Below are 136,020 nucleotides of genomic sequence, written 5' to 3'. Positions count from 1 at the left end.
AAATACTATGATGCCATTAGAGGTGATCTGACAACCCAGACAGCTACTAAGTAACTGTTGGGCGGATGGCGTATACTGGGTGGATATTCTGGACAAAGAGATAATTTGGGTCTTGGGTGGGAGGGAGTTGGACAGTGCACAATTTCAAGTTACTAAAAATGCTTAGCAATGCTTTTAAAAAAAAATCTATGGACTGTTTATTTCTGAAATTTCCACTGAATGTTTTTGGACAGTGGTAGGTGGAGATAACTAAAACCTCAGAAAACAGAACCTCCGATAAGAGGGTACCACTGTGATTGTCTAACTTGAGATAAGCAGCTGGCAGAGAGTGCTGCGCCAGGGGAATGTTTGTAGCTGAAGCAGAGTCTTCGTGGTCAGACTGCATACATTGATAACTTACTCCAGCTTAGAGCCTTCTCCACAGCATCTCTACAGAACAGAAGTGGCGAAACAGAGGCTTAAAAATGTCAAAGCAGTCGGAAGTCTGCTCCCAGGAAAACCTTGTAAAAGCCCTACAACGGAGAAGCCAGCAAAAGGCAGGTGTGGTGGCCCGCGCTGTGATCACAGCCCTGGAGAGGCAGGAAGAAGAGAATTGGAAGTCCAAAGCCTGTCCCGGCAGCATAGGGAAACTTAGTCTCAAAACAGAACAAAAAAGAAAGAAAGAAAAGAGAAAGGCAGGATACAGAGTTTCACTTTTGAGCTCTACCACTTCAACAGGAATCAGGGAGGAAAGCTAACTTTTTCAATTAGGAAAAAGAAAAAAAAAAAGTCTAGAGAAAATCTGCGAAAATAACAATGGTAGCTTGGAGTTTGAGAATATTGTGGGTAGGGTGGGTTTTTGTTGTTGTTTTTCTCCGTAATACCTTTCAGCGTTGTTTTCTTTGTTCTTTTCTTCTTTGCACAGGTACAAGAGTCATCTGTGTGATCTTTTCCCTTTGGAGGGAACAAGGTTGGGCCTTGTGTGTGCTAGGCATGACGAGTTCAGGGACTGGGCAACAACCCCAGGGATTAACTCTTGCTTGCGGATGCTGGCGTTGGTGCGGAGGCTCTCCCTCCCCTATGCTACTCAGTGACCTAGCACTGAGCTGTCCCAGCCTTTTCTACTTTGAGACAGGGTCTTGCTGAGTTATCCAAACTGATCCTGAACTCGCTTTGTAGCCCAAGCAGGCCTTGAATGTCTGGGCTATGTATGTCTGAATTTTTGTCAGATCTCCTGGAACAGGAGTTATGAACTACCATGTGGGTGTTGGGAATCGAACCAGGGTCCACTGGAAGAGCAGAGAGATCTCTCTTAACCGCTGAGCCATCTCTCCAGCCTTCTCTCCTGTTATTTCAGCTTGCTTTAATAATGTCAGGCCAAGAAAAAAGATAATAACCATTATGGGAATATGCATTTAATTCAAGTCTCTCCGGCTATTCTTCAATCTGATTCATGTATTTGTGGGCTGGGCAGAAATAATTGAAAGTGCCTAGTGATGCTCAGGTACATAAAGCCCTCACTATATAGTGCATGGTAGATTCTGAGTCCAAAAACACCTTGAGGCTCTACCTATGTTTTCCTGGGTCAATTCTTAGATAAACAAATGTTTTGGGGCCTTGAATTCTTAATTGCCCTGCCTCAGGTGTCCAGGTAGCTGGAATTACAGGTTTACACTATCAAGTTAGGCAATTTTTTTTCTTTCTTTCTATTTATTTATTTATGTTGGGTTTTGTTTGCTTGGGTTTGGGTACTGATTTCATTTGATTTTTGTTTTGTGTTTTTATGTGCTTTGGTGCTAGAGACTGACTCTGAGTCTTTCTATATGCTAGAGACTGCCACTGAGCTAAACCCACAGCCTTTCCAGCCTCTAAGGGTTGTTTGTTGTGTTTGTTTCAGTTTTTGTTTGTTTGGGGGTTGGTGTTTTGTTTGTTTGTTTGTTTGGAGGGGCTGTTCGGTTTGGTTTGGGTTGGGTTTGGGTTTGGATTTTGGTTTTTCAAGGCAGGGTTTTTCTGTATAGCTCTAGCTGTCCTGGAACTTACTCTGGAGAACTCAGAGCTCCAGCTGCCTCTGTCTCCTAAGTACTGAGGTTAAAGGCATGCACCACCACAGCCTGGCCTTAGTTTTTCGTGGGTTTTTTTTGGGGGGGGGGTGTTTTGTTTTGTTTTGAGACAGGGCCTTCCTATGTAGCTCAGGTTGATCTTAACTCCCTATGCCTCAAAACTTTTGATCATTTCACCTCTGTTACCTGTAACCATCTCACAGCCCAGATTGGGCAATTAATGAGTCATCTCAAAATGTCCATAGTTATTCTCCTTTGTTTATGGTCTTATTTTGATGGGGAGTAAGTTCCTTATAACCCGAGTCCTTAATATTGCATCTTTAAATCACTCACTCAACTTAGCACAGTGCCTGGCACATCAGAGAAGCCCCAACAATATTTGTGGGATGGATAAATCAATAACTATTTCTAACTGCTCTCTCAACCCTGCCTCATTTCACCTGATCAATATCAGTGGAAATGCTACTGAGACCAAAGTCTCATGGGATCTTCTAAATCACAGGTTCAGGGGACAGTGTTAGCTGGCACTTGGTAGAATTTACACTAAATGTTTTACTTTAAAAGATACCGCTAACCCTCCTGTGTAAAATTCCATTTATAGTCTTTCCGATAGCAGTCCCAATTAAAGTTTCTAATGAAAAAATTCCACCCACTGCTTTGTTTTTTGTTTGTTTGTTTTGGCAGCCTAGCTGGTCCTGCATATCAAATTGTACAGAAAAAAAAAAGAGATTAAGGGTAACTGGAGTGTCTGCATTGAAACCAAAACTACAATTAAAAATATTAAAATAAGAGGCTGGGAGGTGGCTCAGCAGATATAGATGACCTGAATTCCATGCCCCAAACCCACATAGTAGACAGAGTCAACTTCTTCAAGTTGCCCTTTTACCTCCACATGCATGCTGTAAGAAGGCACATACATCCACACAAAAAAGCTAAATAAAAATGCAATTTAAAAAATTATAAATATCCTGAGTGTGTGCTATAGTGCATAGTTTTAAATATTAAAACTCGGGGAGCCCAAGGTAGGTAGAACTCTATGTTTTTGAGGCAGTCTGGTCTACATAGTGAGTTTCAGATCTCAAAATAAATAAACAAAATAAAAACAACATCAACAACCAAAAAAACCACACACAATTAAAAGAGTATTTGTGCTCCATAGTCATAACTGCTTTTCTAAGGAGTTCAGTCTCTAGAAAAGAAAACAACCATGCTGAAAGGCAAAGCCTTGATTCTTCAGGAGAAAAAGCCACAGCTAAAGATGGTTGAGTCCATAAACTTAGGAGGTACAGAACCTTTTAAATGTCTTTACTGCTTCAACCGGAAGTGACCAAAGTCCTGACAGGCAGGCCTCATCTTTCCTTTAGTTCCTTTTTGTTAGTTCCTTAGTGACTTGAAGACCTTATGTACAGCCTGACAATAAATCAAACACAGCAGAGAGGAGCATGGAAGCACGGGAGGTGTGAAGAAAGACAGGACTTCTGACGTTCCTGCCCTTTCAGCTACCTGAACCGGAAATCACCTGAGGTGCTCTGCCTGGTCCCTAGCTTATTGGCAACCGAGTGTAGTTAAGCCATGCTGTGTAGTCAACTAGCTTGAAACAGGACTGAAGTGTGTGCTCTAAAGAAAAGCACACAAGCTGAAAAATATGACTCTTCTCAAAGTACATGACTAAGTTCTTGAAACATGGCTTCAATGGCCATTAAGTTCTGTGATTAATATAGTCATAACTGAATGTGTGCACTGCAACTGTGCTGCGCACTGATTACAGGGAGGCCAGGATGGCCCAGTAATGAGGAAAGAATGCAGTTCTAAAGTTTATCGGTTTCTCCAACTGCCATATCTGTGCTTGAAATGTTTGTAGCAGAACGTGTTAACCCTATAAAAAGACCATCAAGGCTGGTGGATCTGTGCCCAGAGGGGCCTGCACAAACTGCTCTACCAAACAAGGACAGTGCATGCAGTAAACCTAGACCCCCTATTCAGATCTAGCCAATGGACAGCTCATTCTCCACAGTTGTGTGGGGACTGACTGTGACATGAACTGTGGTGCCCCCTATTTGACCACTTCCCCTTGGTGGGGAGGCTTGGTGGCACTCAGAGGAAGGGGAAGCAGGCTATCAGGATGAGACCTGATAGGCCATGATCATATGGTGGGACAGGAGGTCCCCTTCTGTCACAGGCCTAGGGGAGGGGAATAGGGTGAAAGAGGGAGGGAGGGAGGGAGGGAGGAACGGGAAGATACAAGTGAGGGGATAATAAGCAGGATGTAACCTGAATAAATTATTTAAATTTTTCTAATTGAAAGGAAAAAAAAAAAAGACTATTGCAATAACAAAGCTTACTGGCGTAACTTCCTCCTGACCGGTAGAGGCTCGGATGACATCCTCAGACTTCGATTATAAAAATGAAGGTGATGACTGGAGATGTGGCTCAGTTGGTAGAGTGCTTGCCTCCTATACCCAGAGCCCCGAGTTCAATCCTCAGCACCTCATAAACTGGGCATGATGGGGCACACCTGTAATGCCAACACTCCTGAGCAGGGCTTCAGGTTTATCCTTATTAATAGAAAGCTCAAGGCTAGCATAAATATGTGAGACCCTATGCAAAAAGAAAAGGAAGGAAGAAAGAAATGGAAGAGGATACGGGAAAGAGGGAGGGAGGGGACTACAATTGGGATGGAAAGTGAATTAATTAATTCATTGATTGATTAATTAAAAGGGAGGAAGGAAAGAAGGACGGGCATTTGAGAAATACTTCCTGATGGCTATAACTATGTGCTAGCTAGTTTTATGTCAACTTAATACAAACTATGGATCTGAAAGGCGGAAGCCTCAATTAAGAAAATGCCTCCATAAGATCCAGCTGTAGGCAAGCCTGTGGAGCATTTTTTTTTAATTAGTGATCAATGGGGGAGAAACTAGCCCATTGTGGGTGATGCCAGGCCTGGAGTGGTGCTCCTGGGTTCTATAAGAGAACAGGCTGAGCAAACCATGGGGAGCAGCCCAGTAAGCACCACCCCTCCATGGCCTCTGCATCAGCTGCTGCCTCCAGGTTCCGCGCCACTTAAGTTCCTACCCCAGCTTCCTTCAGTGATGGACTATGATGTGGAAGTGTAAGCCAAATAAGCCCTTTCCCCCTCACTTGCTTCTGGCATGGCGTTTCATCACAGGACAGTAACCCTGACTGGGACAGACTAGAGACAAGGGACATCCCAAGATAGTTTCTAGAAAGCAAAGCTGGAGGCAAACAGCACAATTGGGTTAACACAGCATGAGGGGCGTGGCTGAGCATATAAGTCTCTGTCACAGCCAATAGTAAGATGGCGATACTGTCCTGGGGCAGATAGACAGGTGTCCATGGGGCACACATATGCACACCGAACCATACACTTTGCAATGTTAGTCCAGTTAATAAGGGTCATCAGCACCCACTTCTCGTCACTGCTTCATTGTAGGCACTTAGGACAAATGCTGCCCGTTAATGACTAGGTCACCAAGTGCAGTTTGTAAAACGTTATGAATTGGATTAAAGTCCTGACTCGTTACAGAGCTTTGGGGGCAGGGCTCTTTGTCAGCCACAAAGTCCTCCACACCCCAAGGTACAGAGATAGGAACTCAGATGAGAATTTGACTAGAAACCATTAGAATATTCCGGTTCTGCCTGCTTCTCTCATTAAAAGCACAAGAATAAAAACCATGAGATGCTATCACTGAGAAAACATGGGCCTGAGAGTGCACAGGGCCTTGAGTTCAGCATCCTCTAATTGCCCTGGAGGGAGAGTCAGCCAGAATCCATGTAAGGATTTCGTGCAAAGCGTTTATCACTTACCAATGTTGCAAGTGTGAGCCACCCACCCGCTGGAGTGAAATCCCCAAGTCTGTGTTGTTTTGGGATCATACACCCCCCCCAAAAAAACCTGGGAATCTAGTCCGTCCCCCCACCCCACCCCCACCCCGTTGCTGCCAGTAGCAATTCTGAAGTCACTAACCAGTTCCACAGGATCTGCGCACAAACTTCAGGAGCCTTCGAGAAACTGGAAATAAAAGAAACTCGAGATCAAAGGGTTGTTTATGGTTGGTGACTAACTTCCAATGAATTTTACACTGGAGATGTTATGGTTGGAATGTGATGTGTCTCTTGAGGTTAAAGCCTTGGTCTCCACTGGTAGCTAGGGCGGGGCATGGTTGTGTTTTCCTGTAAGCTTGAGGAGGTAGGGCTAGGCTGGCTCCTTTTGTCCTCATCCTCTTCCTTTCTGCTTCTGCCCACAAGGAGGTAAAGAAGCTTCTATATTTTCTCACTTTCATACAATGTTCTGCCCAAGCTCATAGCGCCGAATAGCTGTGGACTGAGCTCTCTGAAACTGTGAGTCAACATAAATGTTCCTTCACTCAAGCTCTTTCTGTCAATGTATTTGACCAAAACAAGAAAGGTGACACATACAGAAAGTTGTTCAGAAATCACCAGTTGCGTTTTCAATGATTGACATGTTTATGTATAAGCTAATAGTACAAATAGTTTGCTCTATTATCCTTTTTTTTTTTTCAGGTGAGTATATTTACTTCTCCTTCGTGAACATCCTAGGAAAACAGTTCTCACAAAGAACAGGGCAACTCTCCACTTTACTCACTGAAAGCTAAGGAGACACCAAGAACCTCAGTTGCTTAGCAACCACTTCCTAATAACCACTGTATTCAAATAACCCTCAGGGAGAAGAGACACAGCTTAGAGGCATGAGCTAGGGCCTGGATTCAGACCCCAGCACTAAAAAGAGCAAAGAAAGCTTAAATGAAAGTAAAAATAAATAGCAAGGAGCTTTTACACAGCCTCTCTCTGACAGGGCAGCCTGGTAGTGGCGTCCACAGCCCCGCTCTGCAGCCCATGTGTGCATTCCCTCTCTACCTACCATTTTTGATCCTGATACAAATGTGGAACCAAGCAAGATGTGCAGCACGCAAACAAGCCTTTGGGGTAAAGAGCTAGGAAAAACAAAATAAAGGACATACTTTATCGTAAAATGGCACATGACCCTTTAGGCACTCCGGAATTAAAATGACTGATTTGTGTACGCACAACGGTATTCACACAGTATTAGGCATTTGAAGACAATGCCAAGTTAGAACATTTTAAATGATATAAAAACTTCATTGTTCTGAGCGTTAAGATGCTGCAAAGCAGAGGTGATAAGCACGGAAGACAACTCATAATGTGTGGTAAAGAGTATGACATTTGCCTTCGGTTGGCCACCTTACGTGCCCAGCAGACCTTGGAGTGATTCTGCAGTCGCTGCACAGTGGGAGCCTCCAGGCCTCTTAGCCAACTAATTCGTGGGCTCTGCACTAGATCTCACTGCTGCACTGAGCAGAACTCAGGGTGACTCCTAGGTCACAGTGGTTAAAGATAGTTGCCAATTCACTGTTGGGCTGGGTTTCACGTCTCCTTTCTCTGTGTTAGATTGAGGGTTTCTAGCGATAATTCAGGAAACTAACCCTGCCATTCATATGCATCTTTAGTGGAGTGTCTTGCAGTACAGAAGCATCTATGGGAAAAGCTCCGTGTGCTATAGTGGAAAATCCATTGTCCCTTAAGAGCTAAGAACTGGAACATATACTGTTTTATCTGAATAAATATGTATGGTTCTGTGCTGCTTTGCAAGTTTTAAAAGCAGGGAGATTTTTTTTTAAAGCAGGCTGAAACTAGATCCTCTTTTTTGTGCAATGATAATTATTATTTAGTCAAAAATATGTGCTGAAAAGGAGTAATTAGAGAAGAAGACATTATTAGAATCCCAAGAATGGCCACCTGGTGCTTTTATTTCAGCAAGTGCCCTTTTGGGTCCCCACACTTGCCCAACTCTGTGTTTGTCACACTTCTCTGTAGCTGAGAGAAGGTCAAGACTTAACTGTGAATGTGTGTGGCATTGCCAATGTGATGGCTTGAGGGCATTTAGCAGGACCATCAGTCACTCCATCTAAGTACTCAGACTGGACATGGACCTATCACAGATGAAACTGACGGCGTGAGTTGGAAGTACCATCGTCTTCTTCCTGGCTAAGACCCAGGTCCTTTCCGTGTTCTCCCACTCTATCCCCCCTTAATAAGGAGGCAGGGTCTCCCTATGTGGCCCTGGCTGTTCTGAAACTCAGAGATCCACTTACCTCTGTAAAGGTGTGTGCCACCACCCCTGGCATCTTTCGTATTATCTATGGCTATGTGCATTAGATGGTGAAAAATAATAGTAATAAAATAGATTCCTCAAATCACTACCTCCCAAGTTGAGTTAGGCTCACGATGTGCAAATAACATGTGAACTTTGCTTGCTTTCCTTCATTAAGAACCATGGCACGCAAAGAAAACAGCGGACAGATGAGGAAGCGGGTGAGCATCCTGTTTCACTCTCAAAGAGAATTTTAAAGGCTTCATTATACTTTCCCTGAAAGTAGTGAGGAAAGATTATAGGCTGAAAGCTGGCCAGTAGGTTCAAGGTGTGATCGGATGGCCAGGAGATACAACAGGGCTGTGGTAGTAGCTGGTTATTGCTGAAAATTTAGAACTGGCAGCAAGAGGAAGTCCGTGGCCTGGAACCTGCGGGATGGACACATTCTGCTTGAGGGAAGGGGAATCCTCTGGGTGTTTTATGTTGCTGCATTAAACTGTCTACTACTGAGTCCATGTTCCCACTCTGTTTATGACTCACTAATAAATAAGCAAGCAGCTGGTGTCTTAAAGCATAGCCCCAAATCCTCACTCCTCTGCACATGGAAAAACATTTCTCAAAACAGTTTCAAATAGATGGTGGATCAGAGCATCCTCATTCCTCGGTGTTGCAAACTTGAAGACACGGTCATATGTGTTTAGACGATTGATCGAGTAGAAATCTACATTTTCAACAGTCTTCCAGGGCCAGGCATGACGGTGTACACCTCTAACCCCAGCGCTTGCGCATGGCGGTCTACACCTCTAATCCCAGCGCTTGCGCATGGCGGTCTACACCTCCCAGAGCTTGCAAGGCTGAAGCAAGAAGATCTGAAACTCAAGGCCAGCCCAGGCACACTGTGAGACCCTATCTCAGAATAAGTAAAGGGTGGGCCCAGGAGGCTGAGCACGGATGATCACACTGCTCAAAACCAGCCTGGGAAACTCACTGAACGTCTATCCAAACTTTTTTTTTAAGGTTAGAAGGGGCTTGACGTTATAGCCCGGGGATATTATACCTGCCTATCCTGTGTGAGGTTCAATCTTCTGTGAGGAGGCAAAAGGAGCCACCGCACCCGGTGTTTCTGGTCCAAGTTTCTTCCGTCTTTCAACTAAGGAACGGTTGCATGTGGTATCAATAAGGTAAGGTAGCACAAGAATTCAATCGATACACTATAAATTCATGGAAAGGAAAACATCAGGCCAATGTCCTGACACGATAGATTTATTATTAAAGTAGGTACCACCATGGCAATTCAGTACATTAGGTTTTATAAAGTAAAAGTCATGAGAGATCAATGATAATGCTGCCTTGCTGTTGCTCTTAATGGTTCATTTATAATAGCTACTTATCTCCTGTTATTTCAGCTTGCTTTAATAATGTCAGGCCAAGAAAAAAGATAATAACCATTATGGGAATATGCATTTAATTCAAGTCTCTCTGGCTATTCTTTAATCTGATTCATGTATTTGTGGGGTGGGCAGAAATAATTGAAAATGCCTAGTGATGCTCAGGTACATAAAGCCCTCACTATATAGTGCATGGTAGAGTCTGAGTCCAAAAATACCTTGAGGCTCTACCTATGCTTTCCTGGGTCAGTTCGTAGATAAACAAATGTTTTGGGGTCTGACCTGCCCACTAGTTCAGACTGACTTGCCTCTGTCAACATCAAGGATAACAGCTGAATCCAGAATGGACCCATCACTGTGTTTCCAAGGAACCACCATCTTTGCAAAGAAATGGCCTATTTTCCATCCATAGATGGAGCTTCACCCACCCTTATTCAAGAATTATGATGTCATCTTGCCACTTTTGAGTGGCTGTTCCCTTGACCTCAGTGGAAATTGAGTGCAGACTGTAGCACCCATCTTAAATAATGGTCCATGAACTCTGTTTCTCAACAGGACTCCCAGATACGGTCTTCTAGGGAACCGAGGTAAAATAAATACTAAAATGAAGAAGAGACTCTCAAGATAGAGAGGGAAACCTCTATGCCACCATCACTGTGGCAAAATAGTAACTAAAAGGAATACAGGCCTTTTTGGCAACATAAGGCAGTTCCATTTGCTCCTGTTGGTACCTTTGTAAAGCCTCTGCCAGAACCATAAAGAGTATGAGTAATTCTCCACACTTGTGGGTGGCACTGTTCATCTTGTACATATGATTTCAGTCTAAGGGAAGCAGCCACAACATGCACACCAAAAAAAACAAAAAAACAAAAAAAACCAAAATAACAAAACAAAACCACCTAAATTTAAGGCTGGTTCTATTGGAGTTGGAGAAATGGCTTCATGGTTAAAAGCACTGGTTGTACTTCCAGAGGACCCAGGTTCAATTCCTCCCAGCACCCACATTGCAACTCACACCTGTCTGTGCTCCAGTTCCAGAGGATCCAACACTCTCACACAGACATACATGGAGACAAAACACCAATGAACAAACAAATTTTAAACTAAATTATATGTATTTAGAGAAAGTGGAGGAGGAGGGGGAGGGGGAAGAGGAGAGGAAGGAAAAAGGAGGAGGAGAAAAAGAAGACCATGATCTCTGGTTCTAACCAGCACCCAGCTTCTCCCACACTAAATCAAGTGATGTGAAACGTCCAAACACCCTAAAAACATATTAAAGCCCACTCTCTGTTTTTATTTAAAAAACAAAAACAAGCACTGGCTGCGTTAAGCATTGGCAAGGAGGAGGAGTAATTGCAACACTCCAACACTGGTGATGAGGGTAAAGTCAGTATAATCACCTTGAAGACTGTTCAGCAACATCTATGAAAGTGTCCTATGCTTCCCCTATGCCACACCAGGGTTACACTTAGATTCAGGGACAAGAGCATAGAGCCTGACAGAAAGGCAATGACAAGAATGCGCACAAAATATTTACTTAAGTAGGTAAAGGATGGCTTAGTGCTGACGAGTGCACACTGCAAAGGCCCCAAGTTCAGTTCCTAGCACCTATGTCAGGCAACAGACAACTGCATGTAACTCTAACGCCAGGGGGAATCTAATGCCTCTGGACTCTGTGGACACCAACACTCGCATGCATATAACACACACACACACACACACACACACACACACACACACACACACACACACAATCTCTTTTAAAACTGAGTAATGTAAAAGCTGAAAGTGTAGCTCAGCAGCAAGTACTTGCTTGACATGGGAAAAGCCCTAAGTTTCTTCTCCATAACCACAGAACGAGGAAGAGGAGGAGGAGGAGGAAGACAGGGAGGAAGGTGTGGGGGGAGGAAATTATAACAACTTAAATACCATCACAATAAATAGATGACTTATATTTATTTCTACACTGAGCTACTACACAATGGCCTTTTTAACAGAATGGTTATTGCTAGCTCTAAATATCAATGAATCCTAGGGACAATAAGAGATATATAGTACTGAGCTTGGGGCGTAGCCCAGTTGGTAGCGTGCTTGCTTAGCATACATGAAGCACTGGGTGTGCTACCCAGCACCGTAGGCATCAGGTCTGATGGTACAAATGCCTGTAACACCTTCGCTCAGGTGATAGAGGGAGCATCAGGAATTAAGGACATCCTTGGCTACATAGCAATTTTGAAGCCAGCCTAGGATCCATGAGACTGTCTTCAAAGAAAGATAGAAAAGAAGGAAGGAAGAAAACATATGACACCTACTACACAATTTGATTTGTATGGAATTAAAAAAAAAAAAAAGAACAAGAATATCAATGGGGGGGGGGGGAACAAGGGGCAGTATTAAATGGGCAAGGACATAACTGAACGGGGGTCCTTGGGGGGGCTCTGTAAAAGTTCTGCTTTATAAGGGCATTCTAGGCAGGAATAGTGGTACACACCTTTAATTAGCACCCAGAAGGCAGAGGCAGGTGCATCTCTCTGAGTCTGAGGCCAACCTGGGTGACATAGAGAGTTCCAGGACATCCATCCAGACATTTGTAGAATATCCTGTCCCCAAAGAAGGAAGAGGAAGAGGAGAAGGAAAAGGAAGAGGACGAGGAAGAGGAGGGGCACTCTAATTCAATCTCCGCTACTGGTCTGCTATGTGAACTACTTTAGTTATTGCTATTGAATAAAAACACAGAAAATTGTTTGACTTGGAACAGGCTCCAAGCCAAGTCAAGTTTCTCCAAAATCAGGAGAGAAAATGTTGCACTGTTGGTCAGAAATAAAAACCTAGGACATTTGCCTCCTGAGCTCTGCCTCTAGTTCAAGGAAGATATAGATAGATAGATAGATAGATAGATAGATAGATAGATAGATAGATAGTTGATTGTTTTGCACAATGTAAACAACATGCTTTCAGTCCGTTGACTTTCCCAGGACCTCAGTACCTAATAGCTTTCTACTTTCAAAAGTGTTAAGGAAACAAACCAGAAGTTTGCAAAGTGCCCTGAGCTACTTAAATAGCCCTATGGTAATAATCTGATAAGTTGAAGGTTCCTTGGTATTAGTCATTTATCATAATATGTATCACCCCCCCACATTTAGGGAGCTCAACTCAAAATCAAGTTATGCTGTATCTTCAAACCTTCCTAGTCTAGGGTATATCCAGCATCATTTAGCTAATCATTTAAGTGTTCTGTTGAGATGTTTTAGGATCCAATTTAGATTACAAAAGCCTTTATTTAGTTCCTCTGGAAATGTAACCTCTCTGTAAAGAAGCCACTTGTTAAAAGTGTAAATACAACACACACACACACACACACTTCAGATCTTAAATTTTCTGGAAGGATGAAAATCTCCTGCTCTCACAGGCTGCAAGCATAAGCATCTGTGTCATATCCCACATCTCTACATATGAGACATTAAGGAAATACAAAGCCCAGGTCCCCAAGTCTCCTTTTCTATGTTTTGTGGCTTCCCAGATGACCTTTTGAACTCCTGTCCCTGGGAAGGCCCAAACACCGACTTCTCTCTGACCTCTACCCCCTGTCAAAACAGAAAAGACCCTAGTATCAGTTATTTACACTTTTTGATTGACTGATGGGTTACACTTTAGTTTCAGTAAGCTTTAGTCTCTATGTTAATTCAAGTGACATTCACATTTTAAGCCCTTTAACCCCTCATTACATAATAAAAATAAAACAGCTGATTGATTCTACTTAGAGAATTTTAAATTAATTTACCTAATTTTGAACTTCAAAATCAGTAAACAGTGAGAAAATACTCCAAAAACAAGGAGAAAAGTCACAGCCTTGTGAGAAAAGGGTGTCATAAACCACACTGCAGTGCTACAAAAAGCACCCAAAGGACCATTTGTTCTTTCATTCACTTATTCACAAAATCTGCATATACTGCCAAGTACTCACCATGTGCCGGGTATGGTGGCAGAGAGGAGCCAGGGCTAACATGATCTTATCTCTATGCTAGATGGTTTATAAAGAACAGTCATCCAGAGCTACATAGTGTCTCATCGTCATCATCGTCAACATCATCATCACCACCACCACCATAATAATAATAATAATAATAATAATAATAATAATAATAATAATAATAAACAACCAGGCTGGAGAGATGGCTACGAGAACTTAATGTTCTTGCAAAGGACCCAAGTTTGGTTTCCAGCACCCACCAGTTCACACCTGCCTACAATCCCATCCATGGGATCTAACTTCCTAGGGCTCCTACACATAAGCACCTGGTCCATATAAACTCAAAGAAAAAAAAAACCCACATAATATAAATAATAAATAAATCTTTAAAAAAAAAATAAGAATAGTCACCAACAGGTCAGAAGAATGTAACATCCATCAGTGAGAAGAGGAAAATGCTTTAGCAGAACACACCAGGACTCATTTATTCCCCCCTGAGAGAGCCAGAGGTCTCACAGAGACCCTGTGAGCTTAGCCTGGAGGGTCTGAGAGCTAAAAACCCAAAAATGGAACAAAATGGATTTCCCAACTTTTGGACACAGACGGGAAGCCACCAGAGAGGAATGACAGTCTTTTATGTGCTTACAGCATTTAGCACATGATAAGCTCTTTACACATCCAATATCTCCCATAGCCACAAACAAAAAAAAGGCGGTGTTGGCAGCTGGGGCCCTTTCCTTTCTCTTCAGTCTCACAGAGAGGCCAGTTGGTGACAAGCCTTGCCAAGATGCCCTTGACGGCCAACAGGGGAGGACAGGTGCGGCATTTTCATAAATCTCCAAAGCCAGGCAACGCTTGTGAGAAAGTTACTTTTGTAACAGGCTACACCAAGGGAACATACGTTTTTACCCAGATCTTTAAAAAAAAATTGATACTTTGGTTTTGCTTTCTCTTTAGCCTTTAGAATCCTTTGACAGCCTTTGCTGTCAAATTTAGGATGACAAAAGGTTTAGAACCAAATAACATTCTTGCTTCAAAATAGTCCTGCAAATGGTGAGATTAGTGGGAGGCCTTCCTTGCTTTTGCTGTGAAGCAGAGATGGGAATACCAGGGTCCCCAGAGCCAAAAGCATGCACTGCAGGTTCAGTGAGAGACCATACCTCAAAAGATCGGGTGGAGGCCAATATCGCAAGAAGGCTCAAGTCCACCACTGGCCTCCACACAACCATGCACAGGGGAATGCACCCGAACACACATGTGTGCATACACCATGCACCGCACATACACGTGCACACAAGTAAAATTTAAAATTCCAGAATGGAAAAAACAAAGTAAATTGGCCAGTTTCTTATAAGATATGAGAAAATGTCTGACCTAAATCTGGTTATTTATATGTTTATTTTTAATAACGTTTAGACCTTTAATATTTAGTTACTATTGCAATTACTATGCTTATTATAGTAATTATTAATGTTACCACACTCAGCATGTAATTAATTTTTAAACAAAAGATTTATTTGTTTGTGTGTGTGATGTTCGTGTGTAAGGGTGCAGTTGGGCCGTGGTTGTCAGAGGACAACTCTAGTGTGCTGCTCAGCATCTTAATTTTGAAGCGGGCCCTCTTCTGTCATTTGTCACTGTTTTGTGTACTCCAAGCCAGCCTGCCCAAAGCTTCTAGCATATTCTCTTGTCTCCACCTCCCATCTCACCCTAGGAGTGCTGGGATTACAAGCCTGTACCACCAAGTCTGGCTTTTACACAGGTCCCAGGTATAAGGCCATCAGGCTTAGACAGCAGTCACTTTTACAGGGAAGCCATACGTCCTCGGCTTTAGTTTTACTAAAGGCTTAACGGTATATTTGAGATATGAGTAAATATGTTTTATTACTGTTCTAGCTGCTAACATGTTCTGGGTCTTGATTTCTTCAGCTTTTAAAGATAGCTTAAGAAACCAGGCATAGAGACACTCATCTTTAATTCCAGCACTGGGAGGCAGAGGCAGGAAGATCTCTGTGAGTTTGAGGCCAGCCTGGTTTACACAGCAAGTTCCAGGACAGCCAGGGCTACATAGAGAGAGCCTGTCTGAGAAAAACAACAAACAACAACAACTAAAGATAGCATAGGAAAACATGGTTTTGAAAAATAATAACCTAGCTGGGTGTGGTGGCACAACCCTATAATCCTAGCACTTGGGAGGCAGAGGCCAGCCTGGTCTGCAAAGTGAGTACAGGATGGAGAAGCCCTGCCTTGAGCAAAAAAAGTGAAATAAAATAAATAAATAAGAAGAAAGAGGAGGAGGAGGAGAAGAAGAGGCAACACTCAGGGAGGCAGAGGCAGGTGGACAGCCAAGGTTACACAGAGAAACCCTGTCTTGGAAAAAAAAACAGATAAATAAATAAATACTATAACAAGTTTTTCATAAAATATTTATACCAATTAATTCCTTTCCTTTGGTTAATCCTGTAAAGAAGCATACAGCAAAGTTAGCAGTTTGCATTCTGGAGTCAGTGGGTGAGTTATTCAACGTCCTGGACCACTCCTTTTTCTTATCTGTAAAATCAAAACAACAAAAATACCCTCTTCTTGGGGCCGAGTAAAGATTATCTAAGTTTGTACTTGTAAAGTGTTTGGCATGGGGCTTGGCTCAGAACAGTTCTAACTCAGATTTCAGGAACTTGGGGAAAAAAATGCATAAATTGGATCGGACAACTTTAACCATTAGCAAAACATAGTCACTTTATGATTTAAGACTCTGAGAGCCAGAGATACAATTTGGTGACAGGGCACACGTGGGAGACCTTGGGTACAATTCCCACCCCTTCTCTCTCTAAGTTTATACGGTAAGTGAGGAAAAGAAAAACCTAGGTTTGGGTTCATAATCACACTCGCAGAAGCTGAATGTGGAGTTACCGGAGGCTGTGCAGATTATAGGGGAGCAAAGTTGGGGAGGTCTATAAAAAAGTGCCATGTTGTTCTTTGATAGAGGAATAAACTCGGGGGTTCCACTGTACAACAGCATATGGAATGCACAATAATGCCTTATAGAGCTCATATGAGGAATTTGAAAGCACAACAGAGAAATGGTGAAAGTTGAAGTTGTTGACTTTGCTCTTTACCCTAAGCTGATGTATACTTCCATCAAAAATATCACATTGTACCTGAGACTTTTTTTGTCTTGTTTTTACTTTTGTGACAGGGTTTTTTGTTGTTGTTGTTGTTGTTTGTTTGTTTTCTGTGTAACAGGGCCCTGGCAGTCCTGGGTTCACTTTGTAGATCAGGTTGGCCTCGAACTCGGTAAATGTATGTGCCACCTCGCCTGACTTGGTGTTTTTGGTTTTTTGAGACAAAGGTTTCTCTGTGTGGGCCCTGGCTGTCTTGGAACTCATTTTGTAGACCAGGCTGGCTTCAAACTCACAGAAATCCACCTGCCTGAAAAGTAAAGGGTGCCGGGAGTAAAGGCTGCCTAGAAGTTTATTTATATGTATTTTACGTGCGTTGGTATTTTGCCTGCTTGTATATCTGGGTGAGGGTGTGGGAGCTCCTGGAGTGACTGGAGTTATGGGCAGACCATGTGGGTTCTGGGAATTGAACCAGCGTTCTCTGGAAGAGCAGCCAGTGCTCCTAACCACTGAGCCATCTCTCTCCAGCCCCATAACCCAGAATCCTTTTGATGACAAAGAACTGACGATGTTACCAGAAGTCAAGAGCTGTGCCCCTCAAGAGGCTTAAGATCCATGTGGAGAAGTCAAGACTAACATTATGTATAGCCTAGTTAGGTGTTATACAGAAACAAAACAAAACAACAGCGAACCAAAGCCAACAGCAACAAAGTGTATCTATGAGGGGTTTAGCAAAAAGAAAGGAAAGTAGACCAAAAAACATTTTAGAAAATAAATAAGTAGATAGATAGATAGATAGATAGATAGATAGATAGATAGATAGATAGATAAAGACTTGAGGGTCGGGCATGGTGGCACCTGCCTTTCATCCCAGCACTTGGGAGGCAGAGGCAGGCAGATCTCTGGTCTCGAGCGAGCGAGTCCAGGACAGGACAGGACAGGCAAGGCTACACAGAGAAACCCTGTCTCGAAACACAAAAACAAACAAACAAAAGACTTGAGGAAAAGTTCTATGATGGAGTTAGATTCGGACAGGGATGTTTCCCAGAATCTCTTAAACTTAGGAGCACTCTCAAAGCCCTTGGAGATGAGCTGTGGCCGTGCACACTTGCAATCCCAGCACCGGAAGGACAATCAGAAATTCAAGGTCCTTAGCTGAGTTCCAGGCCAGCCTGACATCCTGGAGACTATCGCAAGGGAGCAAAGGGAGCAAAGGCAGAGGCTGTAACCAGCAGCAATGCTTACCCGCCTCTTAAAGAGGGAGGCGGAGGCTGCTGAGGAAGTGAGCTCTCCGCTGCATCCTGCATCCTGCTGGCCTGGGTGCTGGTACCCTCCCACCAGCCAACCCTGAGTCGTAGACCCTGCAGCTGGGAATCCGGAGCCAGAGCCCAGCACGCGCACACGCTGACATCACTGTCCCCTCCCCCATCTGCACCCTGAAGAAGGGACCCCATTTGCTCTTCGGAATGGAAAGTTCCCTCCAAACCTTATCATCACAGTTACTCTGTGAGACTGCGTGAGGGGGCGGAGGAGTGGAGTCTCCCTCACTTTAAACCCCTTCTCCTTGTGCTGCTGCGATGATTCTTCCTTTACCACAAAGCAGGCCATAGTTTTTAAAATGTCCACCGCAGCTAAAAATATCCCAGTTTGAAAAAAAAAAGTTCATTTCTTTTCATTTTGTGTTGCAAGCAGTTGCATAATTTTTTTCCCCTAAACCATTAACCCCACACGCCTAAAGTGAAAACCCAAGAGAGGCTGATTCCTATAGATTAGCTTTGTGGCTGAACCTTTGTGCAGCATGTTTTTTAATCAGAATAAATTAAAATTTTGAAAAATGGAGACAAGCGTTTTAGTTGTGTCTGGAAACGCTGAAAAAGAAACATGGGTCTTTTCATGTATTTCCAATAAACTCTAAGCACAGAGTCAAAAGGGAATTAGAGCTTTGGATTGTCCTGTACATTCACTCCCCAGGCCCCGCCCCCAAAAGCAAAAGCAGTTAAGGATTAACCCCCCCAAAAACGGGGTTGCCCGATTGATACTCGGTTTGCAGTCTTGCGATCCAAAGCCAGCTGTATGTACTTCATGGCGTCATTAAGAACGGCGCTAACTCTCCAAGGACTCTCCAATCCAGCCCTTCAAACACTGACAGCCCCTGCCTGATGTCCAACAGGTTCTGCAGAGTTAAGCAGGGCCCCCAGGAGGGTAAGATGAAGAAGAAGGTGAAAAGCGTTCTCACAGGGAATCTATATGCTAATGCTTCAGGTTTGGAGTTTGTCTTGCGAACGTGAGTGAGTCATGGATAAATTATGAAATATGGGTCAGAACAAGTCAGGAGGCAAAACCAACAAGAAAAAGAAGGAAAGAAAGAAAACAACGGAAGATTCAGGGCTGGGTCCCCTCCTGGAATGTTACTTGTATTTTGAAGCTCCTTATATTTTGAAGGCCTTGTCAGTTCAATGGAGACCACATTTAGGTGGGGAAAAAACCTACTATTTCAATTCTTTTCAAGTCTAGGTTTCTAAAATAAATTATGCATGTGTAGTATGTGGTGTGTGTGTGTGTGTGTGTGTGTGTGTGTGTGTGTGTGTGTGTGTGTGTGTGTGCATTTTCTGGGCATTTTAAGACTGTATGTCTTTAAGAATAAGAGGCCAAAATTGTACTATTTAAACAAGATGATAGAAAACATTTAATTTAAATCTTATCCCAGTGTAAACACTATGTAGAATAAAAGAAGCCACATAAGATAAATAATGGATAAAAGCATCAAAAATAGAATTCTCAACCTTTAAAGTGAGCTGAACTTGGGTTCCAAGTTCCCATGGTTTTTATTTGGGGACTGGGTACCGATCACCGGCTTCTTCTTCTATCCAATTATCACTAGGGTCTCCTTCTGATCCTTAGAATGAGTGGTTAGGAAGGCCGGGCCTCACTCAGTTCTGATCATCCAGGCACAAGGAATTACAAAGCAGAGCTTCTGCGAGTTACAGAGCAGGGGCACAATGCATGGGGAGTCACTGGGTTAACCATCCGACGAGTGGCTTGTCTGGCGTGGCTAAGTCCTGTTCTTGTGTGCACTGAAAGAGCCTGGGCTTTTCTAGGAATGAGAGACATTTTACAGTGCCATCCAACGTGGAGAACGATACTGCCCGCTCGCTGACTTCTTCTTCTTCTTCTTCTTCTTCTTCTTCTTCTTCTTCTTCTTCTTCTTCTTCTTCTTCTTTTTTAAACAACAGAAAGGTCGCCTGTCTCTCAAAATGGTAAATTTAGACAACACCCAGAGTTTCTACTTCAAGAATGATTATTCTTAAGGAAGAAACACAAAGAGCAGTGACCATTTTTCACAGGCATGCTTGGCCATCAGGAAAGTTTAATAAACCCCTACTTGGTATGCATTTATGCAGTGATTACATGAACTCTGACCTCCGAAGAGCTGTAGCAATTAGGTTCAGTGTCCAGCATCTTCCACACACCAGTCCCCACAGGCTTCCTTTCTTCTCTCTGCAGTTTATGCTCTAGGAGGGTGCAAATTATTAAAGCTTGGTTTCTAGCGCAAGGTTTCCTTCCACATGAGTCAGCTTTGCCCTCCTCTCCTGTCTGAATAGCCATCTTAGATATTAGGGCATCTATATTCCTCAAAAGCAACGCATTTATGCCAACCCAGTCTTCCCCCCACTTCCGCAAAGAGGAGCCCTAATGACCAAACGAGTTTCATCTCTGAGCTCAAGGAATCTGAAAGAAATCAGGACTCTTCTTTCAGACTAATTTCACATTTTAAAAAGAATTTGGTGCCATTTATTTTAACTGAAACCTGAGTGGATCAGTAGGGAAAAAAAAAAAAGCTAGAGAAGACGCAGTGGGAGGGCAGCTAGAAGCGCCTCTTTTCCCCTTAAAAAAAAAAAAAAAAAGAACTAAGAGGGAAGAGGAAAGTGTTTTAAGTTTCTAGTAAACACTGTTTAGCAAAAGGATAATAGGAAAGTTGCCCCTTTCCCAAAGAGGAAGAGAACTGTAATTGTTGCCTTTAGCTGAGCGCTCAGATAAAGTGCAGGGGGGACTCATTCTAAAGTGACCCATCACTGCATTCATCTCTTCTTGAACTTTCGGTGAACCTGAGATTAAACAGGGGTGAGCAGCTAAGCAGTTTGTTGTTAGCAGCCTTTTCAACAACCCTTTCAGACTGAGTAAATATTGATCGGTTTGAATCTGATTGCCCCAGAGGAAAACACCGCTGCATCTGAATGGCCTCCAAAAGTAAACTCTCAAAGGTGAATCCGAAGCCCGACTTCTCAGCCACAGTGAGACCCTAACTTAGGCTAGTTTGAGGACACCTTTCGATTTAACCAGTACTTCAGATGAAAGTAGAGACAGAGAGAGAGAGAGAGAGAGAGAGAGAGAGAGAGAGAGAGAGAGAGAGAGAGAGAGAGAAAAGCATTTGAAAACACATTTTGTAGTGCAATTGGGAGGGATCCTTAATTAAGACCTTGGTTTCATTTTTAACCTTATCAACAAAATGTTACTTTCTGTTTTCCCTCCTCAGGTTGTTTCAATTGCAATTGCTGTCATTTTTCAAGGCGTTAACTGTGCCCCTCAGAGACCAGAACAGAAGAGACCTTGAAATAGGATGTGTTAAGCGCCTTTGATTTAATCGATTGGGACAGCTAAAAAGATACAAATGTTTTTCTTTGTTGAAAGGTGTATTAATGTCTCCTAAATGCATTACTTGTTAGCTGATTTATTCTATGGCCCAGGAAAGGCTAGGGATATTTAGGCATAATTTATTGTTCTCTTCCCTCTCAGCTACATTAAAACCAGCACCTTAAAGATTGGAAGCTCCAGGATTCCAGCAGGTCGGACCCTGCTTTCAGATATTGAAATCAAGGCAGCGGTATGCAAATGACACTTTAACACATTAAAGTATTTGAAAACCAGCCATCTGTTTTGCTTTGTGGCCTTACACTAATAAACAAAAGATACAGTATAGCCAGGCGGGGGGAATGAAAGAAAGGGGTGGTGTCTTTGAAGTTCTCTCCTTCCACTTGAATCTTTTCAGGCAACCTAAGAACCCAGCAGCTGAGGGGAGGGTGCCTGGTGCCCTTGATATGCACGCAGCAACTGCTCCCACAAAGTCCAGGCTTCCCCCATTTAACAGGGATGTGCAGGAAATCTCACAAGTCTTCTAGAAGGCCTGCAAATTCCTATGCTTGGTAGGTTTTCCTCCACAGCCCATCTTTTTAAAAACACCCTCTGAAAAAGAAGGAGGGGTCATATATCTGTGTTGGTGATGCTATAGGTTTTCTACCCTGCTTTTAGGGCTCAAAGCCTCCAAGTATGTGTGAAAAATAAGAATGATGATCCAGCTTGTTGGTCCCATTCTTACCTAGAATGTACAAGGCCCTGAATTCCATCCCCAACACCAACCAGGGAAAAAAAGTTAGAAAATGTTGCTTAAACCCTGAAATATGTTTAAACTAAAAGGGACTTGGCAAGAGGCATGTTGAACTCCCTGTTGACTTCCTCTGATCTGACATGTGCCTGGATCAGAAACAACTTGGATATACAAAGTCTTGCTTTGATTTCCACAAGCTCACCTGGAAGAGTCTGAGTCTAGAGTAGAGATTTTTACATTTCTTTCCAGGTTATGTGGCATAGAGTTAGAAATGTAGCCCCTTTACAGGCATGGTGGCAAAGAGATGACAGTTGAATCTGAAGGGGATAAGATGTGAGGAACTAACTGCTGGGAGGGAGGGATGACGGTGGAAAGACTAGGGAAAGAAAGCTTTATTGACAACAGATCATCAATTTAAAGGGCAGAAGATATTGAGACACTGCCTGACATCCAAAAAGAGGAAGCAGGCGGGGGAAGGGGACATCCTGACCACAGTTTTATACTGAAACTGATTACATGTGAATCTCTTTGCTCTTGGGTCACTAATGTGAGGAAAGACTAACTGAAGACAGTTTTCAGCTTTTGAAGGGGGCTCTGTTTATATGTATGTCAACATTCAGCTAGAGGTGAAAAGGTTAGCACTTGACCCAGGAAGTATCCATGTTTGTTTCAAAAATAGAGCTCCTTCATAAATTTCTTCACTATTTTTTTTCCATTTTGAGCTGTTGTTGTTGTTTAAAAAAAAAAAGATCAGTGCATTAAATAGACATTGGTTGGATAAAAATATAGTTATAGGGAAAGCTGAAAATTACATGACAGTGAAAGGCACCACCTTTCTGTCCTTCCCCACCTGAAATAAGCCAACTTTGTAATAAGCAAACAACTGTAGCCCAGCCAAATAGACAAAGCTGCTTAAGCATACCTGAAACTTGAATACTTTTATTACAGACATCTTAAGACCCGTAAACTCTGCTCTGGACCACACCAACTCGGGCTCTCAGAGCTGTTCATGATTGTACAGGAAATGGGACTCATCACAGGCTCACAAAGGATAACTGATAGAACTCAGTGTGAGACTTCAGGGACATCAAGACATTGTGCGACATGCAGAAGACTGTTCACGAATCACACAAAATATACATTCATTGTGCCACCCATCACATTAACAGTTAGCTGGGAATACATTGTGTCCAGCCAAGATAACGGTGGGAAGGAAGGGCTATTGAAAGAATATCTTTAGGCTACACAGAATCCAGCATAAGTTTTAAATGAGGGTGGCCGGAGAAGCAAGAAGAAATAGGTAGCATTTGGGAAGGCTTGGAGCAGGAAAGGATCTGAACTTGGTGCTTTGCAGGCCTTCTCAACTCTGAAAGAACAAATTGAGGCTGCCTTCTGAGGCATCTGACTCTGTTGTTTGAACGAGAGAGGTGGTGGTTTTTTCCCCCTTCTTTCACCCATAATCATACATAAACTAACTGTACCAGTTTTGAAATTTTGCCCACCCTGTTTGATTGTTACCTACATGTTCCTAGAAAAGTTGTATAAAGATAAATCTCTCAAGAGAAAGTGTTTACAACCAGCAAACTCACACACATGAAATCAACTAAGTTAAGGAGTAAATTAATTGCGTAAACACGTTCAGTGCATCTTTTCTTCATGAGCCTTTGGACACTCTTTTCTCTATGTCCTCCTTAAGGGCCAGGTAGAAAAGAACAATACATAGATAAAAGGTGAGATGTCTCCCTCTTGCAGATGTCTGCTGGCAAAGGGAACTGTTGTTCTCCAACAGACATCTGAAAGGAACCACAGGTCGTGTGGAAAATCTCACAGCAGAAATTAATGTGGGTACCCAGTGTGGATTAAGGAGTTAACTTCTAATCAAGTCTCCAGAATTCTCTGGAAATACATTATCTTGGCCAGGAGCTCCCCAGATAGGACCAGAAAGGAAGAGAGACACTGTAAAGAAAGGAAGATAAGCTAAGAATGTGCTTTGGGTAAGAAATTCCAGCCCAGGGAGAAGAAGCCTGGGCTGCAGAGTTGGGCTGGGGCAGCCTCAGTGGGAGGTAGTCAGAGTGTCTGAGGTAGACGATGCCGGGGAAGGGGCGCAGGGTGAGGAGCTGGATTTCTCAGAAGATTCTTCAGCTTTCTCGTCGCTTCCAGGAGGAGTGGCAGGAGAGATGGGCAGGAGCCCCTCCTTCTCGCGTTTCTTCTGCTTCATGCGGCGATTCTGGAACCAGATTTTCACCTGGGTCTCGTTGAGCTGCAAGGACGCGGCTATCTCTACCCTGCGAGCTCGCGTCAGGTACTTGTTGAAGTGGAACTCCTTTTCCAGCTCCGTGAGCTGCTTGGTGGTGAAGTTGGTGCGCACTGCGTTGGCTTGACCCACGTAGCCGTACTCTCCAACTTTCCCTAGTGTAGGAGAGAAAGAGAGGAAAGGTAAAAATTCGTAAACCCTTATCCAATTGCCCCGTGCTTGAGGCAATATTTGGTTAACTGATCAGCACTACACCCCTCCCCCGCCGGGAAGCCCCAGTGACCAACGTGTAAAGTGTTAACCTGAAGTCAACCATTAGCGATCAAGCTCGTGATTAATGGAGCCTGCAGATATTAACAGAACACCACTACCATCACCGACGCCTCCCACCCCAACACACACACACACACACACACTTTCTACCTTCAGACAACTTAAACCCCAGCCCTTTTGAAAAATCCAGGCCCAGAAAGTCCTTTGCCCCAACACACCTGGACACCCTAATACCACACACTGCAACTCTACATGACATTAGACTTAAGCAGGAACCCGTCTCTTTAAAAATCATTCATTTTCCTAGAAAACTAGGTGCACTAGCCCCTTTTAAAAGCATTTGTTTGCTACCTAGCCGGCAGGACTCACCTGTTTTGGGAGGGTTTCTTTTAACTTTCATCCAGTCAAAAGTCTGAGCTGGAGAAGACGTCTCTGAAACAGGGGAGCGACAGGCTTCTTGGTGGCTGGCGTGGAGAGGGGATAAGGAGTTATTATACGTGGCCAGGGCCAGGCTCTGGTGCTCTTGTCCGTATGAGTGGTGAATGTACTGGGGCGATCCCACCGTGCCCCCAGCATAACCCTGGTGGTGGTGGTGGTGGTGGTGGTGATGCTGGTGATGCTGGACCATGGGAGATGAGAGGTTTCCAGAGTAAACAGCGGGAGCGCACGGGGGGTACCCACCACTTACGTCTGCTTCCTGATTTAATCCATAGGAGCTATAAGGCGCACTGAAGTTCTGCGCGCCATAGCTTGGACCACAACTCGAGTGGGAATAGGAAACCCCAAGGTTCCCAGAAGTCTGGTAAGTAGCCGGCTGAGGGTGGTGATGGTGGTGATGGTGGTGGTGGTGGTGGGGCGAGCTGATTTGCACCCCCCTGCCCACTAGGAAGCGGTCGTCGCCGCTGCAGCTGTTGGCACTGACCGCGCAGGATTGGAAAGTTGTAATCCCATGGTCAGAGGGGTAGGCTCGCGCTGAACAGGTCCCGGAGTCGCCACTGCCAAGGATGGGGTATTCCAGAAAGGAGCTCATTCTTGCATTGTCCATCTGTCACTGAGTGACTGGGTCCTGCGAAGCCCTGGGTGACCGTGTGCCAACTTTCTCACTTCCTCCATAGGACCAGAGAAGGAAAAATGATATGAATGTACAGTGCGCAAGAGGCGGGGCGGGAAGGCTAAGGGCTCCAGGGGAAGGACACGTGACTTTGTCAGCCAATGGCTGAGCCGCCTGCGAAAGTTTACGGGCTGCAGCTATGATGGATCACCGTTTCAGTGGCATTTAAATCCCTGGCGCTCCCTCAGTCTAGGTGACGCGCGCTCGCCCCCCCAGGCAGCCCGGGCCGCGGCGGTAGATGCGGCCGCTGCCAGAGCGGACTTAGAGCACTGGGACCACAGGGAGTCAAGACTGCCTTCTGCGCGCTCCCGACTCCGCCTCCAGGATATGGGGGCGGGGGGGGGGAGATGGGAGGCGACCCTCCGCCACCCCTTCCCCACCCAGCCCAGAAAGCTGAACTGGCAAGAGGTGAGAGGGGATGGGGCCTCCCGGCTCTCTTGAGGCGGGCATCCGTGGGCCAAAAAATCTCTGCCTTAGCCCCAAGGACCTTGGCGGAGCCGGGAGCAATGCGGGTGGGAAGGGTGGGAACCCAGCAGATACCACGCCCTCCGCTCGGTGACCGCGACCAGTACCCAGGCCGGGCGGAGAACTGAGCCTGGAACCGCGGCGCCTAGGGCGAGGCTGCGTCACTGGCTCGCCAGCCTCGGAATGTAGAGGGGCGTGTGCAGAGGACTGACCGGGAGGAACAAGGGTGGGTGTGCAGGAGACAAGAGCAAGAAAAGAAACTTCTGCCTCTATCCAGAGGGTCTCTGAGCCCTCTTCCCAGACTCCTACCGGCCAATAGCGTGGCAGTGGGAGCTTCTGTAATTCGACCCCAGGGGCGGGGGTGGGGGTGGGACCCTAGAAACTTAGCTCTCTGGGAAAGGCCCAGTGTCCGCTCCCTTCCCTACCCTCCCTCTTCCTTCGTTCTCTTCCCCTTTCTCCTCCTCAGTCAGCTTTGCTCTTGGTAGCCCGGCAAAATCCGGAGCAACTGTGCTTCTGGAATTTGAGAGATAGAAGGCAGAGGAGAGAGATGGCGCTAGCAGATGTGGCCGGCGTGAGAGCCGAGCCTGAGCTCCAGGCCATCTGCCGACTCTGAAGAGTCTCAGGAGCTTGCGCCCTCCTGGGTAGGCCTCAGAGGGCCCCGGATCACACACAGCTCCTAGAAAGTATGTTGACCTCCCCCGTCACGTTTTTCTCTTCCAGGAGGGGCATGTTAGCAGTGGGAGAGCCTCCTCTTCCACCACCCCCTATTGCATGTGTGAAGGGGGTTGGGGGGGGGGGCTGAGGACTGGCAGGTGGGAGGGGCAGTGGACAGATGGCTGAGTGGGTGGAACACTTTCAACCGACTGTGTAGTTGCTTGTGTGAACCTTCAGGTCAATCCCCAGGGGGACACGTGCAAATGTGAGCATCATCCCAGGACAGGGGGTCCTGTTTTCCATCAATCTCGTCCTACAAGGATGCTGATGGTGTTGGTAATTGCTGTTTACTATTAGATTTCATGCCAACTCTGGGCTTGGAGAAAGAAAAGGCTAAATAGATGAAAATGGACACATTCTTAAGTAGGGGAAATTCAGAGGTCACCTAAGAAGCCTGGCAGACAATTTTGCACGAATTTTACTCTAGCCTTGGATCAGACATGAAATGAACAGTGTAATTTATGTGAACGTTTTGGGGGGGTACCCCTCTCTATAGAAAAAGGAATTTCATACTCTGGGCAGACACTTTTCAAATGTGAAGTCAATCTTCAGACTTCTGTGTTGTCCCCTCCCCCACCTCTCAACCCCTCCCCCCCATCCCCCACCCCCGCCGTCGCCAGACCTTTGTCCCTGGTCTCCCTTGGTGGCAACAGAACTCCCCCCCCCCCCAACCACTTCTTTGGGAAATGGCCTTTCTCTGTGAAGGTTGACTCACCCCAAATCATGGTTAAGAGGGAGCAAGGGCTGAGAATTTTCCCCTGCCTTAGCTTCAGCTCCTGAGGAATCATCCAGGAAGAGAAAAAGTAAGACAGACCTCCCGGAGGAGGTTCTCTTGGGAGGGCAGTCCTCCAGCTACAAGGAAAGAGGGAGTCCTGTACGTCAGGAACAGGAAGTGAGAGAGGCTTGAAGCCCGTGAGGCTGAGTTGCTCTCTTAGCAGAAGGCAGCTCCAGGCCCCCTGTGTGTTTCCTCGGTCCAGGTTTGTGTTAACCTCCTGGCTCCAGGACGCCTTGCCTCAAAGCTGTTCCGGGCCTGCTCTATCCTAGGCCTCCTCTTCCACCTTTCGGCTACTTCTCGCTCCCTGAAGCACCCCCCTACCCCCCACCCCCCACCCGCCACCTCTGTTTTTTCTGGGCAGCCTAGGTAGGGTGTTGTCCTCGGAATCACAAACACACACTCGAACCAGGCCCATAGATACCGTGCCCTGCCCGCTCGGGCTTCCGGAGACCTTGTCCTATTAACTACGGAGCTCCGCCTCTGCCGGCTTGTGGGTCCCTGTTTTCCCGAGGAGGCTGTCCAAGATATCGCCGCCCCCCCCACCCACCCCCCGCAACCCCCAGCCTGGAGCGGGTAGGCTTATGCAGGCTAGGATTCTTTCCCAGCCCCCAACCCTGGAGAAATTGGAAAGGCCACGGTGCAGGTTAAGAGACCTTTGGTCTTTTGAGCAGCGAGGAAGCCAGCGACCCACGCAGGAATCGAGCTAAAGTCTCTTTAAATAGCCCCAAGAGAGTGGGTGAAAGGTGAGCTTAGGCCATGAGTGAAGTAATCCTCAGCAAGCGGCATGCTTGGCTCCAAGTGCCTTTTTTCAGGCCTCTTCTACTGGAAAGGGAATGAGGGAGGAGGAGACAAACCGAGGCCCAGAGCTGTTCTTGGCATCCGCGGCTCAGCCAAGCTGTTGTTTTAAAAGAGCAATAAAAATGAATTATGACTAAACGCCTTCTAACTTAATGCTTTCGGACGGGGATCCCCGGCAAATACGTAAGAGGATTTTTATTTGTGCATGTGTTCCTGCAATTGATCTCTTTGATGACATTCTCATTCATAGAAAGCGTTTGATTTATGAGCTTAGGACGAATCGTATCCAGGAGCTGAGCAGCCCTGGCCACAGCCGGGACACTCTGCTCGGCTTTCAGAGCCTGGGGCCTGAAAACCGCCACTGTCCCCACACACCCAGGTTGCTGAGGAATTTGGGGAGTGAAGGGTGGAGGTAACGTTGGGAGCAAACCCCTGAAGAAAGATTGAGGTTTCCTTGTAACTCCCAAGCTTTTGCTGCTAAGAGCTGGGTTCTTACATCAATCAGCCCGCCCAACGCACGCACGTGTTGCTGCAGTTTCTCACGGTAAGTAAGTCATCAAAATAGAACCCAGAAAGGAAATAAATGAATAAATGTGGGGGGAGGAGAAACAAAGTAAGGGGCGAAAACAGAACAGCCCAATAGCACACCCTAGATCACATTTTATTGATAATATTTCATTTAAAGTGCTCCTTTCTCTAAGAAACTGGGTTAATTAATAATCTAGGGTGCAGAAACACTCTGTTTTAAAAATCTCAATTTGCTAACCTGACTTCAAACCTTTAATAATTTATTATTAGCAATGTAAACAGATTTAAGAATTAAATATCAGCGTGTGTGTGTGTGTGTGTGTGTGTGTGTGTGTGTGTGTTTATGGTGAAGGCAAGAATCTTGGGATGACTGGGAAGAACCCTTCTTAGCATGCGTTCTTTTTTCCCAACTAGTAACCATTGCTTTGCTTTATTTTTGTTTTCTTCTATCTTTTAGGTCTGTTTTGCTTGAGCCCATCAACAGCTGGCAGATTAATCAACCACACTGAAAACAGGAGGCAGAGAAAGGAGGAGTTGGAATGTAGCTGTTTGAAACAAATGTGTGTAAATAAATGAATTGTTGAGAACTTGGTTATTGACCTAGAGATTGGTAGCTTGTTAAGGGAGCTCCACTTTACTAGGCCCAGAGCTGGGAGGGTGTTTCTGTAGGCACTTTATTTCTCCACTTGGGCTGGGGCCAACTCAGGCTGGCCAATCCTGTTTCTATTACTGATTTAATTCTGTGGCTTGAGTCTCAACATTGAAAACCAAATCCATTCCCTTGGGTGATGGTGGTGTTGGGGGGGGGGGGGGCAAACACTTGCCAAAAGCTCTAGCCACTTTCTGGCTTTCTTCTTTGTTGCTGTCTATTGCAGACTTTGAACATGCCACCGTAATAAAAATATATTAAAATTGAAAAAGGTAAATTGTGACCAGACTTTTTATTTACCATATTAGACTAAAAGGAGTATGAGAAATCAGCCTGAGCCTTGAGAAAGAGGGGAAGAAAAAAAATAAGAAAGCTACTTATAGCAAAGGAGAATTTATTCTACCAAAAATACGCATGACAATGCATCCTAATGTGATACAAAAATAAAAAGAAAGTGACAGGACAATTTATGGTCACTTTCTTGCAGGCCTCGTTTTGTTTCCAGGAAAATCACATAGAAGCTTGTTGGGGTTCTGTGTAAAACGACTAAAACGCCAACATAATTTGTAAGAGATGGCTTTAAAACTGGGTCAGGGAAGAACAGTAAACAGAAAATCCTGAACATTAAAGAGAGTCAGGGTAGATCAGGAAGAAAATAAAACAAAAATCAACTCCCGGGAATAAAAGAAGGCGAAACCACCTGGTCAGAGGCGGTTTTTTGTTGTTGTTGTTGTTGTTTTTGTTTTGTGAAGCTTTGCTTTGCTTTAATGTTCTTAGTAATTCAGATGCTGTAGGTCGATTGTGGTGAGTGTGTCTGTAAAAAAGTCAAAGCTGTCAGCTGAAATATCTACAGGACTGTCCAGGGAGCCTGGCAGGCTGGGCGACAGTGCATCTGAAAGCTGCAGGCAGGAATCTGTGGAGAAAACATTGAAATCCTGCAAAGAGGGGACCTCGAGGGCCTCGGGACTGTCATTGTTTAGGCCAGCTCCACAGTTCTGGCCCATTGTTGACAAGCAGTTAGGAACAGTGGGTGACTGATGCTGAAAATGTTTCAAATTTTTCTCATTGCTGGTTAAAGGCGAAACTGGGAAAGTTTGGGAGTCGCCATTGTGTCCGTTGGGAGCCTGCTGTTGAGAGAGCGCGTTTTGCTGAAAAGTGTAACCCTCCCTCTCCAGAAGAGCCCCAGAGACACTAAGGGCTTGCTCAAAGAGTGACTTCTCTTCCTCATCTTCCTCCACTTTCTCCGAGTCCTCCAAGTTTTTAAATTTTCCCTCGCTGTTTTGGTTCTCTTTGCATTGGGTTTGCCTCTTATGCTTCATCCTCCTGTTCTGAAACCACACTTTCACTTGTCTCTCAGTCAAATCCAGCAGCGCGGCGATTTCCACCCTCCGGGGTCTGCAAAGGTACTTGTTGAAATGAAATTCCTTTTCCAGCTCCAAAAGCTGAGTGTTGGTGTAAGCAGTTCTCAGGCGCCTGGAGCCCCCGCCGCTGCCATCAGCTATTTCCAGGGAGTCTGCGGAAAGGGAAACCAACAAGAGACACACGTACAGTTGAAGGTGGAGGGGGTCCCGGCAGGGTTATTCCGCTGGAGAATAAATACAGCAGAAAAGATATACAGCAACAAAATGGCCGCCCCTGGATGCTGCGCTGCTATTGTGCTGCCTTTACTGGGAGCCCAGCCGGGAGAAGCCCAATCTCTTCCACCTCCATCAAATTCCTGCCTGTGGCTCCCCCCAACCTCTTCATCCGGGAGCAAACTTTATATTAGCTACAACACAATTTATAATTAATGCATCAGCTGCTTAGCTGAGCAAGAGCGGTCTATCACTCTTCATTACTGTCAAAAAGCCAAACTCTAGGACAAGTAGACAAGAGGGGGTCAGTTCCAACTCAAATAAATCATCCTACATTACACAAGTTAGGGAAAGTCCCCCCCCCTCCTCAAAATATATATGTCTCATTGTGGAACTCAGGATCTATTTTCCCTTCCATCAAACCTATTCCTGAGCCCAGAGGGGCATGAGACCGACAACCGGGCATCTCTCTCTCTCTCTCTCTCTCACTCTCCCCTTCCCTCGAAGCCCATGGTCCCCTCCCCCATAACCGCTCTTAAGAAGCCCGAAGAGGGACGGGGGTCTTGGGGACCTGGGGCCAAGTCTCCGGACTGACCTTTATGGCCGAGGCAGGCTGGGCCCGTGGAGGCGGTGGCGGGCGGCAGTGAGGTTTTCTTGGCTGCCTTCTTCTCCTTCATCCAGGGATACTCAGGCGGCTGCAGGGCGCCGGCGGGCACCGGGCTGCCGCGACTGCCCGCGGGGCTCGACTTGGGGCGGCCGCCAGCGCCGTGGCGAGGGTGACTGCCCGGGTTCAGGGTGGGAATGGTCTGCTCAAAAGGAGGAGGAATCAGTGTCGAGTGTGAAAGCGTCGAGGTCTTGATTGATGAACTTTGAAATGTATCAGCGACAGGGGGAAAAGATGTCAGGCACTCAGCGAGCGACGGCTGGCTATTGATAAAACCAATCTCTCGCTCAAATTCGTAATTCATGGCCTTCTCCTTGGAGCCCCCTCAGAGAAAAAGTTCCCTCTTTTGGAGGGGCTTTGGGGGGGCAAGGCCCAGGAAAAAGGCGAGCGCGGAGGTAAAAAAAAATCTATCATAGAAGATCGCTGCTGGGGTGTTTTTTTTCTAATTCACTGATTACAGCCGTATGGGGACCGCGCTACTATTAAACTATTGAATTCATGGAGACAAGGTTGAAATTGGACCGAATTGGCTGTCACATGATTGCTTCTGCCCAATGACAATTTGGGCTTTAATCAAAAGAAGCCACTGTCTGTTTGATTGATCCAAAAAAGTCAGAAAGGAACGCCTCATTGGGGGCCATCGAGGCTTTATTTACACTTTTTTCAGGGCAAAAATACATATATGTGGGTGTGGATGGGAATGCCCTGGAGTGCGTGGGGGTGAGAGTGCCTGTTTGCCTCCTGATCTGCAAGGATCTAGTGTGCTCCCTGGAGTGTGTGTGAGTGTGTGCGTGTGAGCCCTGCTGCCGGTCCCGCCAGCGGCTGCCCTCTGCCTCCCCCGCACACTCCGCGCATTGTTTGGGACTGTCGGGAAGACGCCTCGCACCTCACAAATCATTTAAGCACCTCAGCCTGACGCCTGTAGTCATTAACAAAGTAATCCATTAATCTTCAAAGTTTTGACACCCGAGGGCCCTGCATCCCAGCCACATAAGTTCTGCTAAGGCAAGAGAAAGGAGCAGAGGAGAGAGAGAGAGAGAGAGAGAGAGAGAGAGAGAGAGAGAGAGAGAGAGAGAGAGAGAGGATATTAGGGGTCCCCCTTCCTTTTCCTCCTGTACTTTTCCTAAAATCAGTTCCTGGATCTCAGAACCATTCATATTCATATTCTCTCTCTCTCTCTCTCTCTCTCTCTCTCTCTCTCTCTCTCTCTCTCTCTCTCTCCCCCTCCCTCCCTCCCTCCCTCTCCACTCTCCCTCCTTCACTCCATTCTCCTTTATTCTTTTTCTTCTCTCCTTCCTCCACCCCACTCTATCCTGTCTCCCTCTCCTCCCTCTCAGCCTCTCGCCTCTTCTCAATGTCCAGCCTGGGATCTGCATCCCGGCCCATTGTTAGCCAGCTTTTCCACGGGCAGCTTTGCATCTGGCTCCTGCGGGCAGCGGAAAACGAGAGGCGGCTCTCGAAGCTTGCCGACCTTCCAACGCCATCAACTTCTCAGGAGTGGCTGGAGATTATAGATGCTTGTGCCAAGAGAGACAGCAGCCCCAGGTCCTTATGTCCAAATCCCTGTAGCCTGGGCGGCGGCCAGCCAAAGCAATGCCGCCCCGAGCAGGCTGGTGCGGCTGCTGGCACTCTGGGTTTCATACCCGTAGGGCTCGGGTGCGGTGAGTATTTCCGATTTCCAGGAAGACGCTGGAACTTATCAGCAGGAAGGGAAAGGACTCTTGTTCCTCGCTCCCTTATCCCTCCTACTCTTCTTGGGCTCCTTGTCGCTCTGGTTGGGGACTGGTTGGTTCAGATGCAGCGAGTGTTTCTTGGCAGCCTGAATTGCCTCCCACACCTTCCTGCTTTTGGGTACCAGGGAGATTTGCACCCTGGTTCTGTTGTGGGAACCAGCACTGCGTGGGAGAGGGTGACTCAAGGAGGAGTTGCATCGCTTCAACTTCTCCTCCTTTCTCTTTCTTCCAGTTCTGAGACAAGACTTCAGATTGAGTGCTGAAGAATTCAAAAGATAACACCTTTAGATATCAAAGAAGCACTTAAAAGAAAAACCACCAAACCAGAAAGGAGAGAGGGAGAGAGGGAGGGAGGGAGGGAGGGAGAGAGAGAGAGAGAGAGAGAGAGAGAGAGAGAGAGAGAGAGAGAGAGAGAGAGAGATCTAATGAAGGTACCTTCTCTCCCTCAAGCCCTAAGGATGGAGATTCGCTTTTGCTTCCTTTGAAATGGACCAAGTGATCAGAGTGCCCCAGGCCGGCAGGCATCAGTGGCAGGAAAATAAATCATTCTGATGGCCAAGGAGAGAGAGGTTGGTGGGGGAGAAAATTTCTATGCAGAAAACAAGAAAGGCCGACCAAGGAGCAAGGGCAGAGCTGCATCTCTGAGGCCATCATTTAAAGGCTTTTGGGTTGGAAATGACTGTAAAATGGTCCCAACCTTGACCAGCTCAGAGCATTGCCTTGCAGATAGAGACGCTATTTTGGAAAATGTAAGATTTTCCAGTTTTCTTGCTTTTATTCCAAACAAAGCTCTGAAGGAAGTCTGGGTGTGATCAATCTTGCTCACCAAAAGCCTTGACAGCTTCTGGCCCTTAAGAACACATTTCAGCTTCAAGCTTTTTCCAAGCTCAAATGTGGCTGAGCAAAGGGGAGAGCAGGAAACGCAAGTAAACAAGGAAAATTTGCCCTTTTAAAGATTCGGGATTTTGGCAGTAGAGCAGGTTCTAAGGTTGCTTTTAGGAAAGGTGCTTTGCAGATTCAAAGGTAGTGGTTTTGGGCATTTGCTTTTACCAGAAAGAATTGGGGGACAGGAAAGTTAGAAAGCAGGGTTGCTCACTTCATTGGGTTTTGTCAGTCTGCGTGGGTGAAAGCTTTTTTTTTTTCTTCTCTCTCTCTCTCTCTCTCAACTGCCTTAATTCAAAAGCCATCTGGAAGAAAACCCTTTTCTGAGACTGCCTAACATTCAGCTCTTCTCCCAATCTATTACTTTAACTCTGGAGATATTTTAATAAAGCTTATTTTTTTTTTAATGTCCAGGAAGCTGGAAGTGAGTTGGATTTTTTTTTTCTTGAAAGCCAAAATGAACGCCTTGACTGGCAAGATATAGGAAATGGTATTAGGATCCCATTGTACACTCTCTGCCCTAAGGGAAGGAGGAAGCTAAAGGGAAGATTTTTAGGCTCGGTTTCTAATGCTGGTATCTCTCATGGGTTTTCAGGCGAGGAGACCCAACACACACCTCTTCCCCTTGATGCTGCCCTTTACTTTCCCAGGGAATTTTGTCCATGATTTTTAAAAATGCTTACATAAAAAGACTACTGTATATGCACAGGTTGATTTCAACAACCAAAAGGCTCCCGTCCTCACAAAGACTGACTTTCCAGCCTCTGCATTTCTGATGTGTGCACCATATTTCTGGAAGGGAGGTTGAGGTGAGGGGAGCAAATCCACTTCCCCACAGGCCAAAAATCTTTTAAAAGAAAAAAACCACGAATCAAGTACAGGAGTACAGACTTGGAGAAAGCTCCTTCGGTGTGAGACTCCCAGCTTTCTCTGCAGCGGCCTAATTTTGGATCCTCCGAGGTTTTTCTTTTTCCTAAAAGATGAAAAATCGGTCCCTAAAAGCTGCTCTCTGCACCTCAGTAGGTACCCCAAAATGACTCCATGGCTTGCTGTTAAGGATTTCCTTAGGGCGCTGGGGTGTGGGTGGGTAAAGGCCATGATGATAGATATTTGAGACTGCAAACAAAATGGCGACATTCTCCACTTCTGCCTCTGAAAGATACAGTCCAGGGAGAATGGGGACTCAAATGCCCCCCAATCTGTGTAGATGCAGACCAGCCGGTCACTTCCAGCTCTGAGGGATTGGTGACGGGATACAGCTGGGAAGCTTGCTTTTTCTGAATTTGCCTTCTTGAATCTGTAATGCTTTACCTTGAAGATGGATTTTTTTTTTTTTTTTTTTTGGATCTGCCTTTGACTCTGCCAGCCTGGGCATCCTATCTTAAATCCAAACGTGGAAATGTAATATTAAGCTTGTGTAGCAGCAAATGAAAGAAGTGCGTGTACAATTGCATTTTTATTAGAATGATACCAGTCTCCTTTCTCTCTCCTTCTCCCCCTGGGGCCATAAAGAGAGAGGAAATAAATCCACAGAACGGCAAATGCTGAATTCCGGGAGGAATCTGATGCTGAGATTCATGAAAGAGATTCCTTCCAGCGCAAGGAAGGCCTAGAGGACTCTCTGGAGCTCAGTCCTTTTGCGGGCGACCTGAGGGAGCATCGGTCCCTTTGGAGCTGGATTTGGAAGAGCCCTCCTCCTTTCTGCGGGAGTGGTAACGAACCACAAAGCATCCACAATGGAGACCCGGAATGCGGTAGCTTGTTGAAAGAACTCAAGCCCTTGCGCGGTTCCCAAGGTTCAAACGCTGGCCGTTTGGGCTTTCAGTGCGGGGTGGAAAATGAAGAAGAGCTCCGGGTTCTTGGTACGCGTCGCCCCGCACCTGTGCGCCCCCCGCTGAGCCTCGAGCCCGCCGCCTTTGTTTCCACCACGCAGCCACGCACTTCGCAGCCTGCTTGGGCGGCAGCTGGAAACCAGGCAGCCCAGCAGGCCCAGAGCAAGGGCATTTCCCTGAGCTGCGGCGGCTGCCTGAAACCTCGGCCTCTATCCCCAGAACTCCCTGAGCTTCCAGGCCAGACGCTCCGGCTAGGCCTCACAGTGCTGCGGCAGCCGCTGCCGGCTCGCTTCTGCCAGAACTCCACGCAGAGACCAGTCTTCAGCCCAAAGAACCCCTTTTGACACGGATCTTAATCAGAATAAAAACTTTATTTCTTTTTGTCTTGTTTTGTTTCTCAGAATGTGAGCAGCAAGGAATGTAAAACTCTCAAAACAAATCTAGCATTTTTTTAGCGTTCAGTTTTGCCGGATGTTACAAACCTAAACCACTGTTTTCAAACTCTGGGTCCTCTCTGTACTTATTGCATCGCTACGGTTTTTATAAAAGAATTTTATTTCGCTTTGAAATAAATGTTATATGTATGCCAATACGCCATTGAACAAAAGGCTCAAGAAACCTTCTGAACAATCAGGGTACAGAATTTCTTTAATATAAATACGAACGGATGGGGATAAATAATATTTAAAACTTAGACTATTCAATGCTTGCAAAAAATATAAATAAATCTGACTGTTCACCAGCATACACACACGGAAAGACGTACACTTAGTCATCTTAGCACAGGGAGTCCCTGTTTCAAAGCGCCTTTGATTTCTTTTTCTCGCTCATTACAAGAAGTGCAATTTTAAAAACTAAAACTTAAAAACAAAAACGTAGTTGCTTCCTTTCGGGAGCAAAACGTATGAACAAATTCACATTGAAAACTCGACTAAAAAGTTTGTTCGTATACCCTGTTTCTTATCAAAGTGTAGAGAAGGGAAAAGGTGCAGGGCCAGAGGCTGGGGCACACGGGGGGGGGGGGTGGAGTGTGGGTGGTGGCAATTGTCGCTACTGATACTGACAGCCTTTACAGCAACCAAGATTGCTACGTCACATAAACTATAAAAACGCATTACCAAAGAAAACAAAATGTGGGAGGGGGTGCAGAGGAGAAAAGGGGGGGGGGAGGCAGGAGGAACATAAAACAAAATAAAGAGAAGCGAAACCAAAGAAGGTGAGGAGGGCAACTCTCTTGGCACGCAGCCCGAGCCCATCATCACAGGTGGGTGAGCTTGGGCGCTTCCTGAATTCTTCCCTGAGAAGGATGGTGGGCAGTAAGGTCCGTGTAGGTGGGGTGTGGCTCCCCAGGCCCCGGCCCATGGTGGTGACCGCTGCCCAGCGGCCCAGTGCCCCCGTAGTCCATGGCAGCCGAGGTGGTGTGGGGGAGGTGAGTCAGGCCAAAGAGTGTTGGCCCAGAGTTGCTCATGGGCTCCACATAGCTGCCCCCTACGAAGACGGGGCTTCCCTGTAAGTGTGGGGTCCCATAGCTGCCATTGCCCTGCAGGCTGTGAGCATGCGGGTCGTAGTCAGGGGTGCCCCCTGCGCCTGACCCCGCCGCTGTGTAGCGCTTCTGTGGGGGAGGCGGTGGGGGAGCACAGCTGGGCAGAGGCGCAGGATAGGAGGCCGGAGGCAACCCGTAGGCGCCTTGAGGGGGCTTGGAGAAAGGTGGGGGTGACTGGGGCTCATATGGGACACTGTTGACCAGCGAATGCATAGAGTTCAGATAGCCTCCCGCATTGGGAGGCACAGGGCTGCGACTTGGGGACTGGCCCCCAGACGAGGTCATCATGCCCTTGCCTTTCTGGTCCTTCTTGTACTTCATGCGGCGGTTCTGAAACCAGATCTTGATCTGGCGCTCGGTGAGGTTCAGCAGGTTGGCCATCTCCACTCGGCGCGGCCGGCAGAGATAGCGGTTGAAGTGGAACTCTTTCTCCAGCTCCACCAGCTGCGCGCTCGTGTACGCCGTGCGCGCGCGCTTGGACGAAGCCTGCCCAGGCGGGCTCTTGTCACCAGCGCAGCTCTCCCCTGCCGGGACAGAGAGGAAGAGCGGTGTCAGGGGCTACTGGCAACCCCGCCCAGCTCCCCAGCCCTAGTCCGGCCCCTATGCTGTCCAAGACCTGAACAGAGCAGGGACTTCAGCGCTGCCTTCCTCTCTTGGTGTGCGGAAACAGTCTAGTTAGCCTGCCCTTCCTTCCTCTAAGGAGCGAATCACGGAGTTCAGAAGAGCAGCCGAGCCTCCAGCTTGCTGGCCTGCACTTCCTCTCTGTTCCTCTAGCTTATGTACTGGCCCATCATCCGACTAGAAGCTTCCTGTGAGCAGGTGTCACCATCTTCGTTCCTTCAGTCGCTGAAAGTGGGAGACCTAGTATATACATTTCATCCTCCCTGTTGGGCTGAGTGATGAGCCATTAGCTTCAACTAATCAGTTTTAAAATCTGCCGGGAGGAGATGGACAGATTGGCGGAGTCAAACCGGAAGACCTTCTCTGAGCAAAGGAGACCAGAGCTCTCGCACAAGCTGTCTAGCTCTGATAGGGAAGGCCAGGCTCTTAGGAAGTGGTCATGAGGTTCTCAGTGTCATCAAGCAGGCTGCCTAATGTGTGCCTCCTGTCCCCAAATACCTGTTCTAGAGGTTCCAGACACTCACACTCAGAGGGAAACCGTGGCAACTAGAGGGAGAAGGGGCCAAGGTAACCAAGGGGCTTAGAAGCCCAAGGCCCTGAGGCTGAGGCTCCCCCCCTCCCGCCCCCACCACCACTGGAGTCCAGTTCCCAAAGCCCCATGTGGTTCCCATTAGGATGACAAGCTGACTCCCCTCCCCCAGGAGATGCCTGGCTGCCTCCTGCATTGTACTGAGACTGAGCAAGGCCTTCCCAGAGGTAAGGCAGCCAGCCCATCTGCTGCAGCCAGCATTGGCCCTGATTATAGACAAAGCATTGATTCTGACTTGGGTGATGATTAGGCCTGCTTTTATTCTGCCATGCCTAGAAAAGAACGGCTGTGTTCTTAGAGAGACAGTGGCCCTCAGGATGGTTCTCTCTAGAGGTCAGAGCTCCCAACACTGGAACAGGGAGGGATTCCAACTTCACCAGCCTTTGAGAGGCCCAGGGGGATTTTGGTCAGATTTATGTCTAGGGAATCCTTAACACAGAAACCTTTTCACCTCCCTAAGTAGCATAGATTCTGAAACATGTTTCCCCTCGTGTGTGGGGGGTGGGGTGGGGAGGAGTGGGGGAGATAAATTTCTAGAGATGTTCCACAGCTGGAAGTGGCTTGGTGTGTGGAGCACGGCCAGAGGTCCCACCTCCAGAAGGCACCCATTTACCTGAGCTGGAGCCGCTGGTTTTCTGTTTAGTGTTCTGTCTCGACTCTTTCATCCAGGGAAAGATTTGTTTGCCCACGGTGGGAGAGTTGAGCAGGGGGCTCTTGGCTGTGCTGGCAGGGGTAGGGTTGTTGTTGGCACTTTGAGGGGGAGAGACAGAAGAGGGAGGCGGGGGAGCTGCCGGAGTGGGTGCAGAGGGCTGTGGTGGGGGCTGTGGAGGCTGGGGGGCTGGGGGGGCTGCCTGGGGAGGAGGGGGAGGCAGAGGAGGATCACCCAGGCCTGGGGGTTGGCTAGGAGGGCCGCTCAGGGTGCGTAGACAAGCTTCGCTCAGCTCATGAGGTTTGGGGTGTCCCCCAGCGTTGGCGGGGGACTGGAGGGAGCAGGCGGGTCGATGGTACTCAACGCCATCGGTGCCCAGAGCGGCAGACGGCGCGTACGGCTGCTGACTGGCATTGTAAGCGAACCCATTGGCTGCTTGGTAGGGGTAGCCACCGTAGATCGCCGAGCTGTCGTAGTAGGTCGCTTTTTGCATCGCGATGTTTCACGATCGTGATCGCACACTCTGACAAGGGCTTGACACCCGTAAGGGAGCACATTGGCACGCCCCCGCGGTCACGTGACACTCCGCCGCCAATGGCCGCCGCGCGCAGACCTGGGGGGGGGGGGGAGAAGTGCAGCGCCGTGAGGGCTCCGCGCAAATCCATCTTACTCTCAATAGCTAAGTGACATGAAAGCCATAAAAGAAAAAGTGGTCAGCAATATTTAGCAGCACGACGTGGCCCCGGGCGCAGGGAGCCGCGCTATAAAAAGCTGCTGGAATTTACTGGCAGCTACAAATATTTGCTTAACTTGCGTCTGGAGTTGGGGGATTTTCCGCGGAGAAGCAGAACCTGTAAGGGCTGGAAGCTGGGTCTCTGGAGCCGAGGTCCAAAGTGAGACAGGCTCTAGAGGCTAGGTTGCGGGGGGGGGGGGTCTTTCTTTTCCAGAAGAAACCGTGGTGTCCCTTTATATAGTCTGAGGCTTTCTAAAGAACTTGGGGGGAACTCTCAAAAGGGCAAAGGGTCTCTACTTTTTTTCTCCAACTCCCACCTTAGAATTTGGTTTGTTTGTTTGTTTGTTTTCAAAAGACCTAAGATGGTCGGATTTTCTGTCCTATCCTGGTGCTCTCAAAGGTCTGAACACACAAAAACCCACACAAACTCAGTGAGCTTTGGAAGCTGAGTTTGTTGGGCAGCTAACCTTCTTTATTTCAGGGAAGAGGACCAACCTCCGCCAAATAAACTCTAAGAGGTCAAGAAGTGATGGGTGGGAGAGAAAACTTTGGGTGGGAACCCCCTCTCTGTGTCGTGTGTGTGTGTGTGTGTGTGTGTGTGTGTGTGGTGTTGTTGTTAGGAAAAGAGCAACACCAGCACTCTACCACAAGTCACAACTCAAATCCTGTAACTTTCTATATACCCTTTCTCCCACCATGTTTTCCAGCGGATTTGAAACAAAAACACCTCAACCTCTTTTTCAAAGTTACAGGCTATTCCAGACTCTCCTGCCTTGGATTTTCTGAGGTGTTGTTCTTCTAGGCAACTATCAAATTCTACCTGTTAAAACATGATGGATTAGAGGAAAAAAAAAAACCAACCCACCAGGAACCTGAAAAACCAGCGTTCATCTCCATGACCACGGCTTGAACTCTCCTTCCAACTTAACGATAATAGGTTCTGTCTTAGAAACTGCTATGTAATTTGATGTATGGGGGTCATTTGGCTCCAGAGGAGGCATGGAAGCACAAACCAAAAACTCCTGCCACACTTCCCTGATCTGTGTATGCTGTTGTTGATCATATTTGTTATTTGGTCCATTTTCCTGCTTCAGAAATACTATGTAAAGAAAAGACCTAAAAAAAACAACCAAGAATCTATTTAGAGAGCAGTTTGTAGACGTGAACTCCGCGGTCTCTTGGTTTTCAACTTTTGCATAGTAGTAAACTTCTCATCCCAACAAGAAAAGTTCCTTGGAAGTCTTATCTGTTCACACAGAGACATACACATTCAAAATGCTAGTCCCTCTGACCACCAAGAAAATTACAATGACAAATCCATATAGATTATGTTTTACATGTCAAGACCTAACTATGGCTGTCCAATAGCAGGATTATTCTGGTTTCCCAGAAGTAGCAGGTATCAACCAGGAAAAAAAAAAACATAACGAGCACCCACCAATGAGTGATTACAATTTTGTTTTAAATAATGAACCCCCTTAGATCTCATCATTAAACCAACAATCTGATCAACATCTGGAAAACAGGCACAATTAACTTTCCAGAACCTCAATTAAAAAATTAAACCAGCACTTATCCAGAATTATTGTGCGTGGTCATGAACCCTGGGGTATTGTTTCCCTTTTGGAAATATCTAGGAAGTTACAGATAGCACTATAGAAAGTAAATAAAGGGTAAAATAAAATTTAAGAGTGAATTACAATTTAATATCTACTTTTCTCCTTCTTAAACTGACAACAGTTCCTATTACATTTGGCAGCATTAATGCCTGTCATTATAAATTTTTTGAGATACCAAGCTTGATTAAGGCAAAACAGCAGGTTAAGAAAATTACTCTAGACATTTGAACAGCAAAATATTAGATAAAACAAAATTAAGTTGATTTTGAACGTGCAATATTTCTAGTGACTTTCTAAGCCATTAGCACAGGCTATACCAGCTTGCAACTTGCTTAAGCCTTTTTCATCATACTGTACATTGTCTTGTAAAATAACAACAACAACAAAAAACCCCTTTAAAGTCAAAGAGCATAAGGCAGCGTCCACAAACTTAAAATATGAATTCAACCCAGAGATCCCATTGTTTGAGGTTTGCAATCACCTAGGAGCCCACATAATCTGCCCCTCCAGCCCCCAAAGTTTTCAACCTAGTAAAGAAGTTGGAGATTTGCCAGCCAGGAAACTTTGCTTTGTCGTCCCCCCTCACCCACCCACCAAGCACGGGCTAGGGGTGGAGGGCGATTCCCACGCAAAGATCTGTTCCTCAACAATAACCTCCAGGTACAAGAGCTGAGGCCAGCTGAGGAGGCTGAACTGAGTCCAGGAAGCAAGCCCTGTTGTCTCTACACAAGGTATGCCCAAATTCGACCTCTATTCCAGACTCCGCTCCTCTCCTTTCCTTAGCTGCTCTCACCCAAGTTTGAAAGGGGACGTGGAGGTAAAAGCCCCCGTTCCCAACCCACTCCCCTCTCACCAACCCAGAAAAGTTGAGGCTGGGCTAAGGAAGAGGGGAGAGTGGGGGCGGGGATGGGAGCGCGGCCTGAACTGAAGTGTGAGGGTATCAGTCACTGCCGGCGAGGAAGCTCCGGCTTGTGAACTCTTCTTGAACCGAGATTTAAGTCTGCAGCCATAAATCACCAAGACGTACACTCCACCATTCAGCGCTGAGAGCGGCCGGCGGTGGCCCCGCTTACCTTAACTTCTGACGGCCGCCGCGGGCTCGGGTTTGGGCTGCGGCCCCGTGTCCCCTCGGCGCGGGATGGCCACAGACCCTCAGCATCCGCCAAGCCGGCGGGCGGGCGTGCGGGCTGGAGACCCCAAGGCCGGGACTCGGCGGAGAGCCGGACGGCTAAGCTACACTGGCGGCTGGCCCCCGGCGGACTGGGGCGGCTGGACCCCCTCCCCTCCCCTCCCCCACACCCGCCCCCGCCCTACCCGCGGCCGCGGCCCCAGATAAGCGCTGGCGCGGCCGGGCTCCACGGGGCTAGTGGCACCGACTTGGGTATGTTTCTTATGAATACTGCGCCGAGCAGGGGTCGGTCGGGGGGTGCGGTAAGGGGTGCCGGGGCGGGCGGGAGGGGAGATCCAAGCGGCTAGGGAAGCGCCGGCGTGGGGGGATGGGGCTGAGGCGAGGGGAGGAACAGGAGCAGAGCAAGCTCGGCGGCAGCGGGAGGAGGGCGGCCTCCCCCACCCCACGCCCTCCCTCTCCTTCCTAGGCGTCACTAAAGTCCAGGAAAATTATGCTAATGAGGACAAACGGCTCTCACAAAGGGGCTATCTTGCGGGGGTTCTATTTTTTAAGAATCTGTCTGAGAAACCACGCAATTCCCTGCCACGGACATTTTCACGGGGTGGGGTGGGGTGGGGTGGGGGGGGTAGGGAGGGAAGAGAAGGATAAATGAGTTGCCCTGACTTTGGACAGTTTACTTCACCTGCCGCTCCCATTACAGACACCCTCAAAGCCAGTTCTTGTGGTGTAGGAGATAGGGCCTATTTCCAGACACCTCCCAAATGCAACTCAACTGTCTTTGGTTATGATTCTAGCCCTATAGGAGGGAAGTGTCCTAGGGTGGTGGACAAGAGGGATCTGAACCTCTCTGGGCTCAGGCACACACAAAGATACCCAGACACTTGAGTCCCCGTTTCTTGTGTGCCCATTGCACAGTACTGGCACGGAAGGAGGTCTCCCACAAGGAAAATAGGCTCTGACACCAACACAAATAGACATTCATGATATTTCACCTCCTAATTAGTTCAGTGGCCTTCCTTTTGCTGGGTTAAGCAAAGGCCTAAATTTCCTTGGTAATATGTTACAACTTTCAAGAGGATGGGATGCCCACCTCGGCTTCCCAGCAACTCCTCTAGGGTAGGTGTGTGAGGATGGGGGGGGGGGCGGGAGCGGGAAGGAGAGAAATGGAGCTTTTGTGCAATCTCCAGGCGTCAACGAGGGTCCTTCTCAAAGGAAGGTGTTAAAATTATAAGTAGTATGTTTAAATTGTCAGGGAGCCAAAGTGTCACCTTAGAGCAAAAACAAAGCCAGGGGGAAAGGGAGAGAAGTCAAAAAGCACTCGGACAGGGTGGCCTCATGCATACCAATGGTTTTTGTCATTTATGGCTGGGCAAGATTTATGACTCGGCTCCCCAAAGCTGTAAACAGAGCACAAAACAGCAAACACTTGCTCCTTATGGCATATCGCAGCGGCGCAACTTGAAAGGGAAGAACCGGGGACGTGTAGGAGGTGAGAGCCGGCCGCAAAAGAAAAAAAAAAGAAAAAAAGAAAAAGAAAAAGGAAAAAAATTCCCTTCGGCGGGCGTTTTCTCTTCTAACCCTCAGGGTCGGATGTGGCATTTGAAGAAAGAGGGCGTGGGTCAATAATCAACCCGCACTTTCTCCTCCAAACTGCTGACGCGACTCTCACCGCCTTCTCAGCTAAACCAGCTGCAGGGAAGCCGTGAGAACCAGACCTAGGAGTGGACTGTCTGGTCTAAAGGGGCTGAGAGCGTTGGAGCAAAGGGCTGGGGAGTCGGCGCTGCATACCTTTCTGGCTCGACTAAACCAAGGCCAGAAAAGCAAGCGCGGGGACCAGGCCTGACCTGAGGAGTCGAGGAAAGCTGCGGGAGAACTTGGGTGAGAGCTCAACTCAGACCAGGCCCTTCCACCCGCCTCTCCGACTAGGTGGCTTCTGGGCGGTGGGCCCCAACCCGGCAAAATAGATCCCTGATTTCAAGGCGCGTCCTGGAACCTAGATTGTGGGTATCCCGGCCTTATGCCTCTCATCTGAAATCCAAAAGGCTGGCTTCGGAGCAAGTATAGGCGACATGATTAAAATTAATGATATATAATAGCATGTTTTTTTTGTTGGTTTGTTACAGTATTGTGATTGAAAACAAACTATTTGGTTCCCGCCTCTAGAAACTGCTCACGCAGCGGTGAGCAATTCTAGGCAAATCCCCACCGTCCATCGGCTTCTCCAAACCCGCCAAGTTTTTCTTTGCTCAGCACCCTTGAGCCTCTTTCTCCTAAGTCCCACGATTTCCAGAGGGACTAAAAGAAAGCATTCTCGCAGGCACAGAAGAGTACCCGGAGCAGCGGAGGTGCCTGGTGGAACCTTTCTACCATTCAAAGGGGCGTCCTACCCACCTCTGAGAGGTCTCACCTCAAGGCTATCTGTGCAAGCCAGGGAGGAAGGTGAGGAGTAACTTTTGGCAAGAAGGGGCATTAAAATCCAAGAGTGGGGAGAGAGGGTACTGAGGAAATACACTGGCCTGTGAGGTTGAGTCTTTTTAATAGCTAATCGGTTGGCCATAACCGATGGCTTTAGCTCTTTCCTGGGAGGAAAAAAACACAACTGTGCTCTACGAAAGCAGTTATTGGCTTCTCACTTTGCATGCTTTTTCTACAGAACCAGTTTGGAGAGTCTGTCATTAGATATTTATTCTGCTTGCCGGCACTGATGGCACAATAAAAAAAAGATGCCTCCAACAAACCTTCACTCTATTTCTCCTTCTTTCTATTGAAACTATATTATTTATGAGTCTTTAACTGGGTCAAAAACGCACCAGAACTGGGTCATAAATCATATGAAATGCTGACAAGTAATTGAACAGCAATTAAAGCTTACATTTTATTTTCAAGGGGTGTTTTAGAGCACTTGAACCGGCCTCAGTTAAGCGTGGTTGCCACCGAGGTCGGTATGGGGAAGGGCAGGATAGGCCATTCCTGGGAAAGTAAATCTCACTCAAGTAGAGGAAGCCTAATTTGATTTTTTTAAAACAAAGAAATATGGTTTTTTTTTATTAAAGAGGTCAAATTTAATTCCTAACTCCTCACGAGGCATCCCTTTCTTTGCTCCAAGGAGCAAAGTAAAGCCCAATTTCTTCCACCTTTCCAAAGACTTCCACTTTTTCCAGGAGCAGAAGGTCCCCAAAGCCCAATTAGCCCCAGCCTGGCCAGCACTTTGGAAGCAAGCGGTTTGACTCATCTGCCTCCATGCTAGCAACAGCTCCCTTTGAGGGAACACGGCTGTCTCTGCTTGCTGAGGACTACACCGACTGAATTCCCTCAAATCTTGGGCACACAGGCCAGTTCTTTAACTCCCAAGCAGGCTTAGGTGTGCACAGAAATCACCCAAACCAAAAAACACTGATGGAAGCCCAAACTGAGCCCTGGGTCCCATTCTGAAAATCACACTGACCCAACCTCCAGGCAACTGGCAAGCTCACCGGCACCCCAAGCTTCTCCTAGGTCTGAGCTGCCGTTCTCCATCCCTCCCAGGCAGACACTGCTCTGGAAACAATGGCACACCCTCCAGGTTGGACTCCCTGGGTCCGGCATGGGAATTCTGTCCCTGCAACCCAACACTGAACAAAGTGGCCGGAAGCATCATCAATAAAATGGCAGCGCATCTGCACATTTTCTTCATTGATTTTCCTCTTCCATTTGCTTAGGCTGCCCACCCAGGTCAGCCCTTAGCTCTTCATCCTGCTCAGCAAACACTGGCCAAATGGAGAGAGACTCTCCTTCTCAGCTACTGGCCCCCACCCTTTTCATGAAGTCTGGCCCTTCTAGTTTCTTTTGCCGGCCACCTCTGCCTGACCACAGCGTCCAGCTACCTCTGCTTGTCTGAGCGTCGGAGCCCTCCCTCTATCTGGGGCTTAGCTCCTGGGACTTCAGCCCAGCCGGCTGCAGTGGGACAAAGCAACCGTAATACTAGAGACTGCTGGGTCCATCTTGTAGCCCCCAAGTGCCCTCTCTTTTACACCCCGATAATACTAGACAGGGAATTAAACTCAGAGTCTGAGGAGCAGCTGGGAAACCTTCAAATGCTTTCAGTCCTAAAACAGAAACAAAGGAAGACAGAGGCTGGAGGGTTCTGTCCATGATCCAGGGTCTCCTCGCCTGACCTTTGTCTCTCATAGCCATAACTCACCCTAGATATGAACAATCAGAGGAAATACCTTAAAATAAATTCCATCCTCCTGGTGTGGCCTGGAGTCCCATCGGCTAGCTTGCCCAGAACTGCTCCATAAGAACTGAAAACTGCAACCCGCTGGAAGAGTGCTTGCTTGCTCCGGAGAAAGAGGAGAAGGAGGAGGTGGGTGCGTGGAGGGGGGGAAGCTCTCGCTCTAAAGAGAATCTAGAAAACGTAATCAGAGACGAAGCCTGCCCGGGTCTCCGCTCCAAATACCACAATAATGTGCGTTATTATGTGCTCACGTGGTCATACGTCAACTTAAATCCTTTTATTTGAAATAGGGAGTCACTGAAGGAACCAGGTTTCCAAGCAGAACATTTAGGAAAAGTAGGGGGCCTTGACCAGCTGAAGTCAGAGTTCTGTCTTAGCAGTAGGACCACGAGGGGGGTGCCCACACACACACACACACACACACACACACACACACACACACACACACCACAAAGTTGCGTATCTCCACTTACATTTCTTTATACATGCTCCAAACACTAGGGAACAGCAATGCTGTCTGTCTTCTTAGTGTCTACTTAACTTTCCCTATGGCCTCCCTTTTACAGACAAATTGAATGCAGCATGCCCAATCAACACCCTCTCCAGGCTCCTCTGACCCACAGACTAGCATATGAAAAGACAAGAGCCAAGCCCAGAAATGACTGGCCAGGCAGTGATCAGTCAGCAGATTTCTTTATGGCCTGCAATTGTATGGAGTTTGCTAACACCCACGCCATACACCACAGCCACTGGAGAAACCCAAAAGGCCCACAATTACCTGACAAAATGTTAATGTCTCTCCTCCAAGTCCAGTTGGTTTTGTTCAGTGACAGCCTAGTAGGAAAGCTGGGCTTCGCTATAAAGTTGTGGGTCAGGATTTCGGTATATCCAGAGAGACCTAATGCCCTAGCCAAACCCATACTTATGCATTTCCTCAGTGCATAGCCAAGTGATACATGAAATTACATGCCTCTAAAAATGAAAAATGTAAGAGGAAATGATCTAATTGCCTCTGAAATAGGAGGGAGCACTGAACTCCACTGGATTCGCATGTGTTAACCTACAAGTCAGCCCAAGACCTGCAGACTCTTCTGAACAATCACCCCTAAGACAGGGCCACAGCTACTAGCTGAAACTGACCTGAACTGGTTCTGCTTGGTAGAACCTGGCTAAAACAAATAAACTGTTCTGCCAGTCTCCACCCATACTCTTGCCTTCTGTTTGGCAACCTTTTCACAGGCTGTCTAAAAGTTCCCCATCTTGATTGCTGAACACTGAGTGTTCTGAGCACGCCTCAGTCTTATTCCTAGAGAGTCGGTCTTCAGCTGGCTCTAAGTAAAGGGGCTTACTTGTTTAGCACCTGCAGGAGACTGGGTATGAGCCTCCCCATCTTTTCTCTCCAGAGGGGACCCAAAAAGGGTCTGTTGAGAATGCAAGGCCCTAAGTAAAGAGACTTTCTCATGATCAATGGCGGGGGGTGGGGGGGGGGTCCGAATCATCACATCAGTAAAAAGGGAGACCCAAGCCCTTGGAAGTGAGCACTAGCCTAAGCTGGAGGCAGCAGCATCCTTTCAAGGTGCTGGCTGTGGGACAGTTGGGAGAAGACTTCTATATAAACTCCCCAGCCATGACCTAAGTCAGATGCTGGAAAGTAAGAATCCAAACCTGCCTGGTCCAGGTGTGAGAGATAAGGAACAGACCAAATTTTGGCTTCCAAAAATACATTCTTCTGTCCTCCGAGGATCCAATCCACTCATCTTTGTGTCTTCTGCCCCATGTGATACCTATTCCCCAGTGACAATCACTCACAATGAGCTTTCCAGATACCATGAGAAGGGACCTAGAAATAGGCTCATTCACTGGCAACACCCTCCCTCCCCCAAGGTTGCGCAGAGGCGTCAATTCAAAGATGAGAAGGGCCAGTTTCAGAACTCTCTCAACTCTCTCTTTCAAGAAAACCGAAACTCTCTCGATGTCCTTAGGCCATAGCAGCAGTGTCTAGTGCTGCTTCAGAGACGCCCCGCTGACTTCATCGACCCCATTGGCATCTCAGTCTCCTGCTGAAGCCTCCATGGCACCAACATCCCCATCAGTGCTCCAATTTCTGCTTAACACTTCACATTAAGGGGTTGATGTGGGTGGCTTGGTGGGATGAGAGGAGGGAAAGAAGCCTGAGGAAGTCCAAAGAAACTTAACTTGTAAGTTAAAAAATAAAAGGAGGAGGAGGAGGAAGGGGAGGAGGAGGAGGAGGAGGAAGAAGAAGAAGGAGGAGAAGAAGAAGAAGGAGAAGAAGAAGAAGGAGGAGGAGAAGGAGGAGGAGGAGGAGGAAGAAGAAGAAGGAGAAGAAGAAGAAGAAGGAGAAGAAGGAGGAGGAGAAGGAGGAGGAGGAGGAAGAGGAGGAAGAAGAAGGAGGAGGAGGAGGAGGAGAAGGAGGAGGAGGAGAAGGAGGAGGAGGAGGAGGAGGAGGAGGAGGAGGAGGAAGAGGAGGAAGAAGAAGGAGGAGGAGGAGGAGGAGAAGGAGGAGGAGGAGAAGGAGGAGGAGGAGGAGGAGGAGGAGGAGGAGGAGGAGGAAGAGGAGGAAGAAGAAGGAGGAGGAGGAGGAGGAGAAGGAGGAGGAGGAGGAAGAGGAGGAAGAAGAAGGAGGAGGAGGAGGAGGAGAAGGAGGAGGAGGAGAAGGAGGAGGAGGAGGAGGAGGAGGAGGAGGAGGAGGAGGAAGAGGAGGAAGAAGAAGGAGGAGGAGGAGGAGGAGAAGGAGGAGGAGGAGAAGGAGGAGGAGGAGGAGCAACTCCTGTAAGAGTGAACCTAGGCTGGCCAACCTACACAGGGATCCAGCAGCTGAGAATCTTCCTTCATCACTCTGAATCCACTTTTCTGAAGCAAAACTATGCAGGGGGGAGTAGGAAAGTCACTAGCCCCTTTCCTGTCCCCTCCACTGGGGGGGGGGGCAGGGCTGAGAGCCCATGCTGTGAGCCAGGCCACCAGAGCCAAACTGGGGGAAAGTTGGCTTGGAAGGAGCAGGTGACCAAGCATGCAGACCATTAGTCAATATTTGCCAGGCTGTTAACAGATTAAATATATCTGTACTCAAACACTGTGATCTGATTTCTCTATCAAAACTATACTCAAGTGATAAATCTTTATTTAACATGAGATACTTCCTGTGGGTACAACTGCAGTACAAATGGGCTCCAAGCTCTCCAGACACAAGTGGGTGTGTGTATATCATGTCATGTTCCTGCAGCTTTTAATATCGGCAATTGTTCTGTTATTTGTAGATACGCAAATCATGTATACACACTGAGTTGTAAGTACCTAAAATGTTCCATCCCTACTTGATATAAACAGGCACCCGTAGCTGAGAAAGTATCTCCATTACAAGGATTTCCCGTCAGATAATAATTGCATCCCAAAGCACATGCCAGCCTTAGAGCACCACTGAGTAGCATGTGGAAATTAATTAACAATCTGATATCTTTCTGGGGAGCAAATTTTAGAAAAGATTTGGACCTAGGGAACAGAAAACAAAATCTGAAAAGTTTGTGTGGTTTTTTTTTTTTAAGATGTAATCCTTGGGTTGGAAGTGCCTCATAACTCAATGGGAGATTGCTTGCCCCTCATGTGCAGAGGACCTGGGTTCCATTCCCAGCACCAGAAGAAAAAAAAAATTAACCCCTGAAAGAACAAAGCAAACTCATTCACTCATATGGAGCTTCTGAAAGCTGTTCCAGCAGCCCCGCCCCCAAACAGGCTTGTAATTTATGGCTCTTTTACAAGGTAATAAACCACAGTGATTACCTCCCTGCATATCAAACTAAGAGAACAAATTAAGCCAGAACTTGAAAAGAATTTTTAAAGAGTTCCCCCCCACCCCTTGTTCCAAATAGAAAAATGAAAAACATTCAGACATAGAAGAGCTGAGCTTCTCCCTGTGGGAAGCACTGCGTTTCTTCTCTGATGGAAGACTGGGCGCAGACTGCAGGGCCTACCCACCGCAGGAACTGCAGCCTCTCTGGACTGGACTGCCTGCCAAGAAGAGGCAGAAGGACCAGCAGAAAGGCAAGTGATGGAGACAAGTTTTCTCATCCCAGAGCTGGGACTGGTTGACAGCTTCGGAACTCACAGCATTCAGCCTCCACAGCTACGACCCACACTGCAGCCGCCTTGCCGCCCTGGCTCCTGCTTGCTTCTGTTTTACAGTTGGGTATCGTGGCCTGTTTTGGGGGGGGGGACTTGTAGGAAGACAGGAACACACCCCTCTGGCTCTCCCTGTCTCATCTTTTGCTTCTGCAACCCCTGCTGTGGCCTACTGCAGGCTTTGGAGCCTGCTCTTTGTCTGCCTCATGCCCACATGGTCCTCCGGGAGCCCAGCTCTAAACTCTCCCAAAGTTAAATATTGACCAAAACCTCTTTCAGCCAGCTCTAGTTGCCAGGATGGGGGAAGTACACTTCTCCCAGCCTCCTGGTGCAGAGTCCCAAGGCTGAGGGAGAGTTTGGTGAAGCACTTACCTCCAAAGATGTTTAAATCTAAACCAGGAGTGGTCTCCAAATCCAGGTGTTCAGGGAAGCGTTTTTTCCAGTGTCCAGGCACTCTGCAGACAAATAAACACCAGAGGGTGAATGGTGCCTCTGAAGGAAGGGAATTGAAGACTGGAGCTAGAAATGTGTCCTGTGTGGGCGCCAGGGTGCCCCAGGGTGACGCGGACATGGAGTTGTCGCCAGGGCACTGGTCCATGAGACGCACTCATAGCTCGAAATATTCCAGTCTACAAATGGCCCAAAGATGGTGATTTATTTTTGTAAAACAAATACATACTCCATCTCTGCACTCGCAATCTCCTTTTCCTTTTGTATAGCTTGGGGTTGGGGGGCATGGAGAGTGAATTAGAGGGAAAGCAAAATAAGATGGCTTTGCTGGTGATGCAGGATCCACTGGCAGAGCTCTGCGTGTACCCCAACTTGGGGAATCTGAGGGCAAGCTTTATTTTCTTTTGCGAACAATGGGAAGCCTTGTCTGGAAGCATTCAATCAGACTCTGCTGAAACCTCACTAATAGCGTTCATTTCTGTTGGCGGGAAATCAGACCCCTGCTCCGTCCACAGATCGCAGGCAATATTGGGGGCTTTTGTCCTCTGGTTTATTCAAATGCCGGGCAAGCTAATTCTTGGTCCTGGGGGGCTGGCAGGACCAAAGCAGTGCCTGATCCCTAGGAACAGACCAATTATTGCTGCTAGAAACCTGGCAAGACCAAAGCGTTGGGCAATAGATACCAGCCATGCCTGTGCAAGCCCCCACCCCTACCTCCTGCATACTACCTTGCGTGCTAACCAGGAAATGGTCAAGGTGCCTCCAAATAGTTTTTCTGGGGTTAGGAAATGGCAGAGGATGGTCCCAGCTTGACTGTCCTCTGTTGAGACTGTGCGGGACTTCTGCTTCTTCAGTTCTGATCTTAACCCACTCACACATGCCAGCCTGCTCCAAACCAGCCCCGTTAGATTTACCCCACACCTATGTAATCCGGCTGTCAGCCAGGAAAAAAAAAACTACCAAGTAGCTAAGGAATCGCCTGCCTCTTGGCTGCAGAACCTCCTAGAATGCTGAGGGGTGGCAGCAAACTGGCAGCTGCCTTCTGCTGCAACTCCACCTGCAGCTTTTTACCCTGCATAAAGGCACTTAGGACCAGAATCTACTCTGGATCCCATTCCCTTGTTCAAACTCCCAACCCTGTGTCTTCTTCAGGAGGAGAGTTCCCCTGGCCTTGGGATTCCTGGTGTGATCCTGAGGAGGGTGGGGCCTAGTTGTTATGCACTTGGATAATTTAACTCCATCCCAGAAAGATGTGCTGTGCCCTAACCCTCCTCTTCCTCCTCCTCCTCCTCCACCACCACCATCACAACCACCACCAAGCACAAGGCTTAGGAGTACTGTAATTATTATGGTTATTACTGCTATTGCTATCTCTTTATTCTCAAGTCTAATATTCATGGTTCCTGTTCCCCATAAATCCTTCAGACTAATGAGTCACGGAGAGATGCTGCTGTTCACTGCCTGGGTCTCTCTCTCTGCAATGGCTGCAGCCCCGTTGTGGTCTCTCTCCTCGGTTTTTTTTTTTTTTTTTTTTTTTTTTTTGGCGTCTACTTGCTCCCTCTCTCGCCTAGCACTGGTGATTTATGAATGCCGGGAAAAACTGAACAAAGCCGCGTGCTCCCCTTTGGTATCTCCGCAGCCTTCCCCCAGCGTGATTCAGAACATTACCAACTGTCTGCGCTTCTGTCCCACTTCATCACCAAAAACAGGATAAGATGGGGTGGGGGTGTGGGGAGGAGGAGGAAGCCTGAGCCCCAAACTCACATTTCCCTGGACACAGTGTCTCCCGGCACTCCCAGCAATCTTGCGAGAAAGCCTTGGACCTGGTGAGCACGGGACTGCTCGGTTCTCCACGTTGAAGGGCTCTTGTCTGCCTTCCTGAAGGAGTTAAACGCCTTTGGAGATAAATCTGAAGGTGTGTGTGTATTTAAAAAATCAAACAGAAGTTGGAGTCTCACTACTGAGAGATTCATTCTTAGTGAGGCCCTGACGGCTCAGATCCATTCTTGATGGCCTGGATTAATTATTTAACGAGTCACGTGATCACAAAAGATCACAATTCCAATATCTCCCTCTACTCCAACAAGCGCTACACCTTTACAGTTGCAACCAAGGTCCATACTTGGCCTGTTTTGTTCTCCAGGCCTCCAGAACACAGCAACCCTTGCCCTGAGAGGGAAAGGCACGGAAGTGCTAGGTTGAGCCCAGCAGAATTAGTAAGATCGGGGCAATCCTTGCCTGAATTCAGTGGTCAGCCCACCTGTTTGAGTGCCAAGAGCAGGGCCGTCAGTTACCTAATCTCCGAGGGCAGCTTTAATGAGACATCCATTCTTCTTCCGGGCTATACACTGTGGCTGTGTATACCTGCCTATATACTCGTGGCTATATATACCTGGGACCCTACAGATCAGCATATGTCTAGGCTTCTAGTCTTGTTCATTGCAATTGAAAACAGAATAGCTCCTGCAGGAGAAAGACGCCTATGCACTTATGCCTATCCAGAGTGGTGAGAGGCTTTACGACCTATGTGCTCATTATCATAAGGAACTTGATGAGAGTCATTCAGTTGCCTCAGTTGCCTCTCCTTGTAAACTGAGGCAATTGAACCAAAATGGCCTCCAGTTCTCTTTCATCTTGAACACTTTGACATTCCCTTCAGAGTGGAAGTTCCAAGGCAGAGGTTACAGATTAGAAGGGTTAATGGCACCTCCCTGGTGCTATCCAATTTCCTCCTGCTCCTGTTCCTCCTCCTCCTCCTCCTCCTCCTCCTCCTCCTCCTCTTCCTCTTCCTCCTCTGATTTTTATACCATCCTCTTTTGTTGTTATTATTGTTTTTCAAAACAGGGTTTCTCTGTGTAGCCTTGGCTATCTTGGAACTCACTGTGTAGACCAGGCTGGCCTCAAATTCAGAGATCTGCCTGCCTCTGCCTCCACACTGCTGGGATTAAAGGCCATACCATCCTCTTTGAGGTACAAAACAGTTTTGTTTTCTTTTGTTTTTTGTTTTCTTGACCGGTGTGTAATATAGGAAAGAGATGCCAGCAGCAGCAGTTGGGAAAGGCTAAGCCTGAGTTTCTCCTTGCAGGGCCACACCTACTGATGCCAGACATCAATGGGATGATGGAGAAGGCCTTTGCCTATACATTCCACTCTAAAGGGTTGAGGATCTGTTTCCATGTTGGAACTGCTAGAGGAAAAAGCAGTGGGGGCCTAGTGTACAGTTTGAGGGCTTAGGGGGACAGAGGTGCCCAAGAGACATGGGGAGAAGGAGAAGAAGTAGAGGAGCTAGGACACCCCAGGATTGCTGATACAAAGACAGAGACAGCGTGAGTGGGCCCACCCCATATATCTGGGTAATCTTCCCCTGAGCTCCATCCTGGGTATTAAGTACTCCACTATGCCTGTCACAGATGAATTCCCGCTGTAATAAAACACTGGGTATATCGTAGATTTCAGCAAAACTAGCAAAGAACGCCTGCAAATTGCCATTTATCTTCAAGGGGGAGATTGTTAAGTACTTAATTCAAACTGTGACCATTAAAGTGTCTCCTATCCGATTTAGGTTGATTTCAGATGTTGACAAAACTTTTCTCTCCAGAGTCATGCACAGCTTGGCTCTGCAACTAAAACGGATGAACTTGTACTGAAGAGAGAGAGGAAAAAGGGGGAGGAAATAGGAGACCATGTCAAGGATCGTTTTTTGGTGAGAGAACTACAGAGCTTACACAAAATACTGTCTTTAGAGGTCAAGGGTTTGAAGGAGTAGTAGGTTTACTTAAAAAAAAAAAACAATTAATGAGATAGAAAATTTGTCCTCTCAGTGAACTCTTACGGTTGCCCTGACAAAGGGCAGACAATGAAGAATTTTAGAGCACACAGTGAGATTTTTTTTCTAAGCTGTTATGGCAAGCTCCCTTAAAAGGCTGGCTGAATTACAAATAGAACACCTACGACAGATAATAAATGACATAATTGTTCATAGCATTTTCAATATTTCTGGTTTTTCAAAACACCTATACCTCAACAATCAATACAAAAATTGCCATCTTATCCCAAAACAGCAGAAAAATTATATTGACTCTCACTTCCTTTTCTGAATGGACAAATGAAAGCTGTCCCCTTTACCTACCTACCTACCATGGTCTCCAGAATGAAGCCAGTGAATGCCTCATGTCCTTCCTACCCCTCTGAGGAGAATGTAAGAATCCACTTTAAGTGATGAAAATCTGCCATTTGAGGTTTTGCGGCTTGATACTCAATTTCTACTAAGAGCCTGGGTGTATGTGTGTGTGTATATATATATATGCATATAGCCAAGATGCTGCCTCTTTGCCTGAGAAAGCATTATTTGCAAGAAGATCCCTCTCTTCCCCAAAGACTTTTCCCAGAGAATGCCTTTCAGAATTGCTGTTGAATTACAAAGAAGTATTTATTGTATGAGGTGATTAATGATTGGGGGAAATTGCTATTTTCAGTGTGATTTCATTTTGCTTTGCAAGTGCACGAAGTAGGGAGGTTAGTAAGTTGTAGCAGCAGCTACATTGCCCCCAGAAATGCTTAGCGCCAGTTCACACCTTATAAAACGAAGTTTATGCCAGGTTCTTCCTAACTTGGGAAGGCTTGTGCAAGGCTTCCTTTCTTTGTGAATTCTCTTGGCCTCTCAGAGACTAGAGCGCATCACTTCTTTCTAAAAACTGGCTTATCTACAGGTAGAGAAAAGATCCCCCTGGCTTGTACTCAAGGCAGCACAGTGGCTGAGGTTGTCCCATTTATGGAAATGGTTTGAAATCTCCTCTGACATTAGAGAGGTAGATAAACATCCATTCTCTCTTTTACATTTACTATAAAATCCCCAGAGCTGCTCTGTTTCAAGGCCAGGTGGCACTTCTAATATTCTGTTCTCTCTCTCCCTCTCCCTCCCTCCCCCGCCCTGTGTGTGTGTGTGTATGTGTGTGTGTGTGTGTGTGTGTGTGTGTGTGTGTGTGTGTGTGAGACAGTTGAGGACCAAATTTTTAACAAATGCACAAATACTAGGGTTACAGAGACTGAGAGGTGAGTGTTTATGTTTTCAAAGATCTAGATCTTTGAGGAAAGTGGCCCTACTCAAAGTTTGGCTTTCTTCCATCAGTGAACTCTTCCAGATCTACCTTGCTTAGGGTGCATTTTGGGGTGTCATGCTTCTTATTTTCTCAGAGAGTACTTTGGAGAGTGTGGTGAGAAAGCTCACCTTGCTCTAAAAGCTCTTTTAGAGAAGCAAACAAAAATCCCCAAGCCGTGTTCAGCACGAAGACCTTAGGACCAGCCAAAACCCCAAAAGCGATCTCAACCCTTTGTATAAACTATTTTTTATCTCCAGGGAAACAGGCAGATTAAGTGTGAAGGTGCAACAAATGCCAAGGGGACGCTTCTTTCCAAGTCTGCTCAGAGTTCATCCTGTAGAACAGCTGCAGGACCGCCTGGGCCTCTGCTCTGCAAGGTTTCACCTTTCCTTGCAGGGACAGGCGCGTTTCTATGCCTTACAGAGATTTGAAGGCTGAAAGCCTGGCCAAGTTTGGGAAGAGGAGGAGCACTCCCAGGGCTCAAGAGCCTTCCTGCTTTTTGGAACACTTCCACAGTGGGTCAAGCTTGACAAGAATTCAGACCAAGTTGAACACACACACACACACACACACACACACACACACACACACACACACAGTGAGAATACTAAGTGTGACCCCAGCTCACACTGTCTATAAGGCTTCTGCATACAAGGTCAAATATCTCAACCAAGAGGTTTTGGGGGGTTCTTTTCTTTTCTTTCTTTCTTTCTTTTTTTAAAGCTTAGAATACACACAAATCTGTCTCCTAGGTTTTTCATGTTTTTTTAAAATGACGTTTATTTTTAGCACATTCCTCTTTATACAGCCATATTATTTTGTACAGTTGCAAGTGGGTCTAAACGCATCTCCCTCTCCCCCAAGATTGTGCCCCAGAGTGAGACACCGATATCTAACAGTACCTTAAATAAATGCAAGGAGAGGAAACCACATGCCACACCTACCATCAAGTTCTACACACTTTGAGAATTAAATTATCTGGTAGGGTCCACAATGTCTACTAAGTAAAGGTCTGGTGGAGCTGCCTTAATAACGTAGAAGAAGAAGGGAAGGAAACGGGCCTGCTTCTGCTGGCAACAAAGATAGTCAGCCTGCACCGGCCAGCTGACTCAAAGGTATTTATTCTATGGCAAGTGCTTCCTCGCAGGTATCCAAGCCTGGCAAAGCTGTCCAGGTCAGCGGGTTGTTCCACTGAGCAGTATCCAGAACAAGTGTCCTCTCGGGGATCGCACACAGACGCTTACCAGGGATGATGTCTTCTTTTTTTGGTTACGGTTTCCACCAAGTTGAATTTTGTTTTGGTGTCTGTTATGGTTTTACTTGGGGAGGAGCGGATAAGGACAGGAAAAGGAGAAGAGAAGACGAGGGCAGGTAAGTGACAGAAACTGATTTAGGTCTCTAGCGGATTATATGGATGAGGGGATGGGTGTGGAGGCGCTAGGAAGAGGGTGGGGATGGGGGTGTGGGCTGTGAGTTTGTGCTTTCCCAGGCGGGCCGGCAGGGGCCGAGGCTGAGTTGGAAGAGCGCATCTTGGTGTTAGGAAGTTTATGGTCTTTCTTCCACTTCATTCTCCGGTTCTGAAACCAGATCTTGACCTGGCGCTCGGACAAGCAGAGCGTGTGGGCGATCTCGATGCGGCGCCTCCGGGTCAGGTAGCGGTTAAAGTGGAATTCCTTCTCCAGCTCCAAGACCTGCTGCCGGGTATAGGCGGTTCGAGAGCGCTTGGGCTCACCTCCGTTATAACTGGGGTTGACTGAACGCCAGAACCCCAAGGAGAAGGCCAAGGAGGAGGGAATGGAAGAGAAGAAGAGGAGGAGATGGGAGATGGGGTGGGGAAGAGCAATTGGACATCATCATTATATAATAACCTGACACCAAGTTCACACAAAATACATAAAACGGCAAAGAAAATGTTTCACAGGCTATTGACAACGGGAAACACCCGAGAGCCATAAAGAATGGTCCTGGGCATTGGGGCTGAAGAAAAGCTTCAAAGACACATGGCCCGGAGCCTCTGCCAGGGCAATTAAATTTATGGGGGCTATAATTACTGCCCTAACAGTTTGGCGTCTCGTAAATCTCGGGATAAAGGGACCCTGGGTACAAAAGGGTTCTCACGATGGGACCAGGCTGCGGGGCGGCGCGCACACACCCACAGCCAAAGCGCGGGCCAGATTGGGGGGGTCTCCTCCCGCGCCCTGCCCCGCGCCCCCTCGCCCGCTGCCCTCCCAGCGGCGCCACATACCGGCGCTCACGTGGATCTTCTTCATCCAGGGGTACACCACGGGCTCCTTGCCCTTCGGGCCCGCCGGGCCCTGGTCCGCCTGCAGCAGCGGGCACGCGGGGGCGCTGCCCCCTGTCGCGACAGCCGGAGTGGCGGGACCGGGGGCGCAGCGCCGAGGGGGCGCAGGGGGCTGCGGGGCCGGGGTGTGGTGCGCGCCGGGGGCCGGGGACTGCTCGGGCCGCGCGGGGCTAGCGCCTTGGCAGGCGTAGGGACAGGCGGCGGCGGGCGCGGGGTACAGGCCCCCGGGGTAGCTGGGCTCGCGCGCCCGCGGCGCGTAGTAAGCAGGGGGCTGGCGGGCCGCGTGTAGGTTCGGGGTCGGCAGGTGCGGGGCGGTCTGAGGCCGCGGGAAGCCAGGACCCCCGCCCGCGCCGCCGTCCCCACCGCCCGGGCCGCTGTGCGGTGCGAACTCCTCGAAGGGAGGGAACTTGGGCTCGATGTAGTTGGAGTTTATCAAAAACGAGCTCATGGTCATTAATTTGTGAAGTGCAAAAATACTAATTTTTCTCGCGGTGTCGTTTTTCTGCTCTCGCCGAGGCCCCTCCCCCTCTCGCCGCGCTTCCCATCCCCCCCCCACCATCCCCGGCGCCCGCCCCTCCCCCCCGCTGTCAAACGCCTGCCCCTCCCCCTCCCAACGCCGCCGAAGTTCGCGCCGCTCTTCTCCCGCCCCCGCGAGCTCCCCGGGGCCCTGCGCGCCCCGCCCCGCGCCCCACGTGCTGCGATCAGGCCAATGGGCGATCCGCGCGCGCGGACCCGGATCAGGAAACACGCGGGGGCGTGATGAATGCTGCTTTCCACCGGGGCGGGAGGAGCCAGCAGCGCTTGGGTTCCTCGGTTCCCCCAACTTGGATTCTGGCTGAGAAGTTGGGGCCTGTTAGACTGTGGGTCCTTTCGAGCTCTGTTCCTGCCCACCACGGCTGTGCTAGGCCTCGGGGCAGCTGGTCGCCACGGCTCAACGCTGACCTCCAGTCCAACCAGGCCTCGAGTGGTCCTCCGAGGGTTCGAGGGCCTCAGGAGAGGGAAGGATACTGGGACCAAGAGACAGACCTTGGCTTTTTATCCTAGCCCAGGAATAAAACGAAGGAGGCCTACAGACCCATTTTTCTCGCCCCCGTTGGTTCTTTACCCACGCCATGCTCATCCACCAAGCTGTTGGGAAGCCCCTGCTTTGCGAGGCGCACTGGGAGAGTGTGAGTGGGTGGACTGCGGAGCAATCGGGTCAAGGAAGTACAGCGAGGGCGGTCCACTAAAACCTAATGGATACTTTCTTTTTTCTTTTTTCTTTTTTTTTTCTCCAGAGGCCGAATTTGCACATCATTTTTCATTTAAAGATTTGGAAGCTTCCTATATTGCAATTGATGGAGATGCTGACAACAGAGCAAAACATGCCTCCTTTACTAGGCGCTATTGTGAGACCTCCACCCTAGAAAGGGAATGGAGAGGGGTGACGCCTGCACAAAACCGGCTTTGAATCCAGTAACTTCGCATTTCAGAACAACTCCCAAACAAAAACAAGCTTGAGATAGAATAAGACCCTAGCAGGTGTGATCGTCAACCGATCTTTTCTAACTTTCCCCCTGTTTCCCCCCCCCCTTTTTTTTTGGATGCTGTTTCCTCAGGCAGTATCTAGGAGGAGGGCTATATTTACAGGACTGCCAGTAATTTTTGAATTGCTGAAAATTAGCATATTAACGATATCAGTAGCTCCGGAAAGGAGGGAGAAGGGACTGTTGCCTGCCATTTGGTAATTGAAATTTGATGGGTAAACTAATTATGCCATTATTAACAAATAAATTACTTATTAATTCCACCTAATGTTGATCTTTGAAGTAAATACTGATGCCTCATTCGTACTGTGTTCTTTCTTTTTCCTTTCTTCTGAATAGCAGACACTCCTAGATCCTTTGCATGATAGTAAGGCAGTGCAAACTGGCACGTCACCAATCTAAAAATAACTCTCATGTTGGCATACAAAGCAAAGATAGTTCAGCTGGTGCACCTAGTTGATCTTTCAGAGAGCAGGATAGAACAACTGCCTGCTCACAACGCAGACAAGGAAAGTTATAACCCAGGCCTGGAGACACTTCAAAAGAATGTCAGTTCTGTTACTCACTTGGGCTACTAAATACTGGGATGTATCTCTTTGATGGATAGTCATTTAATGCTTAGCCACATAAAGACTATTATATGAGACTAATCTTTAAACTAATTTAGGGAAAGAGGTTAAAAAAAGGATCATGTTAGTTTCTGACTGAAATCGCCTTAAAGTGGCACAAAGAGATTTTCCACGTTGGGCGTATGTGCCAGTAAAGAGAGCTGTCCACTGACATGCGGCACCATGAAATTTTTTTTTTTAAAGTGAAATCTGAGCCGTAGACAAAAATCAACACTGATTCTAATCTTTAAATATCCTCTCTAGACTGAGGAGGAAGTGCAGCCTGTGGTGCTGTGGCTGCTCTGAACCGGCATCTCTCTCTAGCAAGAAAATCGAGGCATAAAGTATACATTATCTAACATAAATAGCACATATATATGCCATACTTACAAATGCATATGTATTACACATCTGGCTATGTTTCAAGTTGGAGGAAAAGCGTAAGAAAATTTTCTTTGGCCCTGGTGTCACCAACCTTGAGCACACAAGTCCTAGCCGTGTCTGTCTGTTCAATATTATTTACAGACACTAAAACACAGAATTCGTGTTGTTTAGCCTCAGAATTGTCTACAGAGTTTTCTGCTTTTAAGTATTAAGGAGACACTGGCACTGTTTTGTATATGGTTAAGCTGGATGAGTTAGCTCTGCCTGTTTCCTGAGGGTCTATTAGTTAAGGAAGATAGGCTTGCACAGAATCCCTCAAGGCCTGTAACTTGTCTTTGCGCTTCTATCATAAACACAAACGGAGCCAGGACCACCAAGTGTTATCTCACACAACGACATTTTGACATTTTACTGCAAGATTTATGGCTGTAATAAACAACCCCAGTACCTTTCTTGAACCTTCCACAGCCTCCCTTTGCAAGCAAGCCATAGCATAATCCCATTGAATCGAATAATCTTTTGAAAAACATTAAAACTAAAGAGAATCTCTAGCCTTTACAAAAGATCCAAGACGCCAAAGGAAAGCTAGAAAGAAACTAACTCAATTAGAAAAACAAACCAAAGTTTACCAGCTGCATCTTGCCAAGGGAAAAGATGGGATCCACCCCCCCCTACTCCCCCAAATGGAGCTGAGAGGGAGTGTGCTAATCTTCACACACCAACTGGCTCTAGTCCCAAGCGGGGCTGAAGCCCTAGCTTTTCCTTGGGAAACTGGTAAGCACATTTGTTCATTTCCATGTGCAGGGATAACATATATTTCCCAACATACTATCTTAAAATCCCATTAAGTGAAATAACTTTTCGTCATGTCCTCGCATTCCAGATGGAGCAGAGGAGTCTGGGCGAGGGAGGGCGAGGAGGAGGCAGTGCTTGCTTGCGGCTTGCTTTGAATCTGATTTGAATCCTTTTGAATATATTTGGAACAGCCTTCCCACTTGAATGCAACCCTGTCCCAAGTTTCAAAGTGACCGAACAGTGACACCGTGTGCATTTTGTTTCTTATTAATCTTACACATTGACAGTCTTTGTTAAGTCACAGGCGCGCCCTCACCAGCCGACATTTTCATATTTGTTAGACGCGCTGACCTGAAGTTCACCTCGGCCTTGGACTTTGCGCTTCTAAAAGGTCTATACAGTGTCTTTTAGAGAGTGGGGTGCTTTGCCCAGGTCAGTCCTTCCCAGGAAAAACCAAGGGGAAAAGGCAAAGGAAATGTAAGCATTATGGGATGTATTGACTGTATTTGTCCTTTGTTCTTTAGAGTGAGGGCCTCCAGGCTGTTCTTGATCCCCAGTGCTTCTCTAGAGCAAATAGGGCTACGAAGGCAGGATTTTAGGCTGCCTGGTACTGCCATTTAAGTGCTTCCTCCCGTCTACACTAGGTGTTTGGTTATAGAGAAACAACACTTGACTAGCCATTTTTGCTAATTAATTTGTTTAGGGTGTAATTTCCTGATGACTGTTTACAATAACAATATAGCCCAGGCATAGAACTGATACTTATTTTAGGACACACACACACGCACACACACACACACACACACACACACACACACTGATCACAACCCTCTAAAAAGGTAGGCACTCTCAAAGCAGTGACTTCCACAGGAACCTTTTGTCACTAGACTAGCGTCAAGGGTGGTTTGGGGTATTGATGCTAAAACGTTTCTTGGGTATGGCTTTAACCAAAAATACAATGAAAAAAGTCCCTGTAAGAGTCATAATATCTGGATGAGCAAGTGGGGCCTGGGTTCTGTTACAGCAGTAACCATGGTTGTTTTCTTCCATTTCATCTGCCTAATGCCATTTGCCTCCAAGATCCTTGCCAGGGTAAAAACTTTACACATTGCACAGTAGTCATACTCTGATTACTTGCTTTCATGAAGGCAGCATTTGGGAAATATTTACTTTACCACTGAATATATGCCTGGTACCATTAAATCCAATCAGCCTGAATGTGTAGAGATTTGCCTTAAACATCCCTGCAAGGTTGGCCTTCTGAGCCCTTAAATTTTCCCCAAAATTAACAAGAAAATATTTTTTAAAAATCTTTCTCATTGTTGTTTTCCTGCCTTGATCATTTGAAGGTCAGCACATAGGAAAGGAAAATACATTCCCTAGAAAATAGATCCCAACCCAGACACTTAAAGCTAATCTAGATGTATGAAAAATAAAATATTGGTTAACACTTGATTTGCAACAGACAAATGAGGCATGATTCCCCGTCTGCTTCTTGAACACACTGTTCCTTTTCTGCTCCTCCCACCCTCCTGCTTAGCTTGCTCCCCACTCCCTGTCCTCGGTTTGTCCTCCACTCCAGTTCCACACCTATTTTTTAGAAGTGCTTCCCGGAGAACAGAAACCCAGTGGTTCTCCACTGTGGCATAGCACGGAGACCCAGTTTCCTGCCTTCTATACCATTACTCACTTGCAGAGTGTAACAGTCCTCTTTTATCCCACATATATGGCCTCTCTTTAGAGCTTCCACTTCCCTGCTCTGACAATAGTTGCATTTCGTGAACTGCAGGTGGGGGTGGGGGTGGGGGAAGGCATAGTCTATGCTTGAAAATTACCAGGAATATACTTTCCCCCCACACTTTAGAGACCATTATATGTATTAAAACATTAAAAAAAAAAACACCCTGACCAATCAGAATCACTCTCCCCTTTTCATATAAAAGGAACATAATGGGGGCATTAGAAACTTGCTACTTGGCTTTTGAATGGTCCTCTGATGAGCTCTTAGCATTTTTATTTTGTGACAAGCCCACAAACCATTCTTGGTTCTCCAGCATAGAAGGTTTTGGTGTTTTGGTAATCTATGCCTATTTACCTGCTGCTGTTCCCTCAGAATGGCAGTGATAATTCAATATGAAATACAGCATGTATTACTCCTGAAAAGAGGAATTTTCTATCCTTTCCTCCGTAATTGAGGTCATTCAACCACCAGGGTTCACCTGGAGTCCACACCGTGATGCACGCATCACTCCAAGCCATTTTATCTTTTGTGCTGATAGTTGAGATCGCAGCTCTAACATTGACATCAAACTCTGTCTGGGCAGATGACTAAGAGTGCTGCACAATGTAAACTTTTGACCCTCACTTTTTGACCTGCAGTTGTAACACGCTAACCACAAAGATACACAGCACTGAGCCTCTTCTTTAGGGGGAAGGGGCACTCTAGGTTCCAGGCAGCCCTGCTCTTACCACTGCCTCTTGGAATTAGAGGATGGAGTGCATATTTTTGTGTATTTGTGGCCACGTTTCCTGTCAAACCAGCCTCCTGTTTCTTCATCCATCGTCATCATCATCATCATCATCTTCTTCTTCTTTTTTTTAAGTCAGAATTTAAGAGCTGGGCTAATTTGAAATCAGGCATGATTCCACTAGCAAGGACAATTTAGGGGAGGAACTGAAAAATCTTCTGACAGCAAAAGTGCAAGAAAAAAAAAAGGGGGAGAGGGAAATCTGAGCAGGGGAGTGGGGGAGAGTTTTGGTTTATTTAGAAATAAAGCCAGAGCCTTAATTGTTGGGAGAGTTGTCCCAGGCAGGCCGGCTGACTGTGAACTTGTACTAAAGCGTGCTCTGCTGGCGATTCCTAGGGTGTGCAGATTTATCTTCCTTGCATTTACTTAACCCGGCAGTGAACTGCATGGGTGCCATTTGTTAGGCGATGACAGCCTTCACCTCCAGCAAGGGCTGCTTCACAAAATCGCAATAATTACCCAATAACCCTCATAACAAATATTATTACTGAAAAGGCCAGTTTGTAGGGAAGGGACATGATAAGGGGAAGACAAAGTTCTTTTCAGAAAACATCAAGCAAAACAAATCTGAGCTTCCCTTCCAGTTCCGGAGTTTAGGACTGTGGAGCCCCTCCCCTATTTGGGTGGGAGCCTAGGCTGAGCCTCTCTTCCCTTGGCATCCTGTTTATAGAAGAACATGCCCCCCCCCTTAGAAGCCAAAGGGCTGCATCCCAAGATACTCTGCCTTCTTTATGGTGAGCAAGCCATGAGAAGACCGCAGCCAGAGAGTGCGTGGGTGGGTGGGTGTGTTGGGGGGGGGGGAGATGCTAAGGGCATCTTGCAAGCTAAAAGAGTTGTCTTCATTTCTAGCAACCAATCTTCTGCACTGTCCTTGTTTGGATGTAACAGTCTCCAAATCTCAACAAATGAGCACAACTGTTTCTGGTAGAAAACTCAGTCTTGCTCTCTCTATCTCTGTCTCTGTGTCTCTGTGTCTGTCTGTCTGCCTCTCTCTCTCTCTTCTCTCTCTCTCTCTCTCTCTCTCTCTCTCTCTCTCTCTCTCCTCTCTTTTCCTCCCCTCTCCTCTCCCCCAAAGCCAAACTGAGTAGGGCAGGGCAAAGTGGGAAACCACAGGAGAAAAGGAATCTTGGCATAATGTTGTGAAATTGGACCAGGGAAACCCTAACAAACCCCTAAGTAAGTGTGACCAGAAGCTCTCTATGGTACTCATAGTTGAGGGAATATATTCTTTTTGGCTTGTAGAAACAAACACAACCCTGCACATTTCCGCCACCTCCTCCTTTTACAAAAGAAGACACAGATTTTCTGCTACCAGCGGAAGCTGGATATCTTCATAAAGCCCTCAGTGGGAGAGGGGTTTTTCTCCTCTCTCTCTCTCTCTCTCTCTCTCTCTCTCTCTCTCTCTCTCTCTCCTAAGTCTTTAAAAAAGACTCAAAAATCCACAAGAAGATACAATTCATCTACAAAATGAGTAGAAACTCAACCACCTTCTTAAGTATGCTTTCCATGAAAACTGTAAGAAAGAAAAAAAAAATGTCCTCCAATAACAGTTCACACAGATCAGACTGGATGTTGTATTTCTTAAAAGTCACTTAACTCCACGTGGGTTGACCTGCCCTCTTAAATTCTACTTAAGCCTTGTGAAGATTAAAACAGACAGATGTAAGCAAGCTGACAACACTCATAGCCTGTTAATTTTTTTTTTTAATTTGTGGGAAAGATCCTTAGGAATGTATCTTGTTGGATATTATTCCATCAGCTTTTTTCTGCATCCTCAGGTCTCAGGGTGTGGCCAACTGATGTTGCTGGTGCTTCCTTTCTCCTAGGTATACCCATGAACCTACCAGCATGACTCTTGGGTATTTATTTTTAATTTTTTGCTCTTTATTTCGACAACCAAGAAATTATGCAAGTAAAATCACCAGACATATAACCAAAACAGAACCACTACCCAACATTATCTAATAACCCAAACTCAGAGCAGCAAAACAAAGACTCTAGCATTCACAGGCACATCAGATAATAAGAACTCATTTCCATGTAATTTTTTTTTATTCTTGTTTCTTCTAAGAGGTGGACACATCTTCCTGAGTGCTGAAGCACCAATATTCACTTCACAAAAAAATAACTTTATGGAGTCTTCAGCTTGCCACTATACAGGGAAAGTGGAATTTCTGAGAGTTTTTTTTGGTGGGAGGGTTGTTTTGTCTTGCTTTTTATTATTCTGATATTTTGCCTTTGAATCTCTGAATTTGGGGCTTCTGTAGATTTATATTGAATGAAGGATACTTGTGTATAATAATGCTTGTTAAGATTTCAAATCAATACTTCAAAACATCTCTCTTTAAGCACTTGGTAAATACCTTTACCAACTCGTAAAGCTCCAGAGAAAAAGAAGAGCCCCCTTTTAAGTTTTGTTTGTTTATTTGTGGGGTTTTTTTTTTGCTTCATTTTGAAATATAGTTGGAAATTTTGGCTTAGCTACTCAGACAAGATAGGAGGGATTTATTAGGTCTCTGATGGGTACCTACCCTAAGAAGACCCCAGGACAGGCCAGAGAGTTCCCAGTTAGGCTTGGCTTGCCATTAAAAGACATGGGAAGCTGGGGCCCAGATGGCATTGTACCCAGGAAATTTATATTTTACCTAACTTTACTCATTGGTGCAATTTTGGAGACTGTTTTGGAAAACATAGATTATGTAAATTTCCTGGGATCAAACAGAAAGCACAAATAACAAAAGAGAAGAGGAAATCTCCTACTGACAAACGAGCAATTTCTTCCTAAACTACCCTTTATGATGTGTCAAGAAAAACAACCTGGGGACTTTCAAGTTGGGCATTGAAGACACCTCAATTTCCCTTAAAACTTTAGGCACAGTTTTAGAAGAGAGAATTTGTCTGCATGTTGAAGAGGGGTACATTTCTCTGTCTTTAAGCGTTATCTAGGGAACCGCTTAAGTTGCCTTGGTCCTGTGCATAGACGTCTTATTCCTACAAAGAAGTGAAGGAAAAGGAAAGAAGGGAATGAGAAGAAAGGCAAGGCGGAAGAAAAGAAAGCGCTTTAACCCCTTTCAATTAGCCTGGGGATTCAAAGACTAAAGTTAAATCCGGCCATAAAGTTTATTGCTTCAGAATCACAGGCGGGTGAGAAGGCTGCCAGCGAAATGAAAAGAGCTATCAGGAGAACAGGGTTCAGGGAAGCTCAGTACCTCCTATCGCCTAGGTGGGGACCCGCTGTTCCCAGCATCCTGTGGGTGCTAGCAGCTTGGTCCCCCGCCATATAGCCAAGGCCCCAGCCAGCTTCCACTCTCCCCAGCTAGTCTGAAACCCAGCCCCGAAGGCCGCCGCCTCAATTCAGTCCTGCCAAATGACCCTGGCCCGCGAAGACATATTGCACAGCCCCATAAGGAATCCCGCCAGCGTCGGCCTCAGCCCTGCCCCGGCCTTTCTTTCAAACTCTTCAGTTCAGTTCAGCCCCCTGCTCCAGTGGCGCCCCTTCAACTCCCAGAGCTCCGCGACCCCCGAAGAGCCTGGGCCCGACCAAGCTTAGAAAGAAAGGTGGGAGCTGCCACGTTTTCACACACAGACACACACACACACACACACACACACACACACACACACACACACACACACACACCACACACCATCATCTTTTTGCACGCCGGCGGGAGCGGAAGTCATTAACATCCACGATTGTGCAGCAATTAAAGTTAGGCCTGGGGAACGCAGCTCCGCTCGGCCACAGGCGTTGTTCACTGTGCTGCCCCCACAAAGCTGGCTCTGCTTTGCACATGTGGCCAAAGGGAAAAGTTTGCTCTCCCATTTTGAATACAAAGTCAGCTTCAGTTTTACTGGGCCAGAGAGAAAGACAGAGCAAGAAACTTTTTAGAGCGTAAATTCAAGAGGCGAGCTTACCTTAACTTGGAGGGAGCCATTTTTTTCAGAGAGTTTTGAGAAGTTGTGGTTTGGACACTTCTGGGCCTAAAATTGACAATTTGAATGACCAGGCAGCACACGTAGCCTGCAAAAGAGTCAAATGGAGTCCAGCGTTAGTGAGATTATATGTTATGTGGTATATAATGTTGGATGTCAACTCCCCAAAACCATAAAACTTACTTTAATGGCCCCACGTGACGTTTTATAGCCAGTGAGCCGATCTGTCTGTGCTATGGATGATTTTACGATCTAATTCATAGACAAAACCCTATTCATTTGGCACCCAAATGTCATATAGCCGGAACTGGGGCTTATAAAGTTTACTGTTTTATAACTTTTAAAAGGAAAGACGGCATCCGTGCAAGCAGTCGGTAAATGTGCAAATCTCTAGTTGGCTTTAGCTGCTCTGAGGAGTTTCCCCCAATGGAGCTAGGATGGGGTAAGTACTTTCCATTTGTAGCAAATTAATTGTGGCAAAAGAAGCCAACTGGTTCCGTGAGAGGAGTGGGGAAAGGGTGCTGGCGTGGATTAGTGGGCTGAGGGGTTGGGGTCTGCAGCCTGGCAGAAAAGCCTCTTCAGCAAGGCCTAGAAGAGCCTTAGGAATGAAGGTTCTATGTGGGCCGGAGTGTGGCTAACAAAGCTCTGGCCTTTCTCTCTTTTCTATTCCTCTCCATTTGGGTACTCACTAAGTTAACTTGGTTTCCTCAAAGATGACCAGAGTGGGCCCAGGCTTTGGAACCTCCTCCAGCTTTTCCCTTCTTTTGACCTGACTTTTCTGATGGTTCAGAGTTAGGAAGGCTGTGAGTCAAAGTGTTGGTGAGAACCCCACCATGGAAAGGCAGGCTAGCCCAGGTAACCCCAGACTCAGCAGCTTCCAGCACTACTGGACAGACAGAAAACCAGAAAGAGCCGCTTGCTATTTGGCACAAATCAGACCAACAGCACTTACAATAGAAAGTTTATTATTTTTTTTTGTTTCCAGTCAGTATGTTTTCCTTAAAAACAAATACAAAAGAAAAAAAAAAGCTGATCACAGTTTGCTTAAACAGCCAGACTTGGACAATATTTGTAACTTTGTTCACAAAAACATACATCACTGAAGCTGAGCTTATAAGAGCCACTTCCAGAGTTCGTGCAAAGGGTCCTACAAAGGCACGCAGGGACACACCGCTTGGAGTCACAGTTTTTGTCACAGAGTCACTAGCCACTACACGTTGAACAAGTTAAGTTGTGTCTCATCAAGTCACTTCTACAACAGCATTAATTACACAAGGAATATAGGTAGTTTGAATAAAAATATCTTTAACAGCTTGGAGCTATTGAGACAGGAACACTTCCACGCACATGCACATTAAACAACTCAAGTGCAACACACAACATTGGCACTAACCGAGGTCGAAGGGGGGGGCATTTTGTGTGTGTGGATTTTTTTCGCTCTCTTTTTTTTTTTTTTTTTGTTTTTTGTTTTGTTTTAGTTACTTCAAGTAACACAGCTTGCTTCATATAAATAAGTTAAAACATCTATTTTTTTTTTCTCAAGACAAAGCCATTCAGGACAAAGAGATGAACAGGAGCAGATCTACTTTATACAGGCGCTATAATGGCAATAAACAGGCTCATGATTAAAAGATGAATTGGGGCAACGAGAACAGGGCTTCTTCACAGAAGGAACACAAGGGGGGTTTCAGAAAGTCACCTTAGTACAGACACTACGGAGAGCTCCGCTAATACTGCTCAGTACTTTAACCGCTCACAGACTCAAGGGCGGAAGGCCCCGCCCGCCGCTGCCATACTCATGCTTTTCAACTTATTATCTTTTTTCCACTTCATTCTCCGGTTTTGGAACCAGATTTTAATTTGTCTCTCGGAGAGGCAAAGAGCATGTGCTATTTCAATCCTTCTTCGGCGGGTCAGGTAGCGGTTGAAGTGGAATTCTTTCTCCAGCTCCAGGGTCTGGTAGCGCGTGTAGGCCGTCCGGGCCCTTTTGCCTTCTGGGCCACCTATGTTGTCTGCAACAGAAAAGTCAGCGGTTTAGCCACCAACTCCTCAGCACCCGGTTCCAAAAGTCAGCCAGGGTCCTGAGCTGAGGGAGGAAAAGGCTCAACAAGTCCTCCCTCCCCAACCATCCTTCCCGAGTTTCTTTTCCTCTTCCTTTCTGAAGAGAAAAAAACAAGATGGTTTGGACTCTCAGAACAAGCGGCCCACCTGAGGCTGGAACTCTGTCTTGAAGGACAGCTTGGCTTTCCCTAACCCCCTACTCTGCTCTTTGGCTCTGCCACGAATTGTCCTAAGCAGGGGCACTGCCCTCCTAGGCTGCCCACCGCTCAGAAACGCTCTGGAGCACTGCCTTTTTCTGAGTTCCCAAGTGGCCTCCAGGTCACCCTCCGTTAAAGTTCCAGCCGCTCTAGCCGCCTCCTATTCCAGCCCATACGCTTGGGGCGCCCGCTTTCTTTTTCTTCCCTTTCCTTCCCTCTCCCTCTTGCCCCCAAACTTCAGAATCCTGCCTGCCCTCGCCTGGATTATCACCCCCCAAGCCCCTTTTAGGGGGCTCTAATTAGTAACGCTGTTTCCCCAGCGTAGCCCTACTCATAAATTATCCACCCCTGACAAGCCCGATTCACGGCCCCTACTGCCATCCCTGCCTCTCCATGCCCTCCCTGCTCGGCTGGCTTGCCTGACCCTGAAGCGAGTTGCGAGGCGCTGGGGTTCCAAATGGAATTTCTTCTTCTTTTAACATCTAAACTTGCTTGGCCACCCCATTCTTCTCCCCTTCACCACCCCCTCCCCCAGTATCTGTGAATGCTGGACTCTGCTGCAGTCATGGGGAGGAAGTAAAGAGGAAGGCAGGGAAAGGAAAACCGCAGGGAGAGACGCTGCGGGCTGGAGAGAGGCGAGACTAAGAGAGAGACCCGAAAAGAGGCTGCAAAGAACAGAGGGTGATCAAGACCCGCGCCCCCCACGGACGCGTGGATCAGAAAACGGCTGGTTTTACCGTGACTAATGTGCAGCTTGCGCATCCAGGGGTAGATCTGGGGCTGAGCGGGCGGCGCCGGGCTCGGCTCGCTCTGGGCGCTCGCCTGCTCGCTGCTGGCAGGGGCGTCCTCCTCGGCTGCGGACGCCGTGCCAACCCCTTCTCTGCTGCTGATGTGGGTGCTGCCGGCGTTGGCCGAGGCGCTGCTGGAGTTGCCCAGGGAGTTTTTCCCGCTGTGATGGCTGTCGCTGCCCGGCGAGGGGGCCACCGCCGAGCAGGGCAGAGGGTCGGGTGGTGGCGAATGCGTGGACGTGGCCGGCTGGCTGTACCTGGGCTCGGCGGGCGCCGCACTCGCCCCGGCCGCGTAGCTGCGGGCGCGCTCGCCGGAGCCAAAGTGGCCGGAACCCGAACGGCCGACGCTGAGATCCATGCCATTGTAGCCGTAGCCGTACCTGCCGGAGTGCATGCTCGCCGAGTCCCTGAATTGTTCGCTCACGGAACTATGATCTCCATAATTATGCAACTGGTAGTCCGGGCCATTTGGATAGCGACCGCAAAATGAGTTTACAAAATAAGAGCTCATTTGTTTTTTGATATGTGTGCTTGATTTGTGGCTCGCGGTCGTTTGTGCGTCTATAGCACCCTTGCACAATTTATGATGAATTATGGAAATGACTGGGACATGTACTCGGTTCCCTCCTACGTAGGCACCCAAATATGGGGTACGACTTCGAATCACGTGCTTTTGTTGTCCAGTCGTAAATCCTGCCTGATGACCTCTAGAGGTAAACTCGTGCACTAATGGGGGAGTTGGGTGGAGGCGAGAGGGGTGGCGCGCGCGCCCTGGGCGCGTGCCCGCCACCCGTCGCCGCCGTTCAGTCGGACTCGAGCGCCACCCGCTGGAGACAGGGCGCATCGCTTCGCTTCCGACCTCGGGCTACAAGGGCCGGGGTCGAATTGAGGTTACAGCCCATTATGGCAAAATTATTGCATTTCCCTCGCAGTTCCATTAGGATGTACCAATTGTGAGGCCGTCAGCTGCCGATCGCACGCCTGGCGAGGATACAGAGGATTAGGGGGAGGTGGTGACTTAGAATTATTTACAACAACTTTACTTCCCCGGCTTTGTAGCCCCTCTTATTTTTGTATAGAGGTTGGGGTTGGTTTGCCCGGCCGGCCAGCAGCTGTGAATTTTGAAAACACAGATATCACCTTCGGGGAAGGGAAGACGATTTACCCAATTGAAGAAATAAATCCTGCCCACAGCAGCAGCCACAATTACGGCACTGTTTTTGTGAGCGCATGAAAAACAATGTCCCTGCCGCTTTTAAACGACAGGCATCTATTAAAGACAGCTTTTTGTGTGTGTAGTGTTTCTCCGAGGCGAGGTCAAATTCCATACACTCATATAACCAGAGTCGATTTTTCTTCCGTATAAATACGTTTTTCCTGTCGTTCGTTTGCTATCTGATTTGATTATTTTATCCAGCCTGGAATATCTTCACCCCTGGTCCGGCTCCTCGGGCCAGCCGGGCTCCAGGTAGCAGGGTTCTTGGTGAACCCAGAGAGTGGGCCCTGATACCCTACAGCTTCCGAGGCTTCTTGGAAGCTGGGATCCGTGGACAGAGCTATTAGGGTCTCGCTTAGACGTCCGGGAGAGTAAAATTGCGGGAACAAATAGAAGCATTTCGTGGTAGTGCCTAGTATCTCCGTGGTTATTTTCCTGGGCTAAGAAAGACGAAAGTAAATCAGAAATGTAGCTAAGAGGCGAGCAGACTCTCCCCACTAGAGGCCTGGCATCTCAGGCGTCCTTGGCACATTTGGAAGCCAGGGCTCTTGCGGCTCCCATGGTCCTGGGCCCCCTCTTTTAGTCCTGAAAACTGATAGGTGGCGGCGCTCGCGCTGTACGAGGCAGGGAGTGGAAATTGGGAGCTGGGAGCTTGCAGGAGCCTAGTCGCTCCCGCTCCCGAGGCTGTAATGTTCCACTCGCACTCAGGTTGGCTTGCCTTGGCTGAGGCTGCTGCTCTCCCGCTGACGATTACACACCAGCAGAGAGACTTGGTTTTGTCGAGAAAGTGGGGAGTTCCCCTTTGTTCCTTCGGCTTCTTGTTTAGGGGCATCCTGAGAGGCCAGGACAAGGCTGGGGCCCAGCTCTTAGTCCCTTTCTTTCCAGTAGCCAGAGCCGATTTGGTGATGCCCTTCAGGATTTGATGGCGAGAGACCAAGGCGGAAAAGCACAGACACCAAAAGGGGCACTGCTTGGGGCTCCTTCTTCCCCCAACAAGCTTGCGTTTGTAGCTCAGGGGGCGCCAAGGCGCTAACACGGCTGCAGGGTCAATTCTGGGTGCACACCGGGACTCCCAAGCTGGCTCCGGCAGCCTTGGGGAGAGAACCTGTGTGTGTGTACAGTGCGTCTGTCCCACGGCTGACATTGGATGTGCGGGGGTTCTGTTTGTTTGTTTTCTGTAATAAATAAATGCGCAGACGCTTGCAAAGCTTTGGATTTCCCTAGGCTGCAGAAGAAGGAGGCTGGAAGAAAACTTGGGGAGCAGACAAGGACACCAGGGGGCAAAGCCGATAGAGGTTACAAGGCTGGCCTGGTTCCTGCCCTGGAGTCTACTCGCCCGCCTTGGCCTCAGAGTCTTCCCCGCTGGGCTGCGTGGAATTGATGAGTTTATTTTCCTTTTTCCACTTCATGCGCCGATTCTGGAACCAGATCTTGATCTGGCGCTCGGTGAGGCAGAGCGCGTTGGCGATCTCGATGCGGCGCCGCCGCGTCAGGTAGCGGTTGAAGTGGAATTCCTTCTCTAGCTCCAGCGTCTGGTAGCGTGTGTAGGTCTGGCGGCCTCTGCGCCCGTGACTCCCGTACACGGCACCTGCAGGCAGGCAGAAATACGGTGCGGGTAAGCGAGGCCAAACCAATTCAGCCTGTGTGCCTCCCAGCCAGCAGTCTCTAAACCTAGAAACTACCTTACTCCTTCTACCCCAGCTTTTCTTGCACCACTAGCGAGGGCAAAAAGCCGGCTAGATGGCAAAGATTATTTCATACCAAGAGAGATGTTTTTCACCTAAAAACGACTTGGGTAGGAAGTTAACTGCTTTTGACAAATGTAGTTTGTAAGAAAACCATTAGAAGTGAAGAAATAACATGGGCATTCTTAATTTGAGGGGCCAAAGTCACTGTTTCAAGGGAGTGTAGCATTTATTTGTCTGTGGGTGGAGTGGGGATCCTGGGAGCACTATGGAGACTGAATTCTCACATTGGTGTCAGTGAAAGATGCTATAGAGGCTCCTAGTGTCAGATCTTGACATATTTTTGGAAAGACAAATGTGGCCAGCCTTCTCTCAAATCTTTGCATATTATTATCAAGTTATGTGATCCATCTGAGGGAAGAAAAAAAAAACCCCACTCTACTGGGCAGAGTGAGTTTTCAAGCAATGACACTGTGCAGTTTTAATGTCCCCATTAGGCTCTGTCCTGCTCCAAGAGGGAAAGGGGACTCCCAATAGACCGTGCTGTAGGCTAGGGGGTGGGGTCCTGCCAATGCAGGACTGTGCTGGGCTGTCTGGAGGCCAGAGGTGCCCAAGGGTGAGGGAACTCCCTCCCAGGCTCTCAGGCAGGGGCTCAGGAGGAGGCAGAAGTTGGCTAAGAGTGTGAAGTTGAGTGGAAGTTAAAAGAAGGAGGGGGAGCAAGGGAGGGAGGGAGGGAGAAGAGAGAGAGAGAGAGAGAGAGAGAGAGAGAGAGAGAGAGAGAGAGAAAAGAGAGAGAAGAGAACGTATCTATTCTGAGAAGGTGGCTCTTCAGAGCTTTGGTGGAGACACTGAAAGAGGTCAAATGAGGAGAAGACGAGGGCCTTTGCCTGCCTGGGCTTCTGGGGTTCTGAAGGGCAGCAGAGAGAAGACTAGAAAAGTGAAAGGGTTGGTCTCTGCTGCCTGCTGGAGGCCCGCTCTGCTGGGAGACCTGAGGGGGTGTTACAAGGGTGCAGCTGAGCACGATTTTTCATCTGAACCAGTTTTCTCCTCTCTCTTCTGTTACCCCTGTTCCAGGTCTCATATAGCTTGTCAGTGAGTCCTTCACTCTTCCCTAAAGTGTCACCTTACATGGATCTCGTGGCTCTGCCTTTCTTCTGGCTGGGCCTAATTGTCCCACTGGGAATGCTTGGGTTTTTTTTTTTCTTCTTCTTCTTTTTAAAATTTTCTTTTCAGAAAACACGGTGAGAAGGAAACTTTGTTCACCCTTTCTTTCTCCCTACTCTCTCCTTCCTTCCTTCTTTCCTTCCTTCCTTCCTTCCTTCCTTCCTTCCTTCCATCGTTCCTTCCTTCTTGTCTCCTTGCCAGCTTTTCCTTCTCCCTACACTCTCTGGGGTGGGGAAGGAGGGAAATGCCTTACCCGCACAGGAATTCATCCGCTGCATCCAGGGATAAACAGGGCTCGTGTACTTCCGGTCGGTGCCTTCCTCGTGGAGGGCTTTGCCCTGCACGCTGCTGCTGTCAGGTTTGTACTGCTGCTCGGGAGAAAAGTGCAGGTAATCCCCGGGGGCCCTCTGCTTGCTATTGCCCGAGGGTGAGGCGCCACTGAGGTCCTTATCAGAATAGAAACATGAGGCCCCGTACTCGTAGGATGCCCGGTTGCAGGCCAGGACCGAGTTGGACTGTTGATAGAAACAAGGTGAGGTGTATGTCTTGTCCGGAAGACTCGACGCCCCGTAAGAGGCCGGGAAGGGCCTCAGCGCGTCATAGCCGGCCGGGTAGAGGGGCAGCTGGCCCAAGAAGGAGTCCTGGCCGCTGGGCAGGCTCCCAGGGAAAGTGGGATTCACAAAATAGGAACTCATTTGCGCGCCCCTCTGCAGGACTGTGATTTGTTGTGTATTAGTACATCTGGCTATAACTATTAGTAGTCATCGAACTGGTTTGTTTCTGGATGGCCGAACGCCAAAAGCGACAGCAGCAAATCGCACCAGCTGACGCAGCGGCGACCAATGGGAGCGAGCGCCGGAGCCCGCTCCCCGGGGACCGCGGCGACCGAGGCAGCAAAGTTACAAACAGCCCCCAGCCCGCCTGCCCGCCGCCCGCCCGGCAGATTAATGGGCGCACACAGCCAGCCAGCCCCGCTCTCCCCCACACACCCGAACGCCAGCGGCGGGGCACGGGCCCGGACGAGGATGTGCAGATCAGAGCCGAAAAGAGGCACTAGTGCCCAGGTCAATAAGAAGGCCCCATCAGGCCTGCTCTTTCCTCTTTCCTTTCTTTTGCCTTCTTAGGTTTTGCTGGTTTTTCCCCTCAAAACAGGAAACCTGACAATCCTGAGCCAGGAGGGGCGGTGACAAGGAAGGCTTTGCTCTGGAGAGCCTCCTGTCCCAGTCAGGTCCTGGGTTGCCCCTCCCCTGTGCTCCCTTAACCGTGGGTGTGGGGTTTTTTGAGACGGAGAAGGGACTCTGAGAAGCTGGGCCTTCCCTCTCTGCTTTTCAGCTCTGCGCTTTAAGGATAGGGAAGAATTCCCTCCCATTCTTACGACAGGTTGGGCCTTACAGCCCAAAGCTGAAAGATCACCCCTTGCTGACCAGGCCCAAGCCAAAGGCAGGGCTTTTCCGCAGGCCCCTTCTTCCTAAGCATCGCACTCCAGGTTTTACTCCCCTGCAATGGCCCCGTGCCTGCGTGGCCTTAAAGCAAACACGTACACCCTCACTAGCTAGGCACCGCATCTTGTCTTTGAACCCAGAGAAAGGAAAAACTAAAACCCATGGTTTCAACAAGAAACCAGCTACAGCTCTACAGACGAGGGGGGGGGGCGAGGTGTTTATGAGACTGGAGTAGGAAGCCATCCAAGGGACTTAACTCCCTTCACACCGCGTCCCAGGACTTCCTTAAGCTACTGGAACTGCTTAGAGCACCTCCCGGTAAAAATCCAGATGCAGTCGTCTGCCCCCTGTCTCTGCAGAAGCAGGGGAGATGCAGGGCCCTTGGTGGAGAAGGGCACGGAGTGCTGCTCCTGGGGCCCAACGCTTCGCACAGGATAATTAATAGGCACTGTAGTAGGTCCCTTACCTTCCCAGCCCCTAACAACTCCTGACGCTGCAGGAACTCGAAAACCAGAATAGTCCTGTCTCCCTGTCATTAGCTCCAGGGTCCTGAATTGCCCTGACCATTGGCCCAAGCCTGGCAAACCCCAGATAGGACATGGGAAATATGTCTTAGTCTTGCCTGCACTAAGATCAGTCTCATTTTGTTAAAAAAAAAAAAGTGATATCGGTTCAATGGCATTTTCACGACTATGTTTATAGGGCTTGTAAAAAAAAGCCCTTGAATTAGCTTTAAAACTCCCAATTGTGTGCATGTTGAAGAGATATTTACAAGACTTGGTTGGCGTTCAGGAGGTTTTTTTTTGTAAGATCTGTAAAACCCTGATCCATGCCGGACTGATGGTTTGGGGGAGGTGACAATTGGCAATGGTCTTGTAGGAATCTGATACCGCTTCCTTCATCTCTCTTTTGCTTTTCGTCTTTCCCCCTGACCTTCCTCCCACTCCACCCACCCCCACCCCCCAAAAAGAGAAAAACTGGAAAAGGACTTGTCATAGGTGGGCCTCCAGAGAGCCTGTGAAGGCACAGAGAAGGGAGGGTGCCCCCACAGGCCTTGTGCCTAAAGTCTTTATCTCTCCAACCCAAGAAAGTTTTTCCTTTGCTTATAAGCAAGACTTAGCCAGGACAGGATACAATTTAGCATTTCTCAAGGAGAAGATGCAGTGAGTGAGAAATGAAAACTCAGGAGGAAAAAGGTGGATTTTTTTCTTTAAAAAGGTGTTTGAAGAAAATAAGCTAGAGTTATTGGTTCGTAAAAAAATATTCATATAACAATTATTTCAACCAATATTATTTGAAGTGAAAATAGCCATTTTGCAGGTGTTACTTGTTTATATTTATCGTTCTCTTTCATAATTCCATATGCCTCCCGCACAGGGTTGGAGCTGGTGACAGTTTATCACCATTATTGCTGTTTTTTAATCTGAATTTTAGATTTAATTGTCTCAGCCAATAAGAAAATTTGTTTTCTCAGCTAGGAGGCAGAAAATGTATTTCTAGCTTCTGTAAACAATAAGAAGGAAAAAATAATAAATTGAAATCTTTATATGTAAGCCAAGGCTGGTGCATATTTAAACTGGCTGCCATCCGATCTACTTACATATATATATATATATATATATATATATATATATATATAGAGAGAGAGAGAGAGAGAGAGAGAGAGAGAGAGAGAGAGAGAGAGAGAGAGAACAGGAACTCCACACCCTCAATAGAACCTCTCCTGAGGTGATGAAAATGACCACCTCAGGACTCTCTGCTAGGTCAAAGCCACACAGAAAACGTACCTTTTATCTTCTCTTCGAAGGAGGTAGGATGGCAGTAGGGTCACACAGGTTACCCTTGCCCTGGGCTGCCCTTTGAGCCCCTCCACTTCTGCCAGCCTAGAGCCTGGCCTGCAGGTGTGTGGGCGACCCCGAAGGCTCACCTCCATCCAACCAAATCTCTAGCCCTTAACCCAAAGCACACAGGTGTGGCCTCTGCCAGTTATAGGCCCTCTCCTGAAGCCGCCTTCCAAGCCATAGCCAATCCTCAGGGCGAACCAGGCCAGCAGGCCTCAGAGCCACAATTGGTCTCTCCGATGCCAGAATCCCCAAAGCCAGAGCGTTCCCCAACAGGCGTGAGTCCCCAGAACGCCTTTGGGACACGCAGTTTGGACAGAAACAGCCAGGACCGGCCAGGCGGCCTGTACAACCAGTCTCCATGGTGCTGGGTTGGGGGCGAGGAAAGGACCCGAGTCTATTCCGGCGTCTGAGGTTTCTGTCATGGGTAGCCGAAGCAAGGAGATTTCACAGCCAAATAGACTCTAGGAGACTGCCCCTCAGGTCCCCTTTTGTCCCCCTTCCCCTGCTTCTGGGGAATCTGAGGGGCCCCGTACAGCAGTCACGCCAGGCTCAAAGAGGCGGGCCGCTGCTGGCGCCGCTTCCGGCGACGGCCACAGCGTGGCAGCAGCGAGCTCCAGCTAGGTCGCAATAAATAATCTGCCTGCGGCAGCCGCAATCAGACAGCCAGCGGCCCTAGGAGGCAAATGCGGCGCTTTATCTACCCCTGCCCGGGGCACATCCACAGCGCTGTCCCTCGAACGTCCCAAACACCTTTGTGTCCTTTTTTTTAAATTGCCTGGCCTTTGTCACGATACTATCTTGAGATAGGAAAACAACAATAACAACCAAAAACCAAATAAACAAAAAGAACTATAGTCCAGAACCTCGCGACTGATTTTCGAGTGACTTTGTCTCCGGGGGACAAATCTAACCTGGTCAGATGCGCCTTCAGGCTCCCCCACCATGGCTGGTACCCCCTATGCAATGCAAAGCCACCGCCAGGCCAGCAGCAGCATTCAGTGCAGCCTCGTGGCTCGTGGCTCGCTACATAACCCTCTCCCTGGTGGCTCAGGAGACAGGAGGCTGTGAGCACTAGCCTGCCACTGTACTTAGGTTGGTTAGGGCTGCAAGCCTGCTGCTATTACCCAGACTCCGTTTTGCAACCTTTCTTCAGAAACCTTAGACGTGATCTTTGTACCTGCACCAACACAACAGTCCCCGGCGCGAAACATCTCCCAGCAGCACCCAATTAACTCGATTCTGTCCTCCACCCAGAATTCTACAACGCGCTACTAACCCGTTTCCGGGGGCCTCCGGACACCACTCTGGTCAGAAAAATCAGGCAAACGAAGCAGGCAATCACCGGAGAACTCTGTATTAGTAAGGTTTGTATTCGTGTTCGCTTGTTTCCCCCTTCCTCCTTTCTCTGAAATTAGCCCCATAGGCGAGAATAGTGTACTGAAGCTCACACACACACACAAAAAAAAACCACCAACGCCTGTGCGTTAACTCGCTTGGTTCTCCTCTCTGCCCACATTCCTAGCTCGGGAACTATCTCTGGTTGTCGGGGAAGTCAGTAGAATCAATTTAGGCATGAATGAAATAATCCAAAGCCCCAGAGGTGATAGGGAACAGCAGAATGCCAGATGATTTCCTTCTGGACTTCCCCGGGGTCACTAGGGAAGGGAGAATGAGGACCCAAGCGCGGGGCGCTGTGCCACCAGGGGGAAGGCTGATCTGCCTTGAGGAAATGATGTAGGGGGTGGCCTTAGTGCGTGAGAATGAATGACGTGTTTGGGCTGCGGTGTGTAATGGGGCTGAGTATGAAGGGACAGTCCCGATGAGGAGGAGAAATGCCCCCTTTCAAAGTCGCTCTGGATGCCCTCTCTCACCACTGTGGTACCTCACCCAACCTCTGCCCTGTCTCCTTCCCGCATGTCTCACCTTTAGACCGCGGCTCCCAGAAGCTCCTGATTCTCTGACAGCTGTCGCTTCGGGCAGCCCAAGAGACGAATTGTCCTCCTATCTGATGCCAGAGGACGCAGGAAATTAGCCAGGTTGCGAGTTGCAAAGCGCCGGCTGCTGCTCCAGGAACTGGACGCGCCCCACCTCCAGCGACAGCGGCCGGCCTGGGCCTGGCAGCGGCTTCCCTTCTCTCGCCATCGCTGGACAAAGCGCAGCCCAGGCAGGCTGGGAAGGCAGAGCTCCGAAGCACGCAGGACGAAGCGGAGCAAAAGAATGCGGCTCTATTCTCGCAAGGGAAATTATAAAAAAGTTCATGTTCACGGTTCCTATCCACATGACCGACAGCGGCCAATGGAAGGGCCGAACAACTCATAAAGTTGTATTGCAAAGTTGTAAATTTTCATAAACAACAACGGATTTATGACCCTTTCCCCATCACTAAGAGGAGGCAGCTCTTACACCGGCGCCATCTTACCACCGAGGCTGTCCCGGTTTGGGGCTTCAGGTTTTACAGACACTTTTAGGTCCAATTTTCTTAAAAAGAGTCCTAAGAAGCTGGCCCAACCCAGCCAGGAGATAAAAATGAAGATCTTCCCGGGCTAAGCTCAGGATGCTCTTAACTACTTCCACCGCCCCTCGCCTTTAGTCCCTTGCCGCTCGCCCCTTCTCCAGCCAGAGTCCTTCCTCAGCAGAAGGACTTGACTAGGTTGTGCAGCCTTGTCTGAGGCCCATGGCGGGCCCCAGAACCGCTCCGCGGCAGTTTTGGACCCTGGGGCACCCTCGCCTCTACTGAGGGCGAAGTGGGGGTGCTGCGGCAGGGACCCCAGTCCCATATCCTACCCTGGGGCTGGAAGTAGGGCACATGTGGAATCCGGGATCAATTGGAGGGTAGGTAATACACCCTTTTAGAGCTCAGATTACACCTTTAGAGGAAAGTTGAATTTGGAGTTCGTTCATGGAATTTATGGAAGTTTTGGGGAGGCTGTAGATAGATAATACAGTGTATCAACAAATAGTCTTTTCAGTGGATCTATATACTGGTGCACATACAATAGACAGACAGAAACATCTACAAAGAAGAAGGCACATATACGATTATAGATGCATAAAAATGCACACATAGACACAGAAAAGCACGCGACCACTGACACGGATACCCACACATCCAATTTTACAGACATGGAAAACGTTAGCACACAACACAGATATACACACACTACGGATGTGGACATGCACACAATTATGAAAAGTATAGGCAACCACACACAGAAATAGAAACACATGTTTATACAAACCTACACATAGAACATGTAAAAAAAAAAAAAAGAAAACGACCCATTTACACATGAATGTCTAAAACTTGGACTCAAGGGTAGTCTCTCCGTGTGTGTGTATGTGTTTCCCTTGCTCCTTTGGCCTACAGCCGGGGCTTGCCATTCCGCCATGGCCACCCTCCCCTTGCCCCAAGAGCCTCTGGATAAAGCAATCCGTTTCTTTGTCTCCAAGCATCTTTATTGTTACATAAAACACAGGTAACTGGGCTAGGAAGCACACCTTCCCTGAGCCCAAGGCTGGGTCTAAGGGGGACACGAGACAACAAGTGAGGTGATGGGGACTGGGGTGGGTGTAGGACACCCCCCACCCACTACAGAATCAGTTCAATACAACACACCATGCTACAAAGTCACCCCATTTAAAACAAGTCTTCCCAAGTCAAGACATTCCTTTACAAATGAGCTCCAGGATTATAGAAATGACAAAAAAAAAAAAATCCGATTCAAATATACAGTTTTTGTCCTTGTAGGAAAAATCAGGGTGTACATATTCAACACAGCTGAACAGTTGGACACAGAAGCAAAGGGGGAGGGGGCGACAGTGAGACTTGAGTACAGCTCCTTAGTCTCACAAAACCGAAGTTATCTATTCCAGAGGTCTGCAGCCAGCTCAGGAATGCTCCCCTCCTGGAGTAGGGAGGGGTAATGGCCCTCAACTTGAGGTGCCAAAACCAGAGAAAGAGGGATTCTAGGTTGCAGCACTTGGTATGCTTTGGAATAAATATATTATTTTTCAATTTAAATAGAAGCAAATGCCCTGGTCCCTGAACCTCATTGCGTTGTCAGTGAAGCCTCGGTGACCCCAAAGACTGCCAGCTAGAAGCGTCAAGGCCTGACCCGGAAGGAGTGGGCATGGAGAAGCAGGCAGGCTAGCCAGCACAAAATAGGTAGTTTAGGGTTAGTAGGTAGTACTGATCATGGTTTTGCAGGTATTGGGGGCGGGCAGGTGCTGGGTGTCTGCCAGTGTTCGTACATGGAGGGGCTACTTAAGAGTGGTGGCCCACTAGGGCTGGGCCCATAGGTAGTTTGGGGGGTGCCTCTCAAAGAGGCCTGTGCTAGGTAGTATTTTGGTTGTGCCCCGTGCACAACACTGGGACAGGGTTGAGGGTATCAACTGGGGTCTTCAGAGGCAGAGAGGGTCCCCAAGGTGAGCTTGAGTGGTCCCCTGGGAGCTAGAATGGGTGATAAAGTGGGTGGGATGGAGTGGGGACTGATTTCCTCTTTTTCTTTTTTCTTTCTTTCTTTTTTTTAACACTTTATTTCCCCCATTTTTTGTAATCAAAATCATTGAGTCTCTTAAAGACGCTTTTCCGACTGTCCTGTGCAGCCAGGGCCCCCGTGCCTGGCCCTTTTTATTCCTCTTCCTCCTCTTCCTCCTCCTCTTCCTCTTCCTCCTCCTCTTCAACCTTGTCAGCAGCCCCGGAGACTGAGGGCGCCGCCGCCGCGTCTTCAGGGGCCGCAGTGGGAACCTGGCTGTCGTCTTTATGCTCTTTCTTCCACTTCATGCGCCGGTTCTGGAACCAGATCTTGATCTGGCGCTCGGTGAGGCAGAGCGCGTGAGCGATCTCGATGCGGCGCCGCCGCGTCAGGTAGCGGTTGAAGTGGAATTCCTTCTCCAGCTCCAGCGTCTGGTAGCGTGTGTAGGTCTGACGTCCCCGCTTTCTATCGGGTCCTGAGGGCAGAAATTTGGACACATAGACAAACAGACAAGCAAACTGGGATGTGGACAGAAGAGTGCTTTAGTCAGGCTCGCTGCCCAAGAGCTTGTACCTTCCAACCTGCCCAGATCGAGGAGCAACCACCGCATCCCCCCCCCTCCGCCCCATCACCCCCCCCAATAAAGCTGACGGAGGAGAAGTGTGAGCACAAGACCCCGGTGCCAGACAAGCAAGCACGTCTGTGAAAAGCCTTAGAGCAGAATTCCAACTTTACAACCGGTCTTTCCAGCCGGCTACGTTTCCACAATGTCCTGCTTCCCCCTGACAAAGGGAAATTGTAAATATAGAGTGTGGCAAGTGGGAGACCCTGCACTTTTGCCATTCAAAGGCAAGCCTAGCCGCTCCCCAGCCTTGCTAGACAAGTGAGTGACCCTCCTCAGCAGCCCCATCCACAAGACCGTCCTATGCCCTTCCCTCCCTCTGCCACATTCCCTCCAGCACGGGACTGCAAATGGCCTCTGGGACACGGGTGGGTGAGGGATCCCGGAGGTCCTGGCTCTCTTTGCCTTTGAGAAAGAAAGCCAGTCCCGAAAGAAAAGGAGGGGGGGGGAGAGAGCTGGAGTCAAGAAAGGATAGAAAGAGAGAGGCCAGGGGAGAGAAAGGGAGAGGGAGAGGAAGAAGGGGGAGAGGAAGAGAGAGAGTGTGAGAATGAGAATAGAGGAGAAACTTATTGTAAAAAAAAAAAATTCCAAGGCAAATGGAGTTAAATAAATTTACGAGGATCGAACCCATTAATTGGGCCATAAAAAGTTTTATGGGCCTCATTTACATACAATGCTATGGGTCTCTCCACGCAATGGCGCCTCAGCTCTAATTAAAACCAGAAAGGCAGCGCCAGCGGGACTTGCGGGGCCGCCGGCTGGAAGCCGCGGGGCTGGGCTCTGTCAGTCCCCGCACCCCGCACCCGCACCCCCTCTCTTCCCGCACACCGACCCCGCGGGCCTCTACTTACGCCTACCTGAACTGCGCATCCAGGGGTAGATGCGGAAACTGGCCTCGGCCGGGCCGTGCAGCACGCCCTCGTCAGCCTTGTCGCAGGCGCCTTTGGCGAGGTCATTGCAGAGCCCAGGGATGTTTTGGTCGTAGGAGGCGCAGGGCAGGTTGTAGGCGTCGGCGCCCAGGCCATAGCCAGACGCGAATGGGTTCTGATAGAGGGGGCTGTTGACATTGTATAACCCCGGCACGGTAGAGGCGAAGGCGCCGGCGCCCGGCCCGTAGCCGCTTCTCTGCGAGTTGGGTGCAAAGGAGCAAGAAGTCGGCTCGGCATTTTGGAAGAGAGAAGCCCCCGCCGTATATTTGCTAAAAAGCGCGTTCACATAATACGAAGAACTCATAATTTTGACCTGTGATTTGTTGTCCGGCAGCTTTCAGTGTCGGTTTTACGAGGTAGCGTGATATATGATAACATTACACCCCCAGATTTACACCAAACCCCATTTTCTTTTGGACGGAGCTCGCCGCGGCACGTGACCGCCCACATGACCGCCTCCGCCAATCTCAGCAGCCCTCACAGGTGGTCTCGCGCCACGGGCCGGCGGGCGCCAGGAATGGAAGGGGAAGAGGCTCAAATACGCGGCCTGCGCCTGGCCCGGCCCGGGACGCCCGACGCAGTCAGACCTCTAGGCTACGCGAGAGCCCCATCCTGGTCGCCAAAATCTGACGGCAGGGTTCGCCTCCTACAACCTCATACCTATTCCAGAACCGCACATCCAGTATATGGATTCCCCCCTATCCTTGCCCTCCTTGCAGACCCAAGCCCCTGCAGGGTCTCTGAGACCTGTTGGCCCAAAGACGGTCTAGGGAGAAAGATCCGACTCTTTACCCACCTCTCTCTCCTCTCTCTAAGCAAGACAGCATTTAAGGCCGGATTTGATGCTCCACTGCAAACTCCACAGGCGCGGGCGTCTTCTCTAGCTGAGCAGCGAAAACCCTGCCACAAACTGGAACCATGTGGTTCGAATAAATTCAGTGTCTCACAGCTTCCTTTCTTTAATCGGCGGCGCACTGTTTATCTGTCCTAAAGGAAGCAGTGAAATATTTATCTATTAATGAGCCTCATTTGCCAACAGATTTATTAACATGGGATTCCCTTTCCTCCTGCCGGACACTGCCGCCTTTCAGTCTCTCCGCATTCGCTCCCGGGCACCTGGCTGGCCCGCAGCACCCCAATAGATGGCTCAACACCCCTGTTGTCCTTCTCACAACCCCCGGTTACCCCCTGGATCAAGGGAAACTGGGTCAATCCTCACGCAGCATGGAAGAAGCTTGGGTCTACAATTTTCTAAACACACCCTTTCTATTGGGAGGTCCCTGGCAGCTCCTCGGCCAAGCTGCCCCCTGAACTTCCACCTTGTGGGCCGGGGAAACCGTTTGAGAGGTGATTTAGAGAGAAGAAAGGAGATCTCAGGGCCTGGGTGCTGAAGCCCACTGTGGAAACCCCGTTCTTTAGGAGACAATAAAAGCAAATAAGGGAGCCCTTTCACGGATCCCGCGGCTTCGTCTTTCTAAGCACTGGTTCCCAGACAGTCTCATCCTCTCCCGAATAAGTCGCTCATCCTGGGGACTTACCTTGCTGGCCTTCAGCCCCCTGTGGCAGTGATATGCCAGATGGAAGGCTACCCCCCACCCCTATGGCCCAACGCTCTCTGGAGGATATTTTGGTGAATCCTTTCTCTAAATGCCTCATAAACTGCCTAGGCCATGCTGGAAGACTGGCCACCTTTTACTGCTCAGCTCGATTGCACATCATAAACCCGACTTCACAATGGAATTGCCCCGGAAATTCTCCTCTAAATTATAGAGTTTGGTTCCTGGTGTAGAAAGTGCTTTCTTATCACTTTCTGTGGGTTCAGGCTGTGTCCACCCACCCCACCCCAGTTCACCATACCCTCTCAGGGAGTCTTGGGAGGACAAAAGACAGAAAGATAGCTCAAATCCCGCTGGTAGGAAGCCCGGGGGCGCCCACCTAGTAAAGGGCTCTCAGGCTTTGGTGGAAAGAAGGGCAGGTGGGAGCAATGGGACCCCGAGGAGGCCATATCCGGGACCCCCTTTATGGTGGATCAGGATGGGAAACAGAGAGGATAAAACAAGAAGAAGAAGAAAATCGAAGTAACATTGTCTTCTAACAGAGAAATAAAATTTTTTTTTTAAAGCCAAAGAAAGATGAAGCAAAGAAGAAGAAGACTAGGAGATCAAAGAGGTGAAATTAGACGGCTTTAGACTAATAAATTGTTCCTGGGGTGACACAGAGCAAGGCGCAAAGTGAAAGACTAGGCAGGCCGAGGCAGTCTGTCTAGACTCAGACGAATGGAGCAGTCCAAAGCAACCATGTTTAACGTGGAATTTTCCTTTAGAAGGGGACTTGACAAGCAGAGTGCAGAACGATTTGAGGTAGCACAGGAAAAAAAAAAATCACACTCACATGTCTAGGGCGGCTGGCTGCTTTTGGCCAGGCAAGACCGAGAAGTCTCGGCAAGAGACTCTGTCCCCATTTGCCAAGGCCAAATAGGTTTCAAATTCTGCTGCTTTCAAGGCCTTGGCACTTCAGAGGCAAAGTCTTTCCTATGAGCCGGGTCAGGGGTCATAGAAAGCCTTCCCTTTCATTTTTTTGTTTGTTTTTTTTCTTTCTTGGTTCTCCTTTCCGTGGCTAGACTTTGAACAAAATCAAACTCTCAACAAAGGACTATTTTATTATATGGTCTCTGATCATTAGTTCCCTACTTATTTGACTTACTTGTTATAAGTGATAATTTTCACACACTATCTAACCCAGGCTCTGAAGAAGAGGCCTTATGGGCCAGTTTTTAACCTAAATATTTCTCACCGCTTTCCCAGAATTAGCTTTCAAACGCGCTGTCAGAATGTGTTTCCTCTGTTTCCTGTGGCCAAATAGACCTCGGTGTTTAAAATCTAGGTTTAGAATGTAAACCCAGCCCCTGGCAGAGAATAGCGCCTTCTAGATTGGTTCTGAGTTTTGGATCTTTAAATGTTTCTAATCTCCTCCCCTGTGAAGACTGCAGATTTTGGGCTTTGAGTCTGTCCTGGCTTGGACGCCGGGCACCAATTCCTGCCCGGGAGCAAATAAATAAGCTCAGTCCCTTGCCGGGCCTTGCCTTGGCTTGACAGGCTCTGAAAAGCCTCTCGGCAGCGAAGACCAAAGAGCACCTTGTCAAGTCGCCAGTCAGTCGGCCAAGGGCAAGGGAGGCTGGCGGCGGCGACGGCGTAGGCACTTCACCAGGCCTCTGAGGCCCTGGAAGCCTGCATCTACCTGGGGCCTCTGTGACCCGCGGAGGGGAAGGGCTGCCGCTAACCTGTGACTTCCATGGTTAGAAAAAATAGAGCTTTCTATTTGTGTCCACTGGTCAGCGATTTCGCCTGTTTGCAGTAACATAAATAACATAAATAGAGATTTCTGAGGATTAGGATAGGCAAGCACCAATCTCTCTGTGCTCTCTCTCCAGAAGCTACTAAACCCTTCCTTCAATCTGATGAAGTACAGGGAAGTAGCCTGTATTACACGTGGAAAGATGATGATGTGTGTCTGTACTACCCACGTGTATGGAGGAAGAGTTTTAAGAGGGCGTAGAAGGAAGAAGAAGAGGGAGAGGGAGAGGGAGGGAAGGAGAGAGAGAGAGAGAGAGAGAGAGAGAGAGAGAGAGAGACCCAGTGAGAGACCCAGGAGAGACGTCAGCCAAAATCGAGTCCCTAGTTTTACAGCGTGTTCAGCACGGAGATTCGAGTCATAAACATTTTGTGGGCTTGGCCGAGACTATTACGACCCAAATAAATGCACCGCACAGCCTGTGTGCACGGCGCTTCGAAGGGTTGGTTCTCTTGTTTGTTCTCGTGTTTTCTTTCTGAAACCGTCCTATACCAGGGGCCGATCCTCGGAAGCCGACCCGTTTGCTCTGGAGCTTGTCCCCCATGTAGCATTAAAAGTAGTCTGGGAGTGGACTGGATTTTTTTTTTTTTTTTTTGGTACCTAGCTTGCTTGGCTGGCAATGCCAGCGTAAGTAGTCTTGGCACTTCAATGCCAAAGGAACGCCCTGGCCAGAGAAACGAGATGGGCTTCAAGCACGTGAATGCCAATTCTGGGACCAGAGTGTAATTCTACCTGTTTGAAGGTATCATTTTTTTTTGAATAACCTAACAGTTCCTGGTCTATGTCCCGAGTTACCCCAACCTGGCCAAACTCCCGGCAGATCTACTACACAAGACAGCCACCAAGTGTGATTTCATAACCAATTTTTAGCCGCCTAATATTCAGACCAATTGAGTCCCTATGTCTCCTCTCTCTCTCTCTCTCTCTCTCTCTCTCTCTCTCTCTCTCTCTCTCTCTCTCTCTCTCTCTCTCTCTCTCTCTCTTACTGGTGCTGGCTCGCTAGGCCCAGTAACCGACCCTGGCGCAGTTTTCGGGGGGCCTCGAGGGTCGTGGGAACCCGTGGCCACAGGGTGCGTTCTCTGCTGGGTCATCTGGTCCTGGGGCCGTAGGTGTTCGTTCCCTTGTCTGTCCATCGTGAACGACAATCCCCGCGTGACTCGCTGCCCCTAGATCTCTGCTGTGATGAGGGTTGTGACCCTGGAATGGAACCAGTGCTCAGAGCTGCAGTCCCGCACCATCCGCACAGCTGCTGCCACGCAGCGCATCGGCCTCGGAATGGGGCCTGGGAGGAGCGAACGCCAACGGTCAGGCAAGCCCTTGCGCATGCTTGTGTCCCCTGGAGGCTTTCAAGCTGGCATGAACAGCAGGGAAAATATACGACTGCTGTTCAAGCAGATCCCATTCCAGAAAGGCTCGCTTCAAGTCGACATTTTAGGAGCTTCCTAGGTCGCGGCGGCGGGAGATGGCGGAGTGAGAGCCTCTTGCGTGGAGCCACACTGCCATCTCCTGGACTTTTCTTGGCACTGCAGCCGCAGCTGCTCTGGCCGGCGTGAACTTCGGCAAAGCCGGTGACCCCACCAGTGTCCCACTCCCATGGGTTCTGTCTCCCGGGATCCTCATGGAGCCGGAATCTACGCTGCACAGAGAGCAATGCCCATAAAAGAGGGCTGTTTCCGCAGTCTCTTTATCGGCAGCAGACAGAGCAAACAAATGAAAGGGTTTTGGTGGGATACCCTAATTGGAGCTGGACAGTTGTAAACTCATTAAGAGCCGAATTCCAGACAGTTCGCAGACCTTCCTTTATAGCACACCCTTACTGCCAGGCTTTGAAGTTCTTTCTGTCTGCAACAACAGAGGGCGTGCCAACCTGGCGGCGCATTGAGGGTGGGGGCTAAAGGGAAGCCCCATCCACCCGCATCCTGGTCCCCCTTTTCCGCATTAGGAGACAGTTTACATTGCAGAGAGGTGTTGGGGGGAGAGAGGGAAGAAAATGAGTTGCGGGTGTGGGCGGGGTGGGGGTGGGGTGAAGTGAGGCAGAATCCTTTGGTTATATCTAGAAGGCGCTTGGGCCTCCGAAGTTGTAGCCGGTCCCCCCACGCAGCCCTTTACACCCCATAAAGGGTAACAGCCCTCATTTTCTTTTATGGCGCTTCAGGGCTTGTCGGTTGCTAAGGCCTGCTTTTGTGGGGACTTAAGCTCCGGAGGTGGCTTAACGGTGTAGGATGCTGATTCCTACACCCCCCCCCCTTAACCCGCCCCGGGCTAAGTTGGCAGGACCCAGTGGGGCACAAGCGTGCAGCTTTTACACTCTCTAAAACCCCTGAATATTTGAAGGAGCCGCCTCATTGTGCGCATCTGGCTCCTGTTTGTCTCTTCGGGGCTTCCTTAGCAGGCCACAGGCCTTCAGCTCCTTGTCCTGCACCCCTCAACTCGACCACCCTACTTCCAAAGACCTCAGCTTTTTGTGTGTGAGTCCAGGTTTGTTGTTGTCGTTGTTGTTGTTTTTGTTTTGGTTTGTTTTTTTTTTTCACCAAAAATGAAAAAAAAAAGTGGTCTTTCCACTGCTGAGGATCGATGATGCCCAGTACTTCTGCTCAGCTCCTCAGATCCTTCTCTGAGGTCTTCTGGCAAAGAGACCCGAGCCCCTCTGTGGGTCTTTGTAGCTCTCTGCTCCTGCTTCTCACCGCAACCCGCTGAGTCGGGAGTGCTTAGGCCTGGCCCGACTAGCTACAGCAGGTCCCTGCTGGAGACAGAATGAAGGCTCTTTCCACTTCAGCTCAGCGCCCCACAACCACCCCACATATACCTAGAGAGAGAGAGAGAGAGAGAGAGAGAGAGAGAGAGAGAGAGAGAGAGAGAAAGAAGGCGCAAAAAGCAGACCCGCACAAAGTAAAAGAATCAATATATTTTATTTGGCAAAAGTTAAATATCTCAACACAACAATTTGGTCAGTAGGCCTTGAGGTAACTATTGCAAAATATACAGTGTATGTTCAGTCCGATGGAAACCCTAGATTCATCAAGGATACAAATCTACAGTAGCCCAATAGGGGTTTCATGTTGTATAATTTATTATCAATAAAATTAACTCCATTGCAGTAAGCACTCACTCCCCCCCCTAATTAAAACTAAGCGTAAACCATAGGTAGTAACCATCTGCATGTATGTATAGCTCCGAATTTCCTCACTTCTCCTCTGGTGCAAAAACAATATTCAAGCTTGTCTGACTATGAATATCTCTTTAATATAGAGAGTCTATCTATATACACGGAACAAGACTTGAGTCTAGAACCCAGAGTGACGAAGAAGAAGCCCACGTTTCAAAAGTAAATAAATCGTGAAGTCTATGCGTCCTGGAGAACTACCGCCCCTTCCTCTCCAAATTTGATTTCACTGGGAAATCCTCACAGCTAGTTTACAATCGCAGGTTAACAGTCTAGTCACACAGAAGCTATATTCCACTACAGAGCTATACTCTATGCAACCGCCTCCCTCCTCCATAAGCAACCTGAGTTCAAACTGAATTCTAGCTTCCACAATCACAATGGGTGCCTCACCCAGCACAGAAGTTTGAGTCACAAAACGTAATTACCACAATAAAACACAGTGTTCAAGTATTTTGGCAGAACGATCTGCCACACGAAGAGCAAATTAAATTAACTACAGAGACTAAAAATTATACAGCCCACCATCAACAATTGTGCATTATATAAAAAGGTAGTTTTTTTTCCCTTTTGCTTAAAGTCAGAAGCAGGTAGATTTTTTTTAAATATATATATATTTATATACACAAGCTAGCACATACAGCCATCAGCGCTAATGCCCTCCCTTGTGTGTGTGTGTGTGTGCGTGTGTGTGTGTGTGTGTGTGTGTGTGTGTGTGTGTTATACAAAATGGAAAGCTTACAATACCTCCTCCATTAAAGCCGCAGGCCTAGGAGCAGCCTAAGCAGGGACTGCCAGGGAGAGAGATGAGGCCTAGGATTTAGAGCCGCTTTGCGCGGGTGTTGGAGGCTGGAGTAGGGGGTGAGGAAGGAGAAGGAGATGGACAGTCCTTTCTATTACTTTCTAGATTGCTCTTTTTCAAATGAGCACCAAACGGCTCACTCGTCTTTTGCTCGGTCCTTGTTAATCTTCTTCATTTTCATCCTGCGGTTCTGGAACCAGATCTTGACCTGCCTCTCGGTGAGGTTGAGTAGCCGGGCCACCTCGTACCTACGGTCCCGAGTGAGGTACATGTTGAACAGAAACTCTTTCTCAAGTTCCAGCGTCTGGTGTTTTGTATAGGGGCATCGCTTCTTTCGTGTGGAGCGAGCGTGAAGCCAGTTGGCGGCCGGGTTATCTGCGGGCGAGGGGAGGGGAGAGAGACACTGGGTTTAGAAGGAGAAGCATGCCCGGCGGGTGTGAAGGAGCTTCTTGCGGGGGGGGGGGGGGCGGGGGCCTCTGGCCGAAGCGCACGGCGCCACTGACTTAGAGAAAACACAATGAAGCCCTGGCAGACAGACCCACCCAGGGTCACTTACAACAGCACCCTTCCCACATCCACCGTCCTCTACCCTCTTTCCCGTCCCCTGCTGCATATTGTGAAAGGGTGAAATTCGGACACCTTTTTTTTTTTTTTTTTTTTTGCCAGCGAAGAAAAGAGCAGGCTGCCCTGTGTTTCTGCGGCAAGATTAAATCCCTCCCCTCCCCCCAATCATATCAACTGTTTTTCCCTCCCGAACTCCCCTGAAACTGTCCCCACTCTTTATTTGACCTTCCCGGAAGGCCGTGGGAGCTACGCGGGAGGCAGGATGCCCCCGGACTTTTGATCACGTCTCCACTTTATTTGAATATATCTGGCAAAGGGACCCTCCTGGCTCCTTAGCCCGCAGCCTCATCTTGGGCAGGATTTATGCCGCCACCGGCCGAAAGCAAGAACTGGAAGGTATCGGCGGTTTCCCCCAAGTATCCCGGGTCAGATTGCCCGGCTGACGTTGCTGCAGCAGTCCGTGAACAATCTAGCTGCACAAAAGACTTCTCTGCGCTGCTTTCGAAGAACCGCCCAAAGTCTGTCTGTCCTGGGCCTGGGCAGCTTAGGAGAGGGCCGGTGGGTCTCGGCTCTACTCTCGGCGCCCGCCCCGCCCCCTCTTGCTGCAGCGTCCTCCTCCCCTTCCCCCAGTCGGCAGGGCCTGCTCCACACAGTTCTCTGGACTTGGGGCCCCTATCGGAGGTGTTCCAAACACCAACTTCTGCTTCTCGGCCCCAGATCCAGAGGAGAGGCTCTCATCGAGGACGAAGGCAGGCTCCAGAGAAAGCTGACACGCTGGTAGATCCTGGTGGCCGGCAAGGAGGCAACGGCCGGTTTGTAGGAAGGAGACACTTACTGGGGTCGATGGGGGGCTTGTCTCCGCCGCTCTCATTCTCGGCATTGTTTTCGGAGAAGGCGCCTTCGCTGGGTTGTTTTTCTCTATCAACTGGAGGAGAACCACAAGTATAGTCAGTCAGGGACAAAGTGTGAGTGTCAAGCGTGGGACAGTCACCCCTTCTGGCCGACAGCGGTTCAGGTTTAATGCCATAAGGCCGGCTGGAGGACAGGCCCGCGAAGGAGAGCGCACCGGGCGTGGGCTCCAGCCAGGAGCGCATGTACCTGCCGTCCGGCGCCGCCGCCGCCACGGGCGCCTGGGGGTGCACGTAGGGGTGGTGGTGGTGGTGATACACCGCAGCAGGCACCGCATTGGCGCCCGCCGCGTGCACCGGATTCCACGAGGCACCGAACACCGCCGCCTTGGACTGGAAGCTGCAAGGGCTGAAGTCGGGGTGTTCGGCCAGCGTTGCTGCCTGCCTTGGGGGTTGGCCCAGGGCCCCTGGAGCATAGCGTCCAGCGCCCAGCTCCTCGGCAGCGTCGGCGCCCAGCAGGAAGGAGTCCACATAGTAGTTGCCCAGGGCCCCGGTGGTGGCCATCTCAGTAGCCCGCGCCTGGCCGGCCCAGCCCGACCCGCCGAAATTATGAAACTGCAGATTTCATGTAACAACTTGGTGGCACCAGGGGGGGTGAAGTACAGTCACCTAATAAGTTGCCGGCGCCCGCGCCCCCATTGGCCACGCGCGTCACGTGTCCGCCCGGCAGAACAATAACGCGTAAATCACTCCGCACGCTATTAATGGCCCGGTGTTTTGCAGTCATAATTTTTATAGCAAAAGCCATATGTTTTTATGCAAAGGGATCGCGCCGCTCCACGATCTGGTTTGTTTTAATTGTGGCCAACGAAGATTAAAAGATCAAATCTGGCCTTGCCTCTGTGCTCTCCCTTGCCACCAACCCCCCCTCCCTTACACACACACACACACCAGACACACACACTTCTTAAGCGGACTATTTTATATCACAATTAATCACACCATCAGGAAGGCGCGGGTCCCGCGTGCGAGTGCGGCTAGCAGAGCCCCTCACATAAAATTAGACAATAATTGAAGCCATAAAAAAGCAGCCAAATCGCATTCTCACTCTACTGTATTTAAATCTATATTTATGATATTTCATAAGGAGTTATTGTTTCGGAAGCCACACAGGCTGGTGGAAAGTCAGGACCGACCAACAGATTCGTTTGCCTCTCGGTGGCTCCCTGTAAAAATTTACGAGAACTTGGAAAGGTTAAATTAGACTGTTGTGTTTGGTTGGTGAGCACCCTGTAAATAATCCTTGCAGTCCTCAGAGATGCGAGCTCCCCCCCCCCAAGGCCGGCCTCGAAAAGTCAAATACAAGGCTCTCTTCACCTCAAACAGAGCGGCCACCGCCCCTGTCCCGATGTACCATACATGGTACGACCACCTAAATTGGGCTACCGTGCCTTGCTAGACTGTAAAGCCAGGCGGGCGCTAGCACAGCACCCAAATAGCCCTTGCTCCACAAAGAAAAGCCCCACAGAAGAACTTCCAAGAAGGGATTTGCCAGCTACCCTCAGGCGTTTGGGGGAATTGATTGTGTCACAAGTTCGTCCCTGGCCCATGGTCTTTGAGCACAAGCGGATCAGAGAATTTTATTCCTCAGCCAGCGACCTGGCTCTCAGCTCCATCATCTGTAAGCCTAGTCACTTCCCCAGCCCCACGCTGGGAAATATCCTCAGTCAACATCAGTACCAGAGGAGCTAGTTCTGCTGTGGGGCAACCTGGCCTAAAAGAGGAGTGCTAGCACTTGAAGTGGTCATTCCTGGGCCCTGTGTGCGCCCTTCTGGGATCCTTCCCCTCTTTTTCCTTTCTTTCCTCCCATTCCTTTCCCACCCTTCTTCTCTTCCCTTCTCCTTCCTTCCTTCCTTCCCTCCCTTTTCCTTCCCTTCCTATCTCCAGCACCCCTGCCTTGATTATCCATGAAACAGAGCAACAGAAATCCGGAGAATTAAAATGAGGCGACTATAGCTCAAGTCCAGTGCTACAAATTAACCTAGGAAGAGCACTGGACATTGACTTTAATCTCATCCTTTGGCCAAATGGAGGATGTGATTTCTCGCCTCTTAGAATCTTGGGGGATGAGAGAAAGTAAAAAGGCCACAGCCACTGTTGTTAATTGGGGGGAGGGGGTGACCCCCGTCCCAATTCGGAACACAAAGCAACAACTCTTAGAAACTGTGTAATTAAATTCACGTGTGAATTCTGTGCCTTCTAGGAATATGTTTCTCATTACTTCACTTCGCTGTCTGCAAAACTGCTAGCCCGAGACACTTCCACCTTTCTTTTTGCTTTCTTTCTCACAAACAGTCCAAGTAAACACTGTCCGGCATTCTGACACGTTCTGCCCCCAAATATTGGGCTATGAAGCTCCTGGAATATACCTCTCCTTTGTGTGTCAGCAGGAAGAAAAAGTGGCCAACACCATGAACTGGACGTGGCCTCAGTTCCCCTCCCCCTTAATATTTTCCTTTCCCTGCAAAACCCTCCAAGTCACCCCCCCCCCCAACACAGCCCAAGGTGTGCTAAATATCCGGCAGTCCTCTGAAGTTCAGATTTTCATTTAAGCAATAACCCTGAAGTATAACTCTGCTCTTAATTTTAATTGTTTGTAAATGGCAGAGAATGCCTGGCTGCCTTTTTTTGTACCCAGAGAAAATGTGTATTATTATTATTATTATTATTATTATTATTATTATTATTATTATTATTATTATCATCATCATCATTCATAGTAGTAGTAATTAAAAATTGTTTGAAAAAAATCTTTAGTCTCTAAATAGGAAAATCACAAAATAAGGAATAGACGCTGAGTATTAAGCAGCTGTTTACTGGTGTCCAGTAATTCATAAAAGCAGATGTTGTTCTTGTGAACCCAGAAACTTGATGCTAAAGTATACAGGTTTTTATTTCTGCTTCCTTTGGACATGAAAGGGGTGGTATGTACACCTAGAAATAATATATCGGTATAATTACAAACCACCCCATCTCAGCTGAGAATCTTCCTAAAAACCTTAGTCTCTGAAATGAATCTAACACCCTGGTCCAGAACATGGCAGAGAAGAGTTGGAGGAAACCGGGTTCACTGGTCTTTCAGATAACAGGTTGTTGGACTGAACAATGAAAACAATTCCAGGGCATCAGCCTGAGCTGGGAAGAGAAACAGAGTTCTGTGGGCTCCGGGTAGTGCCCATGTTGCAAGGGGCAAAGAATGGCTTGTTTTCAGTTTTCTGTATTGAAAGGGTTAGGCTGGCTTTCTTAGATTACAGTTTGGAACCAGCACTCAAGTTTGTCCCCTCTTAGCTCTTGAATTTGGGGTTGTTTTCATTCATTTAAAATATATTGGAGCTGGGAAGGGTCCCCCTTCTGAAACGCTCAGCTGCACAAGGGAGGACGTGTCTACCATTTTCTGAATCTGATACCGCTGGCCAGGCAGCAAGCAGTCAAGCTTTGGCCCTGATGAGGCTCTTTCATCACGGTCAAAGGCCGAGTTAGGACCCAGAAAGCTGGTAGAGGCGGTCAGAGGGCTTCCGGATGGAGCTCTCTCAGTAGCCAGACTCCTCAGAACCCTGATTTGGGCTCCCGAACCAGTAGAGCTGACGAAAGGTTCCCTGTCCTCGTGTGGGCACACAAAGACGCAGCAGTGCCCATTCAGCGGAGCTCTCAGGCAGCCGAAAACGCAAGGCCGCCGCCATCCGGTCGTGATCATAACCGAGGCCTTGTCTACGCAGAGGCCCACCAGGCCAAAAACCAAGGACCTGAACAGCCACCCTTATGATCCCCTTCCTGGCACACTCAAACCTGTGCACCAAGAGAAAAATAAATAAATAAGAAAACCAAGCCTTCTCCAAGCCAGCTCTTTCCCCTCCGGAAGAACGATTTGGAAAGGAAACAGAGAGATAAGAGAATTGCACAGAAAGATGGAAGATGAAAGAAAAAGAAAGTAAGAAGCAGCGGAAAGGAAAAAGAAAGAGATAAGAAAGAAAGAAGGAAAGGCGACAGAAAATACGTAAAATATACAGCGGCGGCGACTCATGGGAGTAGATGGCGCCCTTGCAGAGGGAAGAGCAAACGACAAGGCCAGAATAGCAGCCCCGGATTGTCCTAACTCTCCTATCTCAGCCTGGGTTTCTACTGGCTAAGCACTTTGTTCTCTGCTCATAGAGGGATTACAGTGGTGGGCCTGTGTTCTAGCCTAGCCTTGCAGGAAGAGTGGCTGAGTCCCAGACAGGCGCGCGCATACAGTAACGAAAGCTCTGGCTGCAAGGGAGCGCCCCTGACCTTGAATGGCCCGGGGCCCAGAATTCTTACCACGCCCCTGGCGTCCGAGAATCAGCCGCCAACCTGACCGTACCTGCTCCGGCCAGGTGCGGGGCGGAGAGGGTGAGGCGGGCTGGATGGCACAGCGAGGAGGAAGACCCGAAGCTCCTCCTGCACTGGGAATCCGAGGTTGCCACCGCTGGCTTGGCAAGGTTAGGGCCTTGAGGGCCCGCCAGGCCACCCCGGTCCTGTCCAGGTACCTGGAGACGCTTTCAACTGAAGTAATGAAGGCAGTGTCGTGCTGTCGAGAGAAAGGTGGATCCCAACAACAGGAAACTACCTAAATCACCGACCAGTTCTGATGCTGCTGGCTCGGGGCTGCCTCGCCCCTCGCCGCCTCCGTTGCCGCCACCGTCGCCGCCAAGGAGATACCCCTGCTACCGCGCCCAGACCAGCCCTCCGCAACCTGCGCCAGACAGAACCCCAAACCCATGGTGGGTGGAAAGGGCTCCGGTCCCCGGAAAGGTACTCCTAGGAGAAGGGGGAAGAGTAAAAGGAGGGGGAGGGGACAAGAAAGGAGGGAGGAAAAAAGGAGGGGGGAACTAGAAGAGAGAGGAGGCCGAGAGGTGGGCGGCGGGTTCCCCAGATTCAGCAGCTTCGCGAACTAGAGCCGTGCAGGAGCCGCCCAGGACAACCGGAAAGTGCAGGGGACAGCACCAAGCCAGGCCCAGCGTCTGGCTGCGGCCTCTACGACTGGCTTTCGGCAGGCAGCCGCAGCCGCTCACTCTCCCCCCCTCTTCTCTCTCCTAGTCACCCGCCCGCTGAGGCGCGCGCTCCCGCGACCCTCCGCCCCCACCACCACAGTGTCGCCCCCCCCCTCCGGCGAGCAGGAAACGCGTGGCCTAGCGGAGGGCCGCCAGGTGGGGGAGGCCGGGCAGGGGGAGGGGGGGTGACCCTGGACAGCTCGGCCCTGGGTCCACTTAACCGCTGCCGCAGGCACTAGTGGTGCTCTGTGAGTGGGCTCTCCTCCGCGGATATCGGGCGTGGGGTCTTCTGAGACCTGGACACCCGCAGGAAAAACCGGCCTCTGCGAGCCTTTCCGGGGCTCCCGAAAGAAATCCTGTGTAGCTTCCTCTATCTATGCAGCTCTCCTCTCAACTGAAACCACTGGTCCAAGACAGCCACAATCCAGATATACTAGCAAGTCATAAAACTGAACAAAAGCCGACAAACCTTAAGGCACCAGGGCTATAGGGCCCAGACAAATTACGACCGTCTAGGTAATATTTAAATAGATGCCTAAAGTAATTGCAGGGGGCTCTCGGGCTAGCCCTCCTGTTGTAAAACTGGTGGACAGGATAAAGTGGAAGGTGAAGATAAGAAGTCAAAAAAGAGGTAAAATTAAAAAGCTTCATTCCACGGCTTTTATTCTATAAGAACATAAACATCATCTTTTTTTCCACGCACAGCAGCAATACAATATTAATTTATTCTGATTTAAGATTTGAAGTAAATAAAGCTAGAACTAACATTTATAATAACGATAGAATGCATTTGCTTAAACAAGATTGGCAATTTTTCATAATAATAGACATTTATACAGATTTGTATTTATAGTTTTTTTCTTTTCTGCACCTACAGGTTTGACCCTTTTATGCACGTACTTCACAGTATAAAGGAAACCAAACAACATCTCCCTTCTCTCGTTTTTTTATTTTTTTGCTTGCCCCAGCCCACCTAGGCGTCTCTGAATTTCAGAGAGCCTAAAAAGAAAGAAAGAAGGAAGGAAAGAAAGAAAGAAAGAAAAAAGAAAAAAGTGAATTAAAGCAAAGCAAAACAAAAACAAAAACCCCAACTCCATTAAATAGGGAGAATCGCGGTGTGCTTTTCATGTGGTACCATTTGGTAACAATTTCAATGGCAAAAATCCACTAATTCCACGTGTCTAAACAAACACGTTATTTACCAACAGCCAGGATATGGAAATTCAAAGGTAAATGAAGGGTTTTAATCAGGCAAGCAAGACCTTAGGCAAACGGGAAGAGAAGGCTCCTTCTATTGGCCATTTTTATTTTCATTTAAAGCTGGGAGATCTCATAGAGGAAGGAAAAATTAACTTTCTGATTATTATTATTTTTTCTTTCACTTTTTAACTAGCTAGGTCAAGCCCTTTGACTAACCTGCATGTCCACGCTTTGACACTCTGCTCTTGGCCAAGGAAGAAAAGAAGGAAAAAAAAAGAGAAATCAGGCCTGTACTCCCTGATTAAACCCAGCCCAGCACTCCAGGCTGGCGAACCCGGTGGCGGCTCCCTGCACCATTGACCTCAGGCCAGACACCTCAGCGCCGACAATGGGACCTAGGACTTCCGGCTAAGTTTACCCAGGGCTGGGCAGGAAACCAGATCCCGGTAGAGGAGTACTGGGGCCTTTTCTAGCAGTGGGTTCCCCCGGGGCAGCAAACCTAGCCCAGTCAAGACTTGACAGTGAAGACAATCTCAATCTCTATATAGAATTTTTAGCGATATGGCTTTTTCCCCCAGAAAGTAAACCAACACCAAGCAAACAGACAAAGAAACAAAAAGTCAGAACAAACCAGCCCTGCACAGACGAAACGGCCTGGGAGATGGCGAGTGTGAGAGGGAGAAATGGGGCTCCGGCACAGGTGCGAGTTCTGGGGCAGAGGCTGGAGGCAGAAGGAAGGGTACAGGCCGCTCTGGAAGCGAAAATACGGCGGCGGTTGCCTGGAAGTTTCATCAGGAAAAATTAAAGTTGGCTGTGAGCTCCCGGATTCGGTTTTCTCGGTTCATTTTCTTCAGTTTCATCCTGCGATTCTGAAACCAGATTTTCACTTGTCTGTCCGTGAGGTGGACGCTACGGCTGATCTCTAGGCGCCGCTCTCGAGTAAGGTACATGTTGAATAGAAATTCCTTCTCTAGCTCCAGCGTCTGGTGCTTAGTGTAGGGGCAGCGTTTCTTCCGGCCGCTCTTTGCTGTGAGCCAGTTGGCTGCATTTTCGCCTTTGGAATTGCCTGGAGTTTAAGAGAATACAGACGGGAAGGTTAAGTCGAGGCCACTCGAGGCTGTCCAAGGGGGTGTGTGTGTGAATTTCAGGCCTTTCCCATTAGAGGACCGCCCGAAGTCATAGAGAGAGGGTTATGGCCTCCTTTGACTTTCGGAGAACAAGAAACCCCTCCAAAAGGCATGACAAAATCGAGTGGGCCTCAAATCTACACCCGGTCCTCCCAATTTACATTTTCCTCTACTTTTTTTTCCAGGCACCTGTTTTAGCACCACTCCGCGGGGCGCTTACAGAATGAAAGGCCGGGGAAGGCAAGGCCGTACATCTTGAACTTAACGCCTTTCTCTGCCTCTCACTCACTGGCAGGGAAGCATTTCCTGCGGGAGGGGGGCAAGCTGGGAGTAAGAGATGCTTATTTGGATGAGAGGCTGGCAGCTTTCACTGCTTTACCCTGGCCTTCTAGATTGCCCTAGGCCGGAGGAGAAGGACATAGTTGGTCCAATAAAGAAGTCCCCAAAACCTGATTCTGAGGTCAAGGGCTGTTCCGCTCCTGTCTCCCCCCAAAAACTGGAGTGTGCTGCTGGGTAACACCGAATTCCAAGAGAAGGGAAATGGCCCCTCCTAGGTTTTCGGTTCAGAGCCCCAAACGTCCATGGAGGACGCTTTGCCTTTTCTTCCCCCTTGCAACAAGGGAGGATTCCCGCCCCTCCAGGAACTTTGAAAAAACGCATGGGGGATCGTAAACTCGAACTTCGCCGGTTAATGGGCTTATTTATTGGCGCTGGCGGCTGCTTATTTTGGATGCCTTACAAACATCCGTGCTATCTGCAGGCTAGCCACTTTCCCTCCCTGCCCCTCCCCCCACCCCCGCGTGGGCCGCGCTGAGCAGGCTGGGCTGGGGACCAGGGCTTTGGGGGGTACTCAGGGCCACAAGAAAGTGTATGCACAGAAGGGCTCCTCACCGGTGCCCTCACCCCCTCAAATCAGGGTGAGCTAGGGCCAACGCTGAGGACGTCTTGGTGTGCGGCACTAAGCCGGACATGGATTTTTTACTGCGTCCCCACGCCCAAATATTAAAAACAAGTTCAGAAGGTCAGCCTGTCTTCAGCTTGGGCCAAGGCCTGTGGCTGCCGCGCAGGCTTCTGGTCCTCTGTTCCTTGTAGGTCTGACTGTCTGCCCGTCTGACATGAGCCCTTGGTTGCGCTCTGCTTACCCAGGGAGTCCTTCTCCGGCGAGGCTTTACTGTTTTCGGAAGGGGCTGGGGACAGCTCCTCAGCTGCCGAGGATGACGCGTGCGCCTCCTCGTCGCCCTGCGAGCCCCCGCCGCCGCCACCGGCGCAAACCAGAGTGGGTGGTGGCGTGGAGTCAAGGACTCGTTCCTTCCCGGCTGCCTCGGCCGAGCTGGAAGCCAATGCGGGCGGTGGGTCGAAGCCGCGCCCCGGGGGCTGCGCAGGAAAAGGACTAGCGAGCTGCTGCGTGCCACCGCCGCCGCCACCACCGCCGCCGCCGCCAGTGCCGAAGCCCTTGGCCGTGCCGTAGGCCTGAGACAGGCGGAAGTAGCCCGGCACTGGTACTCCGCTGGAGGCGCCTAGGGCGCAGCCGTCGGGTGGCGGGCCCCGCGGAAAAGGGGCCAGATCGGCGGCGGCCGAGCCTTTGGGGCATTTGTCTGCAGAATCGTAGAGACAGTAGGAGCTCTCTTCTTTGATGTTCTGCGCAAAAGAACACGAAGTGGCCTGTGGCGGGGGCTGAGGCGGCTGTGGCGGGGGCGGCTGCTGCTGCTGGGGCTGGGGCTGCGGTGGCGGCGGACCGTCGGGCGGTTCCATCCGGCAGGAGCGCGGTGCGTCCAGCCACAGGTCTAGGGGCGCGGGCGCGTAGCCATGCGTTCCGGGACCCAGGCCCCCGCTGCCACCACCGCCACCGCCGCTGGGCGACGGTGCCTCATTGCGCTTGCTGCCCAGCGTGGGGAAGAGCCCGCAGCTCTGCAGCCCGTAGGGTAGGTCGCTGGCTGGCGGCAGGTAAACCCCGCCGTGGGCGTAGTAGCCGCCTCCACCGCTCCCGGCGCTACCGCCACCGCCACCCGCCTCGCCTCTGCCGGAGCTGATGAGCGAGTCAACCAAAAAAGAGTTCGCGGCAGGGCTCTCCGAGCATGACATTGTTGTGGGATAATTTGGCGAAGGGAGCAGATAGCCCTTTCTGGCTGACATTTCTTGTGCAAAACATGCTGAATACGATTAGCAATCCCCCCGCACCGCGGCGGGCGCCTGCAGCCAATCCCAAGCCAGAGTTTCCCCGCGACCACTCCCAGTTTGGTTTCGTAGGCGCGGGGCCGCTCTCTGAGGGCGCCCTCCGAGCCCGCGATTGATATAAATATGTAATCTGTATTGATGGGCCAGAAGACGCACGCCTGACACCTATGGCCCGAAGGCCGGAACTGTGGGGGCTACCTCAAAGTGGCGGTCAGGGGGACCTGGCTCTTGAGTCTGTACCCTTCCCCCCCATACAAGGGTCTATTTAGGAGCGCCATTGGGCCCTGTGCTGTTAACAAGTGGGGTGTTTATGATGCGCACCCCAGCTGTCCTCGGGTGCTCCCATGTCTGCTGTGGGGTGGCCATGAGTCCCCATAGCCCCTTGATCATTTAAGCGGGCTCAGACGCAGTCTAGCTGGTCTGTTTATTTCTGGAGCCGGAGCTGGTCCCAGTTCTTAACTTTGGCTTCCCAAAGTGGCTGACCAGGCCCTAAGGCTGTCAAGACCCTCAGAGTGTCCAGGACCCACAATGAACTGGAAACTGGCTAGTGCCACATCCAGCATCTCAAAAAGAATATCACTGCCTGGTTCCTCAGTCCGCACCACTTTTACTGCATCCTTTGGCCAGTCAAGATTTTTTTTCTCACTCACTGTGCTCAATAGGCTCACGCTCTCTACTTCTGGCATCCAATTTTGCACAATTGGCTTGGTGAGGTGAAAAGCAGTGGACTGGCAACCCTGGCAAATCCTCTTGAGGAGACCCCAAGCTCACTTCCGTTAGAGGATTAGGGTATCGGGGGGCCTTGGGTCTCTGGTCATTCTACGCTGGAAGAACTGGGAGTTTGGGGCTGGAGGGGGTGGTGGTGATCTTGGGAGAATGTGCCCAGCGAACACCTCTGCCACCCTATTTCTTCTCTGACTCTCCTTTTAGCCTTAGCATCCCTCCGCTGCCGGAGGTTATAACAAAAACCCGTCCCTGCACTCTTGCCTTGCTGTACCTACCCCCGCCCGCAAAGACGTGGTTGGGGCAGCTGTTGTTCCAGCCCTTTTGGAGTGTACAATGTGCACATTTTAACAAGGTGGTGATGAGGAAATCCGTTCCCTGGAAGGCTGAGCTGGGTCTGGGCCCTAATATAAGAGACTGCAAAGGCCAGGTGCCTTGCTTAGCAGACACTGGGTTCTACTCTGGGGAGCTCTCTTATGCAATTGCAAGTGGCCAGCCCGGGGCATGCTAACCTGCAAGGATGGGCCTCATATCAAGCTCAGGAAATGTGACCTTTTCCGGCAGGTTCCAGAGGTGCTCGTGCAGTTGATGCTTTGGCTCTGACCTACGAGTTACAACGTCTCCAGGATGCCCCAGGCCTGCCAGCTCCAGTTGGAACTGGAGAGGTGCTGACCGCCCAGATCCCAGGAACTATAGTTGTTTAGGGCCTCTGCAAATGTGAGGGGAAGACTCTTGTTTTTCACATGTCACATTCTGGTTCCTCCCAGAATGAATCTCGGACAAAGACAACCCTGAGAGTGAAAGTACATAGGAGAGCTGGCTAGGTAAAGGCCAGGCTCTGGCTTCTGAGATCCAAGAAAACTGCAGTTGGCTGCAGCTGCTTGGCTAGCCGTGTCCAGGAGGCCATGCCTCTGTTAGCACTAGCGAGGCATCCCTGCCAATTCAACCTCTGTCTCTTGAGGGGGCTGTCTGGGAGTATCTAAGCATCTAAATGAAAAAGAAAGGGATGGAGAGAGAGAAAGGCTGGGCAGAAGAGGAAGAAGAAGGAGAAAGGAGAGTGAGAGAGAAAAATATCAACACAGATGAGCATCAATTCTCTCCAACCCTGATTTTCAATCTGCAGCAGCCACTTTCTTAGGTAAAAAGCTGAGTCTGTGTGAGAGACATCACTAACTATCTGATTTGCTTCTGTACCCAAAGCCAAGGTAAATTTTTCACTTGCCTAGGCCTTAGAGAGCAGAGAGCCAGAATGCTACAAAGCTTCAGAGCACTGCAGCCTATAACCCTGCCTTAACCTTCCAGGGTGTGCTTGGTCCTTGCTCTTTTCACCAGATAGGTGGAACTCTTGTATTCAACAGGGCCACCTGGAAATGCCCTGCAGCTGGGGCTGGCTGCCTGGAAAAAAAAAGGCACTTTGCCTTTTTCTGATACCTCTCTGGAAAGCTGTTATATGGGGAAGTAGGTCCCAAGAGCTCTGAACATTCTGAGGAAAAGGAGCCCTGTGAGGCCAGGAGGCTTGTGAGCCAGGATTCAGATCTGTCCCTGTCTGGATCTCATGCTCAAAGGAGTTCCCCTGGCTGAGATGTTTTTTGTTTGTTTGCTTGCTTGCTTGCTTTTGTTTTTTGTTTGGTTTGGTTTGGGGTGTGTGTGTGTGTGTGTGTGTGTGTGTGTGTGTGTGTGTGTGTGTGTGTTGAGGGCCAGTGGTCACTGGAGATTGAGTGTGCTTGCAATAGCAGAGGCTACAAGAACAAAGTGAAAGGTAGTGATAGAGACAGCATCTTTCCTAACCTTCTAGGTTTTTAGGAACTGCTGTGAGGAATCCAATTATCTTGTGGGGAAAAAACCCCACATCTGGGCATTCCTATGATTTGACCCATCCTTTCAAAGAGTTCCCCCCACCCCCACCCCCTTAAAAATTTTTTTCTTCAAATTCCTAGAGCATCCAGGACTCTCCTGGGACTCAGCAGCCCCCTGGCTATTTGTCTGGTAAAGCAAGCCTGGTGCCCAACTGCAAGCCACTTAGGCTAGTCCTAGCCAAGGGCTTGCAGGATAGCCAAACGGATTTTCTAGGCTGGATGGGATCCAGAAGCCTGCACTTGCTGACCAAGGTTAAAAAACACAGCTTCGGTACCGCATACACTGCAAAGGCCATCTCTGCCAAAGACTGGATGAATTAGATTGCTTGCTAGCTGCCTCACAGACTATAGCATTGACACTTGTATCTTCATCCACCTTTGTGGAGAGCAATTATGCTGTTCTCCACACTCCCTTTGCAAGAAATAGAACGGGAGTGTTTCATTTGAGCTTTTTCTTTCCTTGTTTAAGTATGGAAGTCTTTATGGCAACCCCTTTCTGACTAGGGACCCAGAGACTTGCTGAACAAGGGAACAGCTGGACAGCCTAACATGGAGCACTGGTATCCAGCAGACCAGCCTGATGCAGTTGTCTCATAGTAAATACAGTGACTCAGAAGCTCAAGTTAATGGGGTTGGAGGGTTGAGTGCCTGCTCGGCTTTCTTGGTCTGGAGCGCCAGGCATCCGGCAACCACCCTGTAGTCTCCCTAGACTACAACCATGAGGTGTTAGCCTCCCCAATAAAAATATCCTATTTGTTGAGCGCTTTGGCTTTAGGGGGACTCGCTTGCCCCAAAAGTTTAAGTCTAGCAATTCCCCTTTCTCTTCTCCTTTGCCCTTCCTTTCAGCTGCCGAATTTCCTTTTCTTTTTTTAGATGCCTTTGACCTAAAACCCTTGGTGCCTGCTGCCTTTAACTAGGCTCATGCAGCAATCGCACTGCTGCTGCCACTGCCAGAGTCTGTTTGTTCGGAAGTAAATATTGCCGGTTTCTGCCTGGCGATAACATCCATTCTCTGCATGGCGCCACAAGAAATGCCAGGTACAAGAATCAAGAAAGTTTGAGTAATTCCTTGCATTTTCCTGAGCATGCCCTTGGAAGCCCCCAAATACATTCATAATATGAAAATAAGTTGAATTTTTCACTAGGACAAAATAAACAGCAAACAAACAAACAAACAAAAATCTAGTTCCTCAGATTGAAATACAAATCACTTTCTCGACAGAGACCATTCTCAATGTTTTTTGGGTTTCAAATTATCCAGAGGGCTGTAGGGCTGCGTCGCAGCTTCATGAAGAAAAATTAATACAGCTTCAACATGTCCTGCACTAGCAAAATTTAGGAAATATTCCCACTCATATATTTATGAAACACTGCAATTTTCATAAGTGACACTATTTTCTTGTTCTCCTTTGAGAACGTGCACATTTCCAGTGATAGTTAATATGTGGGCCTTTTGTTTCTTTCTTTCTTTTGTTTCTTTCTTTCTTTTTTTTTAAAACAAGGTTCAATCTATCCTCAGCTTGAAATATTTTTCTATTTTTTTCCTCTAAATTGAACTGGCCCTCGACCTTTAATGGGGGAAGGATTGAGCCCTTTTGTCACTAATCTTGAAGTACCAGTGTTCTTAGTTTTGTAGGTAAGAAACTAACTGGTTCTGGCCTTAACCCTGGAAGGTGGGAAATGTTAGGGGGGTCCTGTTGTCTGCAGTTCACAGCCCTTGTTTCTGCTCAGGGTTGCTGCTTCTCTGGCATAGCTTGGGAGCCCATGCCTAACAAAACTGGTAATTCATTAGCACAAATTTTGCTCACACACTCGTGAACATGGGAAGTACCTAATTGTTCTGGAATTCTTACTCATCCATGGCACTGTATATATGGGGGACAGAAGGAAACTATTTCGAGAAACAAACGAAAAGATACTAAAATAAAATTTTAAATATGGGAGAAACAGAAGATTTAAATCTGGCCTTTGCACTGTAAGCACTTTTGGTTATTTAAAATGTGTTTCATAAATATAAGGAGCCAGACCTAATCCTCATGCTGTTTAAACAAATATACCTATATTTATCAACGTATTTTTTTTTGCACAATTTGCAAAATACGCAATAAAAACGTTTCTCGTTTTTAACGGCTAGGAAATTGTGTTGGAAAACGCCAGCCAGGGCTATGACACCACATTCCAAATACGCACCACGGGGCTGTCTCCAATATCCTCAGAAAAACCAAATGCGACTTCTTTGAATGGCCTTTTTTTTTTTTCAACAAAGCTTTGTGATAGCCTGCTAGGCCGACTTCTAGGCTGCACCTACCAGAAAAATCAGTAACCTCTGGAGCGCTGCCCCCTGGAAGAAACTCACTCCAACCACCACAGATACAGACCTCTCTATTGTTTCCACGCAGAAACTTTGTTTTCCCTCGTCTCCCATCTTTTTCCTGCCCCGATAGCCCTAATGCCAGCACAGCTGAGTCCCCTTCGCCAGGCTTCGGACCATACCTAACTCGTTCAGATAGGAATATTTCAGCAAAATCAGAGAGAAACTTAGGTGAAATGCTGGCACTCGGAGCTAAAACCGACAACTTTTCCTCTTAGGCCTCCCACTGTTTTCCAACCATAGAGAGCCATGGGGAGGCGGCAGGGGTCGGGGGTGGCAAAGGGGCATCACGCAAGAAACTCAAGCTTTGTTTAGGCATCAGTACGTCCCCTCACCTACCTCTACGACAGTGAAATTGATAAACTTGTGGCCGCTTACCTTGACTCATTTCTGAAATCCCTGCCAAGGGGCAGCAGCTTCTCCACGCCGCGATGAGAAGAGGCCTAGCGATGGCGCTTTGCCTTAAGTTACAATTTCAATCACTTCTTAGCGCGAGCTCCCCTCCTTTTTTTTTTTTTTAATACGAAGGGGACCAGGACAAGTGAAATAACGTACCGTGCTGCTCTTAGTATCAGAAGCGAACAAAGGCCAAGAATCTCGCTGGGGTTCCAGTCTCCCTGGCGGCTTTGACATTGATCGGAAGTGCGCCATCTCGTGGCGACTGTAGGCCTAGCCGAGGCTGGAGATCCAGGGGCAGCCCAGAAAAGGAAGCTGGCTCCGGGCACAGAAAGAGCGAGAGAATGTGCCCAACCCGCTGCTATTGAGATCTCATTTTTACATCTAAGAAATTGCTGCAAAACCCCAGCCGGGTTTATAGCGGCGCATTCCAAATATGCAAATTGGCCGGCCCGGGACGGGTTTACGACCACATTGTCACAGCCATCGGAGGATGGGCTTTTATAGGGCTCAGAAATCAAACCCGCGCCGCCCGCCGCCCGCCTGGAAGCAGTTCTCCTGGCTAGACTCTCTCTAGCAACTTGAGAGACTTTCGTTAATCTTTAACCATCCCAAAGGAAGTCTTTTCCTAAACCGGGCTTCCCTGCCCGCCCCCTTTAGCCCCCAGGAGGGCCCTTGTTCTTCTCAGTGTGTCCATCAACCTAGACATTCGTCTAGAGGTCCCGTCTCTCTCCCCTTTCAGCTAGCTTTCCCCACCCCCGTCGCGCCACTTAGACAAACACACAAACAAATAAACAGAACAGGGTCTGGAGTCGAAGGCCTAAGGCCTCTTTGCTGCTTTGGCTCTGCCTGGGTGGCTGAAAAGAGGGTGGGGTGGGCAACAAAAGGCTCTGTCCCTTCCGCCCTGCCCCTCAAGGTTATGGGTGATGTCCAAATTTAAGGCAGAAGTTCAAAGACAGCAAACAAAGAGCAAGCCCACATCTCTCTTTGCCCAAGGGAACAGCGAGGGAGGTGGTGGGGAGGCACACTTTGAGGCAGCTCTGCCTTGGTAACCCAGAGTCTTGTTTCTCTTGTTGAAAGGACCCACAGTGCACACCCAAAGGGCTTCTTTCGGTCCTGAGGGGAGTAAGGTTAGCCTGGGCTAGGCCATTCGTTATTGCAGCGCCCCCCCCCCCCCCGCCTTCCCCAGGGCTGAGGTCAGATGGAGGTAGAGAAGTCTCACACACTAGGCCCTGACATATCCCATCCCTAATATGATGCTTTCCACAAGGACATATAGCCTCGGCTTCCTATGCTTAGCCTCTGTTGTAGCTCAGTCCTAATTCTATCACCTCCATGCACACCTCTCAGAGGCCTGGTAACTCACCCGTGTTTTGCTAGTAAAAGGATGCTAGCTGAGGGGAGACATTTGGCAGGAAAAGGCAAACCGGAAGAGAAATGTGACACTAGGACCCAACACTCAAATTTCTATCTGTTTTATTTTTCGTGTGTTCTACTGTTTGTGTCCTTGTTAAGACACATGAGAAATGTATGGTGGGTAAGAACTGGCTGAAGGCACTCCTTACAGAGCCACCAGGGAGTTCTTAGCACAGGAGGCGGAAGAAATATCCTTGGAGAGCACCCGGCTCCTCAGAGGATGTTCTTAGGTCTTAGTAGGCTGGCTTCCAGCATGCCAACCCTTTCCAAGTGTTACAATATTGTAGGATATTAAAAAGACCATCCCCAGGCTGGAAAGATGGCTTAGCCGTTAAATGCTAGGCTAACAACAACAACAAAAATAAATAAATAAATAAATAAATAAATAAATAAAACAAAACAACAAAAAAAGACCATCCCCAACATCCTTCCCACTTCTCTCTCTCTCTCTCTCTCTCTCTCTCTCTCTCTCTCTCTCTCTCTCTCTCTCCTCTCTCCAGCACTCTCAAAGAAATCAACAATGGGGAGGGAGAAGGAATATTGAAACACACTAGGTTATGGTTTCTTTATTTACAAGTCTTTTGAACACCATCCCTGTATGAAGCATACATTCAAATATTTCTAGCAGTGAGCGAGTTTAACCTTGGAACACTGTAAACAGATAGAGCCTTTAAATATTTTTATTATCCCCACCCCCCCTACATTGCATCTTAAAATTCGCTTTGGTTCCTTTGGGGAAATATATATATAATATAATATTTATCTTTTAAAATAATTCCAAATCACTCTCTGGCTCTTAGAAGATTGCCAGAAGCTTCCAAGCTCAGTTCTGAGTCAACAAGAGCAGAGTGCAGTGTAGGAATGAGGGGTTGGAAGTGGGGAGACTTTAGCCTCTCACAGCCAAAGCCAAGGACCCACTCACTGGCCAGGCCTGTTGCTCTGCTGCCACACACACACACACACACACACACACACACACACACACACACACAATCCAAGTTCCCTTAATGTGGCGGAGACTGCCAAACTGTAGCACTCCACAGGCATTTCCTGTAGAGATTGAGGGGCCAGCAGCAACCAGCACAGCCTCTGGATTTGTCAATGTCTTCAACCCCGGGGGTGGGGAGGGGAGGGATAGTCAGCTCTAAGATCAAACTTTGGGCTTGGGTGAAACCCATCACCACCATTGGGAGGCAGAAAATCCAGGTGGGCTGCAGAAGGTGGCTGCCAGGAGCTCAGGCCTGGGTACAGGTCAGTTGGTAGCTAGGAGGGTATGGAAAAGTATTAGCGTCGTCTGGATAGATTTCTCTTTCTTCCAGGACCTCCAGCTTTCTCCCATTTCACAGCCCACCTTTTAGTCCAACTGTCCTTTCACATTACCTTTGGAAAGCAAGCCCACTTCTGGATATCTAGGAACCACCCCCCCCCTTTCTTCCTACCCCTGTCGCCCAGCTGAGCTAGCCTTGGAGAGCTCACAACTTCTCCACTTAGGAGACCTGAGGGTGGGCAGGCTCTGTGCAGAGGGTCCTAAGGGGGGGTGGGGTGGCCTCCAAGGGTCTTGGCAGGGACCCAATCCCCAGTGACCACACCCAGCCTAAAGCTTCTGAAGGCTCCACGAGTGAACCACCAGGGGTCCCAAACCATCCATTCTGCTGATTCACAACTCTTAGAATCCAATTAATAGGAAGTTGAGCTGTTGAGATCTGAACCAAGAGAGAGTGTCAGGCTCCTTCCCATTGGGCTATCTCTGCAAAGGAAGCCTCCCCTCTCTCCTACATCACCCCCCCCTTTTTTTTCCCAAGTCACTATGTGGCTTGACCTTGTCAAGGGCAAAATCTGCATATTATTTCAAATGTATGAAGAAGACCCCCCTCCCAATTCCAGTAGGCCTGAGCCTTAGAGAAGTGGGTTAGCGGAGTAGTATTGTAGCCGGTCTCTGTTAATCTTTTTTTCCTTCATTCTTCTGTTCTGAAACCAGATTTTGACTTGACGGTCGGTGAGGTTGAGCATGCGGGACAGTTGCAGGCGCTTTTCTTTGTTGATGTAGACGCTGAAGAAGAACTCTCGCTCCAGCTCCCGGATCTGGTACTTGGTATAAGGGCAGCGCTTTTTGCGGGTGCGTTGGCCACCTAAGGAGGGAGAGAGGTAAAGAGTGAGCAAGGGGGGGGGGAGGAATAGAGGCTGCCACCCTCCCCAGTAACCCCAGGACCCCCAGTGGAGAAAAAAGTCTGGCTCCAGGGACTGAAGACCCAATCCAGGCCCCTTCAAAGTCTTTCCAGGCCCCGGCCTTCAGGCTCCTATTGCTGGTCAGGGACTACTTGCAGTCGGAGCCAGCTTCAGATAAAAGCCAGCTCCCTAGATAGGCCCCCAGGGAAAGGACTCAGGCTGCCCCTTGAGCAGAGAGGAGGGCTCCCCACAGCAACAGGCGAGTTTGCGCTGGCTGGAGCGCTTTGAAAGCAGGCAAGTGGGGGTTGCGGGCTTTGCCTAGTCCCGCCAGACTAAACAAACAGCGGCCTGCCCCGAAGACATTTCACCTTCAGCACCTGGGCCGCCTGTTCCTGAGGCAGTAAAGGCATGCATCCTGGCCCCAGGCTTTGCCGGCTGCAGCCATGATTTAGCCCTCCTTAACATCTGGGGCGGCTGCGGGGTCTTTGTCAGCCTGACTCCTGATCACCAGATCACCAGCTCTCGCTTCTTCCTCTAGCCTCCCAGCTCTCTCAAGGTGGGAGGTGGCAGAGGAAAACCCCTACCCAGGGCCTTCTCTCAGCTCTCACCGCCACCACACAGCCAGAGGACCCTCAGCGGGCCAGGGATGCTATTTTAGGGAGGGTAGAGCGAAGAGAGGCTTTCATAAGTCTCAGGCAGGAGCTATTTGTTCACCCCCTCTTTAAACACACACACACACACACACACACACACACACACACACCATTGCTTTTGACTGATTTAATAACAATTGTGAATAACAGAAGGCGGCACGTAATTGCTACCGCGCCAGAGGAAAATGGCTTCCTTTGGACAAAAAGGCCAACTTTAGGTTAATTTGTTTCTTTTAATATATTGCTCGAGCTAAGCGGGCTACTTTATCTGTTAAATGCGCTCCTAGCGCCATCGTTAAACAGCAATGCCTTTGAATCCCAGCCGGGACTGGAGTCCCGCCGCAACACATGGCTTTTATAAAAATCTCCGGATTACCTCGCTATCAAAGGCTCCTGAAGCCCTTGTAGGGGGAATTTACAGGCGCCCACCTCCGGCTCCCCAGCCTGGAGCTGGCCTCGAGCGGGATCGTGCTGTTGGGTTTGGGAGCTGAGAAGGGAAAAAGGGAAAAAGGGGAGTTGTATTTTTTTTTTCAGGCACGCTTTGGCCGGTGGGTATTTCACGGCCAATTTCAGCACTCGCCACGTGATCCCTCCTTTTATAACAAAGTTTTGTTGGGGGAAACCTAAAGGCCCTTCATAAACCTTATATGCTTATAAAACAGCATATAAAAATTTAACAGCGGTGCTGCGCTAGATTCCCAACTCCCCTTTCATAAAGCGCTGGGCGCTGCCTTTATACGCACCGGAGCCGCCGGCCTTGTCCTCAGTGTGGCCGGAAGACGACTCGGGGCTGCTGCTGCTCTCCGGTCGCCGCCGCCGCTCCTTCTCCTCTGCCGCCTCCCGACAGCTGCCGCCGCCTTCCGAACTTGAAGTTGCCGGCGCGCCAGTGGCCGCCGCCGCCACCGCCGCAGCGGAGGTCGCAGCTGTCGCTGGGGGCCCTTTCTCGGCGCTCTTGTCCCCGGGGTAGTCGGAGGAAGCGAGATTTTCCGGGGTGCCGTAGGCCGTCTCAAAAAACTGGTCGAAAGCCTGTGGCAGAACGCCGTTCCTGCCCACCGTGCTATAGAAATTGGACGAGACGGCGGGGGTGGGGTGGTGGTAGACGTTGGCCGAGCTCTTGGCCAGCACGTCGCCAGGCACGCCGGCCGCGCTGGGCGCCTGCAGACAGTCTCTGTGCACGAGCTCCTCCGCGGAGTAGCAGTGGGCCAGATTGCCGCGGGGGTGCCATTTAGTGGCGGGCTCAATGGCGTACTCTCTGAAGGTCACTTCGCGCACGGGTTGGACCTGGGGCAGGTTGGAGGAGTAGGAGTATGTCATTGGGCGCGAAGACGGGGTCTGGGGCAAAAAAGAAGGGAGGCTGGAGAAATCTGGACCCGAGACGTAGTAAGTACAACTTGGCAAATACATGTTAGAGGAGCAGGGACCACGCTCATCAAAATCCATCATTGGGCTACCTTGGGCTCTCCGCAGTAGCCGAGCTTAACATGATTCTCCACTGCAGCTGCCTCTTTGAAGCGGATCCGTGAAGTAGAAATTTGGAGACGTAAGCTGACGTGGAAATCTATCCCCATCCTTAGCAGGGAGGTGCTGGTCATGTGACCCGATGTTGAAATTGACAAGCTGCGAGCTAGTCCCGGCTTTCTTTCTTTTTTTTTTTTTTAACCCCCTCCCTTTCTTTTTCCCCCCCTCCCCTCCCTCCCCAGCTTCCTTTCTTTGTAGCCACCTCAGGGGAAGCAACAGATCGTCACTCGGTGTTCTCACCGAAAGCAAGTAATCGCCGGTGTAACTCATGTTGGCTGGGGGCGGGGGGGGGGGCTCCCCGCGAGCAGAAAGGCTGGGGTGCGCCCCCAAGCAGCTCTCCTTTGCTCAGCTACATGGTCCCGGTCCACGGGTGTGCTGAGTGCGGCGAGGGAGCAACTCCTGACTCCTTCTCCCCACTCCCCGGTGGGTGAGGGTTGCTCTGGGCTGGGGGTGGCCAGGTGAAAGCCCGGAATTGTGTGGCTACACGTCTCGGAATCTGTTATCCGAAGGCTTAAGTCCAGCACCTTCTTTGCAACCCCCCTCCCACAGGTTTGCTCTGGGAAGCATCTCAGCCTCTCAGACCCCGGCTGTACCCCATTTGAGGCCAGGCTTCGCAGCCCTGGATGTGCCGGCCTCGTGGCTTGTCTGATTTGCACGGTGACTTGATTACACGCTCTCATTCATGGTCACTTCCGAAGCGCTTTAGTGCCTTCCGTCCCCAAACCGCCAACAGGCCAAGAGGCTTTCCTCCGCGGTTTTGTCAATAATCCGCGCGGTCCGGAAGGGCCTTCGCCTTACCCGGGTTCCACCTTCTCCGTATCTTTCTCCTTACTTCCTCACCCCACACCCTGCCCTTGAAGGAACCCCTTCTCCCCCGCTGCCTGTAGGGGTTTGGAGTGGCTCCGCAGAGTCAGAGGCACTTCTGCTCGCCGGTCCGCAAGCTGTCTGGTCTGCTGAAGCTGACGAATCGGGAAGCCATGCAATTGAGGCGAACCTTGGGCTGTTTTAGAGGCGCTGACATCCGAGGAGCCTTCTCCTGGGTATGCTGCACCTTTTGGGGGGGGGAGGGGGCCCCGCTAGGCTGCGTGCTGCACTTCAGAGCTATGAGGGAAATGGAGGGTGGCCATGAGGGAGTAACGGCCCAAGGATCCCTGGCTAAGAAAGGAGTAACCCGTCTCTTCCTCCTTGCAAAGCCCAAGAGTGAAAGCAAGGGATATTCAAGGCAGAAATTCAGACAGCTCCCATCAGTCTTGTTAGTTAGCCCACAGGAGAAGCATAACGCCGAAGGAAAGAGAGAGGTGCTCTCCTAGCTGCCTGCACCTTGGGCCATACAGATGTCTTGAAAAGGCAAGGCTTGCTGTATAGATAGATAATGCTAAAGAGGCCATAACTACTAGGTTGAATTTAGCTTTCTACAGAGGAGGAAACGGGGATTAAGAAGACAAAATAACGACTGTCAGTCTGCAAGACCAAAGAAGTTTTGGGGGGTAAATGAAAGAAAAAAAGAGGCACAGGGCAACAAGGCATGGCCAGAGCAGAGATGGGGTCCCAGACCCTGGGGGCTCTCCACAGTTCCCCTCTTAGAAGAAGGTTCTCAGGTGTCACTAAAGTCAAAACTGAAAAAACGAAAACCTTTTCCCCTTTCCTCATCCAGGAAATAGCGAAAGGTATTTACATATCTTGAGGAGATTTAGAGTATAAACGCTAAGATCTTTGGTATTTAAGTGTCAACATCGATTTATTTATTTATTGCTGAGCTGACTGTAACTGACTCAATAACAAATTTAATCTTGTATTGCTCTGGAAAAGAACTATTCTCATTATGTATTTTCTCCAAATAATGACCCACCATTGCATTTGAATGCCCACTGTAAATATCAATAATATCAAGTAATTACTGTGTAGTGGAGTAAACTAATTTATTAGCATTAATGTTTATGTGGCTCCAACCCCCCTCCCTTTACAAGGGTTGCTTATCACAAATCAAGCTACCCGGACACATTGGTTTAATGAACTCTTTATTCAGGATTTGCTGCAGGAACTTTCATGCCCCTTGAAATCCCTGAGAGCTGAGCTTGAAATTATTTGTGCATCTTCAGCTTGACATATTTGTCCACTGTGGCTTCATAGACGACTGTAGCGGTGTGAGTGGGGAGATCTAGGAGGTTGTTGGGGAAGGGTAGCTTCAGGCTTTCTAAAGCTGAGGATCGCAACTACAGGATGGTCCTGCAGAAAAACCAAAACCAAAACAACAACAACAAAAACTACTTCCACCAAGGAGGCAAAATTTTTGTCTTCTTCACAGTATCTTTCTGGAGACCGAATACAAAAGGGAGGTGAGGTTGCAAACTGCAGCATTTGAGCAGTTTCCTGGGTTGATTTTTGCTACCTCAAACTTTCGTCCAGCAGCCCACCCAGTCCTCAACACCCTTACCCTGGAACAAAAGGAATGCATGAAGGGTTTCAGTGACTTTGCCATAACAAAGGCGCCACCATTGCAGGGCTCGCCCCGCCCCTGGGTGAAGGCAAACAAATTCTTGCACTTGTATTAGGGCTTTTAAGACCATAATTGAACCCGGGGGCGTCTAGGAGAACCGAAAAACAGTTCTAGACAGACCTGCGGTTTTATAGCAGTTTTGGCAGTCAACTTCAGCTTGTGCCTGAGCAGTGGGGCCGAGGTGGCCCAGCCGCAGGGGGACAGGCCCAGGCTGCCTCCCCTGACTACAAGGCAGCTTTTCCCATAATTAGCTTGTCTTTCCAGGATGCCGGGGGAAGGGGTACCCGCAGAAAGGTCGGTGTGGCACTGTGCAGCGTTCCGCACAACCAGTGCTTACTAGGTTCTCAGGGAGGGTTAATTGAATGGGAGCCCACAGGTCTGTATCCCATGAGTGTCAGCAGGAGACAAGACAAATTCTCGAGGAAAGGGGGGGGGGGGAGCGGGAAAAGGAGAGGTGCTCCATGAGCCATTGGCAGAGCTGTACAGAAGAAGGGTGCCCAGAGGGATTTTCATCCTCGAAGGGAGCGTGTGGGGGCGCTGCGGTGAAGATGGACAGGGAGAAAGCAACAGAAGGGAAAAAGCCTGGAGCTGCCGGTTGCCTTTAGTTCTCTAAGCAGAGACACGAAGTGGGATGCTCAGATCCCTGAGGGTGCTCAATAGTAGCAGCTTTGCCTAATCCTGTCCTGCTTGGCACTGTTAGTGCGAATGTTCTTTAAACTGGTATTGGGGTACAAGGCGGGAGCTGCCCTGAGGTTCGGACCAAATCTGGGTGAAGAAAGGGAGGTGGTGCTGCGGGTCCTTCGTTTTCACTTTGCTCTGAGCCTAACTGACTCTTTGGCTTTGCAGGAGGCCGAAGGTCGATCTCAGCCCACGAGGATCTAGGGAAGACCCGACTAGGGGTAGGATCACACCAGAAGGCCAAGTCCGAGTTCCATTCCTGGAAGAGGAGGCTGCGGGCAAGGCTATGACATTGGCCCTGGACATTTGTTTCCCCGGGAACTGTTCTTTCTCAAGAACTCCGCAGCGCGGGGGCTGTCTTCAGAAAACACTCTTCAACGTTTAATTCCTTTAATCGTCAACCCGGATCCCTATGGCGGCTAATGCAAGAGGCCAAAAATGTTTGGAGGAAGAAAAACAAAGGCAGGAAGTGGCCGCGGCCTGACGGTGCGTGTGTGTCTCTAAAGAAGGGAGGGAGCCCGTGCAATCTCCTCTTGTTTTCCCCCAACTTTAAGGTCTAGGCAGACCTCCTTAGGGCCTGGGGAAGGTTCCTGGCCTTCGGCGGCGGCGCATCGTTTGGAGGTAGCCAACGAGTTAGCCCTGTCGAGCTGAAAGGCCAAGAAGGGGGTTTGATCAGCAAAACAAACCAAGCCTTTTCTTCTGATTTGGTCCTAAAGGGTGGAGGGCATGTTAATGTCCACAGAGGCTGCTGTTTTCCTCCAGCCCTTCGGTGTCGGGCTAAATGCACCTAGGAGGGAGGGAGGGAGGGAGGTAGGTTAAGGTACCTGGCGCTGCATTCTCCTTCCGAGGTAGAATATCAGAATAAAATGTGTTTAGGTGCCTCTGCTGAATCTGCTTTTTCTTGCAGTTGGAGAAGTATGGGCAGTAATGGGAGAGCATGGGGAAAGCTGCCTAGGATGTCTGTAGTTTTGGAGGAGTCATTTTGTAGAAAGGCAATGTACTGCCTCTTAGCCTCCGTGCCTGTGCCAGGCATATTTCGAACGCAGTCATTCAAGAGACTTGAGCTGCTAGCAGTGTCACTTGATAGGCCACATAGTACTATGCCACTTCAAGGGAGAACAGATATATGGACAACCAAGAGCACTTCTAGACTCTGGGCATCCTAGAATGAACTGGAAAAGCTGCTGCCTTCTCTGTCTGCCGGGCTGGCTTGGGAGGCAGTAGCTGCCAGGTGTCTCTAACTTGGGGACTCTGAAATCCCTAGAGGAGCGGTTCCTGGAAGTCTCAGCATGTGATCCACAGTGTGGGTGTCTAACTAAACTACCCCCACTCTCCAGCGTCTCTTGTCCCCAGGCAGCTCCTGATGGGTGGCCTGTCCCCCTTCTCGCCTCTTCCCAGCTAGCCTTTCTCCCGCCTTTTCCGATGTCTCCCCTTGGTTGGGCAAGAGCTGAGGTGTTGAATTGTCCCTGGAAGGAACCTCTTCCTCGGGTTTAAAGAAAGGGTTTCTATGGGTTCCTGACCCTTCCAGTTTGGGCCTCCACCAGAGACCTGAACTGGATTTCCTCCCCTTTTCAATGAGTCCCCATCCTAAGCACAGCATCCTCCCTCCCATCTTCCCCCAGGAACATTTGCTTCTTTTCTGAGCCCATCTCTTTCTTTTCCCACTCTGAGTAATCACAAGAGCTAGCTGGTCTGGGATGGGTTGGACCCACCAGAGTGACCAGATCTTGCTCTCAATTTTGCCTCTTGTTGCTGGCATGAGCCCTTCTTTCCTTTGTCCCAAATTATTGCACTATGTTTATAAAGCTAAACTGAAAGCTAGCGCTAATCTGGTGGCCATATTTTACGCAGGTGTGAGAGCTGACTGGTAAGGGGAATTGGTGAAACAACTACAAAACTCTTCCCAATGTTCCCAATGGCCTCCGTTTAAAGTACTCTGTCTTTCAAAGTAGGAGGTGTCTTTGGAGTATGTCTTTCCTCCAGGATGAGCTAAGGAGATGGGTTGTTCTCAGAGAATAGCTTACTGGCCGATTATGGCCAACCCATTGCATTCATACTTAGACAAAATATTAGGTGATCACCTTTATCACTACTAGGTGCAGACTGGAGTTAACTTGTGTCTTTGTCAAGGTACCAACCCTTCCCTGAGCTGGCTTACCTGCTCAAGAGAACAGGTAATCCTTGAACTTGACCTCAACAGTTGATTCATAGCCTGACTAGTGGGTCCACTAAACATCTGGGCAAGTCCATATCCTTCGTCTGGCCACTGGAGGGTGGAGCACCGAGCTCAGCTTAGGGGCTCAAGCACCCAAACAATCTGGTTATCATTTAGTTTAGTGAGTTTCAAGTTGATGGGAGAAGGGAGGGTTTATTTGAGAACTATTTTTATGCTTATGGTTGCTGACTCATTAGAGCTAAGATTTTATTTATTTCTCTTATAGAGTAGGGTGAGGACAACTTTGAGAGGTGAAACCCCGGTTCTCAGTACCTGCCTTTTTTCCTATTCGTTCTCATGCCCCACCCCACCCCCACCTCGCCCCACCCCACCCCCACCCCCCGCAGCAGCTTCGGCCTAACCGGGGGTTTCCTCGGCTGAGTATACGTCTGCAGTAAAGAGGACAAAGGAGCGCAGCGCCACCAGAAAGGTGGCTCTGGTCTTTGGGCTCAGTGCCTAGATTGAGGCGCTGAAGACATCCCCAGGCCTTAAATTCCAAATGTCTCCTAAAACAGCTCCAGTTCTGCTCATGGCTGGTGGCAGGCTACATTCGAAATTCAAGAAGCGCCTGTGTCCATCTGGCCTTGCACTAGGAGCCTTGTACTGGGAGACCTCCATTCACCGGTCTAGGCAGTTCTGCCATGGTACCTATTCCATGCTAGCCTTCCTGATGTATCTCTTTACTACAGCTCTGGGGTGGGGGTGGGGGGCGGACAGCCCGGCTTTGACCTACTGCAAGCAGACATAGAGGAATTCTCTGCCCTCCCCCCCCCCCCCCCCGTAGAACACAGTAAGGGGTTGGGGGTGGGGCCGGAGTCAACGGGTTTTTACAGTGGCATAGTCTATCTCCTTTAAAGTAGATTTCAGCAAAGGGTCTCACCCAAAAGCCTGAAAACCCCTGAGTCTGGACTGGCCGACCCCAGCAGGATCTTTATTCCCATAACCGATTGCCAGACGCCAAGCCGGCTGAGCCCCTGTTCCTATCTGACCAGAACTTCCATTCAGTCACGTCTATTCTGGAAGTGTATAAGCTCCCTCTTGCCCCTGGTTAGGCCTCTACGGGCTCAGAAATCGCCCACACTGGGGCAATTTCTGCCCTTCCAGAATGAAGGCACAGCTTGTGCTATCCCCAGCTTCAAAGACTCCTTTCAAAGGAGGATGCATGCGGAACAAGGGAACTGAAAAACAAGAATCCGTGCTCAAGGTAGGTTACCAGGGCCAGAACCCACTTGCAGCAAGAGTGATGGCCTGACCAATAACGAGCCCTGTGCCTTTCTGCAAACCGTGCGGCTTCTATCTCAGGCGGCCCTGACCGTGAAGAAGGCAGTGGCGCCGAGGACTTGACCTTTACGGTGCCTGCAAAGAGCCGTATGGAGCGGGAGGAGGACTCGGCTGTCTCCAGCCTCTGCCACCAATAGCAGCCCAGACAACCCACGCACGCTGGGCCTCTTTCCCCCAATTCTACCTTGTGTTTCCTGCCTGAACACAGGCTCTTAGCCAGCAAACAAAGCCTCAAGCACGGCTTACACAACCTACCTAACCCCCATCCCCCACCCCCGCCCCAGGGCGCTAAACTGGGCTTCCCAAAGGCCCCCTCCTCTCTCCACCGGCCAGCGCCTGGGTGTTACTCAGTGCCAGGCAGGCCCGGGCGGTGCTAAGCTCCCGAGCGCCGGGTCCTAAACTTAGGGCGTCAGATGCTGAGGGACCGCACATCCCGAGGCTGCATCCCTGACCAGGTGGAGCTCGCGCGGGGCTCCCCGGGGTTCATCCCGCGCTCAGCTCCGAGCTCCTAAGGCGGAAGTGTTGGGGAGACAGCAAAACACGGTTTCTTTTTAGCCAGTCTCAAAACCCCCTTTCGAGAAAATGCTCCTGTCAAGTTTTATTTCCCGTTGCAAAATCACCTTCCACGCTGCCAAGAATTAAGACCTGGGGAGATTAAATACCCGATTATTCTCCTGGGGACGGAGGGGCGGGGCGGAGAAGGGAGCACCCTTACAAAACCTTCGCCTCGGTTGCCTGTCCTCCGCAAAGTGTGCCTGCAGCCGGGCGAGGCCTGCGAGGCCTGCGGTGACGTCAGCCTGCAACTCCGGGTGGCTCACAGCGCGTGTCCGCGGCCCTCCTGTGCCCACGCGGCACCAACTGCTGATCCCACCACGGCGACCTCCGCTGCGGTCCTCTCTTCTGCCTGCCGCCCTCATGCCGTGGGCGCTGGATGGGCCGGCAAGGTTTGGGCCTCCATCTTAAGCTGGGGTGTCCTTCGCCACACAGGGGGTTTGGGGAAGCGACTGTCCCCAACAAGCACGACGCCGGGTAGCCCTCTGAGTCCAAGGAGGCTCTGCTCTCATTTGTCCACACCCTTGCACCTGGGCAGTCCCTGCGCCTCTCGATGGCTCACAGAAGTTTGAAGATCTTAGACACCGGTGGAATTATTTCTGCCGTGCGGGTTCAGTTCTGCAGCAGAGCCGGATAGACACGAAATGGACTGTGGCGAGACCTTGGCTGCTTTCTCGCTGGAATTTTTCTGAGCAAGCATCACCTTTCTTTTATAATAACATTTTAAATAGCAGGCACCTCTCAAGCATTCGTCGGCTCTAGATAGATGCGTGAAGACTGAGCGGTCATTTTCATAAAAAAACAAACAAAACAAAACAAAACAAAAAAACCAAAAACGAAGCCAGATTTTATTTACCCGGCGGCCGGGCAGAAGAAAACTTAATTAGTATGCCTGTCTGAATCCCAGGCAGGCATAAATCTCCTCAGGCCTTTTGGATAAGGCCGCATCTTTGCTTATGAAAAATGGGATGCAAGCAACTCACTGCACAGTTCTCTGATTCTCCAGGTCTTGGGCTGCTGACACGCATTCGATCACGTTTAAAGGAATGCGCATAAATCAGCAATCCCCTAGCGTCTCTTCAGACGAGGTTCACAAGCGCAGAAGGGCGCCAATGAACCCCCATCAGGAGATTAGTAGTCCCGGACAACCTTCCTCACAGCCACTAAACCCGGGAATTCACCCACCCAAACACTCAGCATCAGCAATGTGTACTTATCTATAGTGTCTGGCTGTTGCTCACACACAAATACCGCATCCTCGGCTGAATTGCACTGCCTTCGGGTGACTTCTCTGACAGACCATTTAAATTAGATTGAGTATTTTAAAATGAATACTTCCTCCTTTTGTCCCTACGTTTGTTTGTTTGTTTTTAAAAATCTTACGTTATTTTTTTTTTAATGGCGTTAGCTCGGCATCAGGCGTAAATACTTAGTGAAATGCATAGTGACGTTTTACAAGCGTCCGCTTAAAGTTACTTAATAAATCTGACAGTATTGGGAGCAGATGGAAAAGGTCGTCTTTTCAAGTCCCATATTTATATTTTTTTAATTCAAGAATTTTTTTTTTAGAAAAATAGTTGAATGAGGTTTTCAACATTACTATTCATGGATCAGTACGGATCAGTGTCTGCTCTTACCGTGCCTGCTTTTTTCAGGAAGAGGCCAATGTTCCCCCCTGACAGTCTTTGTTCTACAGATTTTTGCCTGGTTGCTATTTAAAAACTAAGAAGTCTCCAGGCATGGTCCCAGCACACTGCCAGCACTCTAAGAAACAAAGAAGCAGGTGAGTTTCTGAGTTTGAGGCTAGCATGGTCTACAGAGCAAGTTCCAGGGCAGAAAAGCTCTATCTCAAAAATAAAATAAAAATAGAACAACAACCATAACAATAAAAAAAAAAACCTAAGAAGTCATTATAACCCATAGCCACCTCAACTAATCTGGTAATCCATGGCCATTTTAAATAAAAGGGGAGTTAGGTGAGCCTGGCACTATCTACAACTATTTCAGAACTAAAAAGAAAGGGGGTATCCTGACATCTTGGGAGGAGGGAAAGGAGAGAGAGAGAGAGAGAGAGAGAGAGAGAGAGAGAGAGAGAGAGACTTTACCCAGAACTGCTGCAATAGAGGGGCAGTATTCCATCTGCAGAGCTGCTGTTGGCCTCTTTCCTGGGCCTTAGGCTCAGAAGATTTCTTACATCTAAAGAAAAATATCTCCCTTGAACAGAAGAGTCCTCTTTGGAGCAGTTCATAAACAGCATTTCATCCAACTCGAAGGGGGGAATTTCCAATACTTTAACCATTTTGGAGAAGTCATTAACATAAGCTTGATGGCAGTTCACTTGGAAATAGGTTGTAACCCAAGGTGCAGGGTGGTGGGCCTGAAGCAAATTTTTTCATTTGTTTCCACAAATGGTTGACAAATCCTCAGGGTAGCAAAATTATTATGGCACTTTACCAGACCATATGACATGTCTGCTTCAGGACCATTCTTTGTTGAAACAGCTTTATATTCTTCCTGTAATTCTTCATCTATAAAGATACAAAGAAGCTCTTCTTTATAAGTCTTCAGGCTGGAGAGGCGTCCATCATCTGGTATTATAATTGTCCAATCGTATTTCCCACCAAATGATGAATCCACTTCTCCCATTCACTATTATTTTCCTCTAACATAAAGATAAAATTAATCTTCACCTGAAATTTCAAACTTCAAAACTTCTGGTTCTGTCAACATTTTAATATACGTGTGTACACAAAGGAATTGACAAAAAAAAAACACCCCATATTGTCCTACATGTATATTAAACACATAAACATACTGTATTATTTATGACTCTGAACGCAACATCTCTTGAGTTGTTAGGGGTCAATAAACAGTAGCTATAATATTGATTGTTAATATAGTTTTGATGGTGGTTGTTAATAATATTAAGTATATTTATTTCTCCCACAAATCAAATGGTAGCTCGTCAAACATCAGGTATAAGATTGCACACCACCCTGGAGCAAAACTCAACGTTCAGCTGTCCAGGACAATTTCCCTTCTGCATCCGCCCTGTGACCACTTTGTAGATGAAATATATTTAAGTTTTCCTACTGACTTCTCAAAGAGGTGGATTTCTTTGAGTTTCTGAAAGGTAACTCTAGAACTCTAGAGTTAGGAAGGTATGTGAAACTTTTTATTTGCCGTAAAGAGTCCAAGATAGTTCTAATTAAGGTCACAGACCACCTTGAAGGGTTAGGGCCGGGAAAGAATGGTTATTTAAGAACACCTCCTGGACTGTAACAAACATGTACAGCTTAAAGACAGATCCACAGAAATCTGATGCACACAGCAAGATGGTGTGAGGGCAAATTGAAATTAGCCATTTTAAAAAAGGAATCAAAATTCACCACGTAAGGAGCTTCTGTACTTCAGCTATAGAAATCACCTTAAATTACAGTGTCTTCAGTCATCAGCAATCAATAATACTATATCTGTACAAATTCTACAATCATATACACAGGCACACAAACACTGATATGCAAATATATACACTTATAAACATATATTATATATTAACATATATACAAGCACATGTATAATTTACATATATTCAAATCTCCTTTGGGAGCCAAAAAAAAAAAAAAAATGAGTACTAAATCTCTGAAAGAAATCAAGGAGGTAAGAGAGCTCACTTCCCTTGAAGCTGAAGAATTACAAGGAAGCTTGTCAACACCAGGTGGCGCCCTTGATCTACGAATCAGGCTCAGGCCAATTCATGAGCTGTCAAAAGTCAAGGTCACAAATTGTCTTTTTTTCCGTCAAGGTCAAGGTTTAAGGCCTTTCCTAGTCCTGTCATTTCAACAAATACCAAAAACCTGTCCTTTCAGTCACATGCAGACTTAAGGGCAGATTTTAAAATACGACAGTCTAGGCACTGCTGATACTCAACAACTGGTTTTCATTTTCCACAGGGAGCCTGGGAACTCACACTCTCTCTCTCCCTCCTTTCCTTTCTTTCCCTTTCAGAGTACCTGACACTTTCATCTCCTTGAAGTTTTTTCATTTGTAGGCTTTTAGTTTTGTGAGGTTTTTTCCCCTTCTCATAAAAATATTTAGAAAAAAGGGTGAATAATAATAGAAAATAATGGTCCTTGGCTTGTATAAGACAAACCTGCTTGTTTTCTTTTTGTGCAAAGCAAGTTCCGCATAGAAAAGTACTCGGGTGCTTCTTTCAGATTTTAATGGCAGTGATTATTTTATTAACAGAATTAATACCACTATCTACAGATCTAATTTTTCATTTTTTAGTAGAAGTATTTTAAAAGCAGGTGCACAAATACATTTTCACAGTGTGCTGAATGTCTTTATTTACAAGATAGCATTTATAGTGAATATGAACAAAATGAATGTGTGGGTTGAAACTACTGCTTAATTAAAATGTGCTGTGAAGATGAATCCCTACACTTCCTAATGCAGTCTCCTACCACAATAAACAAGGAAAAAAACTAATCCTTTAGTAGATTAAAATATAGAATGTGGACATCTAAATATTTTGGGAGAACGGGTTTCCATTTTGAGTTTTTTTTTTTAAGTTAAAAAAGGAAAATGATGTCTCTAGCAAAATATTTAACAAGTATTGGAAAATGCCAATTTTTTTTTTAAAAAGAAAGAGTATATTTCTTTTAAATCCATATTATGGTGGGACCTTCCAGGAGATGGGGCATAAATGAATCCTTTGGATCATCTGATGAGATCAAAACACTTTAAAAATTACAAGTCGTATGAAAAAAAAAAAACAACCTCTGACAGTGGGTTAACACAAATGCCACCAACCTGTTCATTGTGGGTAATTGAAAAGTATTTGCAGAAGTTCATCACCCACTCAGGGTTCCCTTGTAGTCTCAGGGGTTTAGCTGACCGTATTTACTATCAAGACAATTGATCCTTGGATGAGCATTCTCTCCTTTCTCCCTTCTCATCAATAGTTCAAGATGAACATTTCAGTGCCTTCCCCCCCACCCTAAGCCCATACATGAAACATTTTCCAGAATGAACAATGGTAGGAATTTCAATAAGGTTTACCTGAGCAGGCACTCAACACGCAAAGGGATGATCCTGGACAAAGCGCTGTTGAAACAACCCTCTGTTTCTGCAATCAGTATTCAGATTGTTACCACCTAACACAGTATCCTAAAATATAATGGCCACATAAATACTTACAAGATTTGAGTAACTTCGTAATTTATCTGAAATTGTGTGTTTTGGGGGCTGATGAGTTGACACGACAGTTTGTCATTTAACCGTCGTGTGGGATTGTCAGGAGAACTGGCAGTTGTTGTTTGTTGTTGTTTTTAACCATTTCTCAAGGTGTTTTGTTTTGTTTTGTTTTTAAACTGTAGATTCCATTGAAGAGAAAGAGATTCTCCTCAGGAGCGCAAAATGTCAGTGTCTCTCTTTCCGATTCTTCAGTTGTTATTAAGCATTGATATTAGCTGGGCAAAGAAATGAGTCCTTAAGTTTCTTCAAGCTGCCCTTTGCTCCACCTTTTAATCCATTAACTAGTCGTCTTCAGCTTATTGATGACTTTTTTCTCTTTGACCCTCCTGTTCTGGAACCAGATTGTGACCTGCCTCTCCGAGAGGTTCGTTGTGGCTGATATCCTTCTTCGTTTGTCCTTGGTAATGAATTTGTTCGTAGCGTATTCCCGTTCAAGTTCTTTCAACTGCACCTTAGTGTAAGGCACCCGCTTCTTCCTGCCCCTCCTGTAGGAGCTGGCATCTGAAGGATGGGAGACGACGTCTGTAAGATAAGGGAGAAGGCAAATTACTCCGGGAGCCGACCTGAGCCAGGACACAGGCGACAGCTCAGTCTGAGCTGCTGGCCTTGCAAAGCCTGGTTGCTCTTTGCCAGGAGCCAGCGCTGTACAATCCGGCCTTCTGCCAAAGCCTGGAGCGTTAGTAGGGGGGTATGGTTAGCTGTGTATTGAAATGGGATCGCTCAGGTTATCAGTGACCACCCCAATAAGGCTATCTCCTGCGTGTACAGTGGTCCTCACCTTAGCACTCAACAGGGTACAACACTTCTGTAGAGCCTGGTTCCTTTCAGCTTGCCCCAACATACTATGCTTCTCCAAGGAAGCCTTTTTTTTTTTTTTCAAAGAACCATCAGGGACAAATTGGTGAGCGCAAGATCAAGTCTATTTCTCATCTTGGAGTCAGTGTCAAGGGCTTGGGAGGGTGGGGCACACAGGGAGAAGGGGCTGCCCTTAGAACCCACAAACTGCCTCCCAGCCACCCCTCACGGAAGGAGAGCAAGCTCAACGTAGGGCAGGGCGGCGGGACAGTGCCAGCCAGCCAGGGACAGGCTCCCAGGGGTGCAGAATTGCTAGGGCAAGCCAGGCCAGGGAGAGTGCCCGGGTGGGGGTGGGGGTGGGAAACACGCAAGTGACCCCGGGGCGCGAGCCGAGGAGAAGCTGGAGAAAAGCCGGAAAACAGGGGCTGGAAAGGGGGCGCCATTTACCGGGCAAAGTGGACTTCCAGAGGTGGGGAGGCTGCGTCTGCTCTTTGGGGCAGTACATTTGGCCGTTCCAGCCATTGGGCAGAGCCCAGGGCTGGTAGCTTTCCATGGGAAGCCCCAGGGGCTCATGGCGCGACTCGCCAGGACCCCCGAGCCCCGGGACCACCGGCATATCCAGGTAGCCGGGCACCGGCTGGTGGTGGTGGTAAGGCCCGGCTGCGTAGCCCTGGTGGTAGAAGGCAAATTCCTTGGCGCGGGAGCTGAACTCCTCGGCCGCCGGGCCGGCGGTGTCCATATACTTGTCGGCGAAGGCGGCGGCGGCCGAGGCGGGCTGCGCACACGACTTGATGGCGTTGGGGTGCGGGCCCATTCGAGCGCACGGGTAATAGCCGCTACCGAAGTAGCCGTAGGGCAGCGCCGCGGGTCCCGACGAGCTCTGTGCCGCGGCCGAGCAGGGACTGCACTGTTTGGCGGCCTCAGCACCCGCGGGTCCCGCGGGCCCCGGCCCTCCCGACGACGACGCGGCAGCCGCGGCGGCGGCGGCGGCAGCAGCGGCAGCGGCGGCGGCGGCGGCGGACGGGGGCGCCTCCCCCGGCGCGCTGCTGTAGGCGGCCGCAGCGCCTGGCGCCAGGGGTGCGGGATGCGCCATCAGGTTGCGGCACTGGTTGGCCGCGGCGGCGGCGGCGGCAGCGGCGGCTGCGGCCACCGAGAAGTTGCCCCCCGCGGCCGCAGCAGCCGGGTGGGGGAAGCCCCCGCCCCCAGCTCCCGCCGCCGCCGCCGCTGCCGCCGCTGCCGCCGCCGCCGCCGCCCCTTCCATGTTCTTGTTGAGCTCGTCGGCCACCAGGCCGCCGCCGTTGTCGTAGAGGAACATGACGGTGGGCTCGATCCAACGGGGGTGGAGGAGCACGGAGGCTGTCATAGCCCGAGCCGCATGGAGAAGACCCCAGTGGCGCTGTTTTAAAAAGCCCCCAAGAAGTGAAGAGCGCGCGGCGCGGGGCCGGGGCCCGAGCGAGGGGGGCGGGTCGCGCCCTGCGGGGTCGCGCCAGGCGGCCGCCCATTGGCCCGCCCCCGGCCCGCCCCTGGCGTATGCAAAGCGGGCGGCTCCAGCCGGGCTGCGCTCTGGGCCCGCTGTCCCCGCCGCCGCCCGCGCGGTCCTCCGCGCCAGCGCTAGAACCCACTGCACCGCCGCGAAGCAGTCACCCGCGGAGGAGGCGGGGAATTCGGTCGGGTGGGGCGGGGAACACAGGGACCCCGATCCCTTTTCCAGTCTCACTGGGGACTAGAGCACTGCGCGGAGGCTGGGAGGGGCCGTGGGAGCCTGCGGTTGGGGGTGCGACCTGAGGTGTTGGGGACAAGTCAGGTAAATTCTCGAATGGCCAGAGATGAGAGTTTAGCTTGGACTGGGACTGTTTTCTTTGCAGGGATGGGTGCGTCGGAGCTTTCGCCTCGTCGAGATTTGGCTCCCTCCACCCACGGGGAACAAGGGCAGGAGGGTTGTTTCTTCTTGGTTCCAGTGAAGAGTCTGGCCCAAGGGTCCCAGGATCCTCGCTGGGAAGCTTGGGCTGCATTTGGGAGCTTCCTTCCCTGTGTCAGGCCCCTAGAGGACAATTTCAATTAGGCCCACAGACTCAGAATATCCGAACAACTAAGTATATCTCCCTAAACCCCTTTACATACGCGCGCGCGCGAATTTACACACCACACACACACACCACACACACACACACACACACACACACACACACACACACACACACACACACACACAGCCACATTCTCCCACTTGTATATACAGTTCGCTATTCATTCCGATGCGATGCGGCAGCTATTCTTTCTTGTCTGCAGAGGATTTCAGATGAAGAAAGCACCATTCACTCACGCTCCTGTCTCATGAGTCTGGCTGCCTTTTCCTGAAGGGGGTTTAGGGGAACAGGCCCCAGCTGGGCTCCTGGCTGCAATTCCAGCTCTGGTTCCGGGGCTTCCCTAAAAACCATCCCACAGATCCCGAGTTGGACACGACTCTTCAGATATCTGGGAACCCACTGTTACATTCCATTTCGGCCGGGGTTGAGGGTGGGGGGGGGGTTGGGACGGGGAAGAGAAAGACGCTCTTTGCGTGGAAAGGGAGGGGGGGTCATTTCATGCTCAGCCTGCAGTGGGTTCGAGGCACCAGCGAACCAGTCTGACGAGTTCCTCTGTACCTGGGAGCTTGGTGGGGGTGTGTGTACCGGAAGAGCCACACGCAGTTGTAGTGTTTTGGGTGAAGGATTTTCGGGGCCCCTACCTCCTTAGGACCATATCCACTTCTGGTTGTGTAACCTGGTCAGATGTCCAGAGGGGAACAAATGGTCAAAGTGAAAGTGGGTGCGTTCTGGAATACCTAAGTTCTGTGCCCTCGTTGATCTCAAAGGCTCTGGTAGGCAGCCAGCCTTGTAGACTTAGCCCCAAGCTAGGGCACCACACATACCACCTAACCCTTGAGCTTCTGGCAAGATTGAGACCAATAAGGCTAGGCTCAGGCTTTTATCTGCCTAGATTCTGGGTTTGTTCTGACTAATGTTAAGTGTCGCCCAATAAAACCTTCCCTGATCCCCACACCCAAATTCTCCCCACACCCATTGAGTCCTTTCCCTCCAGACTTTTTAGTTGTCCTGGGTAAATATTGATTTGCCCCCCAGTTTACCTTCTCACAGTCTGGCCATTTGCAGACTAAGGAACCAACCTCTCTGCAGACTTGATTTTTGTGTTACTTTGGAGCCTTTTCATCCATCCACCGCCGCCCCCCACCCCCACCCCAAGCTCCTTCCTCCCTCTAAGTGGCATTGTAAAACTCAACAGTGACAAAGAGACAAAGTAGGGTTCCAGGCTCCAATTCTTGGAGACTTAAGGGCTTGAGGGCAGTTTACATACAGGTCAGACACGGCTGGAGGCCAAGGTCAAGTTGAAAGTTTCTGTCTAGTCAGCGTGAGAAACTGCAATGAAAGCCTGAGGACGGAGGCTGACCGCCCACCTCCCCTCACTCTCAATTCTCCGATCCTTTGCCGTTCTGGTTTCCGGCTCCGTTTGGTTTCTCAGCATCACTTTTTTACTCTCTTTGTAGAGTTTGGGGGGCGGTGTTTACAGACTGGACTGCTTCTTCTCTGTCGCCGCCCTACTCTTAGCCTGGTTTTCAAGCCTCTGAAGAAGTTTTCCAACTAGATTCGGGGGAGAAAAAACCGAAAAGGAAGTTCGGGAAGCCTCCACCAGCCGATGCCTATGCCAGTTCATCTCTGGCAGTGGCTGCCCCGCTGGTACACACAGCAGCCAAGACCAGCTCCGCATTCTTCCCTCCCCCCACCTCAGTTCACTGGAGCCGGGAGTCCGGCGCTCAGGGGAAGGGCCTCAGCTCTACAGGCTGCCAAAATCGGCTGGGTCCCTCCACTCCAAAAATGGTGAGAAAGGATCTCATCTTTTTCACAGAGGAGCCAGAAGCAGGTTTGTCTGGGAAGAGTGGAGCAGGGGGAATTCAGGCTGTATCTTGAATTCACTGGGCTTTGCTTCTTACACGTGGCATCACCCACCACTGGGGAAGGAAGGGCTTTGGGTCTGAATTACTGAGGTTTATGTTTTCTTATCAATTTGAGAGAGAGAGAGAGAGAGAGAGAGAGAGAGAGAGAGAGAGAGAGAGAGAGAGAGAGAACTCAAGATAGGATTACTTAGAGAAAGCAGCCTCCTTGCTCTCTTCATGTTTTAACTCTCATACACAAGTGTGATTTTTCTAGTAGGCATGTGTCAGTGGCATCTTGGCAAATCTGACTCCTTTGCCCCTCTGTGTTGCATCCTCACTGTCTGCATGTCCTGCCTGCTAGTTACTGATCTGTAGCCATCACTGGAAATCGTATCTAGAATTAGAATAGACTCTGAGAATAATTTTGAGTAAGACTTTCTAGAGTTTCTACGCACTTCAAAACAGTCTTTCAAAGAGGGAGAGAAGAGATCCGCGAATGGTTTCTTATACACTGCCCCAGGCAGTACCAGAACAGCTTGGCGTGGGAAAAGAAAGGCTAGGGGCGTGAGGACAGCCTCTTCCAAAGCCAGGGGTCTCTTCCAGCATTCTTCCTCGTATCCCAAAGGCACAGGCAAAATTTACTTATCCACCCAGCTTTCAAGGCCAGTCTTTCTGAACTCTTTTTGTCTCCCAAGCTTTGGGTTTTTCTAAGATTTGCCAGTAGCACCAGCCACTTAACAACTTTATCCTCCAGTTCTCCATGGCTTAGGGAAGAGAAGTCAGAGCACTCCTGATGACGGCAGTGGTCATCAGGCCTCCGGAGCCAAGCTCTGGGCTGGGCTGGGAGCTAGAAGCGTCTCCATTACTGCCCAAGCTTTATCTGATGCACCCAGATTTCTCAGTGAAGCCCTTCAAGGGCGACATGACTACGGCTCCCAGCCTGGCCTTTGTTCCAAAGAGTTTCCACAGCTTTTCCTCAGCTCTTGGTTTTCACTAGGGCCAGTGTGGGTCTGTGGGTTTTGGCAGCCCTCTTGCATCTCGCTTGAGATTTGAGCTGTCTCTTTCCTTGACAGAGGACTCCTTACCAGGACCCTGGCCTCCTAGGGTTGGATATGAAAAGGACAAAGGGAAACCAAGGTCTAATTGAGTTTGATTTTCATTAGCAAATTAAATTTACCTGCTCTCACTTTAACTCGGAGGAGGCTGTCAGCACCGGTCCCTAGAACTACTTTTTTTTTTTTTTTTGCATTGATCTGGTATTAGGATAAACATTCTGTATTTGGTTTTAAAGACACTTTGTATTTCAGGATATTCATGTGTTTCTAATGTAGCCAAGCAGCTTTATGAGCTGCGCTTGCAGGACATCTTAACCCTCTGGCTTCCACACCAGGCAGGCTGGGGGCAAAGAGATAATGGCAAAACAAGAAAGATCCAGAAAGGGTCAGGGAGTTCAGAGCACTAGCAGAGAGAAAGGAGACATTTTCAAAGGAGGTAGTTCCTCAGAATCCTCACCAGAGGGGCAGAGCATTTATTTGGGAATGGAGCAAGTGAGAAGTTGAGTTTTTTGAGGCTTCTCAATTCTGTATGCACCAGGGTAAAAGTAGTGCCCCCTCCTTTTTTTTTTTTTTTTTTTGTGATGTGGTGTGGTGTGGTGGTGGTAGTGGTGTGTGTGTGTGTGTGTGTGTGTGTGTGTGTGTGTGTAGAGGGGTGTCCAGAATTCTGGGCTGGCCAGAGCACAGGGGAGTGTCATATATTTAGTCACTCATTTAAGGCTTTGTTCTAGAGTGATTCAATAGTGAAGTCACAGAAAGGTTTGGTGCTGTGGCGATAATTTTGGAACTTGAGAAGTCACGCTGTACTGTGGTGACCAAAGACTTATGCTGCAAAGTGGAAATGGGCATTCAAGAAAGAAAACTACAGACTTCGTCCTTAAGATCATCTCAGGATGGACACTGAGGAGAGCAAATTATTGGATACGTGACCCATCTAACTGCATGCCAGATGTGACCAGATACATCGGAACCAGCCAGGAGCCAGCCGTCTGGAAGAGCCTTCTGGAAGGAAAGGTAGCAGAAATTCACAGAGAACCCTACTTGCATCGCTGCTCTGTTTCTTACAGAGTCTCAAAAAAGAGAGACCCCCCCAGCAGCAAGTCTTAGGCACTCCCTTGATTTGCTATCTGAGATATCACACACCACCACCACCATCCCCCCCTGCGCCACCGCCGCAGCCGCCCTCGAGTGACTTAGATGGTGGGGAGAGCTCTCCCTGTCCTGGGCATCACTGCGTAGCCCCTCTCCACATCTGGAAACTCAGCTTTCACCTAAAAAAACCCAACATGAGTTGGAAGTAGAGGGACCGGTCCTTTCCGCAATGAGTGGCGGGCAGCCTGGCTAGACACCAGGTTGCGGGACTGCGGGGGCAAGCCTCTGTGGGAGTGAGTTCGCTGCCACTGGGACAGGGTACTGGCAGATCTCGGTAACTCCTGGCAACCCGGCGCCCACAGCTGCCACGTGAAAAGGACTCCCCCCCCCCCCTGCACCTCCCTCCCCGCCAACCCTAGGGTGATGCTCGTTACAAAACAGGAAACCAGCTCGGGCAGTGGACTCTTTATGTCAACAAATACACCGAAGAAGAGTTCGAAGGAAATAGGGTATTTGTATGGAAGTCTAGTCCTGTTGGGCTCAGTGTTTCTCCCTGAGAAATCAGCGTGGAGCCAGGAGACCTAGGCCCACGGGAGTCCTAGTTTGTAAGGACTGGCTGTGAATTCTTAATAAGCAAAGAAAGAGAGGGAGAAAAACTCCCAGCAAGGAGAAAAGGGGAACTCAAGACCCCTTCAAGTACACACTGAGGTGTAATCAGATTTTACAGGCACGTTATATACTGTAATCATAACGTATATAGTGTAATCATAGCCACGCACAGATTCACACGTCAAATGTATACACACAGGCACATGCGTAGTGAACGTATACCTACTCTTTGGTCGGCGGAATATTGTCATTATACCAAGTCCTAAGGGGGGAAACCACCTTGTCAAACAGCCTGGTGGCTGATGCATGGCCTCTGGTCCCATTCTGATTTTTTCAACCATTGGTTACCCCTCCTGGCTCTGTAAATACTGTAAATACACCTGTCTTCGGTGGATGGTCAGCCAGCACCAGCGTTTATCTGGTTCGGATGTCATCCCCTGGAATCTCTGGGTAGCTCTGGACCCTCCCCGAGCTGTTTCAGAGCTTGCGAGGGAGCCTCCCGGCTGGAGTCCCCTTTGTCTGCGGGACTGGAGCCTTGCGTGGCCCAAAACTCCGGGAAACGAAGCAGCTCAGTAAAAACGTTTGATATTAGTTTTTATAGGTATTTTCATTCTGGTGAAGGTAGCAGTGTGCGGAAGATTCGTTACTCAGCCCCCAGCCTTTGGTTTGGATACTCAGCTTATGGGCTGGGAAAAGGAGCTGGCCGGAAAGGAAAGAAAGCATCGGCAAGGCAAGTCGGAGCGAGTGAAACCGCACAAGGTCATTTTCTGTTCCTGGAAACTAAAGTGTAAATGGGAAACTTCAGGGGCTACCCAGTTGACCCTCGCCCCCTTATAGGGAAAATTTTTTTCACCTTTGCCTAATACAATCCAAAACTATATTTTAAAATATGATCTCCCAAGTATATATAAAATTGTAACAAGCCCCTTTAGGACCAGTTTATCTTTAAATTTGTTATCATTTTATCTTGCAACCTTTTTTCGATTATATAAAATTAAGTTAAATTCCAGGCACTGAACAACTCTACTCTCAATAGCTGGTTTTGAGACTATTTCACGATTGAGAATAAGAG

General features: G+C 48.9%; 11 protein-coding genes and 4 long non-coding RNA genes across 33 annotated transcripts; 4 read left to right on the top strand and 11 right to left on the bottom strand.

Moving 5' to 3' along the window:
* Positions 1–22,976: 22,976 nt before the first annotated feature.
* On the bottom strand, positions 22,977–28,626 carry HOXA1 (homeobox A1). 3 transcript variants are annotated; one of them, XM_084786099.1, is made up of 3 exons: positions 27,586–28,626; positions 24,950–25,687; positions 22,977–24,462 (listed from the first exon to the last, which is right to left on the bottom strand). In XM_084786099.1, the coding sequence occupies exons 2-3, from the start codon at positions 25,623–25,625 to the stop codon at positions 24,107–24,109; spliced, it is 1,032 nt and encodes a 343-aa protein (XP_084642225.1). In that variant the 5' UTR covers positions 25,626–25,687; positions 27,586–28,626; the 3' UTR covers positions 22,977–24,106. The 3 variants fall into 3 exon arrangements, with proteins under 3 accessions (XP_084642225.1, XP_084642224.1, XP_084642226.1); XM_084786098.1 differs by having other exon boundaries at positions 24,950–25,683; XM_084786100.1 differs by lacking the exon at positions 27,586–28,626 and having other exon boundaries at positions 24,341–24,462; positions 24,950–25,044; positions 25,269–25,743.
* Positions 25,818–29,562, top strand: LOC311599959. 2 transcript variants are annotated; one of them, XR_014780076.1, is made up of 4 exons: positions 25,818–26,099; positions 26,623–26,839; positions 28,823–28,987; positions 29,429–29,562. It is a non-coding gene; the product is annotated as an uncharacterized lncRNA (long non-coding RNA). The 2 variants fall into 2 exon arrangements; XR_014780077.1 differs by lacking the exon at positions 26,623–26,839 and having other exon boundaries at positions 25,838–26,099.
* Positions 29,563–29,893: 331 nt separating this feature from the next.
* HOXA2 (homeobox A2) lies at positions 29,894–33,997 on the bottom strand. 3 transcript variants are annotated; one of them, XM_084786092.1, is made up of 4 exons: positions 33,330–33,997; positions 32,765–32,855; positions 31,790–32,000; positions 29,894–31,133 (listed from the first exon to the last, which is right to left on the bottom strand). In XM_084786092.1, exons 2-4 carry the CDS (start codon positions 32,801–32,803, stop codon positions 30,394–30,396), a joined length of 990 nt encoding a protein of 329 aa, XP_084642218.1. In that variant the 5' UTR covers positions 32,804–32,855; positions 33,330–33,997; the 3' UTR covers positions 29,894–30,393. The 3 variants fall into 3 exon arrangements, with proteins under 3 accessions (XP_084642218.1, XP_084642219.1, XP_084642217.1); XM_084786093.1 differs by lacking the exon at positions 33,330–33,997 and having other exon boundaries at positions 32,745–32,855; XM_084786091.1 differs by lacking the exon at positions 33,330–33,997 and having other exon boundaries at positions 31,790–32,895.
* A 2,660-nt stretch (positions 33,998–36,657) lies between these two features.
* Positions 36,658–81,499, bottom strand: HOXA3 (homeobox A3). Of its 5 annotated transcripts, none has more exons than XM_084786084.1 (5): positions 81,487–81,499; positions 69,149–69,254; positions 51,911–51,993; positions 39,672–40,320; positions 36,658–38,372 (listed from the first exon to the last, which is right to left on the bottom strand). In XM_084786084.1, the coding sequence occupies exons 4-5, from the start codon at positions 40,198–40,200 to the stop codon at positions 37,564–37,566; spliced, it is 1,338 nt and encodes a 445-aa protein (XP_084642210.1). In that variant the 5' UTR covers positions 40,201–40,320; positions 51,911–51,993; positions 69,149–69,254; positions 81,487–81,499; the 3' UTR covers positions 36,658–37,563. The 5 variants fall into 5 exon arrangements, with proteins under 5 accessions (XP_084642210.1, XP_084642208.1, XP_084642209.1 ...); XM_084786082.1 differs by lacking the exon at positions 81,487–81,499 and adding an exon at positions 79,507–79,585; XM_084786083.1 differs by lacking the exons at positions 51,911–51,993; positions 69,149–69,254; positions 81,487–81,499 and adding exons at positions 48,183–49,575; positions 50,225–50,969.
* On the bottom strand, positions 58,206–59,909 carry HOXA4 (homeobox A4). The gene is made up of 2 exons (XM_084786102.1): positions 59,333–59,909; positions 58,206–58,840 (listed from the first exon to the last, which is right to left on the bottom strand). Exons 1-2 carry the CDS (start codon positions 59,841–59,843, stop codon positions 58,494–58,496), a joined length of 858 nt encoding a protein of 285 aa, XP_084642228.1. The 5' UTR covers positions 59,844–59,909; the 3' UTR covers positions 58,206–58,493.
* Positions 60,028–61,178, top strand: LOC311599963. Its single transcript, XR_014780082.1, has 2 exons — positions 60,028–60,562; positions 60,667–61,178. It is a non-coding gene; the product is annotated as an uncharacterized lncRNA (long non-coding RNA).
* HOXA5 (homeobox A5) lies at positions 70,112–73,056 on the bottom strand (the record flags this gene model as incomplete). The annotated part of the gene is made up of 2 exons (XM_084786090.1): positions 70,112–71,178; positions 72,162–73,056. The coding sequence occupies 2 exons, from the start codon at positions 73,054–73,056 to the stop codon at positions 70,928–70,930; spliced, it is 1,146 nt and encodes a 381-aa protein (XP_084642216.1). The 3' UTR covers positions 70,112–70,927.
* On the bottom strand, positions 74,754–78,643 carry HOXA6 (homeobox A6). Its single transcript, XM_084786105.1, has 2 exons — positions 76,531–78,643; positions 74,754–75,016 (listed from the first exon to the last, which is right to left on the bottom strand). The coding sequence occupies exons 1-2, from the start codon at positions 76,970–76,972 to the stop codon at positions 74,757–74,759; spliced, it is 702 nt and encodes a 233-aa protein (XP_084642231.1). The 5' UTR covers positions 76,973–78,643; the 3' UTR covers positions 74,754–74,756.
* On the top strand, positions 76,514–81,629 carry LOC311599960. Of its 2 annotated transcripts, none has more exons than XR_014780078.1 (3): positions 76,514–76,635; positions 80,818–80,927; positions 81,493–81,629. It is a non-coding gene; the product is annotated as an uncharacterized lncRNA (long non-coding RNA). The 2 variants fall into 2 exon arrangements; XR_014780079.1 differs by having other exon boundaries at positions 76,568–76,666.
* A 2,433-nt stretch (positions 81,630–84,062) lies between these two features.
* On the bottom strand, positions 84,063–90,286 carry HOXA7 (homeobox A7). 3 transcript variants are annotated; one of them, XM_084786108.1, is made up of 3 exons: positions 90,176–90,286; positions 85,518–85,785; positions 84,063–84,513 (listed from the first exon to the last, which is right to left on the bottom strand). In XM_084786108.1, exons 1-3 carry the CDS (start codon positions 90,263–90,265, stop codon positions 84,194–84,196), a joined length of 678 nt encoding a protein of 225 aa, XP_084642234.1. In that variant the 5' UTR covers positions 90,266–90,286; the 3' UTR covers positions 84,063–84,193. The 3 variants fall into 3 exon arrangements, with proteins under 3 accessions (XP_084642234.1, XP_084642233.1, XP_084642232.1); XM_084786107.1 differs by lacking the exon at positions 90,176–90,286 and adding an exon at positions 86,386–86,561; XM_084786106.1 differs by lacking the exon at positions 90,176–90,286 and having other exon boundaries at positions 85,518–86,052.
* Positions 90,287–91,830: 1,544 nt separating this feature from the next.
* HOXA9 (homeobox A9) lies at positions 91,831–95,030 on the bottom strand. 2 transcript variants are annotated; one of them, XM_084786104.1, is made up of 3 exons: positions 94,568–94,985; positions 94,305–94,394; positions 91,831–93,280 (listed from the first exon to the last, which is right to left on the bottom strand). In XM_084786104.1, the coding sequence occupies exons 1-3, from the start codon at positions 94,848–94,850 to the stop codon at positions 93,042–93,044; spliced, it is 612 nt and encodes a 203-aa protein (XP_084642230.1). In that variant the 5' UTR covers positions 94,851–94,985; the 3' UTR covers positions 91,831–93,041. The 2 variants fall into 2 exon arrangements, with proteins under 2 accessions (XP_084642230.1, XP_084642229.1); XM_084786103.1 differs by having other exon boundaries at positions 94,305–95,030.
* A 5,002-nt stretch (positions 95,031–100,032) lies between these two features.
* Positions 100,033–109,940, bottom strand: HOXA10 (homeobox A10). 4 transcript variants are annotated; one of them, XM_084786089.1, is made up of 2 exons: positions 109,217–109,789; positions 100,033–101,652 (listed from the first exon to the last, which is right to left on the bottom strand). In XM_084786089.1, the coding sequence occupies exons 1-2, from the start codon at positions 109,224–109,226 to the stop codon at positions 101,378–101,380; spliced, it is 285 nt and encodes a 94-aa protein (XP_084642215.1). In that variant the 5' UTR covers positions 109,227–109,789; the 3' UTR covers positions 100,033–101,377. The 4 variants fall into 4 exon arrangements, 3 of the variants coding, with proteins under 3 accessions (XP_084642215.1, XP_084642213.1, XP_084642214.1); XM_084786087.1 differs by lacking the exon at positions 109,217–109,789 and adding an exon at positions 102,856–107,492; XM_084786088.1 differs by lacking the exon at positions 109,217–109,789 and adding an exon at positions 102,163–102,795.
* A 1,261-nt stretch (positions 109,941–111,201) lies between these two features.
* Positions 111,202–114,922, bottom strand: HOXA11 (homeobox A11). The gene is made up of 2 exons (XM_084786101.1): positions 114,213–114,922; positions 111,202–112,779 (listed from the first exon to the last, which is right to left on the bottom strand). The coding sequence occupies exons 1-2, from the start codon at positions 114,910–114,912 to the stop codon at positions 112,547–112,549; spliced, it is 933 nt and encodes a 310-aa protein (XP_084642227.1). The 5' UTR covers positions 114,913–114,922; the 3' UTR covers positions 111,202–112,546.
* On the top strand, positions 114,723–120,080 carry LOC311599958. 3 transcript variants are annotated; one of them, XR_014780074.1, is made up of 4 exons: positions 114,723–114,849; positions 114,968–115,009; positions 115,170–116,027; positions 118,331–120,076. It is a non-coding gene; the product is annotated as an uncharacterized lncRNA (long non-coding RNA). The 3 variants fall into 3 exon arrangements; XR_014780073.1 differs by having other exon boundaries at positions 114,968–116,027; positions 118,331–120,080; XR_014780075.1 differs by lacking the exons at positions 114,723–114,849; positions 114,968–115,009 and having other exon boundaries at positions 115,277–115,410; positions 115,537–116,027; positions 118,331–120,067.
* A 2,150-nt stretch (positions 120,081–122,230) lies between these two features.
* HOXA13 (homeobox A13) lies at positions 122,231–129,730 on the bottom strand. The gene is made up of 2 exons (XM_084785499.1): positions 128,712–129,730; positions 122,231–127,991 (listed from the first exon to the last, which is right to left on the bottom strand). Exons 1-2 carry the CDS (start codon positions 129,625–129,627, stop codon positions 127,747–127,749), a joined length of 1,161 nt encoding a protein of 386 aa, XP_084641625.1. The 5' UTR covers positions 129,628–129,730; the 3' UTR covers positions 122,231–127,746.
* Positions 129,731–136,020: the final 6,290 nt, after the last annotated feature.

This window comes from Acomys minous (assembly GCF_964271855.1).
Source record: "Acomys minous genome assembly, chromosome: 6".
In the NCBI taxonomy this organism is placed as follows: Eukaryota; Metazoa; Chordata; class Mammalia; order Rodentia; family Muridae; genus Acomys; species Acomys minous.
This window is presented reverse-complemented; position numbering and strand designations above follow the sequence as displayed.

Excerpts from the sequence above, each read along its gene's own strand:
- HOXA1 (XM_084786099.1), bottom strand. The coding sequence starts at position 25,625 with ATGGACAATGCAAGAATGAGCTCCTTTCTGGAATACCCCATCCTTGGC. Across the intron at positions 24,463-24,949 it reads AAGAAACCCTCCCAAAACAG|GGAAAGTTGGAGAGTACGGC; the intron begins GTGAGTCCTGCC and ends CTCCTACACTAG.
- HOXA2 (XM_084786091.1), bottom strand. The coding sequence starts at position 32,162 with ATGAATTACGAATTTGAGCGAGAGATTGGTTTTATCAATAGCCAGCCG. Across the intron at positions 31,134-31,789 it reads AGCCTGCCTCGGCCATAAAG|ACTCCCTGGAAATAGCTGAT; the intron begins GTCAGTCCGGAG and ends CCCTTTCCGCAG.
- HOXA3 (XM_084786084.1), bottom strand. The coding sequence starts at position 40,200 with ATGCAAAAAGCGACCTACTACGACAGCTCGGCGATCTACGGTGGCTAC. Across the intron at positions 38,373-39,671 it reads AACCAGCGGCTCCAGCTCAG|GGGAGAGCTGCGCTGGTGAC; the intron begins GTAAATGGGTGC and ends CTGTCCCGGCAG.
- HOXA4 (XM_084786102.1), bottom strand. The coding sequence starts at position 59,843 with ATGACCATGAGCTCGTTTTTGATAAACTCCAACTACATCGAGCCCAAG. Across the intron at positions 58,841-59,332 it reads GAAGATCCACGTGAGCGCCG|TCAACCCCAGTTATAACGGA; the intron begins GTATGTGGCGCC and ends TCTGGCGTTCAG.
- HOXA6 (XM_084786105.1), bottom strand. The coding sequence starts at position 76,972 with ATGAGTTCCTATTTTGTGAATCCCACTTTCCCTGGGAGCCTGCCCAGC. Across the intron at positions 75,017-76,530 it reads GCGGATGAATTCCTGTGCGG|GTGCCGTGTACGGGAGTCAC; the intron begins GTAAGGCATTTC and ends GCCTGCCTGCAG.
- HOXA7 (XM_084786106.1), bottom strand. The coding sequence starts at position 85,893 with ATGAGTTCTTCGTATTATGTGAACGCGCTTTTTAGCAAATATACGGCG. Across the intron at positions 84,514-85,517 it reads CCCCTGGATGCGCAGTTCAG|GACCCGATAGAAAGCGGGGA; the intron begins GTAGGCGTAAGT and ends TTCTGCCCTCAG.
- HOXA9 (XM_084786103.1), bottom strand. The coding sequence starts at position 94,881 with ATGGCCACCACCGGGGCCCTGGGCAACTACTATGTGGACTCCTTCCTG. Across the intron at positions 93,281-94,304 it reads CAAGCCCCCCATCGACCCCA|ATAACCCGGCCGCCAACTGG; the intron begins GTAAGTGTCTCC and ends CCTCGCCCGCAG.
- HOXA10 (XM_084786087.1), bottom strand. The coding sequence starts at position 103,846 with ATGTCAGCCAGAAAGGGCTATCTGCTCCCTTCGCCAAATTATCCCACA. Across the intron at positions 101,653-102,855 it reads GCCGGAGAAGGACTCCCTGG|GCAATTCCAAAGGCGAAAAT; the intron begins GTAAGCAGAGCG and ends CTTAAACTCCAG.
- HOXA11 (XM_084786101.1), bottom strand. The coding sequence starts at position 114,912 with ATGATGGATTTTGATGAGCGTGGTCCCTGCTCCTCTAACATGTATTTG. Across the intron at positions 112,780-114,212 it reads GGACAAGGCCGGCGGCTCCG|GTGGCCAACGCACCCGCAAA; the intron begins GTGCGTATAAAG and ends CTCCCTCCTTAG.
- HOXA13 (XM_084785499.1), bottom strand. The coding sequence starts at position 129,627 with ATGACAGCCTCCGTGCTCCTCCACCCCCGTTGGATCGAGCCCACCGTC. Across the intron at positions 127,992-128,711 it reads CTGGAAGTCCACTTTGCCCG|ACGTCGTCTCCCATCCTTCA; the intron begins GTAAATGGCGCC and ends CTTATCTTACAG.